Source organism: Scyliorhinus torazame, chromosome 5 (assembly GCF_047496885.1).
Source record: "Scyliorhinus torazame isolate Kashiwa2021f chromosome 5, sScyTor2.1, whole genome shotgun sequence".
Lineage (NCBI taxonomy): Eukaryota > Metazoa > Chordata > Chondrichthyes > Carcharhiniformes > Scyliorhinidae > Scyliorhinus > Scyliorhinus torazame.
The window spans coordinates 123,685,051-123,804,020 of NC_092711.1; the positions used below are offsets into that span (position 1 = coordinate 123,685,051).

Here is a 118,970-nt window from a genome sequence, read left to right on the forward strand (position 1 = left end):
CACAGTGAGGTTGAACATTGCATAAGTCCATTGATTACTGCACCGCCAGCGGTTTCTGTAGTGTAGTGGTTAGCACATTCCCCTAACATGCGAAAGGTCCCCGGGGCCATACCGGGTAGAAACATCAAGTGCTTCTCATGTTGTGTGAGGAATGTTTGCACAAAGTACTTTTGTTCCCCCATCTCGTATGTTCGAGGATTATGAGGTTTAGTCTCTCATGAGCCACTAAAATAAATTCCACATTAAGTCACAAGCACTGAATTATCGACAGGCAAAGAGAAGGAAAGGACCTTCCTATTTTGGATATTCGGAGCTAGTTCATCCACAACAGAATTTCATGCATTTACAAATGCAGATAAACATACTTATTCACCATCTCAAACATGTCTAAATAAACGACAAATGTAACTTACTGCGGATGCTTCATTCTGAAACAAAAACAGAACATACTGGACAATCTCAGCAGGACTGACAGCCTCTGTGGAGCGAGATGGCAGCGGTCGTTCCGGGCCTGGGTGACTCTTTGTCAAAGCTGGAGAACTGGAAATGGGGTCAGATTCAGACTAATGTGGATGGGGCGGGGTTGGCGTGCCCTATTGGGCCTCGATAGAGTGGTCAGCAATAGGTGGAAAATGACGAAAATGTCTCGGACAGAAAGAAAAAGGGAATGTAAATGAGGCTAATCAAGGCTAACAAAGGTGCTGATAGTGGCGCCTCAAGAGATCAGAATGTGTTAATAGCAGAACAAAGTAAGCAGTGTGTCAGCGAACAATTGGCGACAGGGTTGCTCAAGTAGGATGGTATGGGCTGGGGGGAGGGGGGCAATGCTGAGGGTAAAACATACCAATGAAAGGAATGAAAATAACTTGATGGAAATAAACAGATGGTGGAGGTAGAAGAGAGATTACACAGTCTGATGTTGTTGAACTGAATAAAATGAAACATACAGCGAGCTGCCTGAATCAACTGGAATTAGTCAATAGAGGTAAGTGAATGTCATACCCCTAGACCAACGAGCCCCGGGAACGTAACAGAAGCACGCTGTTATTGCCATCGAAAGTCGATCTAACATCTGCGGAAAATACTGGAACAACTCAGCGAGTCAGGCGGGATTTGTCGACAGGACAACAAAGCTCGTCTTTCACCATCACCTTTCATTTAAACCGGGGCGGGTTAGAAATGTCGGACGTTTTAACCAAGTCAAATCCTGGTGGGAGCAAACAGAACAACAGGAAAGCGCTCTGACAGGGTGCAAGTCAGGAGAGATTAAATGAGAAAAGGCCTAGGGTTCCCTGGCCACAGAGTGAGGTGAGCATCGAATGAGAGGATAATTACACCACAGTATGAGGCCATTCTAGCCGCTGTGTCTGTGCCAGCTCTCAACAACTACCGCCCGGATACAAAGAAGAAGTGGAAACAAGATTCAAACCCAAATCTGCGATGGAAGTACACACAGAATGGGGGCAGCATTTACAGTGTGAGACTGTTGCACACACTATGAGTGTGCAAGCTGTATTGAGCCCAGTGGAAAGATGCGCTGCTGTTCCTCGAGTGTTTGTTGAGCTTCTTTGGAACATTTCAGGAGGCCGAGGTCCGGGAGGTCAGCGTTAAGATGCAGCTCTCCAGTCAGTTCAATTCTCCACTTTGGCTCTGTGGATTAGATGGGTCACGTCCCTGTGAAGTTAACGCAGATCATGTTAAGTTCGATCTAATTTCTATATCTTGTGGTTTTATATGTTGAAACATCTGTTTTTGAAAGAAACAGCAGTCGTCTTGTAATAAGTGGCCTGGCCTCTCAGCCTCACCATGCGAATCTGCAGCAACACAGAGAGGTTGCACATTGTACACGTCCGTTGATTGCCAGCTGTTTCTGTAGTGTAGTGGTTATCACATTCGCCTAACACGCGAAAAGTTCGAAACCGAGCAGAAACTTCTCGTACTTCCAGTTTAGTCTGTTGCTGACTATTGCCGCAATCTCGTAACTGGTCTTCATCAACGAGGAATAGAAAAATGCATGCACCCATATGGTGGTGGTTATTTTCGAAAGCCCTGCCTTCTCAATTTAACTTCCACTTCAAGCATAACTTATCTTCAGGTCTGTAAAGTTCGATTCCTGATTGTTTTATAAGTTGAGACATCGGTTTTAAAGAAACGGCTGTCTTCTTGTAATAAGTGACATGGCCTCTCAGACGAACCATGAGAATCTGCAGCAACACAGTGAGGTTGAACATTGCACAAGTCCATTGATTACTGCACCGCCAGCGGTTTCTGTAGTGTAGTGGTTAGCACATTCCCCTAACATGCGAAAGGTCCCCGAGGCCATACCGGGTAGAAACATCAAGTGCTTCTCATGTTGTGTGAGGAATGTTTGCACAAAGTACTTTTGTTCCCCCATCTCGTATGTTCGAGGATTATGAGGTTTAGTCTCTCATGAGCCACTAAAATAAATTCCACATTAAGTCACAAGCACTGAATTTTCGACAGGCAATGAGAAGAAAAGGACCTTCTTATTTTGGATATTCGGAGCTAGTTCATCCACAACAGAATTTCATGCATTTACAAATGCAGATAAACATACTTATTCACCATCTCAAACATGTCTAAATGAACGACAAATGCAACTTACTGCGGATGCTTCATTCTGAAACAAAAACAGAACATACTGGACAATCTCAGCAGGACTGACAGCCTCTGTGGAGCGAGATGGCAGCGGTCGTTCCGGGCCTGGGTGACTCTTTGTCAAAGCTGGAGAACTGGAAATGGGGTCAGATTCAGACTAATGTGGATGGGGCGGGGTTGGCGTGCCCGATTGGGCCTCGATAGAGTGGTCAGCAATAGGTGGAAAATGACGAAAATGTCTCGGACAGAAAGAAAAAGGGAATGTAAATGAGGCTAATCAAGGCTAACAAAGGTGCTGATAGTGGCGCCTCAAGAGATCAGAATGTGTTAATAGCAGAACAAAGTAAGCAGTGTGTCAGCGAACAATTGGCCACAGGGATCAGATTGCTCAAGTAGGATGGTATGGGCTGGGGGGAGGGGGGCAATGCTGAGGGTAAAACATACCAATGGAAGGAATGAAAATAACTTGATGGAAATAAACAGATGGTGGAGGGAGAAGAGAGATTACACAGTCTGATGTTGTTGAACTGAATAAAATGAAACATACAGAGAGCTGCCTGAATCTACTGGAATAAGTCAATAGAGGTAAGTGAATGTCCACACATAGACAAGCTTTTAGACAATGTCGCGATTGTCTCGCGAACCTATTGGTTCCCTGCTGTGTGAGCTCAGCTTCTCAAAGCAAACCCAATGTGAATGAATCCCGCCGAATGAGCCGCATGGAAATGAAGAAAACATATCGCCTGACCAACAGAAAACGTTATCAAAGGGCTCGTCCGGGATTTGAACCCGGGACCTCCCGCAAGTTTCGCAATCGAGACACCCAAAGCGAGAATCATACTCCTAGACCAACGAGCCGCGGAACTGGCGCAGAAGCACGCTGTTATAGCCATCGAAAGTTGATCCAACATCTGCGGAAGATACTGGAACAACTCAGCGAGTCAGGCGGGATTTGTCGACAGGACAACAAAGCTCGTCTTTCACCATCACCTTTCATTAAAACCGGGACGGGTTAGAAATGTCGGACGTTTTAACCAAGTCAAATCCCGGTGGGAGCAAACAGAACAACAGGAAAGCGCTCTGACAGGGTGCAAGTCAGGAGTGATTAAATGAGAAAAGGCAGTCGTCTTGTAATAAGTGGCCTAGCCTCTCAGCCTCACCATGCGAATCTGCAGCAGCACAGTGAGGTTGCACATTGTACACGTCCGTGGATTGCCAGCTGTTTCTGTAGTGTAGTGGTTATCGCATTCGCCTCACACGCGAAAGGTCCCCGGTTCGAAACCGGGCAGAAACATCTCGGGCTACCAGGTTGTTCTGTTGCTGACTTTTGCCGCAATCTCATAACTGGTCTTCACCACCGAAAAATAGCAAAATGCATGCACCCGTATGGTTGTGGTTATTTTCGAAAGCCCTGCCTTCTCAATTTAACTTCCACTTCAAGCAAAACATAACTTATCTTCAGGTCTGTAAATTTCGATTCCTGATTGTTTTCTAAGTTGAGACATCGGTTTTAAAGAAACGGCTGTCTTCTTGTCATAAGTGACATGGCCTCTCAGACGAACCATGAGAAGCTGCAGCAACACAGTGAGGTTGAACATTGCATAAGTCCGTTGATTACTGCACCGCCAGCGGTTTCTGTAGTGTAGTGGTTAGCACATTCCCCTAACATGCGAAAGGTCCCCGGGGCCATGCCGGGTAGAAACATCAAGTGCTTCTCATGTTGTGTGAGGAATGTTTGCACAAAGTACTTTTGTTCCCCCATCTCGTATGTTCGAGGATTATGAGGTTTAGTCTCTCATGAGCCACTAAAATAAATTCCACATTAAGTCACAAGCACTGAATTATCGACAGGCAAAGAGAAGGAAATGACCTTCCTATTTTGGATATTCGGAGCTAGTTCATCCACAACAGAATTTCATGCATTTACAAATGCAGATAAACATACTTATTCACCATCTCAAACATGTCTAAATAAACGACATATGTAACTTACTGCGGATGCTTCATTCTGAAACAAAAACAGAACATACTGGACAATCTCAGCAGGACTGACAGCCTCTGTGGAGCGAGATGGCAGCGGTCGTTCCGGGCCTGGGTGACTCTTTGTCAAAGCTGGAGAACTGGAAATGGGGTCAGATTCAGACTAATGTGGATGGGGCGGGGTTGGCGTGCCCTATTGGGCCTCGATAGAGTGGTCAGCAATAGGTGGAAAATGACGAAAATGTCTCGGACAGAAAGAAAAAGGGAATGTAAATGAGGCTAATCAAGGCTAACAAAGGTGCTGATAGTGGCGCCTCAAGAGATCAGAATGTGTTAATAGCAGAACAAAGTAAGCAGTGTGTCAGCGAACAATTGGCGACAGGGTTGCTCAAGTAGGATGGTATGGGCTGGGGGGAGGGGGGCAATGCTGAGGGTAAAACATACCAATGAAAGGAATGAAAATAACTTGATGGAAATAAACAGATGGTGGAGGTAGAAGAGAGATTACACAGTCTGATGTTGTTGAACTGAATAAAATGAAACATACAGAGAGCTGCCTGAATCAACTGGAATTAGTCAATAGAGGTAAGTGAATGTCATACCCCTAGACCAACGAGCCCCGGGAACGTAACAGAAGCACGCTGTTATTGCCATCGAAAGTCGATCTAACATCTGCGGAAAATACTGGAACAACTCAGCGAGTCAGGCGGGATTTGTCGACAGGACAACAAAGCTCGTCTTTCACCATCACCTTTCATTTAAACCGGGGCGGGTTAGAAATGTCGGACGTTTTAACCAAGTCAAATCCTGGTGGGAGCAAACAGAACAACAGGAAAGCGCTCTGACAGGGTGCAAGTCAGGAGAGATTAAATGAGAAAAGGCCTAGGGTTCCCTGGCCACAGAGTGAGGTGAGCATCGAATGAGAGGATAATTACACCACAGTATGAGGCCATTCTAGCCGCTGTGTCTGTGCCAGCTCTCAACATCTACCGCCCGGATACAAAGAAGAAGTGGAAACAAGATTCAAACCCAAATCTGCGATGGAAGTACACACAGAATGGGGGCAGCATTTATAGTGTGAGACTGTTGCACACACTATGAGTGTGCAAGCGGTATTGAGCCCAGTGGAAAGATGCGCTGCTGTTCCTCGAGTGTTTGTTGAGCTTCTTTGGAACATTTCAGGAGGCCGAGGTCCGGGAGGTCAGCGTTAAGATGCAGCTCTCCAGTCAGTTCAATTCTCCACTTTGGCTCTGTGGATTAGATGGGTCACGTCCCTGTGAAGTTAACGCAGATCATGTTAAGTTCGATCTAATTTCTATATCTTGTGGTTTTATATGTTGAAACATCTGTTTTTGAAAGAAAGAGCAGTCGTCTTGTAATAAGTGGCCTGGCCTCTCAGCCTCACCATGCGAATCTGCAGCAACACAGAGAGGTTGCACATTGTACACGTCCGTTGATTGCCAGCTGTTTCTGTAGTGTAGTGGTTATCACATTCGGCTAACACGCGAAAAGTTCGAAACCGAGCAGAAACTTCTCGTACTTCCAGTTTAGTCTGTTGCTGACTATTGCCGCAATCTCGTAACTGGTCTTCATCAACGAGGAATAGCAAAATGCATGCACCCATATGGTTGTGGTTATTTTCGAAAGCCCTGCCTTCTCAATTTAACTTCCACTTCAAGCATAACTTATCTTCAGGTCTGTAAAGTTCGATTCCTGATTGTTTTATAAGTTGAGACATCGGTTTTAAAGAAACGGCTGTCTTCTTGTAATAAGTGACATGGCCTCTCAGACGAACCATGAGAATCTGCAGCAACACAGTGAGGTTGAACATTGCACAAGTCCATTGATTACTGCACCGCCAGCGGTTTCTGTAGTGTAGTGGTTAGCACATTCCCCTAACATGCGAAAGGTCCCCGAGGCCATACCGGGTAGAAACATCAAGTGCTTCTCATGTTGTGTGAGGAATGTTTGCACAAAGTACTTTTGTTCCCCCATCTCGTATGTTCGAGGATTATGAGGTTTAGTCTCTCATGAGCCACTAAAATAAATTCCACATTAAGTCACAAGCACTGAATTTTCGACAGGCAATGAGAAGAAAAGGACCTTCTTATTTTGGATATTCGGAGCTAGTTCATCCACAACAGAATTTCATGCATTTACAAATGCAGATAAACATACTTATTCACCATCTCAAACATGTCTAAATGAACGACAAATGCAACTTACTGCAGATGCTTCATTCTGAAACAAAAACAGAACATACTGGACAATCTCAGCAGGACTGACAGCCTCTGTGGAGCGAGATGGCAGCGGTCGTTCCGGGCCTGGGTGACTCTTTGTCAAAGCTGGAGAACTGGAAATGGGGTCAGATTCAGACTAATGTGGATGGGGCGGGGTTGGCGTGCCCGATTGGGCCTCGATAGAGTGGTCAGCAATAGGTGGAAAATGACGAAAATGTCTCGGACAGAAAGAAAAAGGGAATGTAAATGAGGCTAATCAAGGCTAACAAAGGTGCTGATAGTGGCGCCTCAAGAGATCAGAATGTGTTAATAGCAGAACAAAGTAAGCAGTGTGTCAGCGAACAATTGGCCACAGGGATCAGATTGCTCAAGTAGGATGGTATGGGCTGGGGGGAGGGGGGCAATGCTGAGGGTAAAACATACCAATGAAAGGAATGAAAATAACTTGATGGAAATAAACAGATGGTGGAGGGAGAAGAGAGATTACACAGTCTGATGTTGTTGAACTGAATAAAATGAAACATACAGAGAGCTGCCTGAATCTACTGGAATAAGTCAATAGAGGTAAGTGAATGTCCACACATAGACAAGCTTTTAGACAATGTCGCGATTGTCTCGCGAACCTATTGGTTCCCTGCTGTGTGAGCTCAGCTTCTCAAAGCAAACCCAATGTGAATGAATCCCGCCGAATGAGCCGCATAGAAATGAAGAAAACATATCGCCTGACCAACAGAAAACGTTATCAAAGGGCTCGTCCGGGATTTGAACCCGGGACCTCCCGCAAGTTTCGCAATCGAGACACCCAAAGCGAGAATCATACTCCTAGACCAACGAGCCGCGGAACTGGCACAGAAGCACGCTGTTATAGCCATCGAAAGTTGATCCAACATCTGCGGAAGATACTGGAACAACTCAGCGAGTCAGGCGGGATTTGTCGACAGGACAACAAAGCTCGTCTTTCACCATCACCTTTCATTTAAACCGGGGCGGGTTAGAAATGTCGGACGTTTTAACCAAGTCAAATCCTGGTGGGAGCAAACAGAACAACAGGAAAGCGCTCTGACAGGGTGCAAGTCAGGAGTGATTAAATGAGAAAAGGCAGTCGTCTTGTAATAAGTGGCCTAGCCTCTCAGCCTCACCATGCGAATCTGCAGCAGCACAGTGAGGTTGCACATTGTACACGTCCGTGGATTGCCAGCTGTTTCTGTAGTGTAGTGGTTATCACATTCGCCTCACACGCGAAAAGTCCCCGGTTCGAAACCGGGCAGAAACATCTCGGGCTACCAGGTTGTTCTGTTGCTGACTTTTGCCGCAATCTCATAACTGGTCTTCATCACCGAAAAATAGCAAAATGCATGCACCCGTATGGTTGTGGTTATTTTCGAAAGCCCTGCCTTCTCAATTTAACTTCCACTTCAAGCAAAACATAACTTATCTTCAGGTCTGTAAATTTCGATTCCTGATTGTTTTCTAAGTTGAGACATCGGTTTTAAAGAAACGGCTGTCTTCTTGTCATAAGTGACATGGCCTCTCAGACGAACCATGAGAAGCTGCAGCAACACAGTGAGGTTGAACATTGCATAAGTCCATTGATTACTGCACCGCCAGCGGTTTCTGTAGTGTAGTGCTTAGCACATTCCCCTAACATGCGAAAGGTCCCCGGGGCCATACCGGGTAGAAACATCAAGTGCTTCTCATGTTGTGTGAGGAATGTTTGCACAAAGTACTTTTGTTCCCCCATCTCGTATGTTCGAGGATTATGAGGTTTAGTCTCTCATGAGCCACTAAAATAAATTCCACATTAAGTCACAAGCACTGAATTATCGACAGGCAAAGAGAAGGAAAGGACCTTCCTATTTTGGATATTCGGAGCTAGTTCATCCACAACAGAATTTCATGCATTTATAAATGCAGATAAACATACTTATTCACCATCTCAAACATGTCTAAATAAACGACAAATGTAACTTACTGCGGATGCTTCATTCTGAAACAAAAACAGAACATACTGGACAATCTCAGCAGGACTGACAGCCTCTGTGGAGCGAGATGGCAGCGGTCGTTCCGGGCCTGGGTGACTCTTTGTCAAAGCTGGAGAACTGGAAATGGGGTCAGATTCAGACTAATGTGGATGGGGCGGGGTTGGCGTGCCCTATTGGGCCTCGATAGAGTGGTCAGCAATAGGTGGAAAATGACGAAAATGTCTCGGACAGAAAGAAAAAGGGAATGTAAATGAGGCTAATCAAGGCTAACAAAGGTGCTGATAGTGGCGCCTCAAGAGATCAGAATGTGTTAATAGCAGAACAAAGTAAGCAGTGTGTCAGCGAACAATTGGCGACAGGGTTGCTCAAGTAGGATGGTATGGGCTGGGGGGAGGGGGGCAATGCTGAGGGTAAAACATACCAATGAAAGGAATGAAAATAACTTGATGGAAATAAACAGATGGTGGAGGTAGAAGAGAGATTACACAGTCTGATGTTGTTGAACTGAATAAAATGAAACATACAGAGAGCTGCCTGAATCAACTGGAATTAGTCAATAGAGGTAAGTGAATGTCATACCCCTAGACCAACGAGCCCCGGGAACGTAACAGAAGCACGCTGTTATTGCCATCGAAAGTCGATCTAACATCTGCGGAAAATACTGGAACAACTCAGCGAGTCAGGCGGGATTTGTCGACAGGACAACAAAGCTCGTCTTTCACCATCACCTTTCATTTAAACCGGGGCGGGTTAGAAATTTCGGACGTTTTAACCAAGTCAAATCCTGGTGGGAGCAAACAGAACAACAGGAAAGCGCTCTGACAGGGTGCAAGTCAGGAGAGATTAAATGAGAAAAGGCCTAGGGTTCCCTGGCCACAGAGTGAGGTGAGCATCGAATGAGAGGATAATTACACCACAGTATGAGGCCATTCTAGCCGCTGTGTCTGTGCCAGCTCTCAACAACTACCGCCCGGATACAAAGAAGAAGTGGAAACAAGATTCAAACCCAAATCTGCGATGGAAGTACACACAGAATGGGGGCAGCATTTACAGTGTGAGACTGTTGCACACACTATGAGTGTGCAAGCTGTATTGAGCCCAGTGGAAAGATGCGCTGCTGTTCCTCGAGTGTTTGTTGAGCTTCTTTGGAACATTTCAGGAGGCCGAGGTCCGGGAGGTCAGCGTTAAGATGCAGCTCTCCAGTCAGTTCAATTCTCCACTTTGGCTCTGTGGATTAGATGGGTCACGTCCCTGTGAAGTTAACGCAGATCATGTTAAGTTCGATCTAATTTCTATATCTTGTGGTTTTATATGTTGAAACATCTGTTTTTGAAAGAAACAGCAGTCGTCTTGTAATAAGTGGCCTGGCCTCTCAGCCTCACCATGCGAATCTGCAGCAACACAGAGAGGTTGCACATTGTACACGTCCGTTGATTGCCAGCTGTTTCTGTAGTGTAGTGGTTATCACATTCGCCTAACACGCGAAAAGTTCGAAACCGAGCAGAAACTTCTCGTACTTCCAGTTTAGTCTGTTGCTGACTATTGCCGCAATCTCGTAACTGGTCTTCATCAACGAGGAATAGAAAAATGCATGCACCCATATGGTTGTGGTTATTTTCGAAAGCCCTGCCTTCTCAATTTAACTTCCACTTCAAGCATAACTTATCTTCAGGTCTGTAAAGTTCGATTCCTGATTGTTTTATAAGTTGAGACATCGGTTTTAAAGAAACGGCTGTCTTCTTGTAATAAGTGACATGGCCTCTCAGACGAACCATGAGAATCTGCAGCAACACAGTGAGGTTGAACATTGCACAAGTCCATTGATTACTGCACCGCCAGCGGTTTCTGTAGTGTAGTGGTTAGCACATTCCCCTAACATGCGAAAGGTCCCCGAGGCCATACCGGGTAGAAACATCAAGTGCTTCTCATGTTGTGTGAGGAATGTTTGCACAAAGTACTTTTGTTCCCCCATCTCGTATGTTCGAGGATTATGAGGTTTAGTCTCTCATGAGCCACTAAAATAAATTCCACATTAAGTCACAAGCACTGAATTTTCGACAGGCAATGAGAAGAAAAGGACCTTCTTATTTTGGATATTCGGAGCTAGTTCATCCACAACAGAATTTCATGCATTTACAAATGCAGATAAACATACTTATTCACCATCTCAAACATGTCTAAATGAACGACAAATGCAACTTACTGCGGATGCTTCATTCTGAAACAAAAACAGAACATACTGGACAATCTCAGCAGGACTGACAGCCTCTGTGGAGCGAGATGGCAGCGGTCGTTCCGGGCCTGGGTGACTCTTTGTCAAAGCTGGAGAACTGGAAATGGGGTCAGATTCAGACTAATGTGGATGGGGCGGGGTTGGCGTGCCCGATTGGGCCTCGATAGAGTGGTCAGCAATAGGTGGAAAATGACGAAAATGTCTCGGACAGAAAGAAAAAGGGAATGTAAATGAGGCTAATCAAGGCTAACAAAGGTGCTGATAGTGGCGCCTCAAGAGATCAGAATGTGTTAATAGCAGAACAAAGTAAGCAGTGTGTCAGCGAACAATTGGCCACAGGGATCAGATTGCTCAAGTAGGATGGTATGGGCTGGGGGGAGGGGGGCAATGCTGAGGGTAAAACATACCAATGGAAGGAATGAAAATAACTTGATGGAAATAAACAGATGGTGGAGGGAGAAGAGAGATTACACAGTCTGATGTTGTTGAACTGAATAAAATGAAACATACAGAGAGCTGCCTGAATCTACTGGAATAAGTCAATAGAGGTAAGTGAATGTCCACACATAGACAAGCTTTTAGACAATGTCGCGATTGTCTCGCGAACCTATTGGTTCCCTGCTGTGTGAGCTCAGCTTCTCAAAGCAAACCCAATGTGAATGAATCCCGCCGAATGAGCCGCATAGAAATGAAGAAAACATATCGCCTGACCAACAGAAAACGTTAGCAAAGGGCTCGCCCGGGATTTGAACCCGGGACCTCCCGCAAGTTTCGCAATCGAGACACCCAAAGCGAGAATCATACTCCTAGACCAACAAGCCGCGGAACTGGCACAGAAGCACGCTGTTATAGCCATCGAAAGTTGATCCAACATCTGCGGAAGATACTGGAACAACTCAGCGAGTCAGGCGGGATTTGTCGACAGGACAACAAAGCTCGTCTTTCACCATCACCTTTCATTAAAACCGGGACGGGTTAGAAATGTCGGACGTTTTAACCAAGTCAAATCCCGGTGGGAGCAAACAGAACAACAGGAAAGCGCTCTGACAGGGTGCAAGTCAGGAGAGATTAAATGAGAAAAGGCAGTCGTCTTGTAATAAGTGGCCTAGCCTCTCAGCCTCACCATGCGAATCTGCAGCAGCACAGTGAGGTTGCACATTGTACACGTCCGTGGATTGCCAGCTGTTTCTGTAGTGTAGTGGTTATCACATTCGCCTCACACGCGAAAGGTCCCCGGTTCGAAACCGGGCAGAAACATCTCGTACTACCAGGTTAGTCTGTTGCTGACTACAGCCGCAATCTCATAACTGGTCTTCATCACCGAGGAATAGCAAAATGCATGCACCCGTATGGTTGTGGTTATTTTCGAAAGCCCTGCCTTCTCAATTTAACTTCCACTTCAAGCAAAACATAACTTATCTTCAGGTCTGTAAATTTCGATTCCTGATTGTTTTCTAAGTTGAGACATCGGTTTTAAAGAAACGGCTGTCTTCTTGTCATAAGTGACATGGCCTCTCAGACGAACCATGAGAAGCTGCAGCAACACAGTGAGGTTGAACATTGCATAAGTCCATTGATTACTGCACCGCCAGCGGTTTCTGTAGTGTAGTGGTTAGCACATTCCCCTAACATGCGAAAGGTCCCCGGGGCCATACCGGGTAGAAACATCAAGTGCTTCTCATGTTGTGTGAGGAATGTTTGCACAAAGTACTTTTGTTCCCCCATCTCGTATGTTCGAGGATTATGAGGTTTAGCCTCTCATGAGCCACTAAAATAAATTCCACATTAAGTCACAAGCACTGAATTTTCGACAGGCAATGAGAAGAAAAGGACCTTCCTATTTTGGATATTCGGAGCTAGTTCATCCACAACAGAATTTCATGCATTTACAAATGCAGATACACCTACTTATTCACCATCTCAAACATGTCTAAATGAACGACAAATGCAACTTACTGCGGATGCTTCATTCTGAAACAAAAACAGAACATACTGGACAATCTCAGCAGGACTGACGGCCTCTGTGGAGCGAGATGGCAGCGGTCGTTCCGGGCCTGGGTGACTCTTTGTCAAAGCTGGAGAACTGGAAATGGGGTCAGATTCAGTCTAATGTGGATGGGGCGGGGTTGGCGTGCCCGATTGGGCCTCGATAGAGTGGTCAGCAATAGGTGGAAAATGACGAAAATGTCTCGGACAGAAAGAAAAAGGGAATGTAAATGAGGCTAATCAAGGCTAACAAAGGTGCTGATAGTGGCGCCTCAAGAGATCAGAATGTGTTAATAGCAGAACAAAGTAAGCAGTGTGTCAGCGAACAATTGGCCACAGGGATCAGATTGCTCAAGTAGGATGGTATGGGCTGGGGGGAGGGGGGCAATGCTGAGGGTAAAACATACCAATGGAAGGAATGAAAATAACTTGATGGAAATAAACAGATGGTGGAGGGAGAAGAGAGATTACACAGTCTGATGTTGTTGAACTGAATAAAATGAAACATACAGAGAGCTGCCTGAATCTACTGGAATAAGTCAATAGAGGTAAGTGAATGTCCACACATAGACAAGCTTTTAGACAATGTCGCGATTGTCTCGCGAACCTATTGGTTCCCTGCTGTGTGAGCTCAGCTTCTCAAAGCAAACCCAATGTGAATGAATCCCGCCGAATGAGCCGCATAGAAATGAAGAAAACATATCGCCTGACCAACAGAAAACGTTATCAAAGGGCTCGTCCGGGATTTGAACCCGGGACCTCCCGCAAGTTTCGCAATCGAGACACCCAAAGCGAGAATCATACTCCTAGACCAACGAGCCGCGGAACTGGCACAGAAGCACGCTGTTATAGCCATCGAAAGTTGATCCAACATCTGCGGAAGATACTGGAACAACTCAGCGAGTCAGGCGGGATTTGTCGACAGGACAACAAAGCTCGTCTTTCACCATCACCTTTCATTAAAACCGGGACGGGTTAGAAATGTCGGACGTTTTAACCAAGTCAAATCCCGGTGGGAGCAAACAGAACAACAGGAAAGCGCTCTGACAGGGTGCAAGTCAGGAGTGATTAAATGAGAAAAGGCAGTCGTCTTGTAATAAGTGGCCTAGCCTCTCAGCCTCACCATGCGAATCTGCAGCAGCACAGTGAGGTTGCACATTGTACACGTCCGTGGATTGCCAGCTGTTTCTGTAGTGTAGTGGTTATCGCATTCGCCTCACACGCGAAAGGTCCCCGGTTCGAAACCGGGCAGAAACATCTCGGGCTACCAGGTTGTTCTGTTGCTGACTTTTGCCGCAATCTCATAACTGGCCTTCACCACCGAAAAATAGCAAAATGCATGCACCCGTATGGTTGTGGTTATTTTCGAAAGCCCTGCCTTCTCAATTTAACTTCCACTTCAAGCAAAACATAACTTATCTTCAGGTCTGTAAATTTCGATTCCTGATTGTGTTCTAAGTTGAGACATCGGTTTTAAAGAAACGGCTGTCTTCTTGTCATAAGTGACATGGCCTCTCAGACGAACCATGAGAAGCTGCAGCAACACAGTGAGGTTGAACATTGCATAAGTCCATTGATTACTGCACCGCCAGCGGTTTCTGTAGTGTAGTGGTTAGCACATTCCCCTAACATGCGAAAGGTCCCCGGGGCCATACCGGGTAGAAACATCAAGTGCTTCTCATGTTGTGTGAGGAATGTTTGCACAAAGTACTTTTGTTCCCCCATCTCGTATGTTCGAGGATTATGAGGTTTAGTCTCTCATGAGCCACTAAAATAAATTCCACATTAAGTCACAAGCACTGAATTATCGACAGGCAAAGAGAAGGAAAGGACCTTCCTATTTTGGATATTCGGAGCTAGTTCATCCACAACAGAATTTCATGCATTTACAAATGCAGATAAACATACTTATTCACCATCTCAAACATGTCTAAATAAACGACATATGTAACTTACTGCGGATGCTTCATTCTGAAACAAAAACAGAACATACTGGACAATCTCAGCAGGACTGACGGCCTCTGTGGAGCGAGATGGCAGCGGTCGTTCCGGGCCTGGGTGACTCTTTGTCAAAGCTGGAGAACTGGAAATGGGGTCAGATTCAGACTAATGTGGATGGGGCGGGGTTGGCGTGCCCTATTGGGCCTTGATAGAGTGGTCAGCAATAGGTGGAAAATGACGAAAATGTCTCGGACAGAAAGAAAAAGGGAATGTAAATGAGGCTAATCAAGGCTAACAAAGGTGCTGATAGTGGCGCCTCAAGAGATCAGAATGTGTTAATAGCAGAACAAAGTAAGCAGTGTGTCAGCGAACAATTGGCGACAGGGTTGCTCAAGTAGGATGGTATGGGCTGGGGGGAGGGGGGCAATGCTGAGGGTAAAACATACCAATGAAAGGAATGAAAATAACTTGATGGAAATAAACAGATGGTGGAGGTAGAAGAGAGATTACACAGTCTGATGTTGTTGAACTGAATAAAATGAAACATACAGAGAGCTGCCTGAATCAACTGGAATTAGTCAATAGAGGTAAGTGAATGTCATACCCCTAGACCAACGAGCCCCGGGAACGTAACAGAAGCACGCTGTTATTGCCATCGAAAGTCGATCTAACATCTGCGGAAAATACTGGAACAACTCAGCGAGTCAGGCGGGATTTGTCGACAGGACAACAAAGCTCGTCTTTCACCATCACCTTTCATTTAAACCGGGGCCGGTTAGAAATGTCGGACGTTTTAACCAAGTCAAATCCTGGTGGGAGCAAACAGAACAACAGGAAAGCGCTCTGACAGGGTGCAAGTCAGGAGAGATTAAATGAGAAAAGGCCTAGGGTTCCCTGGCCACAGAGTGAGGTGAGCATCGAATGAGAGGATAATTACACCACAGTATGAGGCCATTCTAGCCGCTGTGTCTGTGCCAGCTCTCAACAACTACCGCCCGGATACAAAGAAGAAGTGGAAACAAGATTCAAACCCAAATCTGCGATGGAAGTACACACAGAATGGGGGCAGCATTTATAGTGTGAGACTGTTGCACACACTATGAGAGTGCAAGCTGTATTGAGCCCAGTGGAAAGATGCGCTGCTGTTCCTCGAGTGTTTGTTGAGCTTCTTTGGAACATTTCAGGAGGCCGAGGTCCGGGAGGTCAGCGTTAAGATGCAGCTCTCCAGTCAGTTCAATTCTCCACTTTGGCTCTGTGGATTAGATGGGTCACGTCCCTGTGAAGTTAACGCAGATCATGTTAAGTTCGATCTAATTTCTATATCTTGTGGTTTTATATGTTGAAACATCTGTTTTTGAAAGAAAGAGCAGTCGTCTTGTAATAAGTGGCCTGGCCTCTCAGCCTCACCATGCGAATCTGCAGCAACACAGAGAGGTTGCACATTGTACACGTCCGTTGATTGCCAGCTGTTTCTGTAGTGTAGTGGTTATCACATTCGGCTAACACGCGAAAAGTTCGAAACCGAGCAGAAACTTCTCGTACTTCCAGTTTAGTCTGTTGCTGACTATTGCCGCAATCTCGTAACTGGTCTTCATCAACGAGGAATAGCAAAATGCATGCACCCATATGGTTGTGGTTATTTTCGAAAGCCCTGCCTTCTCAATTTAACTTCCACTTCAAGCATAACTTATCTTCAGGTCTGTAAAGTTCGATTCCTGATTGTTTTATAAGTTGAGACATCGGTTTTAAAGAAACGGCTGTCTTCTTGTAATAAGTGACATGGCCTCTCAGACGAACCATGAGAATCTGCAGCAACACAGTGTGGTTGAACATTGCACAAGTTCATTGATTACTGCACCGCCAGCGGTTTCTGTAGTGTAGTGGTTAGCACATTCCCCTAACATGCGAAAGGTCCCCGAGGCCATACCGGGTAGAAACATCAAGTGCTTCTCATGTTGTGTGAGGAATGTTTGCACAAAGTACTTTTGTTCCCCCATCTCGTATGTTCGAGGATTATGAGGTTTAGTCTCTCATGAGCCACTAAAATAAATTCCACATTAAGTCACAAGCACTGAATTTTCGACAGGCAATGAGAAGAAAAGGACCTTCTTATTTTGGATATTCGGAGCTAGTTCATCCACAACAGAATTTCATGCATTTACAAATGCAGATAAACATACTTATTCACCATCTCAAACATGTCTAAATGAACGACAAATGCAACTTACTGCAGATGCTTCATTCTGAAACAAAAACAGAACATACTGGACAATCTCAGCAGGACTGACAGCCTCTGTGGAGCGAGATGGCAGCGGTCGTTCCGGGCCTGGGTGACTCTTTGTCAAAGCTGGAGAACTGGAAATGGGGTCAGATTCAGACTAATGTGGATGGGGCGGGGTTGGCGTGCCCGATTGGGCCTCGATAGAGTGGTCAGCAATAGGTGGAAAATGACGAAAATGTCTCGGACAGAAAGAAAAAGGGAATGTAAATGAGGCTAATCAAGGCTAACAAAGGTGCTGATAGTGGCGCCTCAAGAGATCAGAATGTGTTAATAGCAGAACAAAGTAAGCAGTGTGTCAGCGAACAATTGGCCACAGGGATCAGATTGCTCAAGTAGGATGGTATGGGCTGGGGGGAGGGGGGCAATGCTGAGGGTAAAACGTACCAATGAAAGGAATGAAAATAACTTGATGGAAATAAACAGATGGTGGAGGGAGAAGAGAGATTACACAGTCTGATGTTGTTGAACTGAATAAAATGAAACATACAGAGAGCTGCCTGAATCTACTGGAATAAGTCAATAGAGGTAAGTGAATGTCCACACATAGACAAGCTTTTAGACAATGTCGCGATTGTCTCGCGAACCTATTGGTTCCCTGCTGTGTGAGCTCAGCTTCTCAAAGCAAACCCAATGTGAATGAATCCCGCCGAATGAGCCGCATAGAAATGAAGAAAACATATCGCCTGACCAACAGAAAACGTTATCAAAGGGCTCGTCCGGGATTTGAACCCGGGACCTCCCGCAAGTTTCGCAATCGAGACACCCAAAGCGAGAATCATACTCCTAGACCAACGAGCCGCGGAACTGGCACAGAAGCACGCTGTTATAGCCATCGAAAGTTGATCCAACATCTGCGGAAGATACTGGAACAACTCAGCGAGTCAGGCGGGATTTGTCGACAGGACAACAAAGCTCGTCTTTCACCATCACCTTTCATTAAAACCGGGACGGGTTAGAAATGTCGGACGTTTTAACCAAGTCAAATCCCGGTGGGAGCAAACAGAACAACAGGAAAGCGCTCTGACAGGGTGCAAGTCAGGAGAGATTAAATGAGAAAAGGCAGTCGTCTTGTAATAAGTGGCCTAGCCTCTCAGCCTCACCATGCGAATCTGCAGCAGCACAGTGAGGTTGCACATTGTACAGGTTCGTGGATTGCCAGCTGTTTCTGTAGTGTAGTGGTTATCACATTCGCCTCACACGCGAAAAGTCCCCGGTTCGAAACCGGACAGAAACATCTCGTACTACCAGGTTAGTCTGTTGCTGACTACAGCCGCAATCTCATAACTGGTCTTCATCACCGAGAAATAGCAAAATGCATGCACCCGTATGGTTGTGGTTATTTTCGAAAGCCCTGCCTTCTCAATTTAACTTCCACTTCAAGCAAAACATAACTTATCTTCAGGTCTGTAAATTTCGATTCCTGATTGTTTTCTAAGTTGAGACATCGGTTTTAAAGAAACGGCTGTCTTCTTGTCATAAGTGACATGGCCTCTCAGACGAACCATGAGAAGCTGCAGCAACACAGTGAGGTTGAACATTGCATAAGTCCATTGATTACTGCACCGCCAGCGGTTTCTGTAGTGTAGTGGTTAGCACATTCCCCTAACATGCGAAAGGTCCCCGGGGCCATACCGGGTAGAAACATCAAGTGCTTCTCATGTTGTGTGAGGAATGTTTGCACAAAGTACTTTTGTTCCCCCATCTCGTATGTTCGAGGATTATGAGGTTTAGTCTCTCATGAGCCACTAAAATAAATTCCACATTAAGTCACAAGCACTGAATTATCGACAGGCAAAGAGAAGGAAAGGACCTTCCTATTTTGGATATTCGGAGCTAGTTCATCCACAACAGAATTTCATGCATTTACAAATGCAGATAAACATACTTATTCACCATCTCAAACATGTCTAAATAAACGACAAATGTAACTTACTGCGGATGCTTCATTCTGAAACAAAAACAGAACATACTGGACAATCTCAGCAGGACTGACAGCCTCTGTGGAGCGAGATGGCAGCGGTCGTTCCGGGCCTGGGTGACTCTTTGTCAAAGCTGGAGAACTGGAAATGGGGTCAGATTCAGACTAATGTGGATGGGGCGGGGTTGGCGTGCCCTATTGGGCCTCGATAGAGTGGTCAGCAATAGGTGGAAAATGACGAAAATGTCTCGGACAGAAAGAAAAAGGGAATGTAAATGAGGCTAATCAAGGCTAACAAAGGTGCTGATAGTGGCGCCTCAAGAGATCAGAATGTGTTAATAGCAGAACAAAGTAAGCAGTGTGTCAGCGAACAATTGGCGACAGGGTTGCTCAAGTAGGATGGTATGGGCTGGGGGGAGGGGGGCAATGCTGAGGGTAAAACATACCAATGAAAGGAATGAAAATAACTTGATGGAAATAAACAGATGGTGGAGGTAGAAGAGAGATTACACAGTCTGATGTTGTTGAACTGAATAAAATGAAACATACAGAGAGCTGCCTGAATCAACTGGAATTAGTCAATAGAGGTAAGTGAATGTCATACCCCTAGACCAACGAGCCCCGGGAACGTAACAGAAGCACGCTGTTATTGCCATCGAAAGTCGATCTAACATCTGCGGAAAATACTGGAACAACTCAGCGAGTCAGGCGGGATTTGTCGACAGGACAACAAAGCTCGTCTTTCACCATCACCTTTCATTTAAACCGGGGCGGGTTAGAAATGTCGGACGTTTTAACCAAGTCAAATCCTGGTGGGAGCAAACAGAACAACAGGAAAGCGCTCTGACAGGGTGCAAGTCAGGAGAGATTAAATGAGAAAAGGCCTAGGGTTCCCTGGCCACAGAGTGAGGTGAGCATCGAATGAGAGGATAATTACACCACAGTATGAGGCCATTCTAGCCGCTGTGTCTGTGCCAGCTCTCAACAACTACCGCCCGGATACAAAGAAGAAGTGGAAACAAGATTCAAACCCAAATCTGCGATGGAAGTACACACAGAATGGGGGCAGCATTTACAGTGTGAGACTGTTGCACACACTATGAGTGTGCAAGCTGTATTGAGCCCAGTGGAAAGATGCGCTGCTGTTCCTCGAGTGTTTGTTGAGCTTCTTTGGAACATTTCAGGAGGCCGAGGTCCGGGAGGTCAGCGTTAAGATGCAGCTCTCCAGTCAGTTCAATTCTCCACTTTGGCTCTGTGGATTAGATGGGTCACGTCCCTGTGAAGTTAACGCAGATCATGTTAAGTTCGATCTAATTTCTATATCTTGTGGTTTTATATGTTGAAACATCTGTTTTTGAAAGAAACAGCAGTCGTCTTGTAATAAGTGGCCTGGCCTCTCAGCCTCACCATGCGAATCTGCAGCAACACAGAGAGGTTGCACATTGTACACGTCCGTTGATTGCCAGCTGTTTCTGTAGTGTAGTGGTTATCACATTCGGCTAACACGCGAAAAGTTCGAAACCGAGCAGAAACTTCTCGTACTTCCAGTTTAGTCTGTTGCTGACTATTGCCGCAATCTCGTAACTGGTCTTCATCAACGAGGAATAGAAAAATGCATGCACCCATATGGTGGTGGTTATTTTCGAAAGCCCTGCCTTCTCAATTTAACTTCCACTTCAAGCATAACTTATCTTCAGGTCTGTAAAGTTCGATTCCTGATTGTTTTATAAGTTGAGACATCGGTTTTAAAGAAACGGCTGTCTTCTTGTAATAAGTGACATGGCCTCTCAGACGAACCATGAGAATCTGCAGCAACACAGTGAGGTTGAACATTGCACAAGTCCATTGATTACTGCACCGCCAGCGGTTTCTGTAGTGTAGTGGTTAGCACATTCCCCTAACATGCGAAAGGTCCCCGAGGCCATACCGGGTAGAAACATCAAGTGCTTCTCATGTTGTGTGAGGAATGTTTGCACAAAGTACTTTTGTTCCCCCATCTCGTATGTTCGAGGATTATGAGGTTTAGTCTCTCATGAGCCACTAAAATAAATTCCACATTAAGTCACAAGCACTGAATTTTCGACAGGCAATGAGAAGAAAAGGACCTTCTTATTTTGGATATTCGGAGCTAGTTCATCCACAACAGAATTTCATGCATTTACAAATGCAGATAAACATACTTATTCACCATCTCAAACATGTCTAAATGAACGACAAATGCAACTTACTGCGGATGCTTCATTCTGAAACAAAAACAGAACATACTGGACAATCTCAGCAGGACTGACAGCCTCTGTGGAGCGAGATGGCAGCGGTCGTTCCGGGCCTGGGTGACTCTTTGTCAAAGCTGGAGAACTGGAAATGGGGTCAGATTCAGACTAATGTGGATGGGGCGGGGTTGGCGTGCCCGATTGGGCCTCGATAGAGTGGTCAGCAATAGGTGGAAAATGACGAAAATGTCTCGGACAGAAAGAAAAAGGGAATGTAAATGAGGCTAATCAAGGCTAACAAAGGTGCTGATAGTGGCGCCTCAAGAGATCAGAATGTGTTAATAGCAGAACAAAGTAAGCAGTGTGTCAGCGAACAATTGGCCACAGGGATCAGATTGCTCAAGTAGGATGGTATGGGCTGGGGGGAGGGGGGCAATGCTGAGGGTAAAACATACCAATGGAAGGAATGAAAATAACTTGATGGAAATAAACAGATGGTGGAGGGAGAAGAGAGATTACACAGTCTGATGTTGTTGAACTGAATAAAATGAAACATACAGAGAGCTGCCTGAATCTACTGGAATAAGTCAATAGAGGTAAGTGAATGTCCACACATAGACAAGCTTTTAGACAATGTCGCGATTGTCTCGCGAACCTATTGGTTCCCTGCTGTGTGAGCTCAGCTTCTCAAAGCAAACCCAATGTGAATGAATCCCGCCGAATGAGCCGCATGGAAATGAAGAAAACATATCGCCTGACCAACAGAAAACGTTATCAAAGGGCTCGTCCGGGATTTGAACCCGGGACCTCCCGCAAGTTTCGCAATCGAGACACCCAAAGCGAGAATCATACTCCTAGACCAACGAGCCGCGGAACTGGCGCAGAAGCACGCTGTTATAGCCATCGAAAGTTGATCCAACATCTGCGGAAGATACTGGAACAACTCAGCGAGTCAGGCGGGATTTGTCGACAGGACAACAAAGCTCGTCTTTCACCATCACCTTTCATTAAAACCGGGACGGGTTAGAAATGTCGGACGTTTTAACCAAGTCAAATCCCGGTGGGAGCAAACAGAACAACAGGAAAGCGCTCTGACAGGGTGCAAGTCAGGAGTGATTAAATGAGAAAAGGCAGTCGTCTTGTAATAAGTGGCCTAGCCTCTCAGCCTCACCATGCGAATCTGCAGCAGCACAGTGAGGTTGCACATTGTACACGTCCGTGGATTGCCAGCTGTTTCTGTAGTGTAGTGGTTATCGCATTCGCCTCACACGCGAAAGGTCCCCGGTTCGAAACCGGGCAGAAACATCTCGGGCTACCAGGTTGTTCTGTTGCTGACTTTTGCCGCAATCTCATAACTGGTCTTCACCACCGAAAAATAGCAAAATGCATGCACCCGTATGGTTGTGGTTATTTTCGAAAGCCCTGCCTTCTCAATTTAACTTCCACTTCAAGCAAAACATAACTTATCTTCAGGTCTGTAAATTTCGATTCCTGATTGTTTTCTAAGTTGAGACATCGGTTTTAAAGAAACGGCTGTCTTCTTGTCATAAGTGACATGGCCTCTCAGACGAACCATGAGAAGCTGCAGCAACACAGTGAGGTTGAACATTGCATAAGTCCATTGATTACTGCACCGCCAGCGGTTTCTGTAGTGTAGTGGTTAGCACATTCCCCTAACATGCGAAAGGTCCCCGGGGCCATACCGGGTAGAAACATCAAGTGCTTCTCATGTTGTGTGAGGAATGTTTGCACAAAGTACTTTTGTTCCCCCATCTCGTATGTTCGAGGATTATGAGGTTTAGTCTCTCATGAGCCACTAAAATAAATTCCACATTAAGTCACAAGCACTGAATTATCGACAGGCAAAGAGAAGGAAATGACCTTCCTATTTTGGATATTCGGAGCTAGTTCATCCACAACAGAATTTCATGCATTTACAAATGCAGATAAACATACTTATTCACCATCTCAAACATGTCTAAATAAACGACATATGTAACTTACTGCGGATGCTTCATTCTGAAACAAAAACAGAACATACTGGACAATCTCAGCAGGACTGACAGCCTCTGTGGAGCGAGATGGCAGCGGTCGTTCCGGGCCTGGGTGACTCTTTGTCAAAGCTGGAGAACTGGAAATGGGGTCAGATTCAGACTAATGTGGATGGGGCGGGGTTGGCGTGCCCTATTGGGCCTCGATAGAGTGGTCAGCAATAGGTGGAAAATGACGAAAATGTCTCGGACAGAAAGAAAAAGGGAATGTAAATGAGGCTAATCAAGGCTAACAAAGGTGCTGATAGTGGCGCCTCAAGAGATCAGAATGTGTTAATAGCAGAACAAAGTAAGCAGTGTGTCAGCGAACAATTGGCGACAGGGTTGCTCAAGTAGGATGGTATGGGCTGGGGGGAGGGGGGCAATGCTGAGGGTAAAACATACCAATGAAAGGAATGAAAATAACTTGATGGAAATAAACAGATGGTGGAGGTAGAAGAGAGATTACACAGTCTGATGTTGTTGAACTGAATAAAATGAAACATACAGAGAGCTGCCTGAATCAACTGGAATTAGTCAATAGAGGTAAGTGAATGTCATACCCCTAGACCAACGAGCCCCGGGAACGTAACAGAAGCACGCTGTTATTGCCATCGAAAGTCGATCTAACATCTGCGGAAAATACTGGAACAACTCAGCGAGTCAGGCGGGATTTGTCGACAGGACAACAAAGCTCGTCTTTCACCATCACCTTTCATTTAAACCGGGGCGGGTTAGAAATGTCGGACGTTTTAACCAAGTCAAATCCTGGTGGGAGCAAACAGAACAACAGGAAAGCGCTCTGACAGGGTGCAAGTCAGGAGAGATTAAATGAGAAAAAGCCTAGGGTTCCCTGGCCACAGAGTGAGGTGAGCATCGAATGAGAGGATAATTACACCACAGTATGAGGCCATTCTAGCCGCTGTGTCTGTGCCAGCTCTCAACATCTACCGCCCGGATACAAAGAAGAAGTGGAAACAAGATTCAAACCCAAATCTGCGATGGAAGTACACACAGAATGGGGGCAGCATTTATAGTGTGAGACTGTTGCACACACTATGAGTGTGCAAGCTGTATTGAGCCCAGTGGAAAGATGCGCTGCTGTTCCTCGAGTGTTTGTTGAGCTTCTTTGGAACATTTCAGGAGGCCGAGGTCCGGGAGGTCAGCGTTAAGATGCAGCTCTCCAGTCAGTTCAATTCTCCACTTTGGCTCTGTGGATTAGATGGGTCACGTCCCTGTGAAGTTAACGCAGATCATGTTAAGTTCGATCTAATTTCTATATCTTGTGGTTTTATATGTTGAAACATCTGTTTTTGAAAGAAAGAGCAGTCGTCTTGTAATAAGTGGCCTGGCCTCTCAGCCTCACCATGCGAATCTGCAGCAACACAGAGAGGTTGCACATTGTACACGTCCGTTGATTGCCAGCTGTTTCTGTAGTGTAGTGGTTATCACATTCGGCTAACACGCGAAAAGTTCGAAACCGAGCAGAAACTTCTCGTACTTCCAGTTTAGTCTGTTGCTGACTATTGCCGCAATCTCGTAACTGGTCTTCATCAACGAGGAATAGCAAAATGCATGCACCCATATGGTTGTGGTTATTTTCGAAAGCCCTGCCTTCTCAATTTAACTTCCACTTCAAGCATAACTTATCTTCAGGTCTGTAAAGTTCGATTCCTGATTGTTTTATAAGTTGAGACATCGGTTTTAAAGAAACGGCTGTCTTCTTGTAATAAGTGACATGGCCTCTCAGACGAACCATGAGAATCTGCAGCAACACAGTGAGGTTGAACATTGCACAAGTCCATTGATTACTGCACCGCCAGCGGTTTCTGTAGTGTAGTGGTTAGCACATTCCCCTAACATGCGAAAGGTCCCCGAGGCCATACCGGGTAGAAACATCAAGTGCTTCTCATGTTGTGTGAGGAATGTTTGCACAAAGTACTTTTGTTCCCCCATCTCGTATGTTCGAGGATTATGAGGTTTAGTCTCTCATGAGCCACTAAAATAAATTCCACATTAAGTCACAAGCACTGAATTTTCGACAGGCAATGAGAAGAAAAGGACCTTCTTATTTTGGATATTCGGAGCTAGTTCATCCACAACAGAATTTCATGCATTTACAAATGCAGATAAACATACTTATTCACCATCTCAAACATGTCTAAATGAACGACAAATGCAACTTACTGCAGATGCTTCATTCTGAAACAAAAACAGAACATACTGGACAATCTCAGCAGGACTGACAGCCTCTGTGGAGCGAGATGGCAGCGGTCGTTCCGGGCCTGGGTGACTCTTTGTCAAAGCTGGAGAACTGGAAATGGGGTCAGATTCAGACTAATGTGGATGGGGCGGGGTTGGCGTGCCCGATTGGGCCTCGATAGAGTGGTCAGCAATAGGTGGAAAATGACGAAAATGTCTCGGACAGAAAGAAAAAGGGAATGTAAATGAGGCTAATCAAGGCTAACAAAGGTGCTGATAGTGGCGCCTCAAGAGATCAGAATGTGTTAATAGCAGAACAAAGTAAGCAGTGTGTCAGCGAACAATTGGCCACAGGGATCAGATTGCTCAAGTAGGATGGTATGGGCTGGGGGGAGGGGGGCAATGCTGAGGGTAAAACATACCAATGAAAGGAATGAAAATAACTTGATGGAAATAAACAGATGGTGGAGGGAGAAGAGAGATTACACAGTCTGATGTTGTTGAACTGAATAAAATGAAACATACAGAGAGCTGCCTGAATCTACTGGAATAAGTCAATAGAGGTAAGTGAATGTCCACACATAGACAAGCTTTTAGACAATGTCGCGATTGTCTCGCGAACCTATTGGTTCCCTGCTGTGTGAGCTCAGCTTCTCAAAGCAAACCCAATGTGAATGAATCCCGCCGAATGAGCCGCATAGAAATGAAGAAAACATATCGCCTGACCAACAGAAAACGTTATCAAAGAGCTCGTCCTGGATTTGAACCCGGGACCTCCCGCAAGTTTCGCAATCGAGACACCCAAAGCGAGAATCATACTCCTAGACCAACGAGCCGCGGAACTGGCACAGAAGCACGCTGTTATAGCCATCGAAAGTTGATCCAACATCTGCGGAAGATACTGGAACAACTCAGCGAGTCAGGCGGGATTTGTCGACAGGACAACAAAGCTCGTCTTTCACCATCACCTTTCATTTAAACCGGGGCGGGTTAGAAATGTCGGACGTTTTAACCAAGTCAAATCCTGGTGGGAGCAAACAGAACAACAGGAAAGCGCTCTGACAGGGTGCAAGTCAGGAGTGATTAAATGAGAAAAGGCAGTCGTCTTGTAATAAGTGGCCTAGCCTCTCAGCCTCACCATGCGAATCTGCAGCAGCACAGTGAGGTTGCACATTGTACACGTCCGTGGATTGCCAGCTGTTTCTGTAGTGTAGTGGTTATCACATTCGCCTCACACGCGAAAAGTCCCCGGTTCGAAACCGGGCAGAAACATCTCGGGCTACCAGGTTGTTCTGTTGCTGACTTTTGCCGCAATCTCATAACTGGTCTTCATCACCGAAAAATAGCAAAATGCATGCACCCGTATGGTTGTGGTTATTTTCGAAAGCCCTGCCTTCTCAATTTAACTTCCACTTCAAGCAAAACATAACTTATCTTCAGGTCTGTAAATTTCGATTCCTGATTGTTTTCTAAGTTGAGACATCGGTTTTAAAGAAACGGCTGTCTTCTTGTCATAAGTGACATGGCCTCTCAGACGAACCATGAGAAGCTGCAGCAACACAGTGAGGTTGAACATTGCATAAGTCCATTGATTACTGCACCGCCAGCGGTTTCTGTAGTGTAGTGCTTAGCACATTCCCCTAACATGCGAAAGGTCCCCGGGGCCATACCGGGTAGAAACATCAAGTGCTTCTCATGTTGTGTGAGGAATGTTTGCACAAAGTACTTTTGTTCCCCCATCTCGTATGTTCGAGGATTATGAGGTTTAGTCTCTCATGAGCCACTAAAATAAATTCCACATTAAGTCACAAGCACTGAATTATCGACAGGCAAAGAGAAGGAAAGGACCTTCCTATTTTGGATATTCGGAGCTAGTTCATCCACAACAGAATTTCATGCATTTATAAATGCAGATAAACATACTTATTCACCATCTCAAACATGTCTAAATAAACGACAAATGTAACTTACTGCGGATGCTTCATTCTGAAACAAAAACAGAACATACTGGACAATCTCAGCAGGACTGACAGCCTCTGTGGAGCGAGATGGCAGCGGTCGTTCCGGGCCTGGGTGACTCTTTGTCAAAGCTGGAGAACTGGAAATGGGGTCAGATTCAGACTAATGTGGATGGGGCGGGGTTGGCGTGCCCTATTGGGCCTCGATAGAGTGGTCAGCAATAGGTGGAAAATGACGAAAATGTCTCGGACAGAAAGAAAAAGGGAATGTAAATGAGGCTAATCAAGGCTAACAAAGGTGCTGATAGTGGCGCCTCAAGAGATCAGAATGTGTTAATAGCAGAACAAAGTAAGCAGTGTGTCAGCGAACAATTGGCGACAGGGTTGCTCAAGTAGGATGGTATGGGCTGGGGGGAGGGGGGCAATGCTGAGGGTAAAACATACCAATGAAAGGAATGAAAATAACTTGATGGAAATAAACAGATGGTGGAGGTAGAAGAGAGATTACACAGTCTGATGTTGTTGAACTGAATAAAATGAAACATACAGAGAGCTGCCTGAATCAACTGGAATTAGTCAATAGAGGTAAGTGAATGTCATACCCCTAGACCAACGAGCCCCGGGAACGTAACAGAAGCACGCTGTTATTGCCATCGAAAGTCGATCTAACATCTGCGGAAAATACTGGAACAACTCAGCGAGTCAGGCGGGATTTGTCGACAGGACAACAAAGCTCGTCTTTCACCATCACCTTTCATTTAAACCGGGGCGGGTTAGAAATTTCGGACGTTTTAACCAAGTCAAATCCTGGTGGGAGCAAACAGAACAACAGGAAAGCGCTCTGACAGGGTGCAAGTCAGGAGAGATTAAATGAGAAAAGGCCTAGGGTTCCCTGGCCACAGAGTGAGGTGAGCATCGAATGAGAGGATAATTACACCACAGTATGAGGCCATTCTAGCCGCTGTGTCTGTGCCAGCTCTCAACAACTACCGCCCGGATACAAAGAAGAAGTGGAAACAAGATTCAAACCCAAATCTGCGATGGAAGTACACACAGAATGGGGGCAGCATTTACAGTGTGAGACTGTTGCACACACTATGAGTGTGCAAGCTGTATTGAGCCCAGTGGAAAGATGCGCTGCTGTTCCTCGAGTGTTTGTTGAGCTTCTTTGGAACATTTCAGGAGGCCGAGGTCCGGGAGGTCAGCGTTAAGATGCAGCTCTCCAGTCAGTTCAATTCTCCACTTTGGCTCTGTGGATTAGATGGGTCACGTCCCTGTGAAGTTAACGCAGATCATGTTAAGTTCGATCTAATTTCTATATCTTGTGGTTTTATATGTTGAAACATCTGTTTTTGAAAGAAACAGCAGTCGTCTTGTAATAAGTGGCCTGGCCTCTCAGCCTCACCATGCGAATCTGCAGCAACACAGAGAGGTTGCACATTGTACACGTCCGTTGATTGCCAGCTGTTTCTGTAGTGTAGTGGTTATCACATTCGCCTAACACGCGAAAAGTTCGAAACCGAGCAGAAACTTCTCGTACTTCCAGTTTAGTCTGTTGCTGACTATTGCCGCAATCTCGTAACTGGTCTTCATCAACGAGGAATAGAAAAATGCATGCACCCATATGGTTGTGGTTATTTTCGAAAGCCCTGCCTTCTCAATTTAACTTCCACTTCAAGCATAACTTATCTTCAGGTCTGTAAAGTTCGATTCCTGATTGTTTTATAAGTTGAGACATCGGTTTTAAAGAAACGGCTGTCTTCTTGTAATAAGTGACATGGCCTCTCAGACGAACCATGAGAATCTGCAGCAACACAGTGAGGTTGAACATTGCACAAGTCCATTGATTACTGCACCGCCAGCGGTTTCTGTAGTGTAGTGGTTAGCACATTCCCCTAACATGCGAAAGGTCCCCGAGGCCATACCGGGTAGAAACATCAAGTGCTTCTCATGTTGTGTGAGGAATGTTTGCACAAAGTACTTTTGTTCCCCCATCTCGTATGTTCGAGGATTATGAGGTTTAGTCTCTCATGAGCCACTAAAATAAATTCCACATTAAGTCACAAGCACTGAATTTTCGACAGGCAATGAGAAGAAAAGGACCTTCTTATTTTGGATATTCGGAGCTAGTTCATCCACAACAGAATTTCATGCATTTACAAATGCAGATAAACATACTTATTCACCATCTCAAACATGTCTAAATGAACGACAAATGCAACTTACTGCGGATGCTTCATTCTGAAACAAAAACAGAACATACTGGACAATCTCAGCAGGACTGACAGCCTCTGTGGAGCGAGATGACAGCGGTCGTTCCGGGCCTGGGTGACTCTTTGTCAAAGCTGGAGAACTGGAAATGGGGTCAGATTCAGACTAATGTGGATGGGGCGGGGTTGGCGTGCCCGATTGGGCCTCGATAGAGTGGTCAGCAATAGGTGGAAAATGACGAAAATGTCTCGGACAGAAAGAAAAAGGGAATGTAAATGAGGCTAATCAAGGCTAACAAAGGTGCTGATAGTGGCGCCTCAAGAGATCAGAATGTGTTAATAGCAGAACAAAGTAAGCAGTGTGTCAGCGAACAATTGGCCACAGGGATCAGATTGCTCAAGTAGGATGGTATGGGCTGGGGGGAGGGGGGCAATGCTGAGGGTAAAACATACCAATGGAAGGAATGAAAATAACTTGATGGAAATAAACAGATGGTGGAGGGAGAAGAGAGATTACACAGTCTGATGTTGTTGAACTGAATAAAATGAAACATACAGAGAGCTGCCTGAATCTACTGGAATAAGTCAATAGAGGTAAGTGAATGTCCACACATAGACAAGCTTTTAGACAATGTCGCGATTGTCTCGCGAACCTATTGGTTCCCTGCTGTGTGAGCTCAGCTTCTCAAAGCAAACCCAATGTGAATGAATCCCGCCGAATGAGCCGCATAGAAATGAAGAAAACATATCGCCTGACCAACAGAAAACGTTAGCAAAGGGCTCGCCCGGGATTTGAACCCGGGACCTCCCGCAAGTTTCGCAATCGAGACACCCAAAGCGAGAATCATACTCCTAGACCAACAAGCCGCGGAACTGGCACAGAAGCACGCTGTTATAGCCATCGAAAGTTGATCCAACATCTGCGGAAGATACTGGAACAACTCAGCGAGTCAGGCGGGATTTGTCGACAGGACAACAAAGCTCGTCTTTCACCATCACCTTTCATTAAAACCGGGACGGGTTAGAAATGTCGGACGTTTTAACCAAGTCAAATCCCGGTGGGAGCAAACAGAACAACAGGAAAGCGCTCTGACAGGGTGCAAGTCAGGAGAGATTAAATGAGAAAAGGCAGTCGTCTTGTAATAAGTGGCCTAGCCTCTCAGCCTCACCATGCGAATCTGCAGCAGCACAGTGAGGTTGCACATTGTACACGTCCGTGGATTGCCAGCTGTTTCTGTAGTGTAGTGGTTATCACATTCGCCTCACACGCGAAAGGTCCCCGGTTCGAAACCGGGCAGAAACATCTCGTACTACCAGGTTAGTCTGTTGCTGACTACAGCCGCAATCTCATAACTGGTCTTCATCACCGAGGAATAGCAAAATGCATGCACCCGTATGGTTGTGGTTATTTTCGAAAGCCCTGCCTTCTCAATTTAACTTCCACTTCAAGCAAAACATAACTTATCTTCAGGTCTGTAAATTTCGATTCCTGATTGTTTTATAAGTTGAGACATCGGTTTTAAAGAAACGGCTGTCTTCTTGTCATAAGTGACATGGCCTCTCAGACGAACCATGAGAAGCTGCAGCAACACAGTGAGGTTGAACATTGCATAAGTCCATTGATTACTGCACCGCCAGCGGTTTCTGTAGTGTAGTGGTTAGCACATTCCCCTAACATGCGAAAGGTCCCCGGGGCCATACCGGGTAGAAACATCAAGTGCTTCTCATGTTGTGTGAGGAATGTTTGCACAAAGTACTTTTGTTCCCCCATCTCGTATGTTCGAGGATTATGAGGTTTAGCCTCTCATGAGCCACTAAAATAAATTCCACATTAAGTCACAAGCACTGAATTTTCGACAGGCAATGAGAAGAAAAGGACCTTCCTATTTTGGATATTCGGAGCTAGTTCATCCACAACAGAATTTCATGCATTTACAAATGCAGATACACCTACTTATTCACCATCTCAAACATGTCTAAATGAACGACAAATGCAACTTACTGCGGATGCTTCATTCTGAAACAAAAACAGAACATACTGGACAATCTCAGCAGGACTGACGGCCTCTGTGGAGCGAGATGGCAGCGGTCGTTCCGGGCCTGGGTGACTCTTTGTCAAAGCTGGAGAACTGGAAATGGGGTCAGATTCAGATAAATGTGGATGGGGCGGGGTTGGCGTGCCCTATTGGGCCTCGATAGAGTGGTCAGCAATAGGTGGAAAATGACGAAAATGTCTCGGACAGAAAGAAAAAGGGAATGTAAATGAGGCTAATCAAGGCTAAGAAAGTTGCTGATAGTGGCGCCTCAAGAGATCAGAATGTGTTAATAGCAGAACAAAGAAAACAGTGTGTCAGCGAACAATTGGCGACAGGGTTGCTCAAGTAGGATGGTATGGGCTGGGGGGAGGGGCGCAATGCTGAGGGTAAAACATACCAATGGAAGGAATGAAAATAACTTGATGGAAATAAACAGATGGTGGAGGGAGAAGAGAGATTACACAGTCTGATGTTGTTGAACTGAATAAAATGAAATATACAGAGGGCTGCCTGAATCAACTGGAATTAGTCAATAGGGGTAAGTGAATGTCATACCCCTAGACCAACGAGCCCCGGGAAAGTAACAGAAGCACGCTGTTATTGCCATCGATAGTCGATCTAACATCTGCGGAAAATACTGGAACAACTCAGCGAGTCAGGCGGGATTTGTCGACAGGACAACAAAGCTTGTCTTTCACCATCACCTTTCATTAAAACCGGGACGGGTTAGAAATGTCGGACGTTTTAACCAAGTCAAATCCTGGTGGGAGCAAACAGAACAACAGGAAAGCGCTCTGACAGGGTGCAAGTCAGGAGAGATTAAATGAGAAAAGGCCTAGGGTTCCCTGGCCACAGAGTGAGGTGAGCATCGAATGAGAGAATAATTACACCACAGTATGAGGCCTTTCCAGCCGCTGTGTCTGTGCCAGCTCTCAACAACTACCGCCCGGATACAAAGAAGAAGTGGAAACAAGATTCAAACCCAAATCTGCGATGGAAGTACACACAGAATGGGGGCAGCATTTACAGTGTGAGACTGTTGCACACACTATGAGTGTGCAAGCTGTATTGAGCCCAGTGGAAAGATGCGCTGCTGTTCCTCGAGTGTTTGTTGAGCTTCTTTGGAACATTTCAGGAGGCCGAGGTCCGGGAGGTCAGCGTTAAGATGCAGCTCTCCAGTCAGTTCAATTCTCCACTTTGGCTCTGTGGATTAGATGGGTCACGTCCCTGTGAAGTTAACGCAGATCATGTTAAGTTCGATCTAATTTCTACATCTTGTGGTTTTATATGTTGAAACATCTGCTTTGAAAGAAACAGCAGTCGTCTTGTAATAAGTGGCCTGGCCTCTCAGCCTCACCATGCGAATCTGCAGCAACACAGTGAGGTTGCACATTGTACACGTCCGTTGATTTCCAGCTGTTTCTATAGTGTAGTGGTTATCACATTCGCCTAACACGCGAAAAGTTCGAAACCGAGCAGAAACTTCTCGTACTTCCAGTTTAGTCTGTCGCTGACTATTGCCGCAATCTCGTAACTGGTCTTCATCAACGAGGAATAGCAAAATGCATGCACCCGTATGGTTGTGGTTATTTTCGAAAGCCTTCTCAATTTAACTTCCACTTCAAGCATAACTTATCTTCAGGTCTGTAAAGTTCGATTCCTGATTGTTTTATAAGTTGAGACATCGGTTTTAAAGAAACGGCTGTCTTCTTGTAATAAGTGACATGGCCTCTCAGACGAACCATGAGAATCTGCAGCAACACAGTGAGGTTGAACACTGCACAAGTCCATTGATTACTGCACCGCCAGCGGTTTCTGTAGTGTAGTGGTTAGCACATTCCCCTAACATGCGAAAGGTCCCCGAGGCCATACCGGGTAGAAACATCAAGTGCTTCTCATGTTGTGTGAGGAATGTTTGCACAAAGTACTTTTGTTCCCCCATCTCGTATGTTCGAGGATTATGAGGTTTAGTCTCTCATGAGCCACTAAAATAAATTCCACATTAAGTCACAAGCACTGAATTTTCGACAGGCAATGAGAAGAAAAGGACCTTCTTATTTTGGATATTCGGAGCTAGTTCATCCACAACAGAATTTCATGCATTTACAAATGCAGATAAACATACTTATTCACCATCTCAAACATGTCTAAATGAACGACAAATGCAACTTACTGCGGATGCTTCATTCTGAAACAAAAACAGAACATACTGGACAATCTCAGCAGGACTGACAGCCTCTGTGGAGCGAGATGGCAGCGGTCGTTCCGGGCCTGGGTGACTCTTTGTCAAAGCTGGAGAACTGGAAATGGGGTCAGATTCAGACTAATGTGGATGGGGCGGGGTTGGCGTGCCCTATTGGGCCTCGATAGAGTGGTCAGCAATAGGTGGAAAATGACGAAAATGTCTCGGACAGAAAGAAAAAGGGAATGTAAATGAGGCTAATCAAGGTGCTGATAGTGGCGCCTCAAGAGATCAGAATGTGTTAATCGCAGAAAGTAAGCAGTGTGTCAGCGAACAATTGGCGACAGGGATCAGATTGCTCAAGTAGGATGGTATGGGCTGGGGGAGGGGGGCAATGCTGAGGGTAAAACATATCAATGCAAGGAATTAAAATAAGATGATGGATACAGATGGTGGAGGGGGAAGAAGCAGATGGTGGAGGGGGAAGAGAGGTTACACAGTCTGATGTTGTTGAACTGAATAAAATGAAACATACAGAGAGCTGCCTGAATCTACTGGAATAAGTCAATAGAAGTAAGTGAATATCCACACATAGACAAGCTTTTAGAAAATGTCTTGATTGTCTCGGGAACGTATTGGTTCCCTGCTGTGTGAGCTCAGCTTCTCAAAGGAAACCCAATGTGAATGAATCCCGCCGAATGCGCCACAGAGGCTCAACAAGGAATAGCAAAATGCATTCACCCGGCTGGGCCAGTGGCGCAATGGATAACGCGTCTGACTACGAATCAGGAGATTCCAGGTTCGACTCCTGGCTGGCTCGAAATTCGAACTTTTGGCGTGCGCTTTAACTCACTGGGTGGGACAGCCGATTCTTGATGCAGAGCAAAGTGAGCAGAACGTCTTCAATTCTCGTATCGAAAGTTGATCCGACATCTGCGGAAGATACTGGAACAACTCAGAGAGTCAGGCGGGATTTGTCGACAGGACAACACAGCTCGTCTTTCACCATCACTTTTCATTAAAACCGGGACGGGTTAGAAATGTCGGACGTTTTAACCAAGTCAAATCCCGGTGGGAGCAAACAGAATAACAGGAAAGCGCTCTGACAGGGTGCAAGTCAGGAGAGATTAAATGAGACAAGGATTAGGGTTCCCTGGCCACAGAGTGAGGTGAGCATCGAATGAGAGAATAATTACACCACAGTATGAGGCCATTCCAGCCGCTGTGTCTGTGCCAGCTCTCAGCAACTACAGCCCGGATACAAAGACGAAGTGGAAACAAGATTCAAACCCAAATCTGCGATGGTAGTACACACAGAATGGGGGCAGCATTTACAGTGTGAGACGGTTGCACACACTATGAGTGTGAAAGCTGTATTGAGCCCAGTGGAAAGATGCGCTGCTGTTCCTCGAGTGTTTGTTGAGCTTCTTTGGAACATTTCAGGAGGCCGAGGTCCGGAAGGTCAGCGTTAAGATGCAGCTCTCCAGTCAGTTCAATTCTCCACTTTGGCTCTGTGGATTAGTTGGGTCACGTCCCTGTGAAGTTAACGCAGATCATGTTAAGTTCGATCTAATTTCTACATCTCGTGGTTTTATATGTTGAAACATCTGTTTTTGAAAGAAACAGCAGTCGTCTTGTAATAAGTGGCCTAGCCTCTCAGCCTCACCATGCGAATCTGCAGCAACACAGTGAGGTTGCACATTGTACACGTCCGTTGATTGCCAGCTGTTTCTGTAGTGTAGTGGTTATCACATTCGCCTTACACGCGAAAGGTCCCCGGTTCGAAACCGGGCAGAAACATCTCGAACTTCCAGTTTAGTCTGTTGCTGACTATTGCCGCAATCTCGTAACTGGTCTTCATCAACGAGGAATAGCAAAATGCATGCACCCGTCTGGTTGTGGTTATATACGAAAGCCCTGCATTCTCAATTTAACTTCCACTTCAAGCAAAACATAACTTATCTTCAGGTCTGTAAAGTTCGATTCCTGATTGTTTTATAAGTTGAGACATCGGTTTTAAAGAAACGGCTGTCTTCTTGTAATAAGTGACATGGCCTCTCAGACGAACCATGAGAAGCTGCAGCAACACAGTGAGGTTCAACATTGCACAAGTCCAATGATTACTGCACCGCCAGCGGTTTCTGTAGTGTAGTGGTTAGCACATTCCCCTAACATGCGAAAGGTCCCCGGGGCCATACCAGGTAGAAACATCAAGTGCTTCTCATGTTGTGTGAGGAATGTTTGCACAAAGTACTTTTGTTCCCCCATCTCGTATGTTCGAGGATTATGAGGTTTAGACTCTCATGAGCCACTAAAATAAATTCCACATTAAGTCACAAGCACTGAATTTTCGACAGGCAATGAGAAGAAAAGGACCTTCCTATTTTGGATATTCGGAGCTAGTTCATCCACAACAGAATTTCATGCATTTACAAATGCAGATAAACATACTTATTCACCATCTCAAACATGTCTAAATGAACGACAAATGCAACTTACTGCGGATGCTTCATTCTGAAACAAAAACAGAACATACTGGACAATCTCAGCAGGACTGACAGCCTCTGTGGAGCGAGATGGCAGCGGTCGTTCCGGGCCTGGGTGACTCTTTGTCAAAGCTGGAGAACTGGAAATGGGGTCAGATTCAGACTAATGTGGATGGGGCGGGGTTGGCGTGCCCTATTGGGCCTCGATAGAGTGGTCAGCAATAGGTGGAAAATGACGAAAATGTCTCGGACAGAAAGAAAAAGGGAATGTAAATGAGGCTAATCAAGGCTAAGAAAGTTGCTGATAGTGGCGCCTCAAGAGATCAGAATGTGTTAATAGCAGAACAAAGAAAACAGTGTGTCAGCGAACAATTGGCGACAGGGTTGCTCAAGTAGGATGGTATGGGCTGGGGGGAGGGGCGCAATGCTGAGGGTAAAACATACCAATGGAAGGAATGAAAATAACTTGATGGAAATAAACAGATGGTGGAGGGAGAAGAGAGATTACACAGTCTGATGTTGTTGAACTGAATAAAATGAAATATACAGAGGGCTGCCTGAATCAACTGGAATTAGTCAATAGAGGTAAGTGAATGTCATACCCCTAGACCAACGAGCCCCGGGAAAGTAACAGAAGCACGCTGTTATTGCCATCGAAAGTCGATCTAACATCTGCGGAAAATACTGGAACAACTCAGCGAGTCAGGCGGAATTTGTCGACAGGACAACAAAGCTTGTCTTTCACCATCACCTTTCATTAAAACCGGGACGGGTTAGAAATGTCGGACGTTTTAACCAAGTCAAATCCTGGTGGGAGCAAACAGAACAACAGGAAAGCGCTCTGACAGGGTGCAAGTCAGGAGAGATTAAATGAGAAAAGGCCTAGGGTTCCCTGGCCACAGAGTGAGGTGAGCATCGAATGAGAGAATAATTACACCACAGTATGAGGCCTTTCCAGCCGCTGTGTCTGTGCCAGCTCTCAACAACTACCGCCCGGATACAAAGAAGAAGTGGAAACAAGATTCAAACCCAAATCTGCGATGGAAGGACACACAGAATGGGGGCAGCATTTACAGTGTGAGACTGTTGCACACACTATGAGTGTGAAAGCTGTAAGAAACAGCAGTCGTCTTGTAATAAGTGGCCTAGCCTCTCAGCCTCACCATGCGAATCTGCAGCAACACAGTGAGGTTTCACATTGTACACGTCCGCTGATTGCCAGCTGTTTCTGTAGTGTAGTGGTTATCACATTCGCCTTACACGCGAAAGGTCCCCGGTTCGAAACCGGGCAGAAACATCTCGTATTTCCAGTTTAGTCTGTTGCTGACTATTGCCGCAATCTCGTAACTGGTCTTCATCAACGAGGAATAGCAAAATGCATGCACCCGTCTGGTTGTGGTTATTTACGAAAGCCCTGCATTCTCAATTTAACTTCCACTTCAAGCAAAACATAACTTATCTTCAGGTCTGTAAAGTTCGATTCCTGATTGTTTTATAAGTTGAGACATCGGTTTTAAAGAAACGGCTGTCTTCTTGTAATAAGTGACATGGCCTCTCAGACGAACCATGAGAAGCTGCAGCAACACAGTGAGGTTGAACATTGCACAAGTCCATTGATTACTGCACCGCCAGCGGTTTCTGTAGTGTAGTGGTTAGCACATTCCCCTAACATGCGAAAGGTCCCCGGTGCCATACCGGGTAGAAACATCAAGTGCTTCTCATGTTGTGTGAGGAATGTTTGCTCAAAGTACTTGTGTTCCCCATCTCGTATGTTCGAGGATTATGAGGATTAGTCTCTCATGAGCCACCAAAATAAATTCCACATTAAGTCACAAGCACTGAATTTTCGACAGGCAATGAGAAGAAAAGGACCTTCTTATTTTGGATATTCGGAGCTAGTTCATCCACAACAGAATTTCATGCATTTACAAATGCAGATAAACATACTTATTCACCATCTCAAACATGTCTAAATGAACGACAAATGCAACTTACTGCGGATGCTTCATTCTGAAACAAAAACAGAACATACTGGACAATCTCAGCAGGACTGACAGCCTCTGAGGAGCGAGATGGCAGCGGTCGTTCCGGGCCTGGGTGACTCTTTGTCAAAGCTGGAGAACTGGAAATGGGGTCAGATTCAGACTAATGTGGATGGGGCGGGGTTGGCGTGCCCTATTGGGCCTCGATAGAGTGGTCAGCAATAGGTGGAAAATGACGAAAATGTCTCGGACAGAAAGAAAAAGGGAATGTAAATGAGGCTAATCAAGGTGCTGATAGTGGCGCCTCAAGAGATCAGAATGTGTTAATCGCAGAAAGTAAGCAGTGTGTCAGCGAACAATTGGCGACAGGGATCAGATTGCTCAAGTAGGATGGTATGGGCTGGGGGAGGGGGGCAATGCTGAGGGTAAAACATATCAATGCAAGGAATTAAAATAAGATGATGGATACAGATGGTGGAGGGGGAAGAAGCAGATGGTGGAGGGGGAAGAGAGGTTACACAGTCTGATGTTGTTGAACTGAATAAAATGAAACATACAGAGAGCTGCCTGAATCTACTGGAATAAGTCAATAGAAGTAAGTGAATATCCACACATAGACAAGCTTTTAGAAAATGTCTTGATTGTCTCGGGAACGTATTGGTTCCCTGCTGTGTGAGCTCAGCTTCTCAAAGGAAACCCAATGTGAATGAATCCCGCCGAATGCGCCACAGAGGCTCAACAAGGAATAGCAAAATGCATGCACCCGGCTGGGCCAGTGGCGCAATGGATAACGCGTCTGACTACGAATCAGGAGATTCTAGGTTCGACTCCTGGCTGGCTCGGATTTCGAACTTTTGGCGTGCGCTTTAACTCACTGGGTGGGACAGCTGATTCTTGATGCAGAGCAAAGTGAGCAGAACGTCTTCAATTCTCGTATCGAAAGTTGATCCGACATCTGCGGAAGATACTGGAACAACTCAGCGAGTCAGGCGGCATTTGTCGACAGGACAAGAAAGCACGTCTTTCACCATCACTTTTCATTAAAACCGGGACGGGTTAGAAATGTCGGACGTTTTAACCAAGTCAAATCCCGGTGGGAGCAAACAGAATAACAGGAAAGCGCTCTGACAGGGTGCAAGTCAGGAGAGATTAAATGAGAAAAGGCCTAGGGTTCCCTGGCCACAGAGTGAGGTGAGCATCGAATGAGAGAATAATTACACCACAGTATGAGGCCATTCCAGCCGCTGTGTCTGTGCCAGCTCTCAGCAACTACCGCCCGGATACAAAGACGAAGTGGAAACAAGATTCAAACCCAAATCTGCGATGGTAGTACACACAGAATGGGGGCAGCATTTACAGTGTGAGACGGTTGCACACACTATGAGTGTGAAAGCTGTATTGAGCCCAGTGGAAAGATGCGCTGCTGTTCCTCGAGTGTTTGTTGAGCTTCTTTGGAACATTTCAGGAGGCCGAGGTCCGGGAGGTCAGCGTTAAGATGCAGCTCTCCAGTCAGTTCAATTCTCCACTTTGGCTCTGTGGATTAGTTTGGTCACGTCCCTGTGAAGTTAACGCAGATCATGTTAAGTTCGATCTAATTTCTACATCTCGTGGTTTTATATGTTGAAACATCTGTTTTTGAAAGAAACAGCAGTCGTCTTGTAATAAGTGGCCTAGCCTCTCAGCCTCACCATGCGAATCTGCAGCAACACAGTGAGGTTGCACATTGTACACGTCCGTTGATTGCCAGCTGTTTCTGTAGTGTAGTGGTTATCACATTCGCCTTACACGCGAAATGTCCCCGGTTCGAAACCGGGCAGAAACATCTCGAACTTCCAGTTTAGTCTGTTGCTGACTATTGCCGCAATCTCGTAACTGGTCTTCATCAACGAGGAATAGCAAAATGCATGCACCCGTCTGGTTGTGGTTATTTACGAAAGCCCTGCATTCTCAATTTAACTTCCACTTCAAGCAAAACATAACTTATCTTCAGGTCTGTAAAGTTCGATTCCTGATTGTTTTATAAGTTGAGACATCGGTTTTAAAGAAACGGCTGTCTTCTTGTAATAAGTGACATGGCCTCTCAGACGAACCATGAGAAGCTGCAGCAACACAGTGAGGTTGAACATTGCACAAGTCCAATGATTACTGCACCGCCAGCGGTTTCTGTAGTGTAGTGGTTAGCACATTCCCCTAACATGCGAAAGGTCCCCGGGGCCATACCAGGTAGAAACATCAAGTGCTTCTCATGTTGTGTGAGGAATGTTTGCACAAAGTACTTTTGTTCCCCCATCTCGTATGTTCGAGGATTATGAGGTTTAGACTCTCATGAGCCACTAAAATAAATTCCACATTAAGTCACAAGCACTGAATTTTCGACAGGCAATGAGAAGAAAAGGACCTTCTTATTTTGGATATGCGGAGCTAGTTCATCCACAACAGAATTTCATGCATTTACTAATGCAGATACACCTACTTATTCACCATCTCAAACATGTCTAAATGAACGACAAATGCAACTTACTGCGGATGCTTCATTCTGAAACAAAAACAGAACATACTGGACAATCTCAGCAGGACTGACGGCCTCTGTGGAGCGAGATGGCAGCGGTCGTTCCGGGCCTGGGTGACTCTTTGTCAAAGCTGGAGAACTGGAAATGGGGTCAGATTCAGACAAATGTGGATGGGGCGGGGTTGGCGTGCCCTATTGGGCCTCGATAGAGTGGTCAGCAATAGGTGGAAAATGACGAAAATGTCTCGGACAGAAAGAAAAAGGGAATGTAAATGAGGCTAATCAAGGCTAAGAAAGTTGCTGATAGTGGCGCCTCAAGAGATCAGAATGTGTTAATAGCAGAACAAAGAAAACAGTGTGTCAGCGAACAATTGGCGACAGGGTTGCTCAAGTAGGATGGTATGGGCTGGGGGGAGGGGCGCAATGCTGAGGGTAAAACATACCAATGAAAGGAATGAAAATAACTTGATGGAAATAAACAGATGGTGGAGGGAGAAGAGAGATTCCACAGTCTGATGTTGTTGAACTGAATAAAATGAAATATACAGAGGGCTGCCTGAATCAACTGGAATTAGTCAATAGAGGTAAGTGAATGTCATACCCCTAGACCAACGAGCCCCGGGAAAGTAACAGAAGCACGCTGTTATTGCCATCGAAAGTCGATCTAACATCTGCGGAAAATACTGGAACAACTCAGCGAGTCAGGCGGAATTTGTCGACAGGACAACAAAGCTTGTCTTTCACCATCACCTTTCATTAAAACCGGGACGGGTTAGAAATGTCGGACGTTTTAACCAAGTCAAATCCTGGTGGGAGCAAACAGAACAACAGGAAAGCGCTCTGACAGGGTGCAAGTCAGGAGAGATTAAATGAGAAAAGGCCTAGGGTTCCCTGGCCACAGAGTGAGGTGAGCATCGAATGAGAGAATAATTACACCACAGTATGAGGCCATTCCAGCCGCTGTGTCTGTGCCAGCTCTCAACAACTACCGCCCGGATACAAAGAAGAAGTGGAAACAAGATTCAAACCCAAATCTGCGATGGAAGGACACACAGAATGGGGGCAGCATTTACAGTGTGCGACTGTTGCACACACTATGAGTGTGAAAGCTGTAAGAAACAGCAGTCGTCTTGTAATAAGTGGCCTCGCCTCTCAGCCTCACCATGCGAATCTGCAGCAACACAGTGAGGTTTCACATTGTACACGTCCGCTGGTTGCCAGCTGTTTCTGTAGTGTAGTGGTTATCACATTCGCCTTACACGCGAAAGGTCCCCGGTTCGAAACCGGGCAGAAACATCTCGTATTTCCAGTTTAGTCTGTTGCTGACTATTGCCGCAATCTCGTAACTGGTCTTCATCAACGAGCAATAGCAAAATGCATGCACCCGTCTGGTTGTGGTTATTTACGAAAGCCCTGCATTCTCAATTTAACTTCCACTTCAAGCAAAACATAACTTATCTTCAGGTCTGTAAAGTTCGATTCCTGATTGTTTTATAAGTTGAGACATCGGTTTTAAAGAAACGGCTGTCTTCTTGTAATAAGTGACATGGCCTCTCAGACGAACCATGAGAATCTGCAGCAACACAGTGAGGTTGAACATTGCACAAGTCCATTGATTACTGCACCGCCAGCGGTTTCTGTAGTGTAGTGGTTAGCACATTCCCCTAACATGCGAAAGGTCCCCGGGGCCATACCGGGTAGAAACATCAAGTGCTTCTCATGTTGTGTGAGGAATGTTTGCTCAAAGTACTTGTGTTCCCCATCTCGTATGTTCGAGGATTATGAGGATTAGTCTCTCATGAGCCACTAAAATAAATTCCACATTAAGTCACAAGCACTGAATTTTCGACAGGCAATGAGAAGAAAAGGACCTTCTTATTTTGGATATTCGGAGCTAGTTCATCCACAACAGAATTTCATGCATTTACAAATGCAGATAAACATACTTATTCACCATCTCAAACATGTCTAAATGAACGACAAATGCAACTTACTGCGGATGCTTCATTCTGAAACAAAAACAGAACATACTGGACAATCTCAGCAGGACTGACAGCCTCTGTGGAGCGAGATGGCAGCGGTCGTTCCGGGCCTGGGTGACTCTTTGTCAAAGCTGGCGAACTGGAAATGGGGTCAGATTCAGACTAATGTGGATGGGGCGGGGTTGGCGTGCCCTATTGGGCCTCGATAGAGTGGTCAGCAATAGGTGGAAAATGACGAAAATGTCTCGGACAGAAAGAAAAAGGGAATGTAAATGAGGCTAATCAAGGTGCTGATAGTGGCGCCTCAAGAGATCAGAATGTGTTAATCGCAGAAAGTAAGCAGTGTGTCAGCGAACAATTGGCGACAGGGATCAGATTGCTCAAGTAGGATGGTATGGGCTGGGGGAGGGGGGCAATGCTGAGGGTAAAACATATCAATGCAAGGAATTAAAATAAGATGATGGATACAGATGGTGGAGGGGGAAGAAGCAGATGGTGGAGGGGGAAGAGAGGTTACACAGTCTGATGTTGTTGAACTGAATAAAATGAAACATGCAGAGAGCTGCCTGAATCTACTGGAATAAGTCAATAGAAGTAAGTGAATATCCACACATAGACAAGCTTTTAGAAAATGTCTTGATTGTCTCGGGAACGTATTGGTTCCCTGCTGTGTGAGCTCAGCTTCTCAAAGGAAACCCAATGTGAATGAATCCCGCCGAATGCGCCACAGAGGCTCAACAAGGAATAGCAAAATGCATGCACCCGGCTGGGCCAGTGGCGCAATGGATAACGCGTCTGACTACGAATCAGGAGATTCTAGGTTCGACTCCTGGCTGGCTCGGAATTCGAACTTTTGGCGTGCGCTTTAACTCACTGGGTGGGACAGCTGATTCTTGATGCAGAGCAAAGTGAGCAGAACGTCTTCAATTCTCGGATCGAAAGTTGATCCGACATCTGCGGAAGATACTGGAACAACTCAGCGAGTCAGGCGGCATTTGTCGACAGGACAACAAAGCACGTCTTTCACCATCACCTTTCATTAAAACCGGGGCGGGTTAGAAATGTCGGACGTTTTAACCAAGTCAAATCCTGGTGGGAGCAAACAGAACAACAGGAAAGCGCTCTGACAGGGTGCAAGCCAGGAGAGATTAAATGAGAAAAGGCCAAGGGTTCCCTGGCCACAGAGTGAGGTGAGAATCGAATGAGAGAATAATTACACCACAGTATAAGGCCATTCCAGCCGCTGTGTCTGTGCCAGCTCTCAACAACTACCGCCCGGATACAAAGAACAAGTGGAAACAAGATTCAAACCCAAATCTGCGATGGAAGTACACACAGAGTGGGGGCAGCATTTACAGTGTGAGACTGTTGCACACACTATGAGTGTGAAAGCTGTATTGAGCCCAGTGGAAAGATGCGCTGCTGTTCCTCGAGTGTTTGTTGAGCTTCTTTGGAACATTTCAGGAGGCCGAGGTCCTGGAGGTCAGCGTTAAGATGCAGCTCTCCAGTCAGTTCAATTCTCCACTTTGGCTCTGTGGATTAGATGGGTCACGTCCCTGTGAAGTTAACGCAGATCATGTTAAGTTCGATCTAATTTCTACATCTCGTGGTTTTATATGTTGAAACATCTGTTTTTTAAAGAAACAGCAGTCGTCTTGTAATAAGTGGCCTAGCCTCTCAGCCTCACCATGCGAATCTGCAGCAACACAGTGAGGTTGCACATTGTACACGTCCGTTGATTGCCAGCTGTTTCTGTAGTGTAGTGGTTATCACATTCGCCTAACACGCGAAAAGTTCGAAACCGAGCAGAAACATCTCGTACTTCCAGTTTAGTCTGTTGCTGACTATTGCCGCAATCTCGTAACTGGTCTTCATCAACGAGGAATAGCAAAATGCATGCACCCGTATGGTTGTGGTTATTTTCGAAAGCCCTGCCTTCTCAATTTAACTTCCACTTCAAGCATAACTTATCTTCAGGTCTGTAAAGTTCGATTCCTGATTGTTTTATAAGTTGAGACATCGGTTTTAAAGAAACGGCTGTCTTCTTGTAATAAGTGACATGGCCTCTCAGACGAACCATGAGAATCTGCAGCAACACAGTGAGGTTGAACATTGCACAAGTCCATTGATTACTGCACCGCCAGCGGTTTCTGTAGTGTAGTGGTTAGCACATTCCCCTAACATGCGAAAGGTCCCCGGGGCCATACCGGGTAGAAACATCAAGTGCTTCTCATGTTGTGTGAGGAATGTTTGCTCAAAGTACTTGTGTTCCCCATCTCGTATGTTCGAGGATTATGAGGATTAGTCTCTCATGAGCCACCAAAATAAATTCCACATTAAGTCACAAGCACTGAATTTTCGACAGGCAATGAGAAGAAAAGGACCTTCTTATTTTGGATATTCGGAGCTAGTTCATCCACAACAGAATTTCATGCATTTACAAATGCAGATAAACATACTTATTCACCATCTCAAACATGTCTAAATGAACGACAAATGCAACTTACTGCGGATGCTTCATTCTGAAACAAAAACAGAACATACTGGACAATCTCAGCAGGACTGACAGCCTCTGTGGAGCGAGATGGCAGCGGTCGTTCCGGGCCTGGGTGACTCTTTGTCAAAGCTGGCGAACTGGAAATGGGGTCAGATTCAGACTAATGTGGATGGGGCGGGGTTGGCGTGCCCTATTGGGCCTCGATAGAGTGGTCAGCAATAGGTGGAAAATGACGAAAATGTCTCGGACAGAAAGAAAAAGGGAATGTAAATGAGGCTAATCAAGGTGCTGATAGTGGCGCCTCAAGAGATCAGAATGTGTTAATCGCAGAAAGTAAGCAGTGTGTCAGCGAACAATTGGCGACAGGGATCAGATTGCTCAAGTAGGATGGTATGGGCTGGGGGAGGGGGGCAATGCTGAGGGTAAAACATATCAATGCAAGGAATTAAAATAAGATGATGGATACAGATGGTGGAGGGGGAAGAAGCAGATGGTGGAGGGGGAAGAGAGGTTACACAGTCTGATGTTGTTGAACTGAATAAAATGAAACATGCAGAGAGCTGCCTGAATCTACTGGAATAAGTCAATAGAAGTAAGTGAATATCCACACATAGACAAGCTTTTAGAAAATGTCTTGATTGTCTCGGGAACGTATTGGTTCCCTGCTGTGTGAGCTCAGCTTCTCAAAGGAAACCCAATGTGAATGAATCCCGCCGAATGCGCCACAGAGGCTCAACAAGGAATAGCAAAATGCATGCACCCGGCTGGGCCAGTGGCGCAATGGATAACGCGTCTGACTACGAATCAGGAGTTTCTAGGTTCGACTCCTGGCTGGCTCGGAATTCGAACTTTTGGCGTGCGCTTTAACTCACTGGGTGGGACAGCTGATTCTTGATGCAGAGCAAAGTGAGCAGAACGTCTTCAATTCTCGGATCGAAAGTTGATCCGACATCTGCGGAAGATACTGGAACAACTCAGCGAGTCAGGCGGCATTTGTCGACAGGACAACAAAGCACGTCTTTCACCATCACCTTTCATTAAAACCGGGGCGGGTTAGAAATGTCGGACGTTTTAACCAAGTCAAATCCTGGTGGGAGCAAACAGAACAACAGGAAAGCGCTCTGACAGGGTGCAAGCCAGGAGAGATTAAATGAGAAAAGGCCAAGGGTTCCCTGGCCACAGAGTGAGGTGAGAATCGAATGAGAGAATAATTACACCACAGTATAAGGCCATTCCAGCCGCTGTGTCTGTGCCAGCTCTCAACAACTACCGCCCGGATACAAAGAACAAGTGGAAACAAGATTCAAACCCAAATCTGCGATGGAAGTACACACAGAGTGGGGGCAGCATTTACAGTGTGAGACTGTTGCACACACTATGAGTGTGAAAGCTGTATTGAGCCCAGTGGAAAGATGCGCTGCTGTTCCTCGAGTGTTTGTTGAGCTTCTTTGGAACATTTCAGGAGGCCGAGGTCCTGGAGGTCAGCGTTAAGATGCAGCTCTCCAGTCAGTTCAATTCTCCACTTTGGCTCTGTGGATTAGATGGGTCACGTCCCTGTGAAGTTAACGCAGATCATGTTAAGTTCGATCTAATTTCTACATCTCGTGGTTTTATATGTTGAAACATCTGTTTTTTAAAGAAACAGCAGTCGTCTTGTAATAAGTGGCCTAGCCTCTCAGCCTCACCATGCGAATCTGCAGCAACACAGTGAGGTTGCACATTGTACACGTCCGTTGATTGCCAGCTGTTTCTGTAGTGTAGTGGTTATCACATTCGCCTAACACGCGAAAAGTTCGAAACCGAGCAGAAACATCTCGTACTTCCAGTTTAGTCTGTTGCTGACTATTGCCGCAATCTCGTAACTGGTCTTCATCAACGAGGAATAGCAAAATGCATGCACCCGTATGGTTGTGGTTATTTTCGAAAGCCCTGCCTTCTCAATTTAACTTCCACTTCAAGCATAACTTATCTTCAGGTCTGTAAAGTTCGATTCCTGATTGTTTTATAAGTTGAGACATCGGTTTTAAAGAAACGGCTGTCTTCTTGTAATAAGTGACATGGCCTCTCAGACGAACCATGAGAATCTGCAGCAACACAGTGAGGTTGAACATTGCACAAGTCCATTGATTACTGCACCGCCAGCGGTTTCTGTAGTGTAGTGGTTAGCACATTCCCCTAACATGCGAAAGGTCCCCGGGGCCATACCGGGTAGAAACATCAAGTGCTTCTCATGTTGTGTGAGGAATGTTTGCTCAAAGTACTTGTGTTCCCCATCTCGTATGTTCGAGGATTATGAGGATTAGTCTCTCATGAGCCACTAAAATAAATTCCACATTAAGTCACAAGCACTGAATTTTCGACAGGCAATGAGAAGAAAAGGACCTTCTTATTTTGGATATTCGGAGCTAGTTCATCCACAACAGAATTTCATGCATTTACAAATGCAGATAAACATACTTATTCACCATCTCAAACATGTCTAAATGAACGACAAATGCAACTTACTGTGGATGCTTCATTCTGAAACAAAAACAGAACATACTGGACAATCTCAGCAGGACTGACAGCCTCTGTGGAGCGAGATGGCAGCGGTCGTTCCGGGCCTGGTTGACTCTTTGTCAAAGCTGGCGAACTGGAAATGGGGTCAGATTCAGACTAATGTGGATGGGGCGGGGTTGGCGTGCCCTATTGGGCCTCGATAGAGTGGTCAGCAATAGGTGGAAAATGACGAAAATGTCTCGGACAGAAAGAAAAAGGGAATGTAAATGAGGCTAATCAAGGTGCTGATAGTGGCGCCTCAAGAGATCAGAATGTGTTAATCGCAGAAAGTAAGCAGTGTGTCAGCGAACAATTGGCGACAGGGATCAGATTGCTCAAGTAGGATGGTATGGGCTGGGGGAGGGGGGCAATGCTGAGGGTAAAACATATCAATGCAAGGAATTAAAATAAGATGATGGATACAGATGGTGGAGGGGGAAGAAGCAGATGGTGGAGGGGGAAGAGAGGTTACACAGTCTGATGTTGTTGAACTGAATAAAATGAAACATGCAGAGAGCTGCCTGAATCTACTGGAATAAGTCAATAGAAGTAAGTGAATATCCACACATAGACAAGCTTTTAGAAAATGTCTTGATTGTCTCGGGAACGTATTGGTTCCCTGCTGTGTGAGCTCAGCTTCTCAAAGGAAACCCAATGTGAATGAATCCCGCCGAATGCGCCACAGAGGCTCAACAAGGAATAGCAAAATGCATGCACCCGGCTGGGCCAGTGGCGCAATGGATAACGCGTCTGACTACAAATCAGGAGATTCTAGGTTCGACTCCTGGCTGGCTCGGAATTCGAACTTTTGGCGTGCGCTTTAACTCACTGGGTGGGACAGCTGATTCTTGATGCAGAGCAAAGTGAGCAGAACGTCTTCAATTCTCGGATCGAAAGTTGATCCGACATCTGCGGATGATACTGGAACAACTCAGCGAGTCAGGCGGCATTTGTCGACAGGACAACAAAGCACGTCTTTCACCATCACCTTTCATTAAAACCGGGGCGGGTTAGAAATGTCGGACGTTTTAACCAAGTCAAATCCTGGTGGGAGCAAACAGAACAACAGGAAAGCGCTCTGACAGGGTGCAAGCCAGGAGAGATTAAATGAGAAAAGGCCAAGGGTTCCCTGGCCACAGAGTGAGGTGAGAATCGAATGAGAGAATAATTACACCACAGTATAAGGCCATTCCAGCCGCTGTGTCTGTGCCAGCTCTCAACAACTACCGCCCGGATACAAAGAACAAGTGGAAACAAGATTCAAACCCAAATCTGCGATGGAAGTACACACAGAGTGGGGGCAGCATTTACAGTGTGAGACTGTTGCACACACTATGAGTGTGAAAGCTGTATTGAGCACAGTGGAAAGATGCGCTGCTGTTCCTCGAGTGTTTGTTGAGCTTCTTTGGAACATTTCAGGAGGCCGAGGTCCTGGAGGTCAGCGTTAAGATGCAGCTCTCCAGTCAGTTCAATTCTCCACTTTGGCTCTTTGGATTAGATGGGTCACGTCCCTGTGAAGTTAACGCAGATCATGTTAAGTTCGATCTAATTTCTACATCTCGTGGTTTTATATGTTGAAACATCTGTTTTTTAAAGAAACAGCAGTCGTCTTGTAATAAGTGGCCTAGCCTCTCAGCCTCACCATGCGAATCTGCAGCAACACAGTGAGGTTGCACATTGTACACGTCCGTTGATTGCCAGCTGTTTCTGTAGTGTAGTGGTTATCACATTCGCCTAACACGCGAAAAGTTCGAAACCGAGCAGAAACATCTCGTACTTCCAGTTTAGTCTGTTGCTGACTATTGCCGCAATCTCGTAACTGGTCTTCATCAACGAGGAATAGCAAAATGCATGCACCCGTATGGTTGTGGTTATTTTCGAAAGCCCTGCCTTCTCAATTTAACTTCCACTTCAAGCATAACTTATCTTCAGGTCTGTAAAGTTCGATTCCTGATTGTTTTATAAGTTGAGACATCGGTTTTAAAGAAACGGCTGTCTTCTTGTAATAAGTGACATGGCCTCTCAGACGAACCATGAGAATCTGCAGCAACACAGTGAGGTTGAACATTGCACAAGTCCATTGATTACTGCACCGCCAGCGGTTTCTGTAGTGTAGTGGTTAGCACATTCCCCTAACATGCGAAAGGTCCCCGGGGCCATACCGGGTAGAAACATCAAGTGCTTCTCATGTTGTGTGAGGAATGTTTTCACAAAGTACTTGTGTTCCCCATCTCGTATGTTCGAGGATTATGAGGATTAGTCTCTCATGAACCACTAAAATAAATTCCACATTAAGTCACAAGCACTGAATTTTCGACAGGCAATGAGAAGAAAAGGACCTTCTTATTTTGGATATTCGGAGCTAGTTCATCCACAACAGAATTTCATGCATTTACAAATGCAGATAAACATACTTATTCACCATCTCAAACATGTCTAAATGAACGACAAATGCAACTTACTGCGGATGCTTCATTCTGAAACAAAAACAGAACATACTGGACAATCTCAGCAGGACTGACAGCCTCTGTGGAGCGAGATGGCAGCGGTCGGTCCGGGTCTGGGTGACTCTTTGTCAAAGCTGGAGAACTGGAAATGGGGTCAGATTCAGACTAATGTGGATGGGGCGGGGTTGGCGTGCCCTATTGGGCCTCGATAGAGTGGTCAGCAATAGGTGGAAAATGACGAAAATGTCTCGGACAGAAAGAAAAAGGGAATGTAAATGAGGCTAATCAAGGTGCTGATAGTGGCGCCTCAAGAGATCAGAATGTGTTAATCGCAGAAAGTAAGCAGTGTGTCAGCGAACAATTGGCGACAGGGATCAGATTGCTCAAGTAGGATGGTATGGGCTGGGGGAGGGGGGCAATGCTGAGGGTAAAACATATCAATGCAAGGAATTAAAATAAGATGATGGATACAGATGGTGGAGGGGGAAGAAGCAGATGGTGGAGGGGGAAGAGAGGTTACACAGTCTGATGTTGTTGAACTGAATAAAATGAAACATACAGAGAGCTGCCTGAATATACTGGAATAAGTCAATAGAAGTAAGTGAATATCCACACATAGACAAGCTTTTAGAAAATGTCTTGATTGTCTCGGGAACGTATTGGTTCCCTGCTGTGTGAGCTCAGCTTCTCAAAGGAAACCCAATGTGAATGAATCCCGCCGAATGCGCCACAGAGGCTCAACAAGGAATAGCAAAATGCATGCACCCGGCTGGGCCAGTGGCGCAATGGATAACGCGTCTGACTACGAATTAGGAGTTTCCAGGTTCGACTCCTGGCTGGCTCGGAATTCGAACTTTTGGCGTGCGCTTTAACTCACTGGGTGGGACAGCTGATTCTTGATGCAGAGCAAAGTGAGCAGAACGTCTTCAATTCTCGTATCGAAAGTTGATCCGACATCTGCGGAAGATACTGGAACAACTCAGCGAGTCAGGCGGCATTTGTCGACAGGACAACACAGCTCGTCTTTCACCATCACTTTTCATTAAAACCGGGACGGGTTAGAAATGTCGGACGTTTTAACCAAGTCAAATCCCGGTGGGAGCAAACAGAATAACAGGAAAGCGCTCTGACAGGGTGCAAGTCAGGAGAGATTAAATGAGAAAAGGCCTAGGGTTCCCTGGCCACAGAGTGAGGTGAGCATCGAATGAGAGAATAATTACACCACAGTATGAGGCCATTCCAGCCGCTGTGTCTGTGCCAGCTCTCAGCAACTACCGCCCGGATACAAAGACGAAGTGGAAACAAGATTCAAACCCAAATCTGCGATGGTAGTACACACAGAATGGGGGCAGCATTTACAGTGTGAGACGGTTGCACACACTATGAGTGTGAAAGCTGTATTGAGCCCAGTGGAAAGATGCGCTGCTGTTCCTCGAGTGTTTGTTGAGCTTCTTTGGAACATTTCAGGAGGCCGAGGTCCGGGAGGTCAGCGTTAAGATGCAGCTCTCCAGTCAGTTCAATTCTCCACTTTGGCTCTGTGGATTAGATGGGTCACGTCCCTGTGAAGTTAACGCAGATCATGTTAAGTTCGACCTAATTTCTACATCTCGTGGTTTTATATGTTGAAACATCTGTTTTTGAAAGAAACAGCAGTCGTCTTGTAATAAGTGGCCTAGCCTCTCAGCCTCACCATGCGAATCTGCAGCAACACAGTGAGGTTGCACATTGTACACGTCCGTTGATTGCCAGCTGTTTCTGTAGTGTAGTGGTTATCACATTCGCCGAACTCACGAAAGGTCCCCGCTTCGAAACCGGGCAGAAACATCTCGTACTTCCAGTTTAGTCTGTTGCTGACTATTGCCGCAATCTCGTAACTGGTCTTCATCAACGAGCAATAGCAAAATGCATGCACCCGTCTGGTTGTGGTTATTTACGAAAGCCCTGCATTCTCAATTTAACTTCCACTTGAAGCAAAATATAACTTATCTTCAGGTCTGTAAAGTTCGATTTCTGATTGTTTTATAAGTTGAGACATCGGTTTTAAAGAAACGGCTGTCTTCTTGTAATAAGTGACATGGCCTCTCAGACGAACCATGAGAATCTGCAGGCACACAGTGAGGTTGAACATTGCACAAGTCCATTGATTACTGCACCGCCAGCGGTTTCTGTAGTGTAGTGGTTAGCACATTCCCCTAACACGCGAAAGGTCCCCGGGGCCATACCGGGTAGAAACATCAAGTGCTTCTCATGTTGTGTGAGGAATGTTTGCACAAAGTACTTGTGTTCCCCCATCTCGTATGTTCGAGGATTATGAGGATTAGTCTCTCATGAGCCAACAAAATAAATTCCACATTAAGTCACAAGCACTGAATTTTCGACAGGCAATGAGAAGAAAAGGACCTTCCTATTTTGGATATGCGGAGCTAGTTCATCCACAACAGAATTTCATGCATTTACAAATGCAGATAAACCTACTTATTCACCATCTCAAATATGTCTAAATGAACGACAAATGCAACTTACTGCGGATGCTTCATTCTGAAACAAAAACAGAACATACTGGACAATCTCAGCAGGACTGACGGCCTCTCTGGAGCGAGATGGCAGCGGTCGTTCCGGGCCTGGGTGACTCTTTGTCAAAGCTGGAGAACTGGAAATGGGGTCAGATTCAGACAAATGTGGATGGGGCGGGGTTGGCGTGCCCTATTGGGCCTCGATAGAGTGGTCAGCAATAGGTGGAAAATGACGAAGATGTCTCGGACAGAAAGAAAAAGGGAATGTAAATGAGGCTAATCAAGGCTAACAAAGGTGCTGATAGTGGCGCCTCAAGAGATCAGAATGTGTTAATAGCAGAACAAAGTAAGCAGTGTGTCAGCGAACAATTGGCGACAGGGTTGCTCAAGTAGGATGGTATGGGCTGGGGGGAGGGGGGCAATGCTGAGGGTAAAACATACCAATGGAAGGAATGAAAATAACTTGATGGAAATAAACAGATGGTGGAGGGAGAAGAGAGATTACACAGTCTGATGTTGTTGAACTGAATAAAATGAAACATACAGAGGGCTGCCTGAATCAACTGGAATTAGTCAATAGAGGTAAGTGAATGTCATACCCCTAGACTAACGAGCCCCGGGAAAGTAACAGAAGCACGCTGTTATAGCCATCGAAATTTGATCCAACATCTGCGGAAGATACTGGAACAACTCAGCGAGTCAGGCGGAATTTGTCGACAGGACAACAAAGCTTGTCTTTCACCATCACCTTTCATTAAAACCGGGACGGGTTAGAAATGTCGGACGTTTTAACCAAGTCAAATCCTGGTGGGAGCAAACAGAACAACAGGAAAGCGCTCTGACAGGGTGCAAGTCAGGAGAGATTAAATGAGAAAAGGCCTAGGGTTCCCTGGCCACAGAGTGAGGTGAGCATCGAATGAGAGAATAATTACACCACAGTATGAGGCCATTCCAGCCGCTGTGTCTGTGCCAGCTCTCAACAACTACCGCCCGGATACAAAGAAGAAGTGGAAACAAGATTCAAACCCAAATCTGCGATGGTAGTACACACAGAATGGGGGCAGCATTTACAGTGTGAGACGGTTGCACACACTATGAGTGTGAAAGCTGTATTGAGCCCAGTGGAAAGATGCGCTGCTGTTCCTCGAGTGTTTGTTGAGCTTCTTTGGAACATTTCAGGAGGCCGAGGTCCGGAAGGTCAACGTTAAGATGCAGCTCTCCAGTCAGTTCAATTCTCCACTTTGGCTCTGTGGATTAGATGGGTCACGTCCCTGTGAAGTTAACGCAGATCATGTTAAGTTCGATCTAATTTCTACATCTCGTGGTTTTATATGTTGAAACATCTGTTTTTGAAAGAAACAGCAGTCGTCTTGTAATAAGTGGCCTAGCCTCTCAGCCTCACCATGCGAATCTGCAGCAACACAGTGAGGTTGCACATTGTACACGTCCGTTGATTGCCAGCTGTTTCTGTAGTGTAGTGGTTATCACATTCGCCGAACACGCGAAAGGTCCCCGGTTCGAAACCGGGCAGAAACATCTCGTACTTCCAGTTTAGTCTGTTGCTGACTATTGCCGCAGTCTCGTAACTGGTCTTCATCAACGAGGAATAGCAAAAGGCATGCACCCGTCTGGTTGTGGTTATTTACGAAAGCCCTGCATTCTCAATTTAACTTCCACTTCAAGCAAAACATAACTTATCTTCAGGTCTGTAAACTTCGATTCCTGATTGTTTTATAAGTTGAGACATCGGTTTTAAAGAAACGGCTGTCTTCTTGTAATAAGTGACATGGCCTCTCAGACGAACCATGAGAATCTGCAGGCACACAGTGAGGTTGAACATTGCACAAGTCCATTGATTACTGCACCGCCAGCGGTTTCTGTAGTGTAGTGGTTAGCACATTCCCCTAACATGCGAAAGGTCCCCGGGGCCATACCGGGTAGAAACATCAAGTGCTTCTCATGTTGTGTGAGGAATGTTTGCACAAAGTACTTGTGTTCCCCCATCTCGTATGTTCGAGGATTATGAGGATTAGTCTCTCATGAGCCACCAAAATAAATTCCACATTTAGTCACAAGCACTGAATTTTCGACAGGCAATGAGAAGAAAAGGACCTTCTTATTTTGGATATGCGGAGCTAGTTCATCCACAACAGAATTTCATGCATTTACAAATGCAGATAAACCTACTTATTCACCATCTCAAACATGTCTAAATGAACGACAAATGCAACTTACTGCGGATGCTTCATTCTGAAACAAAAACAGAACATACTGGACAATCTCAGCAGGACTGACGGCCTCTCTGGAGCGAGATGGCAGCGGTCGTTCCGGGCCTGGGTGACTCTTTGTCAAAGCTGGAGAACTGGAAATGGGGTCAGATTCAGACAAATATGGATGGGGCGGGGTTGGCGTGCCCTATTGGGCCTCGATAGAGTGGTCAGCAATAGGTGGAAAATGACGAAAATGTCTCGGACAGAAAGAAAAAGGGAATGTAAATGAGGCTAATCAAGGCTAACAAAGGTGCTGATAGTGGCGCCTCAAGAGATCAGAATGTGTTAATAGCAGAACAAAGTAAGCAGTGTGTCAGCGAACAATTGGCGACAGGGTTGCTCAAGTAGGATGGTATGGGCTGGGGGGAGGGGGGCAATGCTGAGGGTAAAACATACCAATGGAAGGAATGAAAATAACTTGATGGAAATAAACAGATGGTGGAGGGAGAAGAGAGATTACACAGTCTGATGTTGTTGAACTGAATAAAATGAAACATACAGAGGGCTGCCTGAATCAACTGGAATTAGTCAATAGAGGTAAGTGAATGTCATACCCCTAGACTAACGAGCCCCGGGAAAGTAACAGAAGCACGCTGTTATTGCCATCGAAAGTCGATCTAACATCTGCGGAAAATACTGGAACAACTCAGCGAGTCAGGCGGAATTTGTCGACAGGACAACAAAGCTTGTCTTTCACCATCACCTTTCATTAAAACCGGGACGGGTTAGAAATGTCGGACGTTTTAACCAAGTCAAATCCTGGTGGGAGCAAACAGAACAACAGGAAAGCGCTCTGACAGGGTGCAAGTCAGGAGAGATTAAATGAGAAAAGGCCTAGGGTTCCCTGGCCACAGAGTGAGGTGAGCATCGAATGAGAGAATAATTACACCACAGTATGAGGCCATTCCAGCCGCTGTGTCTGTGCCAGCTCTCAACAACTACCGCTCGGATACAAAGAAGAAGTGGAAACAAGATTCAAACCCAAATCTGCGATGGAAGGACACACAGAATGGGGGCAGCATTTACAGTGTGAGACTGTTGCACACACTATGAGTGTGAAAGCTGTATTGAGCCCAGTGGAAAGATGCGCTGCTGTTCCTCGAGTGTTTGTTGAGCTTCTTTGGAACATTTCAGGAGGCCGAGGTCCGGAAGGTCAGCGTTAAGATGCAGCTCTCCAGTCAGTTCAATTCTCCACTTTGGCTCTGTGGATTAGATGGGTCACGTCCCTGTGAAGTTAACGCAGATCATGTTAAGTTCGACCTAATTTCTACATCTCGTGGTTTTATATGTTGAAACATCTGTTTTTGAAAGAAACAGCAGTCGTCTTGTAATAAGTGGCCTAGCCTCTCAGCCTCACCATGCGAATCTGCAGCAACACAGTGAGGTTGCACATTGTACACGTCCGTTGATTGCCAGCTGTTTCTGTAGTGTAGTGGTTATCACATTCGCCGAACTCACGAAAGGTCCCCGCTTCGAAACCGGGCAGAAACATCTCGTACTTCCAGTTTAGTCTGTTGCTGACTATTGCCGCAATCTCGTAACTGGTCTTCATCAACGAGCAATAGCAAAATGCATGCACCCGTCTGGTTGTGGTTATTTACGAAAGCCCTGCATTCTCAATTTAACTTCCACTTGAAGCAAAATATAACTTATCTTCAGGTCTGTAAAGTTCGATTTCTGATTGTTTTATAAGTTGAGACATCGGTTTTAAAGAAACGGCTGTCTTCTTGTAATAAGTGACATGGCCTCTCAGACGAACCATGAGAATCTGCAGGCACACAGTGAGGTTGAACATTGCACAAGTCCATTGATTACTGCACCGCCAGCGGTTTCTGTAGTGTAGTGGTTAGCACATTCCCCTAACGCGCGAAAGGTCCCCGGGGCCATACCGGGTAGAAACATCAAGTGCTTCTCATGTTGTGTGAGGAATGTTTGCACAAAGTACTTGTGTTCCCCCATCTCGTATGTTCGAGGATTATGAGGATTAGTCTCTCATGAGCCACCAAAATAAATTCCACATTAAGTCACAAGCACTGAATTTTCGACAGGCAATGAGAAGAAAAGGACCTTCTTATTTTGGATATGCGGAGCTAGTTCATCCACAACAGAATTTCATGCATTTACAAATGCAGATAAACCTACTTATTCACCATCTCAAATATGTCTAAATGAACGACAAATGCAACTTACTGCGGATGCTTCATTCTGAAACAAAAACAGAACATACTGGACAATCTCAGCAGGACTGACGGCCTCTGTGGAGCGAGATGGCAGCGGTCGTTCCGGGCCTGGGTGACTCTTTGTCAAAGCTGCAGAACTGGAAATGGGGTCAGATTCAGACAAATGTGGATGGGGCGGGGTTGGCGTGCCCTATTGGGCCTCGATAGAGTGGTCAGCAATAGGTGGAAAATGACGAAAATGTCTCGGACAGAAAGAAAAAGGGAATGTAAATGAGGCTAATCAAGGCTAACAAAGGTGCTGATAGTGGCGCCTCAAGAGATCAGAATGTGTTAATATCAGAACAAAGTAAGCAGTGTGTCAGCGAACAATTGGCGACAGGGATCAGATTGCTCAAGTCGGATGGTATGGGCTGAGGGGAGGGGGGCAATGCTGAGGGTAAAACATGCCAATGGAAGGAATGAAAATAACTTGATGGAAATAAACAGATGGTGGAGGGAGAAGAGAGATTACACAGTCTGATGTTGTTGAACTGAATAAAATGAAACATACAGAGAGCTGCCTGAATCTACTGGAATAAGTCAATAAAGGTAAGCGAATGTCCACACATAGACAAGCTTTTAGACAATGTCCCGATTGTCTCGCGAACCTATTGGTTCCCTGCCGTGTGAGCTCAGCTTCTCAAAGCAAACTCAATGTGAATGAATCCCGCCGAATGAGCCGCAAAGAAATGAAGAAAACATATCGCCTGACCAACAGAAAACCTTATCAAAGGGCTCGTCTGGGATTTGAACCCGGGACCTCCCGCAAGTTTCGAAACCACGACACCCAAAGCGAGAATCATACCCCTAGACCAACGAGCCCAAAGATGTCATAGAAGCACGCTGTTATAGCCATCGAAATTTGATCCAACATCTGCGGAAGATACTGGAACAACTCAGCGAGTCAGGCGGAATTTGTCGACAGGACAACAAAGCTTGTCTTTCACCATCACCTTTCATTAAAACCGGGACGGGTTAGAAATGTCGGACGTTTTAACCAAGTCAAATCCTGGTGGGAGCAAACAGAACAACAGGAAAGCGCTCTGACAGGGTGCAAGTCAGGAGAGATTACATGAGAAAAGGCCTAGGGTTCCCTGGCCACAGAGTGAGGTGAGCATCGAATGAGAGAATAATTACACCACAGTATGAGGCCATTCCAGCCGCTGTGTCTGTGCCAGCTCTCAACAACTACCGCCCGGATACAAAGAAGAAGTGGAAACAAGATTCAAACCCAAATCTGCGATGGTAGTCCACACAGAATGGGGGCAGCATTTACAGTGTGAGACTGTTGCACACACTATGAGTGTGAAAGCTGTATTGAGCCCAGTGGAAAGATGCGCTGCTGTTCCTCGAGTGTTTGTTGAGCTTCTTTGGAACATTTCAGGAGGCCGAGGTCCGGAAGGTCAGCGTTAAGATGCAGCTCTCCAGTCAGTTCAATTCTCCACTTTGGCTCTGTGGATTAGATGGGTCACGTCCCTGTGAAGTTAACGCAGATCATGTTAAGTTCGATCTAATTTCTACATCTCGTGGTTTTATATGTTGAAACATCTGTTTTTGAAAGAAACAGCAGTCGTCTTGTAATAAGTGGCCTAGCCTCTCAGCCTCACCATGCGAATCTGCAGCAACACAGTGAGGTTGCACATTGTACACGTCCGTTGATTGCCAGCTGTTTCTGTCGTGTAGTGGTTATCACATTCGCCTAACACGCGAAAGGTCCCCGGTTCGAAACCGGGCAGTAACATCACGTACTTCCAGTTTAGTCTGTTGCTGACTATTGCCGCAGTCTCGTAACTGGTCTTCATCAACGAGGAATAGCAAAATGCATGCACCCGTCTGGTTGTGGTTATTTACGAAAGCCCTGCATTCTCAATTTAACTTCCACTTCAAGCAAAACATAACTTATCTTCAGGTCTGTAAAGTTCGATTCCTGATTGTTTTATAAGTTGAGACATCGGTTTTAAAGAAACGGCTGTCTTCTTGTAATAAGTGACATGGCCTCTCAGACGAACCATGAGAATCTGCAGGCACACAGTGAGGTTGAACATTGCACAAGTCCATTGATTACTGCACCGCCAGCGGTTTCTGTAGTGTAGTGGTTAGCACATTCCCCTAACATGCGAAAGGTCCCCGGGGCCATACCGGGTAGAAACATCAAGTGCTTCTCATGTTGTGTGAGGAATGTTTGCACAAAGTACTTGTGTTCCCCCATCTCGTATGTTCGAGGATTATGAGGATTAGTCTCTCATGAGCCACCAAAATAAATTCCACATTAAGTCACAAGCACTGAATTTTCGACAGGCAATGAGAAGAAAAGGACCTTCTTATTTTGGATATGCGGAGCTAGTTCATCCACAACAGAATTTCATGCATTTACAAATGCAGATAAACCTACTTATTCACCATCTCAAATATGTCTAAATGAACGACAAATGCAACTTACTGCGGATGCTTCATTCTGAAACAAAAACAGAACATACTGGACAATCTCAGCAGGACTGACGGCCTCTGTGGAGCGAGATGGCAGCGGTCGTTCCGGGCCTGGGTGACTCTTTGTCAAAGCTGGAGAACTGGAAATGGGGTCAGATTCAGACAAATGTGGATGGGGCGGGGTTGGCGTGCCCTATTGGGCCTCGATAGAGTGGTCAGCAATAGGTGGAAAATGACGAAAATGTCTCGGACAGAAAGAAAAAGGGAATGTAAATGAGGCTAATCAAGGCTAACAAAGGTGCTGATAGTGGCGCCTCAAGAGATCAGAATGTGTTAATAGCAGAACAAAGTAAGCAGTGTGTCAGCGAACAATTGGCGACAGGGATCAGATTGCTCAAGTAGGATGGTATGGGCTGAGGGGAGGGGGGCAATGCTGAGGGTAAAACATGCCAATGGAAGGAATGAAAATAACTTGATGGAAATAAACAGATGGTGGAGGGAGAAGAGAGATTACACAGTCTGATGTTGTTGAACTGAATAAAATGAAACATACAGAGAGCTGCCTGAATCTACTGGAATAAGTCAATAAAGGTAAGCGAATGTCCACACATAGACAAGCTTTTAGACAATGTCCCGATTGTCTCGCGAACCTATTGGTTCCCTGCCGTGTGAGCTCAGCTTCTCAAAGCAAACCCAATGTGAATGAATCCCGCCGAATGAGCCGCAAAGAAATGAAGAAAACATATCGCCTGACCAACAGAAAACCTTATCAAAGGGCTCGTCCGGGATTTGAACCCGGGACCTCCCGCAAGTTTCGAAACCACGACACCCAAAGCGAGAATCATACCCCTAGACCAACGAGCCCAAAGATGTCATAGAAGCACGCTGTTATAGCCATCGAAATTTGATCCAACATCTGCGGAAGATACTGGAACAACTCAGCGAGTCAGGCGGAATTTGTCGACAGGACAACAAAGCTTGTCTTTCACCATCACCTTTCATTAAAACCGGGACGGGTTAGAAATGTCGGACGTTTTAACCAAGTCAAATCCTGGTGGGAGCAAACAGAACAACAGGAAAGCGCTCTGACAGGGTGCAAGTCAGGAGAGATTACATGAGAAAAGGCCTAGGGTTCCCTGGCCACAGAGTGAGGTGAGCATCGAATGAGAGAATAATTACACCACAGTATGAGGCCATTCCAGCCGCTGTGTCTGTGCCAGCTCTCAACAACTACCGCCCGGATACAAAGAAGAAGTGGAAACAAGATTCAAACCCAAATCTGCGATGGTAGTCCACACAGAATGGGGGCAGCATTTACAGTGTGAGACTGTTGCACACACTATGAGTGTGAAAGCTGTATTGAGCCCAGTGGAAAGATGCGCTGCTGTTCCTCGAGTGTTTGTTGAGCTTCTTTGGAACATTTCAGGAGGCCGAGGTCCGGAAGGTCAACGTTAAGATGCAGCTCTCCAGTCAGTTCAATTCTCCACTTTGGCTCTGTGGATTAGATGGGTCACGTCCCTGTGAAGTTAACGCAGATCATGTTAAGTTCGATCTAATTTCTACATCTCGTGGTTTTATATGTTGAAACATCTGTTTTTGAAAGAAACAGCAGTCGTCTTGTAATAAGTGGCCTAGCCTCTCAGCCTCACCATGCGAATCTGCAGCAACACAGTGAGGTTGCACATTGTACACGTCCGTTGATTGCCAGCTGTTTCTGTCGTGTAGTGGTTATCACATTCGCCTAACACGCGAAAGGTCCCCGGTTCGAAACCGGGCAGTAACATCACGTACTTCCAGTTTAGTCTGTTGCTGACTGTTGCCGCAGTCTCGTAACTGGTCTTCATCAACGAGGAATAGCAAAATGCATGCACCCGTCTGGTTGTGGTTATTTACGAAAGCCCTGCATTCTCAATTTAACTTCCACTTCAAGCAAAACATAACTTATCTTCAGGTCTGTAAAGTTCGATTCCTGATTGTTTTATAAGTTGAGACATCGGTTTTAAAGAAACGGCTGTCTTCTTGTAATAAGTGACATGGCCTCTCAGACGAACCATGAGAATCTGCAGGCACACAGTGAGGTTGAACATTGCACAAGTCCATTGATTACTGCACCGCCAGCGGTTTCTGTAGTGTAGTGGTTAGCACATTCCCCTAACATGCGAAAGGTCCCCGGGGCCATACCGGGTAGAAACATCAAGTGCTTCTCATGTTGTGTGAGGAATGTTTGCACAAAGTACTTGTGTTCCCCCATCTCGTATGTTCGAGGATTATAAGGATTAGTCTCTCATGAGCCACCAAAATAAATTCCACATTAAGTCACAAGCACTGAATTTTCGACAGGCAGTGAGAAGAAAAGGACCTTCTTATTTTGGATATGCGGAGCTAGTTCATCCACAACAGAATTTCATGCATTTACAAATGCAGATAAACCTACTTATTCACCATCTCAAACATGTCTAAATGAACGACAAATGCAACTTACTGCGGATGCTTCATTCTGAAACAAAAACAGAACATACTGGACAATCTCAGCAGGACTGACGGCCTCTCTGGAGCGAGATGGCAGCGGTCGTTCCGGGCCTGGGTGACTCTTTGTCAAAGCTGGAGAACTGGAAATGGGGTCAGATTCAGACAAATGTGGATGGGGCGGGGTTGGCGTGCCCTATTGGGCCTCGATAGAGTGGTCAGCAATAGGTGGAAAATGACGAAAATGTCTCGGACAGAAAGAAAAAGGGAATGTAAATGAGGCTAATCAAGGCTAACAAAGGTGCTGATAGTGGCGCCTCAAGAGATCAGAATGTGTTAATAGCAGAACAAAGTAAGCAGTGTGTCAGCGAACAATTGGCGACAGGGTTGCTCAAGTAGGATGGTATGGGCTGGGGGGAGGGGGGCAATGCTGAGGGTAAAACATACCAATGGAAGGAATGAAAATAACTTGATGGAAATAAACAGATGGTGGAGGGAGAAGAGAGATTACACAGTCTGATGTTGTTGAACTGAATAAAATGAAACATACAGAGGGCTGCCTGAATCAACTGGAATTAGTCAATAGAGGTAAGTGAATGTCATACCCCTAGACTAACGAGCCCCGGGAAAGTAACAGAAGCACGCTGTTATTGCCATCGAAAGTCGATCTAACATCTGCGGAAAATACTGGAACAACTCAGCGAGTCAGGCGGAATTTGACGACAGGACAACAAAGCTTGTCTTTCACCATCACCTTTCATTAAAACCGGGACGGGTTAGAAATGTCGGACGTTTTAACCAAGTCAAATCCTGGTGGGAGCAAACAGAACAACAGGAAAGCGCTCTGACAGGGTGCAGGTCAGGAGAGATTAAATGAGAAAAGGCCTAGGGTTCCCTGGCCACAGAGTGAGGTGAGCATCGAATGAGAGAATAATTACACCACAGTATGAGGCCATTCCAGCCGCTGTGTCTGTGCCAGCTCTCAACAACTACCGCTCGGATACAAAGAAGAAGTGGAAACAAGATTCAAACCCAAATCTGCGATGGAAGGACACACAGAATGGGGGCAGCATTTACAGTGTGAGACTGTTGCACACACTATGAGTGTGAAAGCTGTATTGAGCCCAGTTGAAAGATGCGCTGCTGTTCCTCGAGTGTTTGTTGAGCTTCTTTGGAACATTTCAGGAGGCCGAGGTCCGGAAGGTCAGCGTTAAGATGCAACTCTCCAGTCAGTTCAATTCTCCACTTTGGCTCTGTGGATTAGATGGGTCACGTCCCTGTGAAGTTAACGCAGATCATGTTAAGTTCGATCTAATTTCTACATCTCGTGGTTTTATATGTTGAAACATCTGTTTTTGAAAGAAACAGCAGTCGTCTTGTAATAAGTGGCCTAGCCTCTCAGCCTCACCATGCGAATCTGCAGCAACACAGTGAGGTTGCACATTGTACACGTCCGTTGATTGCCAGCTGTTTCTGTAGTTTAGTGGTTATCACATTCGCCGAACACACGAAAGGTCCCCGCTTCGAAACCGGGCCGAAACATCTCGTACTTCCAGTTTAGTCTGTTGCTGACTATTCCCGCAATCTCGTAACTGGTCTTCATCAACGAGCAATAGCAAAATGCATGCACCCGTCTGGTTGTGGTTATTTACGAAAGCCCTGCATTCTCAATTTAACTTCCACTTGAAGCAAAATATAACTTATCTTCAGGTCTGTAAAGTTCGATTTCTGATTGTTTTATAAGTTGAGACATCGGTTTTAAAGAAACGGCTGTCTTCTTGTAATAAGTGACATGGCCTCTCAGACGAACCATGAGAATCTGCAGGCACACAGTGAGGTTGAACATTGCACAAGTCCATTGATTACTGCACCGCCAGCGGTTTCTGTAGTGCAGTGGTTAGCACATTCCCCTAACATGCGAAAGGTCCCCGGGTCCATACCGGGTAGAAACATCAAGTGCTTCTCATGTTGTGTGAGGAATGTTTGCACAAAGTACTTGTGTTCCCCCATCTCGTATGTTCGAGGATTATGAGGATTGGTCTCTCATGAGCCACCAAAATAAATTCCACATTAAGTCACAAGCACTGAATTTTCGACAGGCAATGAGAAGAAAAGGACCTTCTTATTTTGGATATGCGGAGCTAGTTCATCCACAACAGAATTTCATGCATTTACAAATGCAGATAAACCTACTTATTCACCATCTCAAACATGTCTAAATGAACGACAAATGCAACTTACTGCGGATGCTTCATTCTGAAACAAAAACAGAACATACTGGACAATCTCAGCAGGACTGACGGCCTCTGTGGAGCGAGATGGCAGCGGTCGTTCCGGGCCTGGGTGACTCTTTGTCAAAGCTGCAGAACTGCAAATGGGGTCAGATTCAGACAAATGTGGATGGGGCGGGGTTGGCGTGCCCTATTGGGCCTCGATAGAGTGGTCAGCAATAGGTGGAAAATGACGAAAATGTCTCGGACAGAAAGAAAAAGGGAATGTAAATGAGGCTAATCAAGGCTAACAAAGGTGCTGATAGTGGCGCCTCAAGAGATCAGAATGTGTTAATAGCAGAACAAAGTAAGCAGTGTGTCAGCGAACAATTGGCGACAGGGATCAGATTGCTCAAGTAGGATGGTATGGGCTGAGGGGAGGGGGGCAATGCTGAGGGTAAAACATGCCAATGGAAGGAATGAAAATAACTTGATGGAAATAAACAGATGGTGGAGGGAGAAGAGAGATTACACAGTCTGATGTTGTTGAACTGAATAAAATGAAACATACAGAGAGCTGCCTGAATCTACTGGAATAAGTCAATAAAGGTAAGCGAATGTCCACACATAGACAAGCTTTTAGACAATGTCCCGATTGTCTCGCGAACCTATTGGTTCCCTGCCGTGTGAGCTCAGCTTCTCAAAGCAAACCCAATGTGAATGAATCCCGCCGAATGAGCCGCAAAGAAATCATATCGCCTGACCAACAGAAAATCTTATCAAAGGGCTCTTCCGGGATTTGAACCCGGGACCTCCCGCAAGTTTCGAAACCACGACACCCAAAGCGAGAATCATACCCTTAGACCAACGAGCCACAGAGAGGTCATAGAAGCACGCTGTTATAGCCATCGAAATTTGATCCAACATCTGCGGAAGACACTGGAACAACTCAGCGAGTCAGGCGGAATTTGTCGAAAGGACAACAAAGCTTGTCTTTCACCATCACCTTTCATTAAAACCGGGACGGGTTAGAAATGTCGGACGTTTTAACCAAGTCAAATCCTGGTGGGAGCAAACAGAACAACAGGAAAGCGCTCTGACAGGGTGCAAGTCAGGAGAGATTAAATGAGAAAAGGCCTAGGGTTCCCTGGCCACAGAGTGAGGTGAGCATCGAATGAGAGAATAATTACACCACAGTATGAGGCCATTCCAGCCGCTGTGTCTGTGCCAGCTCTCAACAACTACCGCCCGGATACAAAGAAGAAGTGGAAACAAGATTCAAACCCAAATCTGCGATGGTAGTACACACAGAATGGGGGCAGCATTTACAGTGTGAGACGGTTGCACACACTATGAGTGTGAAAGCTGTATTGAGCCCAGTGGAAAGATGCGCTGCTGTTCCTCGAGTGTTTGTTGAGCTTCTTTGGAACATTTCAGGAGGCCGAGGTCCGGAAGGTCAGCGTTAAGATGCAGCTCTCCAGTCAGTTGAATTCTCCACTTTGGCTCTGTGGATTAGATGTGTCACGTCCCTGTGAAGTTAACGCAGATCATGTTAAGTTCGATCTAATTTCTACATCTCGTGGTTTTATATGTTGAAACATCTGTTTTTGAAAGAAACAGCAGTCGTCTTGTAATAAGTGGCCGAGCCTCTCAGCCTCACCATGCGAATCTGCAGCAACACAGCGAGGTTGCACATTGTACACGTCCGTTGATTGCCAGCTGTTTCTGTAGTGTAGTGGTTATCACATTCGCCTAACACGCGAAAGGTCCCCGGTTCGAAACCGGGCAGAAACATCTCGTACTTCCAGTTTAGTCTGTTGCTGACTATTGCCGCAGTCTCGTAACTGGTCTTCATCAACGAGGAATAGCAAAAGGCATGCACCCGTCTGGTTGTGGTTATTTACGAAAGCCCTGCATTCTCAATTTAACTTGCACTTCAAGCAAAACATAACTTATCTTCAGGTCTGTAAAGTTCGATTCCTGATTGTTTTATAAGTTGAGACATCGGTTTTAAAGAAACGGCTGTCTTCTTGTAATAAGTGACATGGCCTCTCAGACGAACCATGAGAATCTGCAGGCACACAGTGAGGTTGAACATTGCACAAGTCCATTGATTACTGCACCGCCAGCGGTTTCTGTAGTGTAGTGGTTAGCACATTCCCCTAACATGCGAAAGGTCCCCGGGGCCATACCGGGTAGAAACATCAAGTGCTTCTCATGTTGTGTGAGGAATGTTTGCACAAAGTACTTGTGTTCCCCCATCTCGTATGTTCGAGGATTATGAGGATTAGTCTCTCATGAGCCACCAAAATAAATTCCACATTAAGTCACAAGCACTGAATTTTCGACAGGCAATGAGAAGAAAAGGACCTTCTTATTTTGGATATGCGGAGCTAGTTCATCCACAACAGAATTTCATGCATTTACAAATGCAGATAAACCTACTTATTCACCATCTCAAACATGTCTAAATGAACGACAAATGCAACTTACTGCGGATGCTTCATTCTGAAACAAAAACAGAACATACTGGACAATCTCAGCAGGACTGACGGCCTCTCTGGAGCGAGATGGCAGCGGTCGTTCCGGGCCTGGGTGACTCTTTGTCAAAGCTGGAGAACTGGAAATGGAGTCAGATTCAGACAAATGTGGATGGGGCGGGGTTGGCGTGCCCTATTGGGCCTCGATAGAGTGGTCAGCAATAGGTGGAAAATGACGAAAATGTCTCGGACAGAAAGAAAAAGGGAATGTAAATGAGGCTAATCAAGGCTAACAAAGGTGCTGATAGTGGCGCCTCAAGAGATCAGAATGTGTTAATAGCAGAACAAAGTAAGCAGTGTGTCAGCGAACAATTGGCGACAGGGTTGCTCAAGTAGGATGGTATGGGCTGGGGGGAGGGGGGCAATGCTGAGGGTAAAACATACCAATGGAAGGAATGAAAATAACTTGATGGAAATAAACAGATGGTGGAGGGAGAAGAGAGATTACACAGTCTGATGTTGTTGAACTGAATAAAATGAAACATACAGAGGGCTGCCTGAATCAACTGGAATTAGTCAATAGAGGTAAGTGAATGTCATACCCCTAGACTAACGAGCCCCGGGAAAGTAACAGAAGCACGCTGTTATTGCCATCGAAAGTCGATCTAACATCTGCGGAAAATACTGGAACAACTCAGCGAGTCAGGCGGAATTTGTCGACAGGACAACAAAGCTTGTCTTTCACCGTCACCTTTCATTAAAACCGGGACGGGTTAGAAATGTCGGACGTTTTAACCAAGTGAAATCCTGGTGGGAGCAAACAGAACAACAGGAAAGCGCTCTGACAGGGTGCAAGTCAGGAGAGATTAAATGAAAAAAGGCCTAGGGTTCCCTGGCCACAGAGTGAGGTGAGCATCGAATGAGAGAATAATTACACCACAGTATGAGGCCATTCCAGCCGCTGTGTCTGTGCCAGCTCTCAACAACTACCGCTCGGATACAAAGAAGAAGTGGAAACAAGATTCAAACCCAAATCTGCGATGGAAGGACACACAGAATGGGGGCAGCATTTACAGTGTGAGACTGTTGCACACACTATGAGTGTGAAAGCTGTATTGAGCCCAGTGGAAAGATGCGCTGCTGTTCCTCGAGTGTTTGTTGAGCTTCTTTGGAACATTTCAGGAGGCCGAGGTCCGGAAGGTCAGCGTTAAGATGCAACTCTCCAGTCAGTTCAATTCTCCACTTTGGCTCTGTGGATTAGATGGGTCACGTCCCTGTGAAGTTAACGCAGATCATGTTAAGTTCGATCTAATTTCTACATCTCGTGGTTTTATATGTTGAAACATCTGTTTTTGAAAGAAACAGCAGTCGTCTTGTAATAAGTGGCCTAGCCTCTCAGCCTCACCATGCGAATCTGCAGCAACACAGTGAGGTTGCACATTGTACACGTCCGTTGTTTGCCAGCTGTTTCTGTAGTGTAGTGGCTATCACATTCGCCTAACACACGAATGGTCCCCGGTTCGAAACCGGGCAGAAACATCTCGTACTTTCAGTTTAGTCTGTTGCTGACTATTGCCGCCATCTCGTAACTGGTCTTCATCAACGAGGAATAGCAAAATGCATGCACCCGTCTGGTTGTGGTTATTTACGAAAGCCCTGCATTCTCAATTTAACTTCCACTTGAAGCAAAATATAACTTATCTTCAGGTCTGTAAAGTTCGATTCCTGATTGTTTTATAAGTTGAGACATCGGTTTTAAAGAAACGGCTGTCTTCTTGTAATAAGTGACATGGCCTCTCAGACGAACCATGAGAATCTGCAGGCACACAGTGAGGTTGAACATTGCACAAGTCCATTGATTACTGCACCGCCAGCGGTTTCTGTAGTGTAGTGGTTAGCACATTCCCCTAACATGCGAAAGGTCCCCGGGGCCATACCGGGTAGAAACATCAAGTGCTTCTCATGTTGTGTGAGGAATGTTTGCACAAAGTACTTGTGTTCCCCCATCTCGTATGTTCGAGGATTATGAGGATTAGTCTCTCATGAGCCACCAAAATAAATTCCACATTAAGTCACAAGCACTGAATTTTGGACAGGCAATGAGAAGAAAAGGACCTTCTTATTTTGGATATGCGGAGCTAGTTCATCCACAACAGAATTTCATGCATTTACAAATGCAGATAAACCTACTTATTCACCATCTCAAACATGTCTAAATGAACGACAAATGCAACTTACTGCGGATGCTTCATTCTGAAACAAAAACAGAACATACTGGACAATCTCAGCAGGACTGACGGCCTCTCTGGAGCGAGATGGCAGCGGTCGTTCCGGGCCTGGGTGACTCTTTGTCAAAGCTGGAGAACTGGAAATGGAGTCAGATTCAGACAAATGTGGATGGGGCGGGGTTGGCGTGCCCTATTGGGCCTCGATAGAGTGGTCAGCAATAGGTGGAAAATGACGAAAATGTCTCGGACAGAAAGAAAAAGGGAATGTAAATGAGGCTAATCAAGGCTAACAAAGGTGCTGATAGTGGCGCCTCAAGAGATCAGAATGTGTTAATAGCAGAACAAAGTAAGCAGTGTGTCAGCGAACAATTGGCGACAGGGTTGCTCAAGTAGGATGGTATGGGCTGGGGGGAGGGGGGCAATGCTGAGGGTAAAACATACCAATGGAAGGAATGAAAATAACTTGATGGAAATAAACAGATGGTGGAGGGAGAAGAGAGATTACACAGTCTGATGTTGTTGAACTGAATAAAATGAAACATACAGAGGGCTGCCTGAATCAACTGGAATTAGTCAATAGAGGTAAGTGAATGTCATACCCCTAGACTAACGAGCCCCGGGAAAGTAACAGAAGCACGCTGTTATTGCCATCGAAAGTCGATCTAACATCTGCGGAAAATACTGGAACAACTCAGCGAGTCAGGCGGAATTTGTCGACAGGACAACAAAGCTTGTCTTTCACCGTCACCTTTCATTAAAACCGGGACGGGTTAGAAATGTCGGACGTTTTAACCAAGTGAAATCCTGGTGGGAGCAAACAGAACAACAGGAAAGCGCTCTGACAGGGTGCAAGTCAGGAGAGATTAAATGAGAAAAGGCCTAGGGTTCCCTGGCCACAGAGTGAGGTGAGCATCGAATGAGAGAATAATTACACCACAGTATGAGGCCATTCCAGCCGCTGTGTCTGTGCCAGCTCTCAACAACTACCGCTCGGATACAAAGAAGAAGTGGAAACAAGATTCAAACCCAAATCTGCGATGGAAGGACACACAGAATGGGGGCAGCATTTACAGTGTGAGACTGTTGCACACACTATGAGTGTGAAAGCTGTATTGAGCCCAGTGGAAAGATGCGCTGCTGTTCCTCGAGTGTTTGTTGAGCTTCTTTGGAACATTTCAGGAGGCCGAGGTCCGGAAGGTCAGCGTTAAGATGCAACTCTCCAGTCAGTTCAATTCTCCACTTTGGCTCTGTGGATTAGATGGGTCACGTCCCTGTGAAGTTAACGCAGATCATGTTAAGTTCGATCTAATTTCTACATCTCGTGGTTTTATATGTGGAAACATCTGTTTTTGAAAGAAACAGCAGTCGTCTTGTAATAAGTGGCCTAGCCTCTCAGCCTCACCATGCGAATCTGCAGCAACACAGTGAGGTTGCACATTGTACACGTCCGTTGATTGCCAGCTGTTTCTGTAGTGTAGTGGCTATCACATTCGCCTAACACACGAATGGTCCCCGGTTCGAAACCGGGCAGAAACATCTCGTACTTTCAGTTTAGTCTGTTGCTGACTATTGCCGCCATCTCGTAACTGGTCTTCATCAACGAGGAATAGCAAAATGCATGCACCCGTCTGGTTGTGGTTATTTACGAAAGCCCTGCATTCTCAATTTAACTTCCACTTGAAGCAAAATATAACTTATCTTCAGGTCTGTAAAGTTCGATTCCTGATTGTTTTATAAGTTGAGACATCGGTTTTAAAGAAACGGCTGTCTTCTTGTAATAAGTGACATGGCCTCTCAGACGAACCATGAGAATCTGCAGGCACACAGTGAGGTTGAACATTGCACAAGTCCATTGATTACTGCACCGCCAGCGGTTTCTGTAGTGTAGTGGTTAGCACATTCCCCTAACATGCGAAAGGTCCCCGGGGCCATACCGGGTAGAAACATCAAGTGCTTCTCATGTTGTGTGAGGAATGTTTGCACAAAGTACTTGTGTTCCCCCATCTCGTATGTTCGAGGATTATGAGGATTAGTCTCTCATGAGCCACCAAAATAAATTCCACATTAAGTCACAAGCACTGAATTTTCGACAGGCAATGAGAAGAAAAGGACCTTCTTATTTTGGATATGCGGAGCTAGTTCATCCACAACAGAATTTCATGCATTTACAAATGCAGATAAACCTACTTATTCACCATCTCAAACATGTCTAAATGAACGACAAATGCAACTTACTGCGGATGCTTCATTCTGAAACAAAAACAGAACATACTGGACAATCTCAGCAGGACTGACGGCCTCTCTGGAGCGAGATGGCAGCGGTCGTTCCGGGCCTGGGTGACTCTTTGTCAAAGCTGGAGAACTGGAAATGGGGTCAGATTCAGACAAATGTGGATGGGGCGGGGTTGGCGTGCCCTATTGGGCCTCGATAGAGTGGTCAGCAATAGGTGGAAAATGACGAAAATGTCTCGGACAGAAAGAAAAAGGGAATGTATATGAGGCTAATCAAAGCTAACAAAGGTGCTGATAGTGGCGCCTCAAGAGATCAGAATGTGTTAATAGCAGAACAAAGTAAGCAGTGTGTCAGCGAACAATTGGCGACAGGGTTGCTCAAGTAGGATGGTATGGGCTGGGGGGAGGGGGGCAATGCTGAGGGTAAAACATACCAATGGAAGGAATGAAAATAACTTGATGGAAATAAACAGATGGTGGAGGGAGAAGAGAGATTACACAGTCTGATGTTGTTGAACTGAATAAAATGAAACATACAGAGGGCTGCCTGAATCAACTGGAATTAGTTAATAGAGGTAAGTGAATGTCATACCCCTAGACCAACGAGCCCCGGGAAAGTAACAGAAGCACGCTGTTATTGCCATCGAAAGCCGATCTAACATCTGCGGAAAATACTGGAACAACTCAGCGAGTCAGGCGGAATTTGTCGACAGGACAACAAAGCTTGTCTTTCACCATCACCTTTCATTAAAACCGGGACGGGTTAGAAATGTCGGACGTTTTAACCAAGTCAAATCCTGGTGGGAGTAAACAGAACAACAGGAAAGCGCTCTGACAGGGTGCAAGTCAGGAGAGATTAAATGAGAAAAGGCCTAGGGTTCCCTGGCCACAGAGTGAGGTGAGCATCGAATGAGAGAATAATTACACCACAGTATGAGGCCATTCCAGCCGCTGTGTCTGTGCCAGCTCTCAACAACTACCGCTCGGATACAAAGAAGAAGTGGAAACAAGATTCAAACCCAAATCTGCGATGGAAGGACACACAGAATGGGGGCAGCATTTACAGTGTGAGACTGTTGCACACACTATGAGTGTGAAAGCTGTATTGAGCCCAGTGGAAAGATGCGCTGCTGTTCCTCGAGTGTTTGTTGAGCTTCTTTGGAACATTTCAGGAGGCCGAGGTCCGGAAGGTCAGCGTTAAGATGCAACTCACCAGTCAGTTCAATTCTCCACTTTGGCTCTGTGGATTAGATGGGTCACGTCCCTGTGAAGTTAACGCAGATCATGTTAAGTTCGATCTAATTTCTACATCTCGTGGTTTTATATGTTGAAACATCTGTTTTTGAAAGAAACAGCAGTCGTCTTGTAATAAGTGGCCTAGCCTCTCAGCCTCACCATGCGAATCTGCAGCAACACAGTGAGGTTGCACATTGTACACGTCCGTTGATTGCCAGCTGTTTCTGTAGTGTAGTGGTTATCACATTCGCCTAACGCACGAAAGGTCCCCGGTTCGAAACCGGGCAGAAACATCTCGTACTTCCATTTTAGTCTGTTGCTGACTATTGCCGCAATCTCGTAACTGGTCTTCATCAACGAGAAATAGCAAAATGCATGCACCCGTCTGGTTGTGGTTATTTACGAAAGCCCTGCATTCTCAATTTAACTTCCACTTGAAGCAAAATATAACTTATCTTCAGGTCTGTAAAGTTCGATTCCTGATTGTTTTATAAGTTGAGACATCGGTTTTAAAGAAACGGCTGTCTTCTTGTAATAAGTGACATGGCCTCTCAGACGAACCATGAGAATCTGCAGGCACACAGTGAGGTTGAACATTGCACAAGTCCATTGATTACTGCACCGCCAGCGGTTTCTGTAGTGTAGTGGTTAGCACATTCCCCTAACATGCGAAAGGTCCCCGGGGCCATACCGGGTAGAAACATCAAGTGCTTCTCATGTTGTGTGAGGAATGTTTGCACAAAGTACTTGTGTTCCCCCATCTCGTATGTTCGAGGATTATGAGGTTTAGTCTCTCATGAGCCACTGAAATAAATTCCACATTAAGTAACAAGCACTGAATTTTCGACAGGCAATGAGAAGAAAAGGACCTTCCTATTTTGGATATTCGGAGCTAGTTCATCCACAACAGAATTTCATGCATTTACAAATGCAGATAAACATACTTATTCACCATCTCAAACATGTCTAAATGAACGACAAATGCAACTTACTGCGGATGCTTCATTCTGAAACAAAAACGGAACATACTGGACAATCTCAGCAGGACTGACAGCCTCTGTGGAGCGAGATGGCAGCGGTCGTTCCGGGCCTGGGTGACTCTTTGTCAAAGCTGGAGAACTGGAAATGGGGTCAGATTCAGACTAATGTGGATGGGGCGGGGTTGGCGTGCCCTATTGGGCCTCGATAGAGTGGTCAGCAATAGGTGGAAAATGACGAAAATGTCTCGGACAGAAAGAAAAAGGGAATGTAAATGAGGCTAATCAAGGTGCTGATAGTGGCGCCTCAAGAGATCAGAATGTGTTAATCGCAGAAAGTAAGCAGTGTGTCAGCGAACAATTGGCGACAGGGATCAGATTGCTCAAGTAGGATGGTATGGGCTGGGGGAGGGGGGCAATGCTGAGGGTAAAACAAATCAATGCAAGGATTTAAAATAAGATGATGGATACAGATGGTGGAGGGGGAAGAAGCAGATGGTGGAGGGGGAAGAGAGGTTACACAGTCTGATGTTGTTGAACTGAATAAAATGAAACATACAGAGAGCTGCCTGAATCTACTGGAATAAGTCAATAGAAGTAAGTGAATATCCACACATAGACAAGCTTTTAGAAAATGTCTTGATTGTCTCGGGAACGTATTGGTTCCCTGCTGTGTGAGCTCAGCTTCTCAAAGGAAACCCAATGTGAATGAATCCCGCCGAATGCGCCACAGAGGCTCAACAAGGAATAGCAAAATGCATTCACCCGGCTGGGCCAGTGGCGCAATGGATAACGCGTCTGACTACGGATCAGGAGATTCCAGGTTCGACTCCTGGCTGGCTCGAAATTCGAACTTTTGGCGTGCGCTTTAACTCACTGGGTGGGACAGCTGATTCTTGATGCAGAGCAAAGTGAGCAGAACGTCTTCAATTCTCGTATCGAAAGTTGATCCAACATCTGCGGAAGACACTGGAACAACTCAGCGAGTCAGGCGGAATTTGTCGAAAGGACAACAAAGCTTGTCTTTCACCATCACCTTTCATTAAAACCGGGACGGGTTAGAAATGTCGGACGTTTTAACCAAGTCAAATCCTGGTGGGAGCAAACAGAACAACAGGAAAGCGCTCTGACAGGGTGCAAGTCAGGAGAGATTAAATGAGAAAAGGCCTAGGGTTCCCTGGCCACAGAGTGAGGTGAGCATCGAATGAGAGAATAATTACACCACAGTATGAGGCCATTCCAGCCGCTGTGTCTGTGCCAGCTCTCAACAACTACCGCCCGGATACAAAGAAGAAGTGGAAACAAGATTCAAACCCAAATCTGCGATGGTAGAACACACAGAATGGGGGCAGCATTTACAGTGTGAGACGGTTGCACACACTATGAGTGTGAAAGCTGTATTGAGCCCAGTGGAAAGATGCGCTGCTGTTCCTCGAGTGTTTGTTGAGCTTCTTTGGAACATTTCAGGAGGCCGAGGTCCGGAAGGTCAGCGTTAAGATGCAGCTCTCCAGTCAGTTGAATTCTCCACTTTGGCTCTGTGGATTAGATGTGTCACGTCCCTGTGAAGTTAACGCAGATCATGTTAAGTTCGATCTAATTTCTACATCTCGTGGTTTTATATGTTGAAACATCTGTTTTTGAAAGAAACAGCAGTCGTCTTGTAATAAGTGGCCGAGCCTCTCAGCCTCACCATGCGAATCTGCAGCAACACAGCGAGGTTGCACATTGTACACGTCCGTTGATTGCCAGCTGTTTCTGTAGTGTAGTGGTTATCACATTCGCCTAACACGCGAAAGGTCCCCGGTTCGAAACCGGGCAGAAACATCTCGTACTTCCAGTTTAGTCTGTTGCTGACTATTGCCGCAGTCTCGTAACTGGTCTTCATCAACGAGGAATAGCAAAAGGCATGCACCCGTCTGGTTGTGGTTATTTACGAAAGCCCTGCATTCTCAATTTAACTTGCACTTCAAGCAAAACATAACTTATCTTCAGGTCTGTAAAGTTCGATTCCTGATTGTTTTATAAGTTGAGACATCGGTTTTAAAGAAACGGCTGTCTTCTTGTAATAAGTGACATGGCCTCTCAGACGAACCATGAGAATCTGCAGGCACACAGTGAGGTTGAACATTGCACAAGTCCATTGATTACTGCACCGCCAGCGGTTTCTGTAGTGTAGTGGTTAGCACATTCCCCTAACATGCGAAAGGTCCCCGGGGCCATACCGGGTAGAAACATCAAGTGCTTCTCATGTTGTGTGAGGAATGTTTGCACAAAGTACTTGTGTTCCCCCATCTCGTATGTTCGAGGATTATGAGGATTAGTCTCTCATGAGCCACCAAAAAAAATTCCACATTAAGTCACAAGCACTGAATTTTCGACAGGCAATGAGAAGAAAAGGACCTTCTTATTTTGGATATGCGGAGCTAGTTCATCCACAACAGAATTTCATGCATTTACAAATGCAGATAAACCTACTTATTCACCATCTCAAACATGTCTAAATGAACGACAAATGCAACTTACTGCGGATGCTTCATTCTGAAACAAAAACAGAACATACTGGACAATCTCAGCAGGACTGACGGCCTCTCTGGAGCGAGATGGCAGCGGTCGTTCCGGGCCTGGGTGACTCTTTGTCAAAGCTGGAGAACTGGAAATGGAGTCAGATTCAGACAAATGTGGATGGGGCGGGGTTGGCGTGCCCTATTGGGCCTCGATAGAGTGGTCAGCAATAGGTGGAAAATGACGAAAATGTCTCGGACAGAAAGAAAAAGGGAATGTAAATGAGGCTAATCAAGGCTAACAAAGGTGCTGATAGTGGCGCCTCAAGAGATCAGAATGTGTTAATAGCAGAACAAAGTAAGCAGTGTGTCAGCGAACAATTGGCGACAGGGTTGCTCAAGTAGGATGGTATGGGCTGGGGGGAGGGGGGCAATGCTGAGGGTAAAACATACCAATGGAAGGAATGAAAATAACTTGATGGAAATAAACAGATGGTGGAGGGAGAAGAGAGATTACACAGTCTGATGTTGTTGAACTGAATAAAATGAAACATACAGAGGGCTGCCTGAATCAACTGGAATTAGTCAATAGAGGTAAGTGAATGTCATACCCCTAGACTAACGAGCCCCGGGAAAGTAACAGAAGCACGCTGTTATTGCCATCGAAAGTCGATCTAACATCTGCGGAAAATACTGGAACAACTCAGCGAGTCAGGCGGAATTTGTCGACAGGACAACAAAGCTTGTCTTTCACCGTCACCTTTCATTAAAACCGGGACGGGTTAGAAATGTCGGACGTTTTAACCAAGTGAAATCCTGGTGGGAGCAAACAGAACAACAGGAAAGCGCTCTGACAGGGTGCAAGTCAGGAGAGATTAAATGAGAAAAGGCCTAGGGTTCCCTGGCCACAGAGTGAGGTGAGCATCGAATGAGAGAATAATTACACCACAGTATGAGGCCATTCCAGCCGCTGTGTCTGTGCCAGCTCTCAACAACTACCGCTCGGATACAAAGAAGAAGTGGAAACAAGATTCAAACCCAAATCTGCGATGGAAGGACACACAGAATGGGGGCAGCATTTACAGTGTGAGACTGTTGCACACACTATGAGTGTGAAAGCTGTATTGAGCCCAGTGGAAAGATGCGCTGCTGTTCCTCGAGTGTTTGTTGAGCTTCTTTGGAACATTTCAGGAGGCCGAGGTCCGGAAGGTCAGCGTTAAGATGCAACTCTCCAGTCAGTTCAATTCTCCACTTTGGCTCTGTGGATTAGATGGGTCACGTCCCTGTGAAGTTAACGCAGATCATGTTAAGTTCGATCTAATTTCTACATCTCGTGGTTTTATATGTTGAAACATCTGTTTTTGAAAGAAACAGCAGTCGTCTTGTAATAAGTGGCCTAGCCTCTCAGCCTCACCATGCGAATCTGCAGCAACACAGTGAGGTTGCACATTGTACACGTCCGTTGATTGCCAGCTGTTTCTGTAGTGTAGTGGCTATCACATTCGCCTAACACACGAATGGTCCCCGGTTCGAAACCGGGCAGAAACATCTCGTACTTTCAGTTTAGTCTGTTGCTGACTATTGCCGCCATCTCGTAACTGGTCTTCATCAACGAGGAATAGCAAAATGCATGCACCCGTCTGGTTGTGGTTATTTACGAAAGCCCTGCATTCTCAATTTAACTTCCACTTGAAGCAAAATATAACTTATCTTCAGGTCTGTAAAGTTCGATTCCTGATTGTTTTATAAGTTGAGACATCGGTTTTAAAGAAACGGCTGTCTTCTTGTAATAAGTGACATGGCCTCTCAGACGAACCATGAGAATCTGCAGGCACACAGTGAGGTTGAACATTGCACAAGTCCATTGATTACTGCACCGCCAGCGGTTTCTGTAGTGTAGTGGTTAGCACATTCCCCTAACATGCGAAAGGTCCCCGGGGCCATACCGGGTAGAAACATCAAGTGCTTCTCATGTTGTGTGAGGAATGTTTGCACAAAGTACTTGTGTTCCCCCATCTCGTATGTTCGAGGATTATGAGGATTAGTCTCTCATGAGCCACCAAAATAAATTCCACATTAAGTCACAAGCACTGAATTTTCGACAGGCAATGAGAAGAAAAGGACCTTCTTATTTTGGATATGCGGAGCTAGTTCATCCACAACAGAATTTCATGCATTTACAAATGCAGATAAACCTACTTATTCACCATCTCAAACATGTCTAAATGAACGACAAATGCAACTTACTGCGGATGCTTCATTCTGAAACAAAAACAGAACATACTGGACAATCTCAGCAGGACTGACGGCCTCTCTGGAGCGAGATGGCAGCGGTCGTTCCGGGCCTGGGTGACTCTTTGTCAAAGCTGCAGAACTGGAAATGGGGTCAGATTCAGACAAATGTGGATGGGGCGGGGTTGGCGTGCCCTATTGGGCCTCGATAGAGTAGTCAGCAATAGGTGGAAAATGACGAAAATGTCTCGGACAGAAAGAAAAAGGGAATGTAAATGAGGCTAATCAAGGCTAACAAAGGAGCTGATAGTGGCGCCTCAAGAGATCAGAATGTGTTAATAGCAGAACAAAGTAAGCAGTGTGTCAGCGAACAATTGGCGACAGGGTTGCTCAAGTAGGATGGTATGGGCTGGGGGGAGGGGGGCAATGCTGAGGGTAAAACATACCAATGGAAGGAATGAAAATAACTTGATGGAAATAAACAGATGGTGGAGGGAGAAGAGAGATTACACAGTCTGATGTTGTTGAACTGAATAAAATGAAACATACAGAGGGCTGCCTGAATCAACTGGAATTAGTCAATAGAGGTAAGTGAATGTCATACCCCTAGACTAACGAGCCCCGGGAAAGTAACAGAAGCACGCTGTTATTGCCATCGAAAGTCGATCTAACATCTGCGGAAAATACTGGAACAACTCAGCGAGTCAGGCGGAATTTGTCGACAGGACAACAAAGCTTGTCTTTCACCATCACCTTTCATTAAAACCGGGACGGGTTAGAAATGTCGGACGTTTTAACCAAGTCAAATCCTGGTGGGAGCAAACAGAACAACAGGAAAGCGCTCTGACAGGGTGCAAGTCAGGAGAGATTAAATGAGAAAAGGCCTAGGGTTCCCTGGCCACAGAGTGAGGTGAGCATCGAATGAGAGAATAATTACACCACAGTATGAGGCCATTGCAGCCGCTGTGTCTGTGCCAGCTCTCAACAACTACCGCTCGGATACAAAGAAGAAGTGGAAACAAGATTCAAACCCAAATCTGCGATGGAAGGACACACAGAATGGGGGCAGCATTTACAGTGTGAGACTGTTGCACACACTATGAGTGTGAAAGCTGTATTGAGCCCAGTGGAAAGATGCGCTGCTGTTCCTCGAGTGTTTGTTGAGCTTCTTTGGAACATTTCAGGAGGCCGAGGTCCGGAAGGTCAGCGTTAAGATGCAACTCTCCAGTCAGTTCAATTCTCCACTTTGGCTCTGTGGATTAGATGGGTCACGTCCCTGTGAAGTTAACGCAGATCATGTTAAGTTCGATCTAATTTCTACATCTCGTGGTTTTATATGTTGAAACATCTGTTTTTTAAAGAAACAGCAGTCGTCTTGTAATAAGTGGCCTAGCCTCTCAGCCTCACCATGCGAATCTGCAGCAACACAGTGAGGTTGCACATTGTACACGTCCGTTGATTGCCAGCTGTTTCTGTAGTGTAGTGGTTATCACATTCGCCTAACACACGAATGGTCCCCGGTTCGAAACCGGGCAGAAACATCTCGTACTTCCAGTTTAGTCTGTTGCTGACTATTGCCGCAATCTCGTAACTGGTCTTCATCAACGAGCAATAGCAAAATGCATGCACCCGTCTGGTTGTGGTTATTTACAAAAGCCCTGCATTCTCAATTTAACTTCCACTTCAAGCAAAACATAACTTATCTTCAGGTCTGTAAAGTTCGATTCCTGATTGTTTTATAAGTTGAGACATCGGTTTTAAAGAAACGGCTGTCTTCTTGTAATAAGTGACATGGCCTCTCAGACGAACCATGAGAATCTGCAGGCACACAGTGAGGTTGAACATTGCACAAGTCCATTGATTACTGCACCGCCAGCGGTTTCTGCAGTGTAGTGGTTAGCACATTCCCCTAACATGCGAAAGGTCCCCGGGTCCATACCGGGTAGAAACATCAAGTGCTTCTCATGTTGTGTGAGGAATGTTTGCACAAAGTACTTGTGTTCCCCCATCTCGTATGTTCGAGGATTATGAGGATTAGTCTCTCATGAGCCACCAAAATAAATTCCACATTAAGTCACAAGCACTGAATTTTTCACAGGCAATGAGAAGAAAAGGACCTTCTTATTTTGGATATGCGGAGCTAGTTCATCCACAACAGAATTTCATGCATTTACAAATGCAGATAAACCTACTTATTCACCATCTCAAACATGTCTAAATGAACGACAAATGCAACTTACTGCGGATGCTTCATTCTGAAACAAAAACAGAACATACTGGACAATCTCAGCAGGACTGACGGCCTCTCTGGAGCGAGATGGCAGCGGTCGTTCCGGGCCTGGGTGACTCTTTGTCAAAGCTGGAGAACTGGAAATGGGGTCAGATTCAGACAAATGTGGATGGGGCGGGGTTGGCGTGCCCTATTGGGCCTCGATAGAGTGGTCAGCAATAGGTGGAAAATGACGAAAATGTCTCGGACAGAAAGAAAAAGGGAATGTAAATGAGGCTAATCAAGGCTAACAAAGGTGCTGATAGTGGCGCCTCAAGAGATCAGAATGTGTTAATAGCAGAACAAAGTAAGCAGTGTGTCAGCGAACAATTGGCAACAGGGTTGCTCAAGTAGGATGGTATGGGCTGGGGGGAGGGGGGCAATGCTGAGGGTAAAACATACCAATGGAAGGAATGAAAATAACTTGATGGAAATAAACAGATGGTGGAGGGAGAAGAGAGATTACACAGTCTGATGTTGTTGAACTGAATAAAATGAAACATACAGAGGGCTGCCTGAATCAACTGGAATTAGTCAATAGAGGTAAGTGAATGTCATACCCCGAGACTAACGAGCCCCGGGAAAGTAACAGAAGCACGCTGTTATTGCCATCGAAAGTCGATCTAACATCTGCGGAAAATACTGGAACAACTCAGCGAGTCAGCCGGAATTTGTCGACAGGACAACAAAGCTTGTCTTTCACCATCACCTTTCATTAAAACCGGGACGGGTTAGAAATGTCGGACGTTTTAACCAAGTCAAATCCTGGTGGGAGCAAACAGAACAACAGGAAAGCGCTCTGACAGGGTGCAAGTCAGGAGAGATTAAATGAGAAAAGGCCTAGGGTTCCCTGGCCACAGAGTGAGGTGAGCATCGAATGAGAGAATAATTACACCACAGTATGAGGCCATTCCAGCCGCTGTGTCTGTGCCAGCTCTCAACAACTGCCCCTCGGATACAAAGAAGAAGTGGAAACAAGATTCAAACCCAAATCTGCGATGGAAGGACACACAGAATGGGGGCAGCATTTACAGTGTGAGACTGTTGCACACACTATGAGTGTGAAAGCTGTATTGAGCCCAGTGGAAAGATGCGCTGCTGTTCCTCGAGTGTTTGTTGAGCTTCTTTGGAACATTTCAGGAGGCCGAGGTCCGGAAGGTCAGCGTTAAGATGCAACTCTCCAGTCAGTTCAATTCTCCACTTTGGCTCTGTGGATTAGATGGGTCACGTCCCTGTGAAGTTAACGCAGATCATGTTAAGTTCGATCTAATTTCTACATCTCGTGGTTTTATATGTTGAAACATCTGTTTTTGAAAGAAACAGCAGTCGTCTTGTAATAAGTGGCCTAGCCCCTCAGCCTCACCATGCGAATCTGCAGCAACACAGTGAGGTTGCACATTGTACAAGTCCGTTGATTACCAGCTGTTTCTGTAGTGTAGTGGTTATCACATTCGCCTAACACACGAATGGTCCCCGGTTCGAAACCGGGCAGAAACATCTCGTACTTCCAGTTTAGTCTGTTGCTGACTATTGCCGCAATCTCGTAACTGGTCTTCATCAACGAGCAATAGCAAAATGCATGCACCCGTCTGGTTGTGGTTATTTACGAAAGCCCTGCATTCTCAATTTGACTTCCACTTGAAGCAAAATATAACTTATCTTCAGGTCTGTAAAGTTCGATTCCTGATTGTTTTATAAGTTGAGACATCGGTTTTAAAGAAACGGCTGTCTTCTTGTAATAAGTGACATGGCCTCTCAGACGAACCATGAGAATCTGCAGGCACACAGTGAGGTTGGACATTGCACAAGTCCATTGATTACTGCACCGCCAGCGGTTTCTGTAGTGTAGTGGTTAGCACATTCCCCTAACATGCGAAAGGTCCCCGGGTCCATACCGGGTAGAAACATCAAGTGCTTCTCATGTTGTGTGAGGAATGTTTGCACAAAGTACTTGTGTTCCCCCATCTCGTATCTTCCAGGATTATGAGGATTGGTCTCTCATGAGCCACCAAAATAAATTCCACATTAAGTCACAAGCACTGAATTTTCGACAGGCAATGAGAAGAAAAGGACCTTCTTATTTTGGATATGCGGAGCTAGTTCATCCACAACAGAATTTCATGCATTTACAAATGCAGATAAACCTACTTATTCACCATCTCAAACATGTCTAAATGAACGACAAATGCAACTTACTGCGGATGCTTCATTCTGAAACAAAAACAGAACATACTGGACAATCTCAGCAGGACTGACGGCCTCTGTGGAGCGAGATGGCAGCGGTCGTTCCGGGCCTGGGTGACTCTTTGTCAAAGCTGCAGAACTGGAAATGGGGTCAGATTCAGACAAATGTGGATGGGGCGGGGTTGGCGTGCCCTATTGGGCCTCGATAGAGTGGTCAGCAATAGGTGGAAAATGACGAAAATGTCTCGGACAGAAAGAAAAAGGGAATGTAAATGAGGCTAATCAAGGCTAACAAAGGTGCTGATAGTGGCGCCTCAAGAGATCAGAATGTGTTAATAGCAGAACAAAGTAAGCAGTGTGTCAGCGAACAATTGGCGACAGGGTTGCTCAAGTAGGATGGTATGGGCTGGGGGGAGGGGGGCAATGCTGAGGGTAAAACATACCAATGGAAGGAATGAAAATAACTTGATGGAAATAAACAGATGGTGGAGGGAGAAGAGAGATTACACAGTCTGATGTTGTTGAACTGAATAAAATGAAACATACAGAGGGCTGCCTGAATCAACTGGAATTAGTCAATAGAGGTAAGTGAATGTCATACCCCTAGACTAACGAGCCCCGGGAAAGTAACAGAAGCACGCTGTTATTGCCATCGAAAGTCGATCTAACATCTGCGGAAAATACTGGAACAACTCAGCGAGTCAGGCGGAATTTGTCGACAGGACAACAAAGCTTGTCTTTCACCATCACCTTTCATTAAAACCGGGACGGGTGAGAAATGTCGGACGTTTTAACCAAGTCAAATCCTGGTGGGAGCAAACAGAACAACAGGAAAGCGCTCTGACAGGGTGCAAGTCAGGAGAGATTAAATGAGAAAAGGCCTAGGGTTCCCTGGCCACAGAGTGAGGTGAGCATCGAATGAGAGAATAATTACACCACAGTATGAGGCCATTCCAGCCGCTGTGTCTGTGCCAGCTCTCAACAACTACCGCTCGGATACAAAGAAGAAGTGGAAACAAGATTCAAACCCAAATCTGCGATGGAAGGACACACAGAATGGGGGCAGCATTTACAGTGTGAGACTGTTGCACACACTATGAGTGTGAAAGCTGTATTGAGCCCAGTGGAAAGATGCGCTGCTGTTCCTCGAGTGTTTGTTGAGCTTCTTTGGAACATTTCAGGAGGCCGAGGTCCGGAAGGTCAGCGTTAAGATGCAACTCTCCAGTCAGTTCAATTCTCCACTTTGGCTCTGTGGATTAGATGGGTCACGTCCCTGTGAAGTTAACGCAGATCATGTTAAGTTCGATCTAATTTCTACATCTCGTGGTTTTATATGTTGAAACATCTGTTTTTGAAAGAAACAGCAGTCGTCTTGTAATAAGTGGCCGAGCCTCTCAGCCTCACCATGCGAATCTGCAGCAACACAGTGAGGTTGCACATTGTACACGTCCGTTGATTGCCAGCTGTTTCTGTAGTGTAGTGGTTATCACATTCGCCTAACACACGAAAGGTCCCCCGTTCGAAACCGGGCAGAAACATCTCGTACTTCCAGTTTAGTCTGTTGCTGACTATTGCCGCAATCTCGTAACTGGTCTTCATCAACGAGGAATAGCAAAATGCATGCACCCGTCTGGTTGTGGTTATTTACGAAAGCCCTGCATTCTCAATTTAACTTCCACTTGAAGCAAAATATAACTTATCTTCAGGTCTGTAAAGTTCGATTCCTGATTGTTTTATGAGTTGAGACATCGGTTTTAAAGAAACGGCTGTCTTCTTGTAATAAGTGACATGGCCTCTCAGACGAACCATGAGAATCTGCAGGCACACAGTGAGGTTGAACATTGCACAAGTCCATTGATTACTGCACCGCCAGCAGTTTCTGTAGTGTAGTGGTTAGCACATTCCCCTAACACGCGAAAGGTCCCCGGGGCCATACCGGGTAGAAACATCAAGTGCTTCTCATGTTGTGTGAGGAATGTTTGCACAAAGTACTTGTGTTCCCCCATCTCGTATGTTCGAGGATTATGAGGATTAGTCTCTCATGAGCCACCAAAATAAATTCCACATTAAATCACAAGCACTGAATTTTCGACAGGCAATGAGAAGAAAAGGACCTTCTTATTTTGGATATGCGGAGCTAGTTCATCCACAACAGAATTTCATGCATTTACAAATGCAGATAAACCTACTTATTCACCATCTCAAACATGTCTAAATGAACGACAAATGCAACTTACTGCGGATGCTTCATTCTGAAACAAAAACAGAACATACTGGACAATCTCAGCAGGACTGACGGCCTCTGTGGAGCGAGATGGCAGCGGTCGTTCCGGGCCTGGGTGACTCTTTGTCAAAGCTGGAGAACTGGAAATGGGGTCAGATTCAGACAAATGTGGATGGGGCGGGGTTGGCGTGCCCTATTGGGCCTCGATAGAGTGGTCAGCAATAGGTGGAAAATGACGAAAATGTCTCGGACAGAAAGAAAAAGGGAATGTAAATGAGGCTAATCAAGGCTAACAAAGGTGCTGAAAGTGGCGCCTCAAGAGATCAGAATGTGTTAATAGCAGAACAAAGTAAGCAGTGTGTCAGCGAACAATTGGCGACAGGGATCAGATTGCTCAAGTAGGATGGTATGGGCTGAGGGGAGGGGGGCAATGCTGAGGGTAAAACATGCCAATGGAAGGAATGAAAATAACTTGATGGAAATAAACAGATGGTGGAGGGAGAAGAGAGATTACACAGTCTGATGTTGTTGAACTGAATAAAATGAAACATACAGAGAGCTGCCTGAATCCACTGGAATAAGTCAATAAAGGTAAGCGAATGTCCACACATAGACAAGCTTTTAGACAATGTCCCGATTGTCTCGCGAACCTATTGGTTCCCTGCCGTGTGAGCTCAGCTTCTCAAAGCAAACCCAATGTGAATGAATCCCGCCGAATGAGCCGCAAAGAAATGAAGAAAACATATCGCCTGACCAACAGAAAACCTTATCAAAGGGCTCGTCCGGGATTTGAACCCGGGACATCCCGCAAGTTTCGCAATCGAGACACCCAAAGCGAGAATCATACTCCTAGACCAACGAGCCGCGGAACTGGCACAGAAGCACGCTGTTATAGCCATCGAAAGTTGATCCAACATCTGCGGAAGATACTGGAACAACTCAGCGAGTCAGGCGGGATTTGTCGACAGGACAACAAAGCTCGTCTTTCACCATCACCTTTCATTAAAACCGGGACGGGTTAGAAATGTCGGACGTTTTAACCAAGTCAAATCCCGGTGGGAGCAAACAGAACAACAGGAAAGCGCTCTGACAGGGTGCAAGTCAGGAGCGATTAAATGAGAAAAGGCAGTCGTCTTGTAATAAGTGGCCTAGCCTCTCAGCCTCACCATGCGAATCTGCAGCAGCACAGTGAGGTTGCACATTGTACACGTCCGTGGATTGCCAGCTGTTTCTGTAGTGTAGTGGTTATCACATTCGCCTCACACGCGAAAGGTCCCCGGTTCGAAACCGGGCAGAAACATCTCGTACTACCAGGTTAGTCTGTTGCTGACTATTGCCGCAATCTCATAACTGGTCTTCATCACCGAGGAATAGCAAAATACATGCACCCGTATGGTTGTGGTTATTTTCGAAAGCCCTGCCTTCTCAATTTAACTTCCACTTCAAGCAAAACATAACTTATCTTCAGGTCTGTAAATTTCGATTCCTGATTGTTTTCTAAGTTGAGACATCGGTTTTAAAGAAACGGCTGTCTTCTTGTCATAAGTGACATGGCCTCTCAGACGAACCATGAGAAGCTGCAGCAACACAGTGAGGTTGAACATTGCATAAGTCCATTGATTACTGCACCGCCAGCGGTTTCTGTAGTGTAGTGGTTAGCACATTCCCCTAACATGCGAAAGGTCCCCGGGGCCATACCGGGTAGAAACATCAAGTGCTTCTCATGTTGTGTGAGGAATGTTTGCACAAAGTACTTTTGTTCCCCCATCTCGTATGTTCGAGGATTATGAGGTTTAGTCTCTCATGAGCCACTAAAATAAATTCCACATTAAGTCACAAGCACTGAATTATCGACAGGCAAAGAGAAGAAAAGGACCTTCCTATTTTGGATATTCGGAGCTAGTTCATCCACAACAGAATTTCATGCATTTACAAATGCAGATAAACATACTTATTCACCATCTCAAACATGTCTAAATAAACGACAAATGCAACTTACTGCGGATGCTTCATTCTGAAACAAAAACAGAACATACTGGACACTCTCAGCAGGACTGACAGCCTCTGTGGAGCGAGATGGCAGCGGTCGTTCCGGGCCTGGGTGACTCTTTGTCAAAGCTGGAGAACTGGAAATGGGGTCAGATTCAGACTAATGTGGATGGGGCGGGGTTGGCGTGCCCTATTGGGCCTCGATAGAGTGGTCAGCAATAGGTGGAAAATGACGAAAATGTCTCGGACAGAAAGAAAAAGGGAATGTAAATGAGGCTAATCAAGGCTAACAAAGGTGCTGATAGTGGCGCCTCAAGAGATCAGAATGTGTTAATAGCAGAACAAAGTAAGCAGTGTGTCAGCGAACAATTGGCGACAGGGTTGCTCAAGTAGGATAGTATGGGCTGGGGGGAGGGGGGCAATGCTGAGGGTAAAACGTACCAATGGAAGGAATGAAAATAACTTGATGGAAATAAACAGATGGTGGAGGTAGAAGAGAGATTACACAGTCTGATGTTGTTGAACTGAATAAAATGAAACATACAGAGAGCTGCCTGAATCAACTGGAATTAGTCAATAGAGGTAAGTGAATGTCATACCCCTAGACCAACGAGCCCCGGGAACGTAACAGAAGCACGCTGTTATTGCCATCGAAAGTCGATCTAACATCTGCGGAAAATACTGGAACAACTCAGCGAGTCAGGCGGGATTTGTCGACAGGACAACAAAGCTCGTCTTTCACCATCACCTTTCATTTAAACCGGGGCGGGTTAGAAATGTCGGACGTTTTAACCAAGTCAAATCCTGGTGGGAGCAAACAGAACAACAGGAAAGCGCTCTGACAGGGTGCAAGTCAGGAGAGATTAAATGAGAAAAGGCCTAGGGTTCCCTGGCCACAGAGTGAGGTGAGCATCGAATGAGAGGATAATTACACCACAGTATGAGGCCATTCTAGCCGCTGTGTCTGTGCCAGCTCTCAACAACTACCGCCCGGATACAAAGAAGAAGTGGAAACAAGATTCAAACCCAAATCTGCGATGGAAGTACACACAGAATGGGGGCAGCATTTGCAGTGTGAGACTGTTGCACACACTATGAGTGTGCAAGCTGTATTGAGCCCAGTGGAAAGATGCGCTGCTGTTCCTCGAGTGTTTGTTGAGCTTCTTTGGAACATTTCAGGAGGCCGAGGTCCGGGAGGTCAGCGTTAAGATGCAGCTCTCCAGTCAGTTCAATTCTCCACTTTGGCTCTGTGGATTAGATGGGTCACGTCCCTGTGAAGTTAACGCAGATCATGTTAAGTTCGATCTAATTTCTACATCTTGTGGTTTTATATGTTGAAACATCTGTTTTTGAAAGAAACAGCAGTCGTCTTGTAATAAGTGGCCTGGCCTCTCAGCCTCACCATGCGAATCTGCAGCAACACAGTGAGGTTGCACATTGTACACGTCCGTTGATTGCCAGCTGTTTCTGTAGTGTAGTGGTTATGACATTCGCCTAACACGCGAAAAGTTCGAAACCGAGCAGAAACTTCTCGTACTTCCAGTTTAGTCTGTTGCTGACTATTGCCGCAATCTCGTAACTGGTCTTCATCAACGAGGAATAGCAAAATGCATGCACCCGTATGGTTGTGGTTATTTTCGAAAGCCCTGCCTTCTCAATTTAACTTCCACTTCAAGCATAACTTATCTTCAGGTCTGTAAATTTCGATTCCTGATTGTTTTCTAAGTTGAGACATCGGTTTTAAAGAAACGGCTGTCTTCTTGTCATAAGTGACATGGCCTCTCAGACGAACCATGAGAAGCTGCAGCAACACAGTGAGGTTGAACATTGCATAAGTCCATTGATTACTGCACCGCCAGCGGTTTCTGTAGTGTAGTGGTTAGCACATTCCCCTAACATGCGAAAGGTCCCCGAGGCCATACCGGGTAGAAACATCAAGTGCTTCTCATGTTGTGTGAGGAATGTTTGCACAAAGTACTTTTGTTCCCCCATCTCGTATGTTCGAGGATTATGAGGTTTAGTCTCTCATGAGCCACTAAAATAAATTCCACATTAAGTCACAAGCACTGAATTTTCGACAGGCAATGAGAAGAAAAGGACCTTCTTATTTTGGATATTCGGAGCTAGTTCATCCACAACAGAATTTCATGCATTTACAAATGCAGATAAACATACTTATTCACCATCTCAAACATGTCTAAATGAACGACAAATGCAACTTACTGCGGATGCTTCATTCTGAAACAAAAACAGAACATACTGGACAATCTCAGCAGGACTGACAGCCTCTGTGGAGCGAGATGGCAGCGGTCGTTCCGGGCCTGGGTGACTCTTTGTCAAAGCTGGAGAACTGGAAATGGGGTCAGATTCAGACTAATGTGGATGGGGCGGGGTTGGCGTGCCCGATTGGGCCTCGATAGAGTGGTCAGCAATAGGTGGAAAATGACGAAAATGTCTCGGACAGAAAGAAAAAGGGAATGTAAATGAGGCTAATCAAGGCTAACAAAGGTGCTGATAGTGGCGCCTCAAGAGATCAGAATGTGTTAATAGCAGAACAAAGTAAGCAGTGTGTCAGCGAACAATTGGCGACAGGGTTGCTCAAGTAGGATGGTATGGGCTGGGGGGAGGGGGGCAATGCTGAGGGTAAAACATACCAATGGAAGGAATGAAAATAACTTGATGGAAATAAACAGATGGTGGAGGTAGAAGAGAGATTACACAGTCTGATGTTGTTGAACTGAATAAAATGAAACATACAGAGAGCTGCCTGAATCAACTGGAATTAGTCAATAGAGGTAAGTGAATGTCATACCCCTAGACCAACGAGCCCCGGGAACGTAACAGAAGCACGCTGTTATTGCCATCGAAAGTCGATCTAACATCTGCGGAAAATACTGGAACAACTCAGCGAGTCAGGCGGGATTTGTCGACAGGACAACAAAGCTCGTCTTTCACCATCACCTTTCATTTAAACCGGGGCGGGTTAGAAATGTCGGACGTTTTAACCAAGTCAAATCCCGGTGGGAGCAAACAGAACAACAGGAAAGCGCTCTGACAGGGTGCAAGTCAGGAGAGATTAAATGAGAAAAGGAAGTCGTCTTGTAATAAGTGGCCTAGCCTCTCAGCCTCACCATGCGAATCTGCAGCAGCACAGTGAGGTTGCACATTGTACACGTCCGTGGATTGCCAGCTGTTTCTGTAGTGTAGTGGTTATCACATTCGCCTAACACGCGAAAGGTCCCCGGTTCGAAACCGGGCAGAAACATCTCGTACTACCAGGTTAGTCTGTTGCTGACTATTGCCGCAATCTCATAACTGGTCTTCATCACCGAGGAATAGCAAAATGCATGCACCCGTATGGTTGTGGTTATTTTCGAAAGCCCTGCCTTCTCAATTTAACTTCCACTTAAAGCAAAACATAACTCATCTTCAGGTCTGTAAATTTCGATTCCTGATTGTTTTCTAAGTTGAGACATCGGTTTTAAAGAAACGGCTGTCTTCTTGTCATAAGTGACATGGCCTCTCAGACGAACCATGAGAAGCTGCAGCAACACAGTGAGGTTGAACATTGCATAAGTCCATTGATTACTGCACCGCCAGCGGTTTCTGTAGTGTAGTGGTTAGCACATTCCCCTAACATGCGAAAGGTCCCCGGGGCCATACCGGGTAGAAACATCAAGTGCTTCTCATGTTGTGTGAGGAATGTTTGCACAAAGTACTTTTGTTCCCCCATCTCGTATGTTCGAGGATTATGAGGTTTAGTCTCTCATGAGCCACTAAAATAAATTCCACATTAAGTCACAAGCACTGAATTATCGACAGGCAAAGAGAAGAAAAGGACCTTCCTATTTTGGATATTCGGAGCTAGTTCATCCACAACAGAATTTCATGCATTTACAAATGCAGATAAACATACTTATTCACCATCTCAAACATGTCTAAATAAACGACAAATGCAACTTACTGCGGATGCTTCATTCTGAAACAAAAGCAGAACATACTGGACACTCTCAGCAGGACTGACAGCCTCTGTGGAGCGAGATGGCAGCGGTCGTTCCGGGCATGGGTGACTCTTTGTCAAAGCTGGAGAACTGGAAATGGGGTCAGATTCAGACTAATGTGGATGGGGCGGGGTTGGCGTGCCCTATTGGGCCTCGATAGAGTGGTCAGCAATAGGTGGAAAATGACGAAAATGTCTCGGACAGAAAGAAAAAGGGAATGTAAATGAGGCTAATCAAGGCTAACAAAGGTGCTGATAGTGGCGCCTCAAGAGATCAGAATGTGTTAATAGCAGAACAAAGTAAGCAGTGTGTCAGCGAACAATAGGCGACAGGGTTGCTCAAGTAGGATGGTATGGGCTGGGGGGAGGGGGGCAATGCTGAGGGTAAAACATACCAATGGAAGGAATGAAAATAACTTGATGGAAATAAACAGATGGTGGAGGGAGAAGAGAGATTACACAGTCTGATGTTGTTGAACTGAATAAAATGAAACATACAGAGAGCTGCCTGAATCTACTGGAATAAGTCAATAGAGGTAAGTGAATGTCCACACATAGACAAGCTTTTAGACAATGTCGCGATTGTCTCGCGAACCTATTGGTTCCCTGCTGTGTGAGCTCAGCTTCTCAAAGCAAACCCAATGTGAATGAATCCCGCCGAATGAGCCGCATAGAAATGAAGAAAACATATCGCCTGACCAACAGAAAACGTTATCAAAGGGCTCGTCCGGGATTTGAACCCGGGACCTCCCGCAAGTTTAGCAATCGAGACACCCAAAGCGAGAATCATACTCCTAGACCAACGAGCCGCGGAACTGGCACAGAAGCACGCTGTTATAGCCATCGAAAGTTGATCCAACATCTGCGGAAGATACTGGAACAACTCAGCGAGTCAGGCGGGATTTGTCGACAGGACAACAAAGCTCGTCTTTCACCATCACCTTTCATTAAAACCGGGACGGGTTAGAAATGTCGGACGTTTTAACCAAGTCAAATCCCGGTGGGAGCAAACAGAACAACAGGAAAGCGCTCTGACAGGGTGCAAGTCAGGAGAGATTAAATGAGAAAAGGCAGTCGTCTTGTAATAAGTGGCCTAGCCTCTCAGCCTCACCATGCGAATCTGCAGCAGCACAGTGAGGTTGCACATTGTACACGTCCGTGGATTGCCAGCTGTTTCTGTAGTGTAGTGGTTATCACATTCGCCTCACACGCGAAAGGTCCCCGGTTCGAAACCGGGCAGAAACATCTCGTACTACCAGGTTAGTCTGTTGCTGACTATTGCCGCAATCTCATAACTGGTCTTCATCACCGAGGAATAGCAAAATGCATGCACCCGTATGGTTGTGGTTATTTTCGAAAGCCCTGCCTTCTCAATTTAACTTCCACTTCAAGCAAAACATAACTTATCTTCAGGTCTGTAAATTTCGATTCCTGATTGTTTTCTAAGTTGAGACATCGGTTTTAAAGAAACGGATGTCTTCTTGTCATAAGTGACATGGCCTCTCAGACGAACCATGAGACGCTGCAGCAACACAGTGAGGTTGAACATTGCATAAGTCCATTGATTACTGCACCGCCAGCGGTTTCTGTAGTGTAGTGGTTAGCACATTCCCCTAACATGCGAAAGGTCCCCGGGGCCATACCGGGTAGAAACATCAAGTGCTTCTCATGTTGTGTGAGGAATGTTTGCACAAAGTACTTTTGTTCCCCCATCTCGTATGTTCGAGGATTATGAGGTTTAGTCTCTCATGAGCCACTAAAATAAATTCCACATTAAGTCACAAGCACTGAATTATCGACAGGCAAAGAGAAGGAAAGGACCTTCCTATTTTGGATATTCGGAGCTAGTTCATCCACAACAGAATTTCATGCATTTACAAATGCAGATAAACATACTTATTCACCATCTCAAACATGTCTAAATAAACGACAAATGAAACTTACTGCGGATGCTTCATTCTGAAACAAAAACAGAACATACTGGACAATCTCAGCAGGACTGACAGCCTCTGTGGAGCGAGATGGCAGCGGTCGTTCCGGGCCTGGGTGACTCTTTGTCAAAGCTGGAGAACTGGAAATGGGGTCAGATTCAGACTAATGTGGATGGGGCGGGGTTGGCGTGCCCGATTGGGCCTCGATAGAGTGGTCAGCAATAGGTGGAAAATGACGAAAATGTCTCGGACAGAAAGAAAAAGGGAATGTAAATGAGGCTAATCAAGGCTAACAAAGGTGCTGATAGTGGCGCCTCAAGAGATCAGAATGTGTTAATAGCAGAACAAAGTAAGCAGTGTGTCAGCGAACAATTGGCGACAGGGTTGCTCAAGTAGGATGGTATGGGCTGGGGGGAGGGGGGCAATGCTGAGGGTAAAACATACCAATGAAAGGAATGAAAATAACTTGATGGAAATAAACAGATGGTGGAGGGAGAAGAGAGATTACACAGTCTGATGTTGTTGAACTGAATAAAATGAAACATACAGAGAGCTGCCTGAATCAACTGGAATTAGTCAATAGAGGTAAGTGAATGTCATACCCCTAGACCAACGAGCCCCGGGAACGTAACAGAAGCACGCTGTTATTGCCATCGAAAGTCGATCTAACATCTGCGGAAAATACTGGAACAACTCAGCGAGTCAGGCGGGATTTGTCGACAGGACAACAAAGCTCGTCTTTCACCATCACCTTTCATTTAAACCGGGGCGGGTTAGAAATGTCGGACGTTTTAACCAAGTCAAATCCTGGTGGGAGCAAACAGAACAACAGGAAAGCGGTCTGACAGGGTGCAAGTCAGGAGAGATTAAATGAGAAAAGGCCTAGGGTTCCCTGGCCACAGAGTGAGGTGAGCATCGAATGAGAGGATAATTACACCACAGTATGAGGCCATTCTAGCCGCTGTGTCTGTGCCAGCTCTCAACAACTACCGCCCGGATACAAAGAAGAAGTGGAAACAAGATTCAAACCCAAATCTGCGATGGAAGTACACACAGAATGGGGGCAGCATTTGCAGTGTGAGACTGTTGCACACACTATGAGTGTGCAAGCTGTATTGAGCCCAGTGGAAAGATGCGCTGCTGGTCCTCGAGTGTTTGTTGAGCTTCTTTGGAACATTTCAGGAGGCCGAGGTCCGGGAGGTCAGCGTTAAGATGCAGCTCTCCAGTCAGTTCAATTCTCCACTTTGGCTCTGTGGATTAGATGGGTCACGTCCCTGTGAAGTTAACGCAGATCATGTTAAGTTCGATCTAATTTCTACATCTTGTGGTTTTATATGTTGAAACATCTGTTTTTGAAAGAAACAGCAGTCGTCTTGTAATAAGTGGCCTGGCCTCTCAGCCTCACCATGCGAATCTGCAGCAACACAGAGAGGTTGCACATTGTACACGTCCGTTGATTGCCAGCTGTTTCTGTAGTGTAGTGGTTATCACATTCGCCTAACACGCGAAAAGTTCGAAACCGAGCAGAAACTTCTCGTACTTCCAGTTTAGTCTGTTGCTGACTATTGCCGCAATCTCGTAACTGGTCTTCATCAACGAGGAATAGCAAAATGCATGCACCCGTATGGTTGTCGTTATTTTCGAAAGCCCTGCCTTCTCAATTTAACTTCCACTTCAAGCATAACTTATCTTCAGGTCTGTAAAGTTCGATTCCTGATTGTTTTATAAGTTGAGACATCGGTTTTAAAGAAACGGCTGTCTTCTTGTAATAAGTGACATGGCCTCTCAGACGAACCATGAGAATCTGCAGCAACACAGTGAGGTTGAACACTGCACAAGTCCATTGATTACTGCACCGCCAGCGGTTTCTGTAGTGTAGTGCTTAGCACATTCCCCTAACATGGGAAAGGTCCCCGAGGCCATACCGGGTAGAAACATCAAGTGCTTCTCATGTTGTGTGAGGAATGTTTGCACAAAGTACTTTTGTTCCCCCATCTCGTATGTTCGAGGATTATGAGGTTTAGTCTCTCATGAGCCACTAAAATAAATTCCACATTAAGTCACAAGCACTGAATTTTCGACAGGCAATGAGAAGAAAAGGACCTTCTTATTTTGGATATTCGGAGCTAGTTCATCCACAACAGAATTTCATGCATTTACAAATGCAGATAAACATACTTATTCACCATCTCAAACATGTCTAAATGAACGACAAATGCAACTTACTGCGGATGCTTCATTCTGAAACAAAAACAGAACATACTGGACAATCTCAGCAGGACTGACAGCCTCTGTGGAGCGAGATGGCAGCGGTCGTTCCGGGCCTGGGTGACTCTTTGTCAAAGCTGGAGAACTGGAAATGGGGTCAGATTCAGACTAATGTGGATGGGGCGGGGTTGGCGTGCCCGATTGGGCCTCGATAGAGTGGTCAGCAATAGGTGGAAAATGACGAAAATGTCTCGGACAGAAAGAAAAAGGGAATGTAAATGAGGCTAATCAAGGCTAACAAAGGTGCTGATAGTGGCGCCTCAAGAGATCAGAATGTGTTAATAGCAGAACAAAGTAAGCAGTGTGTCAGCGAACAATTGGCCACAGGGATCAGATTGCTCAAGTAGGATGGTATGGGCTGGGGGGAGGGGGGCAATGCTGAGGGTAAAACATACCAATGGAAGGAATGAAAATAACTTGATGGAAATAAACAGATGGTGGATGGAGAAGAGAGATTACACAGTCTGATGTTGTTGAACTGAATAAAATGAAACATACAGAGAGCTGCCTGAATCTACTGGAATAAGTCAATAGAGGTAAGTGAATGTCCACACATAGACAAGCTTTTAGACAATGTCGCGATTGTCTCGCGAACCTATTGGTTCCCTGCTGTGTGAGCTCAGCTTCTCAAAGCAAACTCAATGTGAATGAATCCCGCCGAATGAGCCGCATAGAAATGAAGAAAACATATCGCCTGACCAACAGAAAACGTTATCAAAGGGCTCGTCCGGGATTTGAACCCGGGACCTCCCGCAAGTTTCGCAATCGAGACACCCAAAGCGAGAATCATACTCCTAGACCAACGAGCCGCGGAACTGGCACAGAAGCACGCTGTTATAGCCATCGAAAGTTGATCCAACATCTGCGGAAGATACTGGAACAACTCAGCGAGTCAGGCGGGATTTGTCGACAGGACAACAAAGCTCGTCTTTCACCATCACCTTTCATTAAAACCGGGACGGGTTAGAAATGTCGGACGTTTTAACCAAGTCAAATCCCGGTGGGAGCAAACAGAACAACAGGAAAGCGCTCTGACAGGGTGCAAGTCAGGAGAGATTAAATGAGAAAAGGCAGTCGTCTTGTAATAAGTGGCCTAGCCTCTCAGCCTCACCATGCGAATCTGCAGCAGCACAGTGAGGTTGCACATTGTACACGTCTGTGGATTGCCAGCTGTTTCTGTAGTGTAGTGATTATCACATTCGCCTCACACGCGAAAGGTCCCCGGTTCGAAACCGGGCAGAAACATCTCGTACTACCAGGTTAGTCTGTTGCTGACTATTGCCGCAATCTCATAACTGGTCTTCATCACCGAGAAATAGCAAAATGCATGCACCTGTATGGTTGTGGTTATTTTCGAAAGCCCTGCCTTCTCAATTTAACTTCCACTTCAAGCAAAACATAACTTATCTTCAGGTCTGTAAATTTCGATTCCTGATTGTTTTCTAAGTTGAGACATCGGTTTTAAAGAAACGGCTGTCTTCTTGTAATAAGTGACATGGCCTCTCAGACGAACCATGAGAATCTGCAGCAACACAGTGAGGTTGAACACTGCACAAGTCCATTGATTACTGCACCGCCAGCGGTTTCTGTAGTGTAGTGCTTAGCACATTCCCCTAACATGCGAAAGGTCCCCGAGGCCATACCGGGTAGAAACATCAAGTGCTTCTCATGTTGTGTGAGGAATGTTTGCACAAAGTACTTTTGTTCCCCCATCTCGTATGTTCGAGGATTATGAGGTTTAGTCTCTCATGAGCCACTAAAATAAATTCCACATTAAGTCACAAGCACTGAATTTTCGACAGGCAATGAGAAGAAAAGGACCTTCTTATTTTGGATATTCGGAGCTAGTTCATCCACAACAGAATTTCATGCATTTACAAATGCAGATAAACATACTTATTCACCATCTCAAACATGTCTAAATGAACGACAAATGCAACTTACTGCGGATGCTTCATTCTGAAACAAAAACAGAACATACTGGACAATCTCAGCAGGACTGACAGCCTCTGTGGAGCGAGATGGCAGCGGTCGTTCCGGGCCTGGGTGACTCTTTGTCAAAGCTGGAGAACTGGAAATGGGGTCAGATTCAGACTAATGTGGATGGGGCGGGGTTGGCGTGCCCGATTGGGCCTCGATAGAGTGGTCAGCAATAGGTGGAAAATGACGAAAATGTCTCGGACAGAAAGAAAAAGGGAATGTAAATGAGGCTAATCAAGGCTAACAAAGGTGCTGATAGTGGCGCCTCAAGAGATCAGAATGTGTTAATAGCAGAACAAAGTAAGCAGTGTGTCAGCGAACAATTGGCCACAGGGATCAGATTGCTCAAGTAGGATGGTATGGGCTGGGGGGAGGGGGGCAATGCTGAGGGTAAAACATACCAATGGAAGGAATGAAAATAACTTGATGGAAATAAACAGATGGTGGATGGAGAAGAGAGATTACACAGTCTGATGTTGTTGAACTGAATAAAATGAAACATACAGAGAGCTGCCTGAATCTACTGGAATAAGTCAATAGAGGTAAGTGAATGTCCACACATAGACAAGCTTTTAGACAATGTCGCGATTGTCTCGCGAACCTATTGGTTCCCTGCTGTGTGAGCTCAGCTTCTCAAAGCAAACTCAATGTGAATGAATCCCGCCGAATGAGCCGCATAGAAATGAAGAAAACATATCGCCTGACCAACAGAAAACGTTATCAAAGGGCTCGTCCGGGATTTGAACCCGGGACCTCCCGCAAGTTTCGCAATCGAGACACCCAAAGCGAGAATCATACTCCTAGACCAACGAGCCGCGGAACTGGCACAGAAGCACGCTGTTATAGCCATCGAAAGTTGATCCAACATCTGCGGAAGATACTGGAACAACTCAGCGAGTCAGGCGGGATTTGTCGACAGGACAACAAAGCTCGTCTTTCACCATCACCTTTCATTAAAACCGGGACGGGTTAGAAATGTCGGACGTTTTAACCAAGTCAAATCCCGGTGGGAGCAAACAGAACAACAGGAAAGCGCTCTGACAGGGTGCAAGTCAGGAGAGATTAAATGAGAAAAGGCAGTCGTCTTGTAATAAGTGGCCTAGCCTCTCAGCCTCACCATGCGAATCTGCAGCAGCACAGTGAGGTTGCACATTGTACACGTCTGTGGATTGCCAGCTGTTTCTGTAGTGTAGCGATTATCACATTCGCCTCACACGCGAAAGGTCCCCGGTTCGAAACCGGGCAGAAACATCTCGTACTACCAGGTTAGTCTGTTGCTGACTATTGCCGCAATCTCATAACTGGTCTTCATCACCGAGAAATAGCAAAATGCATGCACCTGTATGGTTGTGGTTATTTTCGAAAGCCCTGCCTTCTCAATTTAACTTCCACTTCAAGCAAAACATAACTTATCTTCAGGTCTGTAAATTTCGATTCCTGATTGTTTTCTAAGTTGAGACATCGGTTTTAAAGAAACGGCTGTCTTCTTGTAATAAGTGACATGGCCTCTCAGACGAACCATGAGAATCTGCAGCAACACAGTGAGGTTGAACACTGCACAAGTCCATTGATTACTGCACCGCCAGCGGTTTCTGTAGTGTAGTGCTTAGCACATTCCCCTAACATGCGAAAGGTCCCCGAGGCCATACCGGGTAGAAACATCAAGTGCTTCTCATGTTGTGTGAGGAATGTTTGCACAAAGTACTTTTGTTCCCCCATCTCGTATGTTCGAGGATTATGAGGTTTAGTCTCTCATGAGCCACTAAAATAAATTCCACATTAAGTCACAAGCACTGAATTTTCGACAGGCAATGAGAAGAAAAGGACCTTCTTATTTTGGATATTCGGAGCTAGTTCATCCACAACAGAATTTCATGCATTTACAAATGCAGATAAACATACTTATTCACCATCTCAAACATGTCTAAATGAACGACAAATGCAACTTACTGCGGATGCTTCATTCTGAAACAAAAACAGAACATACTGGACAATCTCAGCAGGACTGACAGCCTCTGTGGAGCGAGATGGCAGCGGTCGTTCCGGGCCTGGGTGACTCTTTGTCAAAGCTGGAGAACTGGAAATGGGGTCAGATTCAGACTAATGTGGATGGGGCGGGGTTGGCGTGCCCGATTGGGCCTCGATAGAGTGGTCAGCAATAGGTGGAAAATGACGAAAATGTCTCGGACAGAAAGAAAAAGGGAATGTAAATGAGGCTAATCAAGGCTAACAAAGGTGCTGATAGTGGCGCCTCAAGAGATCAGAATGTGTTAATAGCAGAACAAAGTAAGCAGTGTGTCAGCGAACAATTGGCCACAGGGATCAGATTGCTCAAGTAGGATGGTATGGGCTGGGGGGAGGGGGGCAATGCTGAGGGTAAAACATACCAATGGAAGGAATGAAAATAACTTGATGGAAATAAACAGATGGTGGATGGAGAAGAGAGATTACACAGTCTGATGTTGTTGAACTGAATAAAATGAAACATACAGAGAGCTGCCTGAATCTACTGGAATAAGTCAATAGAGGTAAGTGAATGTCCACACATAGACAAGCTTTTAGACAATGTCGCGATTGTCTCGCGAACCTATTGGTTCCCTGCTGTGTGAGCTCAGCTTCTCAAAGCAAACTCAATGTGAATGAATCCCGCCGAATGAGCCGCATAGAAATGAAGAAAACATATCGCCTGACCAACAGAAAACGTTATCAAAGGGCTCGTCCGGGATTTGAACCCGGGACCTCCCGCAAGTTTCGCAATCGAGACACCCAAAGCGAGAATCATACTCCTAGACCAACGAGCCGCGGAACTGGCACAGAAGCACGCTGTTATAGCCATCGAAAGTTGATCCAACATCTGCGGAAGATACTGGAACAACTCAGCGAGTCAGGCGGGATTTGTCGACAGGACAACAAAGCTCGTCTTTCACCATCACCTTTCATTAAAACCGGGACGGGTTAGAAATGTCGGACGTTTTAACCAAGTCAAATCCCGGTGGGAGCAAACAGAACAACAGGAAAGCGCTCTGACAGGGTGCAAGTCAGGAGAGATTAAATGAGAAAAGGCAGTCGTCTTGTAATAAGTGGCCTAGCCTCTCAGCCTCACCATGCGAATCTGCAGCAGCACAGTGAGGTTGCACATTGTACACGTCTGTGGATTGCCAGCTGTTTCTGTAGTGTAGCGATTATCACATTCGCCTCACACGCGAAAGGTCCCCGGTTCGAAACCGGGCAGAAACATCTCGTACTACCAGGTTAGTCTGTTGCTGACTATTGCCGCAATCTCATAACTGGTCTTCATCACCGAGAAATAGCAAAATGCATGCACCTGTATGGTTGTGGTTATTTTCGAAAGCCCTGCCTTCTCAATTTAACTTCCACTTCAAGCAAAACATAACTTATCTTCAGGTCTGTAAATTTCGATTCCTGATTGTTTTCTAAGTTGAGACATCGGTTTTAAAGAAACGGCTGTCTTCTTGTAATAAGTGACATGGCCTCTCAGACGAACCATGAGAATCTGCAGCAACACAGTGAGGTTGAACACTGCACAAGTCCATTGATTACTGCACCGCCAGCGGTTTCTGTAGTGTAGTGCTTAGCACATTCCCCTAACATGCGAAAGGTCCCCGAGGCCATACCGGGTAGAAACATCAAGTGCTTCTCATGTTGTGTGAGGAATGTTTGCACAAAGTACTTTTGTTCCCCCATCTCGTATGTTCGAGGATTATGAGGTTTAGTCTCTCATGAGCCACTAAAATAAATTCCACATTAAGTCACAAGCACTGAATTTTCGACAGGCAATGAGAAGAAAAGGACCTTCTTATTTTGGATATTCGGAGCTAGTTCATCCACAACAGAATTTCATGCATTTACAAATGCAGATAAACATACTTATTCACCATCTCAAACATGTCTAAATGAACGACAAATGCAACTTACTGCGGATGCTTCATTCTGAAACAAAAACAGAACATACTGGACAATCTCAGCAGGACTGACAGCCTCTGTGGAGCGAGATGGCAGCGGTCGTTCCGGGCCTGGGTGACTCTTTGTCAAAGCTGGAGAACTGGAAATGGGGTCAGATTCAGACTAATGTGGATGGGGCGGGGTTGGCGTGCCCGATTGGGCCTCGATAGAGTGGTCAGCAATAGGTGGAAAATGACGAAAATGTCTCGGACAGAAAGAAAAAGGGAATGTAAATGAGGCTAATCAAGGCTAACAAAGGTGCTGATAGTGGCGCCTCAAGAGATCAGAATGTGTTAATAGCAGAACAAAGTAAGCAGTGTGTCAGCGAACAATTGGCCACAGGGATCAGATTGCTCAAGTAGGATGGTATGGGCTGGGGGGAGGGGGGCAATGCTGAGGGTAAAACATACCAATGGAAGGAATGAAAATAACTTGATGGAAATAAACAGATGGTGGATGGAGAAGAGAGATTACACAGTCTGATGTTGTTGAACTGAATAAAATGAAACATACAGAGAGCTGCCTGAATCTACTGGAATAAGTCAATAGAGGTAAGTGAATGTCCACACATAGACAAGCTTTTAGACAATGTCGCGATTGTCTCGCGAACCTATTGGTTCCCTGCTGTGTGAGCTCAGCTTCTCAAAGCAAACTCAATGTGAATGAATCCCGCCGAATGAGCCGCATAGAAATGAAGAAAACATATCGCCTGACCAACAGAAAACGTTATCAAAGGGCTCGTCCGGGATTTAAACCCGGGACCTCCCGCAAGTTTCGCAATCGAGACACCCAAAGCGAGAATCATACTCCTAGACCAACGAGCCGCGGAACTGGCACAGAAGCACGCTGTTATAGCCATCGAAAGTTGATCCAACATCTGCGGAAGATACTGGAACAACTCAGCGAGTCAGGCGGGATTTGTCGACAGGACAACAAAGCTCGTCTTTCACCATCAGCTTTCATTAAAACCGGGACGGGTTAGAAATGTCGGACGTTTTAACCAAGTCAAATCCCGGTGGGAGCAAACAGAACAACAGGAAAGCGCTCTGACAGGGTGCAAGTCAGGAGAGATTAAATGAGAAAAGGCAGTCGTCTTGTAATAAGTGGCCTAGCCTCTCAGCCTCACCATGCGAATCTGCAGCAGCACAGTGAGGTTGCACATTGTACACGTCTGTGGATTGCCAGCTGTTTCTGTAGTGTAGTGATTATCACATTCGCCTCACACGCGAAAGGTCCCCGGTTCGAAACCGGGCAGAAACATCTCGTACTACCAGGTTAGTCTGTTGCTGACTATTGCCGCAATCTCATAACTGGTCTTCATCACCGAGAAATAGCAAAATGCATGCACCTGTATGGTTGTGGTTATTTTCGAAAGCCCTGCCTTCTCAATTTAACTTCCACTTCAAGCAAAACATAACTTATCTTCAGGTCTGTAAATTTCGATTCCTGATTGTTTTCTAAGTTGAGACATCGGTTTTAAAGAAACGGCTGTCTTCTTGTCATAAGTGACATGGCCTCTCAGACGAACCATGAGAAGCTGCAGCAACACAGTGAGGTTGAACATTGCATAAGTCCATTGATTACTGCACCGCCAGCGGTTTCTGTAGTGTAGTGGTTAGCACATTCCCCTAACATGCGAAAGGTCCCCGGGGCCATACCGGGTAGAAACATCAAGTGCTTCTCATGTTGTGTGAGGAATGTTTGCGCGAAGTACTTTTGTTCCCCCATCTCGTATGTTCGAGGATTATGAGGTTTAGTCTCTCATGAGCCACTAAAATAAATTCCACATTAAGTCACAAGCACTGAATTTTCGACAGGCAATGAGAAGAAAAGGACCTTCCTATTTTGGATATTCGGAGCTAGTTCATCCACAACAGAATTTCATGCATTTACAAATGCAGATAAACATACTTATTCACCATCTCAAACATGTCTAAATAAACGACAAATGCAACTTACTGCGGATGCTTCATTCTGAAACAAAAACAGAACATACTGGACAATCTCAGCAGGACTGACAGCCTCTGTGGAGCGAGATGGCAGCGGTCGTTCCGGGCCTGGGTGACTCTTTGTCAAAGCTGGAGAACTGGAAATGGGGTCAGATTCAGACTAATGTGGATGGGGCGGGGTTGGCGTGCCCGATTGGGCCTCGATAGAGTGGTCAGCAATAGGTGGAAAATGACGAAAATGTCTCGGACAGAAAGAAAAAGGGAATGTAAATGAGGCTAATCAAGGCTAACAAAGGTGCTGATAGTGGCGCCTCAAGAGATCAGAATGTGTTAATAGCAGAACAAAGTAAGCAGTGTGTCAGCGAACAATTGGCGACAGGGTTGCTCAAGTAGGATGGTATGGGCTGGGGGGAGGGGGGCAATGCTGAGGGTAAAACATACCAATGGAAGGAATGAAAATAACTTGATGGAAATAAACAGATGGTGGAGGTAGAAGAGAGATTACACAGTCTGATGTTGTTGAACTGAATAAAATGAAACATACAGAGAGCTGCCTGAATCAACTGGAATTAGTCAATAGAGGTAAGTGAATGTCATACCCCTAGACCAACGAGCCCCGGGAACGTAACAGAAGCACGCTGTTATTGCCATCGAAAGTCGATCTAACATCTGCGGAAAATACTGGAACAACTCAGCGAGTCAGGCGGGATTTGTCGACAGGACAACAAAGCTCGTCTTTCACCATCACCTTTCAATAAAACCGGGGAAGGTTAGAAATGTCGGACGTTTTAACCAAGCCAAATCCTGGTGGGAGCAAACAGAACAACAGGAAAGCGCTCTGACAGGGTGCAAGTCAGGAGAGATTAAATGAGAAAAGGCCTAGGGTTCCCTGGCCACAGAGTGAGGTGAGCATCGAATGAGAGAATAATTACACCACAGTATGAGGCCATTCTAGCCGCTGTGTCTGTGCCAGCTCTCAACAACTACCGCCCGGATACAAAGAAGAAGTGGAAACAAGATTCAAACCCAAATCTGCGATGGAAGTACACACAGAATGGGGGCAGCATTTACAGTGTGAGACTGTTGCACACACTATGAGTGTGAAAGCTGTATTGAGCCCAGTGGAAAGATGCGCTGCTGTTCCTCGAGTGTTTGTTGAGCTTCTTTGGAACATTTCAGGAGGCCGAGGTCCGGGAGGTCAGCGTTAAGATGCAGCTCTCCAGTCAGTTCAATTCTCCACTTTGGCTCTGTGGATTAGATGGGTCACGTCCCTGTGAAGTTAACGCAGATCATGTTAAGTTCGATCTAATTTCTACATCTTGTGGTTTTATATGTTGAAACATCTGCTTTGAAAGAAACAGCAGTCGTCTTGTAATAAGTGGCCTGGCCTCTCAGCCTCACCATGCGAATCTGCAGCAACACAGTGAGGTTGCACATTGTACACGTCCGTTGATTTCCAGCTGTTTCTATAGTGTAGTGGTTATCACATTCGCCTAACACGCGAAAAGTTCGAAACCGAGCAGAAACTTCTCGTACTTCCAGTTTAGTCTGTTGCTGACTATTGCCGCAATCTCGTAACTGGTCTTCATCAACGAGGAATAGCAAAATGCATGCACCCGTATGGTTGTGGTTATTTTCGAAAGCCCTGCCTTCTCAATTTAACTTCCACTTCAAGCATAACTTATCTTCAGGTCTGTAAAGTTCGATTCCTGATTGTTTTATAAGTTGAGACATCGGTTTTAAAGAAACGGCTGTCTTCTTGTCATAAGTGACATGGCCTCTCAGACGAACCATGAGAATCTGCAGCAACACAGTGAGGTTGAACATTGCACAAGTCCATTGATTACTGCACCGCCAGCGGTTTCTGTAGTGTAGTGGTTAGCACATTCCCCTAACATGGGAAAGGTCCCCGAGGCCATACCGGGTAGAAACATCAAGTGCTTCTCATGTTGTGTGAGGAATGTTTGCACAAAGTACTTTTGTTCCCCCATCTCGTATGTTCGAGGATTATGAGGTTTAGTCTCTCATGAGCCACTAAAATAAATTCCACATTAAGTCACAAGCACTGAATTATCGACAGGCAATGAGAAGAAAAGGACCTTCTTATTTTGGACATTCGGAGCTAGTTCATCCACAACAGAATTTCATGCATTTACAAATGCAGATTAACATACTTATTCACCATCTCAAACATGTCTAAATAAACGACAAATGCAACTTACTGCGGATGCTTCATTCTGAAACAAAAACAGAACATACTGGACAATCTCAGCAGGACTGACAGCCTCTGTGGAGCGAGATGGCAGCGGTCGTTCCGGGCCTGGGTGACTCTTTGTCAAAGCTGGAGAAATGGAAATGGGGTCAGATTCAGACTAATGTGGATGGGGCGGGGTTGGCGTGCCCTATTGGGCCTCGATAGAGTGGTCAGCAATAGGTGGAAAATGACGAAAATGTCTCGGACAGAAAGAAAAAGGGAATGTAAATGAGGCTAATCAAGGCTAACAAAGGTGCTGATAGTGGCGCCTCAAGAGATCAGAATGTGTTAATAGCAGAACAAAGTAAGCAGTGTGTCAGCGAACAATTGGCCACAGGGATCAGATTGCTCAAGTAGGATGGTATGGGCTGGGGGGAGGGGGGCAATGCTGAGGGTAAAACATACCAATGCAAGGAATGAAAATAACTTGATGGAAATAAACAGATGGTGGAGGGAGAAGAGAGATTACATAGTCTGATGTTGTTGAACTGAATAAAATGAAACATACAGAGAGCTGCCTGAATCTACTGGAATAAGTCAATAGAGGTAAGTGAATGTCCACACATAGACAAGCTTTTAGACAATGTCGCGATTGTCTGGCGAACCTATTGGTTCCCTGCTGTGTGAGCTCAGCTTCTCAAAGCAAACCCAATGTGAATAAATCCCGCCGAATGAGCCGCATAGAAATGAAGAAAACATATCGCCTGACCAACAGAAAACGTTATCAAAGGGCTCGTCCGGGATTTGAACCCGGGACCTCCCGCAAGTTTCGCAATCGAGACACCCAAAGCGAGAATCATACTCCTAGACCAACGAGCCGCGGAACTGGCACAGAAGCACGCTGTTATAGCCATCGAAAGTTGATCCAACATCTGCGGAAGATACTGGAACAACTCAGCGAGTCAGGCGGGATTTGTCGACAGGACAACAAAGCTCGTCTTTCACCATCACCTTTCATTAAAACCGGGACGGGTTAGAAATGTCGGACGTTTTAACCAAGTCAAATCCCGGTGGGAGCAAACAGAACAACAGGAAAGCGCTCTGACAGGGTGCAAGTCAGGAGAGATTAAATGAGAAAAGGCAGTCGTCTTGTAATAAGTGGCCTAGCCTCTCAGCCTCACCATGCGAATCTGCAGCAGCACAGTGAGGTTGCACATTGTACACGTCCGTGGATTGCCAGCTGTTTCTGTAGTGTAGTGGTTATCACATTCGCCTCACACGCGAAAGATCCCCGGTTCGAAACCGGGCAGAAACATCTCGGGCTACCAGGTTGTTCGGTTGCTGACTTTTGCCGCAATCTCATAACTGGTCTTCATCACCGAAAAATAGCAAACTGCATGCACCCGTATGGTTGTGGTTATTTTCGAAAGCCCTGCCTTCTCAATTTAACTTCCACTTCAAGCAAAACATAACTTATCTTCAGGTCTGTAAATTTCGATTCCTGATTGTTTTCTAAGTTGAGACATCGGTTTTAAAGAAACGGCTGTCTTCTTGTCATAAGTGACATGGCCTCTCAGACGAACCATGAGACGCTGCAGCAACACAGTGAGGTTGAACATTGCATAAGTCCATTGATTACTGCACCGCCAGCGGTTTCTGTAGTGTAGTGGTTAGCACATTCCCCTAACATGCGAAAGGTCCCCGGGGCCATACCGGGTAGAAACATCAAGTGCTTCTCATGTTGTGTGAGGAATGTTTGCACAAAGTACTTTTGTTCCCCCATCTCGTATGTTCGAGGATTATGAGGTTTAGTCTCTCATGAGCCACTAAAATAAATTCCACATTAAGTCACAAGCACTGAATTATCGACAGGCAAAGAGAAGGAAAGGACCTTCCTATTTTGGATATTCGGAGCTAGTTCATCCACAACAGAATTTCATGCATTTACAAATGCAGATAAACATACTTATTCACCATCTCAAACATGTCTAAATAAACGACAAAAGTAACTTACTGCGGATGCTTCATTCTGAAACAAAAACAGAACATACTGGACAATCTCAGCAGGACTGACAGCCTCTGTGGAGCGAGATGGCAGCGGTCGTTCCGGGCCTGGGTGACTCTTTGTCAAAGCTGGAGAACTGGAAATGGGGTCAGATTCAGACTAATGTGGATGGGGCGGGGTTGGCGTGCCCTATTGGGCCTCGATAGAGTGGTCAGCAATAGGTGGAAAATGACGAAAATGTCTCGGACAGAAAGAAAAAGGGAATGTAAATGAGGCTAATCAAGGCTAACAAAGGTGCTGATAGTGGCGCCTCAAGAGATCAGAATGTGTTAATAGCAGAACAAAGTAAGCAGTGTGTCAGCGAACAATTGGCGACAGGGTTGCTCAAGTAGGATGGTATGGGCTGGGGGGAGGGGGGCAATGCTGAGGGTAAAACATACCAATGAAAGGAATGAAAATAACTTGATGGAAATAAACAGATGGTGGAGGTAGAAGAGAGATTACACAGTCTGATGTTGTTGAACTGAATAAAATGAAACATACAGAGAGCTGCCTGAATCAACTGGAATTAGTCAATAGAGGTAAGTGAATGTCATACCCCTAGACTAACGAGCCCCGGGAACGTAACAGAAGCACGCTGTTATTGCCATCGAAAGTCGATCTAACATCTGCGGAAAATACTGGAACAACTCAGCGAGTCAGGCGGAATTTGTCGACAGGACAACAAAGCTCGTCTTTCACCATCACCTTTCATTTAAACCGGGGCGGGTTAGAAATGTCGGACGTTTTAACCAAGTCAAATCCTGGTGGGAGCAAACAGAACAACAGGAAAGCGGTCTGACAGGGTGCAAGTCAGGAGAGATTAAATGAGAAAAGGCCTAGGGTTCCCTGGCCACAGAGTGAGGTGAGCATCGAATGAGAGGATAATTACACCACAGTATGAGGCCATTCTAGCCGCTGTGTCTGTGCCAGCTCTCAACAACTACCGCCCGGATACAAAGAAGAAGTGGAAACAAGATTCAAACCCAAATCTGCGATGGAAGTACACACAGAATGGGAGCAGCATTTGCAGTGTGAGACTGTTGCACACACTATGAGTGTGCAAGCTGTATTGAGCCCAGTGTGAAGATGCGCTGCTGTTCCTCGAGTGTTTGTTGAGCTTCTTTGGAACATTTCAGGAGGCCGATGTCCGGGAGGTCAGCGTTAAGATGCAGCTCTCCAGTCAGTTCAATTCTCCACTTTGGCTCTGTGGATTAGATGGGTCACGTCCCTGTGAAGTTAACGCAGATCATGTTAAGTTCGATCTAATTTCTATATCTTGTGGTTTTATATGTTGAAACATCTGTTTTTGAAAGAAACAGCAGTCGTCTTGTAATAAGTGGCCTGGCCTCTCAGCCTCACCATGCGAATCTGCAGCAACACAGAGAGGTTGCACATTGTACACGTCCGTTGATTGCCAGCTGTTTCTGTAGTGTAGTGTAGTGAACTTTTCGCCTAATACGCGAAAAGTTCGAAACCGAGCAGAAACTTCTCGTACTTCCAGTTTAGTCTGTTGCTGACTATTGCCGCAATCTCGTAACTGGTCTTCATCAACGAGGAATAGCAAAATGCATGCACCCGTATGGTTGTGGTTATTTTCGAAAGCCCTGCCTTCTCAATTTAACTTCCACTTCAAGCATAACTTATCTTCAGGTCTGTAAAGTTCGATTCCTGATTGTTTTATAAGTTGAGACATCGGTTTTAAAGAAACGGCTGTCTTCTTGTAATAAGTGACATGGCCTCTCAGACGAACCATGAGAATCTGCAGCAACACAGTGAGGTTGAACACTGCACAAGTCCATTGATTACTGCACCGCCAGCGGTTTCTGTAGTGTAGTGGTTAGCACATTCCCCTAACATGGGAAAGGTCCCCGAGGCCATACCGGGTAGAAACATCAAGTGCTTCTCATGTTGTGTGAGGAATGTTTGCACAAAGTACTTTTGTTCCCCCATCTCGTATGTTCGAGGATTATGAGGTTTAGTCTCTCATGAGCCACTAAAATAAATTCCACATTAAGTCACAAGCACTGAATTTTCGACAGGCAATGAGAAGAAAAGGACCTTCTTATTTTGGATATTCGGAGCTAGTTCATCCACAACAGAATTTCATGCATTTACAAATGCAGATCAACATACTTATTCACCATCTCAAACATGTCTAAATAAACGACAAATGCAACTTACTGCGGATGCTTCATTCTGAAACAAAAACAGAACATACTGGACAATCTCAGCAGGACTGACAGCCTCTGTGGAGCGAGATGGCAGCGGTCGTTCCGGGCCTGGGTGACTCTTTGTCAAAGCTGGAGAACTGGAAATGGGGTCAGATTCAGACTAATGTGGATGGGGCGGGGTTGGCGTGCCCTATTGGACCTCGATAGAGTGGTCAGCAATAGGTGGAAAATGACGAAAATGTCTCGGACAGAAAGAAAAAGGGAATGTAAATGAGGCTAATCAAGGCTAACAAAGGTGCTGATAGTGGCGCCTCAAGAGATCAGAATGTGTTAATAGCAGAACAAAGTAAGCAGTGTGTCAGCGAACAATTGGCGACAGGGTTGCTCAAGTAGGATGGTATGGGCTGGGGGGAGGGGGGCAATGCTGAGGGTAAAACATACCAATGGAAGGAATGAAAATAACTTGATGGAAATAAACAGATGGTGGAGGTAGAAGAGAGATTACACAGTCTGATGTTGTTGAACTGAATAAAATGAAACATACAGAGAGCTGCCTGAATCAACTGGAATTCGTCAATAGAGGTAAGTGAATGTCATACCCCTAGACCAACGAGTCCCGGGAACGTAACAGAAGCACGCTGTTATTGCCATCGAAAGTCGATCTAACATCTGCGGAAAATACTGGAACAACTCAGCGAGTCAGGCGGGATTTGTCGACAGGACAATAAAGCTCGTCTTTCACCATCACCTTTCATTAAAACCGTGGAAGGTTAGAAATGTCGGACGTTTTAACCAAGCCAAATCCTGGTGGGAGCAAACAGAACAACAGGAAAGCGGTCTGACAGGGTGCAAGTCAGGAGAGATTAAATGAGAAAAGGCCTAGGGTTCCCTGGCCACAGAGTGAGGTGAGCATCGAATGAGAGAATAATTACACCACAGTATGAGGCCATTCTAGCCGCTGTGTCTGTGCCAGCTCTCAACAACTACCGCCCGGATACAAAGAAGAAGTGGAAACAAGATTCAAACCCAAATCTGCGATGGAAGTACACACAGAATGGGGGCAGCATTTACAGTGTGAGACTGTTGCACACACTATGTGTGTGCAAGCTGTATTGAGCCCAGTGGAAAGATGCGCTGCTGTTCCTCGAGTGTTTGTTGAGCTTCTTTGGAACATTTCAGGAGGCCGAGGTCCGGGAGGTCAGCGTTAAGATGCAGCTCTCCAGTCAGTTCAATTCTCCACTTTGGCTCTGTGGATTAGATGGGTCACGTCCCTGTGAAGTTAACGCAGATCATGTTAAGTTCGATCTAATTTCTACATCTTGTGGTTTTATATGTTGAAACATCTGCTTTTGAAAGAAACAGCAGTCGTCTTGTAATAAGTGGCCTGGCCTCTCAGCCTCACCATGCGAATCTGCAGCAACACAGTGAGGTTGCACATTGTACACGTCCGTTGATTTCCAGCTGTTTCTATAGTGTAATGGTTATCACATTCGCCTAACACGCGAAAAGTTCGAAACCGAGCAGAAACTTCTCGTACTTCCAGTTTAGTCTGTTGCTGACTATTGCCGCAATCTCGTAACTGGTCTTCATCAACGAGGAATAGCAAAATGCATGCACCCGTATGGTTGTGGTTATTTTCGAAAGCCCTGCCTTCTCAATTTAACTTCCACTTCAAGCATAACTTATCTTCAGGTCTGTAAAGTTCGATTCCTGATTGTTTTATAAGTTGAGACATCGGTTTTAAAGAAACGGCTGTCTTCTTGTAATAAGTGACATGGCCTCTCAGACGAACCATGAGAATCTGCAGCAACACAGTGAGGTTGAACATTGCACAAGTCCATTGATTACTGCACCGCCAGCGGTTTCTGTAGTGTAGTGGTTAGCACATTCCCCTAACATGGGAAAGGTCCCCGAGGCCATACCGGGTAGAAACATCAAGTGCTTCTCATGTTGTGTGAGGAATGTTTGCACAAAGTACTTTTGTTCCCCCATCTCGTATGTTCGAGGATTATGAGGTTTAGTCTCTCATGAGCCACTAAAATAAATTCCACATTAAGTCACAAGCACTGAATTTTCGACAGGCAATGAGAAGAAAAGGACCTTCTTATTTTGGACATTCGGAGCTAGTTCATCCACAACAGAATTTCATGCATTTACAAATGCAGATAAACATACTTATTCACCATCTCAAACATGTCTAAATGAACGACAAATGCAACTTATGCGGATGCTTCATTCTGAAACAAAAACAGAACATACTGGACAATCTCAGCAGGACTGACAGCCTCTGTGGAGCGAGATGGCAGCGGTCGTTCCGGGCCTGGGTGACTCTTTGTCAAAGCTGGAGAACTGGAAATGGGGTCAGATTCAGACTAATGTGGATGGGGCGGGGTTGGCGTGCCCGATTGGGCCTCGATAGAGTGGTCAGCAATAGGTGGAAAATGACGAAAATGTCTCGGACAGAAAGAAAAAGGGAATGTAAATGAGGCTAATCAAGGCTAACAAAGGTGCTGATAGTGGCGCCTCAAGAGATCAGAATGTGTTAATAGCAGAACAAAGTAAGCAGTGTGTCAGCGAACAATTGGCGACAGGGTTGCTCAAGTAGGATGGTATGGGCTGGGGGGAGGGGGGCAATGCTGAGGGTAAAACATACCAATGAAAGGAATGAAAATAACTTGATGGAAATAAACAGATGGTGGAGGTAGAAGAGAGATTACACAGTCTGATGTTGTTGAACTGAATAAAATGAAACATACAGAGAGCTGCCTGAATCAACTGGAATTAGTCAATAGAGGTAAGTGAATGTCATACCCCTAGACTAACGAGCCCCGGGAACGTAACAGAAGCACGCTGTTATTGCCATCGAAAGTCGATCTAACATCTGCGGAAAATACTGGAACAACTCAGCGAGTCAGGCGGAATTTGCCGACAGGACAACAAAGCTCGTCTTTCACCATCACCTTTCATTTAAACCGGGGCGGGTTAGAAATGTCGGACGTTTTAACCAAGTCAAATCCTGGTGGGAGCAAACAGAACAACAGGAAAGCGGTCTGACAGGGTGCAAGTCAGGAGAGATTAAATGAGAAAAGGCCTAGGGTTCCCTGGCCACAGAGTGAGGTGAGCATCGAATGAGAGGATAATTACACCACAGTATGAGGCCATTCTAGCCGCTGTGTCTGTGCCAGCTCTCAACAACTACCGCCCGGATACAAAGAAGAAGTGGAAACAAGATTCAAACCCAAATCTGCGATGGAAGTACACACAGAATGGGAGCAGCATTTGCAGTGTGAGACTGTTGCACACACTATGAGTGTGCAAGCTGTATTGAGCCCAGTGGAAAGATGCGCTGCTGTTCCTCGAGTGTTTGTTGAGCTTCTTTGGAACATTTCAGGAGGCCGATGTCCGGGAGGTCAGCGTTAAGATGCAGCTCTCCAGTCAGTTCAATTCTCCACTTTGGCTCTGTGGATTAGATGGGTCACGTCCCTGTGAAGTTAACGCAGATCATGTTAAGTTCGATCTAATTTCTATATCTTGTGGTTTTATATGTTGAAACATCTGTTTTTGAAAGAAACAGCAGTCGTCTTGCAATAAGTGGCCTGGCCTCTCAGCCTCACCATGCGAATCTGCAGCAACACAGAGAGGTTGCACATTGTACACGTCCGTTGATTGCCAGCTGTTTCTGTAGTGTAGTGTAGTGAACTTTTCGCCTAATACGCGAAAAGTTCGAAACCGAGCAGAAACTTCTCGTACTTCCAGTTTAGTCTGTTGCTGACTATTGCCGCAATCTCGTAACTGGTCTTCATCAACGAGGAATAGCAAAATGCATGCACCCGTATGGTTGTGGTTATTTTCGAAAGCCCTGCCTTCTCAATTTAACTTCCACTTCAAGCATAACTTATCTTCAGGTCTGTAAAGTTCGATTCCTGATTGTTTTATAAGTTGAGACATCGGTTTTAAAGAAACGGCTGTCTTCTTGTAATAAGTGACATGGCCTCTCAGACGAACCATGAGAATCTGCAGCAACACAGTGAGGTTGAACACTGCACAAGTCCATTGATTACTGCACCGCCAGCGGTTTCTGTAGTGTAGTGGTTAGCACATTCCCCTAACATGGGAAAGGTCCCCGAGGCCATACCGGGTAGAAACATCAAGTGCTTCTCATGTTGTGTGAGGAATGTTTGCACAAAGTACTTTTGTTCCCCCATCTCGTATGTTCGAGGATTATGAGGTTTAGTCTCTCATGAGCCACTAAAATAAATTCCACATTAAGTCACAAGCACTGAATTTTCGACAGGCAATGAGAAGAAAAGGACCTTCTTATTTTGGATATTCGGAGCTAGTTCATCCACAACAGAATTTCATGCATTTACAAATGCAGATAAACATACTTATTCACCATCTCAAACATGTCTAAATGAACGACAAATGCAACTTACTGCGGATGCTTCATTCTGAAACAAAAACAGAACATACTGGACAATCTCAGCAGGACTGACAGCCTCTGTGGAGCGAGATGGCAGCGGTCGTTCCGGGCCTGGGTGACTCTTTGTCAAAGCTGGAGAACTGGAAATGGGGTCAGATTCAGACTAATGTGGATGGGGCGGGGTTGGCGTGCCCGATTGGGCCTCGATAGAGTGGTCAGCAATAGGTGGAAAATGACGAAAATGTCTCGGACAGAAAGAAAAAGGGAATGTAAATGAGGCTAATCAAGGCTAACAAAGGTGCTGATAGTGGCGCCTCAAGAGATCAGAATGTGTTAATAGCAGAACAAAGTAAGCAGTGTGTCAGCGAACAATTGGCCACAGGGATCAGATTGCTCAAGTAGGATGGTATGGGCTGGGGGGAGGGGGGCAATGCTGAGGGTAAAACATACCAATGGAAGGAATGAAAATAACTTGATGGAAATAAACAGATGGTGGAGGGAGAAGAGAGATTACACAGTCTGATGTTGTTGAACTGAATAAAATGAAACATACAGAGAGCTGCCTGAATCTACTGGAATAAGTCAATAGAGGTAAGTGAATGTCCACACATAGACAAGCTTTTAGACAATGTCGCGATTGTCTCGCGAACCTATTGGTTCCCTGCTGTATGAGCTCAGCTTCTCAAAGCAAACCCAATGTGAATGAATCCCGCCGAATGAGCCGCATAGAAATGAAGTAAACATATCGCCTGACCAACAGAAAACGTTATCAAAGGGCTCGCCCGGGATTTGAACCCGGGACCTCCCGCAAGTTTCGCAATCGAGACACCCAAAGCGAGAATCATACTCCTAGACAAACGAGCCGCGGAATTGGCACAGAAGCACGCTGTTATAGCCATCGAAAGTTGATCCAACATCTGCGGAAGATACTGGAACAACTCAGCGAGTCAGGCGGGATTTGTCGACAGGACAACAAAGCTCGTCTTTCACCATCACCTTTCATTAAAACCGGGACGGGTTAGAAATGTCGGACGTTTTAACCAAGTCAAATCCCGGTGGGAGCAAACAGAACAACAGGAAAGCGCTCTGACAGGGTGCAAGTCAGGAGAGATTAAATGAGAAAAGGCAGTCGTCTTGTAATAAGTGGCCTAGCCTCTCAGCCTCACCATGCGAATCTGCAGCAGCACAGTGAGGTTGCACATTGTACACGTCCGTGGATTGCCAGCTGTTTCTGTAGTGTAGTGGTTATCACATTCGCCTCACACGCGAAAAGTCCCCGGTTCGAAACCGGGCAGAAACATCTCGTACTACCAGGTTAGTCTGTTGCTGACTACAGCCGCAATCTCATAACTGGTCTTCATCACCGAGGAATAGCAAAATGCATGCACCCGTATGGTTGTGGTTATTTTCGAAAGCCCTGCCTTCTCAATTTAACTTCCACTTCAAGCAAAACATAACTTATCTTCAGGTCTGTAAATTTCGATTCCTGATTGTTTTCTAAGTTGAGACATCGGTTTTAAAGAAACGGCTGTCTTCTTGTCATAAGTGACATGGCCTCTCAGACGAACCATGAGACGCTGCAGCAACACAGTGAGGTTGAACATTGCATAAGTCCATTGATTACTGCACCGCCAGCGGTTTCTGTAGTGTAGTGGTTAGCACATTCCCCTAACATGCGAAAGGTCCCCTGGGCCATACCGGGTAGAAACATCAAGTGCTTCTCATGTTGTGTGAGGAATGTTTGCACAAAGTACTTTTGTTCCCCCATCTCGTATGTTCGAGGATTATGAGGTTTAGTCTCTCATGAGCCACTAAAATAAATTCCACATTAAGTCACAAGCACTGAATTATCGACAGGCAAAGAGAAGGAAAGGACCTTCCTATTTTGGATATTCGGAGCTAGTTCATCCACAACAGAATTTCATGCATTTACAAATGCAGATAAACATACTTATTCACCATCTCAAACATGTCTAAATAAACGACAAAAGTAACTTACTGCGGATGCTTCATTCTGAAACAAAAACAGAACATACTGGACAATCTCAGCAGGACTGACAGCCTCTGTGGAGCGAGATGGCAGCGGTCGTTCCGGGCCTGGGTGACTCTTTGTCAAAGCTGGAGAACTGGAAATGGGGTCAGATTCAGACTAATGTGGATGGGGCGGGGTTGGCGTGCCCTATTGGGCCTCGATAGAGTGGTCAGCAATAGGTGGAAAATGACGAAAATGTCTCGGACAGAAAGAAAAAGGGAATGTAAATGAGGCTAATCAAGGCTAACAAAGGTGCTGATAGTGGCGCCTCAAGAGATCAGAATGTGTTAATAGCAGAACAAAGTAAGCAGTGTGTCAGCGAACAATTGGCGACAGGGTTGCTCAAGTAGGATGGTATGGGCTGGGGGGAGGGGGGCAATGCTGAGGGTAAAACATACCAATGAAAGGAATGAAAATAACTTGATGGAAATAAACAGATGGTGGAGGTAGAAGAGAGATTACACAGTCTGATGTTGTTGAACTGAATAAAATGAAACATACAGAGAGCTGCCTGAATCAACTGGAATTAGTCAATAGAGGTAAGTGAATGTCATACCCCTAGACTAACGAGCCCCGGGAACGTAACAGAAGCACGCTGTTATTGCCATCGAAAGTCGATCTAACATCTGCGGAAAATACTGGAACAACTCAGCGAGTCAGGCGGAATTTGTCGACAGGACAACAAAGCTCGTCTTTCACCATCACCTTTCATTTAAACCGGGGCGGGTTAGAAATGTCGGACGTTTTAACCAAGTCAAATCCTGGTGGGAGCAAACAGAACAACAGGAAAGCGGTCTGACAGGGTGCAAGTCAGGAGAGATTAAATGAGAAAAGGCCTAGGGTTCCCTGGCCACAGAGTGAGGTGAGCATCGAATGAGAGGATAATTACACCACAGTATGAGGCCATTCTAGCCGCTGTGTCTGTGCCAGCTCTCAACAACTACCGCCCGGATACAAAGAAGAAGTGGAAACAAGATTCAAACCCAAATCTGCGATGGAAGTACACACAGAATGGGAGCAGCATTTGCAGTGTGAGACTGTTGCACACACTATGAGTGTGCAAGCTGTATTGAGCCCAGTGGAAAGATGCGCTGCTGTTCCTCGAGTGTTTGTTGAGCTTCTTTGGAACATTTCAGGAGGCCGATGTCCGGGAGGTCAGCGTTAAGATGCAGCTCTCCAGTCAGTTCAATTCTCCACTTTGGCTCTGTGGATTAGATGGGTCACGTCCCTGTGAAGTTAACGCAGATCATGTTAAGTTCGATCTAATTTCTATATCTTGTGGTTTTATATGTTGAAACATCTGTTTTTGAAAGAAACAGCAGTCGTCTTGTAATAAGTGGCCTGGCCTCTCAGCCTCACCATGCGAATCTGCAGCAACACAGAGAGGTTGCACATTGTACACGTCCGTTGATTGCCAGCTGTTTCTGTAGTGTAGTGTAGTGAACTTTTCGCCTAATACGCGAAAAGTTCGAAACCGAGCAGAAACTTCTCGTACTTCCAGTTTAGTCTGTTGCTGACTATTGCCGCAATCTCGTAACTGGTCTTCATCACCGAGGAATAGCAAAATGCATGCACCCGTATGGTTGTGGTTATTTTCGAAAGCCCTGCCTTCTCAATTTAACTTCCACTTCAAGCAAAACATAACTTATCTTCAGGTCTGTAAATTTCGATTCCTGATTGTTTTCTAAGTTGAGACATCGGTTTTAAAGAAACGGCTGTCTTCTTGTCATAAGTGACATGGCCTCTCAGACGAACCATGAGACGCTGCAGCAACACAGTGAGGTTGAACATTGCATAAGTCCATTGATTACTGCACCGCCAGCGGTTTCTGTAGTGTAGTGGTTAGCACATTCCCCTAACATGCGAAAGGTCCCCTGGGCCATACCGGGTAGAAACATCAAGTGCTTCTCATGTTGTGTGAGGAATGTTTGCACAAAGTACTTTTGTTCCCCCATCTCGTATGTTCGAGGATTATGAGGTTTAGTCTCTCATGAGCCACTAAAATAAATTCCACATTAAGTCACAAGCACTGAATTATCGACAGGCAAAGAGAAGGAAAGGACCTTCCTATTTTGGATATTCGGAGCTAGTTCATCCACAACAGAATTTCATGCATTTACAAATGCAGATAAACATACTTATTCACCATCTCAAACATGTCTAAATAAACGACAAAAGTAACTTACTGCGGATGCTTCATTCTGAAACAAAAACAGAACATACTGGACAATCTCAGCAGGACTGACAGCCTCTGTGGAGCGAGATGGCAGCGGTCGTTCCGGGCCTGGGTGACTCTTTGTCAAAGCTGGAGAACTGGAAATGGGGTCAGATTCAGACTAATGTGGATGGGGCGGGGTTGGCGTGCCCTATTGGGCCTCGATAGAGTGGTCAGCAATAGGTGGAAAATGACGAAAATGTCTCGGACAGAAAGAAAAAGGGAATGTAAATGAGGCTAATCAAGGCTAACAAAGGTGCTGATAGTGGCGCCTCAAGAGATCAGAATGTGTTAATAGCAGAACAAAGTAAGCAGTGTGTCAGCGAACAATTGGCGACAGGGTTGCTCAAGTAGGATGGTATGGGCTGGGGGGAGGGGGGCAATGCTGAGGGTAAAACATACCAATGAAAGGAATGAAAACAACTTGATGGAAATAAACAGATGGTGGAGGTAGAAGAGAGATTACACAGTCTGATGTTGTTGAACTGAATAAAATGAAACATACAGAGAGCTGCCTGAATCAACTGGAATTAGTCAATAGAGGTAAGTGAATGTCATACCCCTAGACTAACGAGCCCCGGGAACGTAACAGAAGCACGCTGTTATTGCCATCGAAAGTCGATCTAACATCTGCGGAAAATACTGGAACAACTCAGCGAGTCAGGCGGAATTTGTCGACAGGACAACAAAG

The 118,970-nt window shown here is 45.6% G+C and overlaps 41 non-coding genes across 41 annotated transcripts; 40 read left to right on the plus strand and 1 right to left on the minus strand.

Moving 5' to 3' along the window:
• Nucleotides 1–3,840: 3,840 nt before the first annotated feature.
• trnav-cac (transfer RNA valine (anticodon CAC)) lies at nucleotides 3,841–3,913 on the plus strand. Its single transcript has one exon. It is a non-coding gene; the product is annotated as a tRNA-Val (tRNA).
• Nucleotides 3,914–8,039: 4,126 nt separating this feature from the next.
• Nucleotides 8,040–8,112, plus strand: trnav-cac (transfer RNA valine (anticodon CAC)). Its single transcript has one exon. It is a non-coding gene; the product is annotated as a tRNA-Val (tRNA).
• A 4,126-nt stretch (nucleotides 8,113–12,238) lies between these two features.
• Nucleotides 12,239–12,311, plus strand: trnav-cac (transfer RNA valine (anticodon CAC)). The gene has a single exon. It is a non-coding gene; the product is annotated as a tRNA-Val (tRNA).
• A 1,913-nt stretch (nucleotides 12,312–14,224) lies between these two features.
• trnav-cac (transfer RNA valine (anticodon CAC)) lies at nucleotides 14,225–14,297 on the plus strand. Its single transcript has one exon. It is a non-coding gene; the product is annotated as a tRNA-Val (tRNA).
• Nucleotides 14,298–18,423: 4,126 nt separating this feature from the next.
• On the plus strand, nucleotides 18,424–18,496 carry trnav-cac (transfer RNA valine (anticodon CAC)). Its single transcript has one exon. It is a non-coding gene; the product is annotated as a tRNA-Val (tRNA).
• Nucleotides 18,497–22,622: 4,126 nt separating this feature from the next.
• trnav-cac (transfer RNA valine (anticodon CAC)) lies at nucleotides 22,623–22,695 on the plus strand. The gene has a single exon. It is a non-coding gene; the product is annotated as a tRNA-Val (tRNA).
• Nucleotides 22,696–26,821: 4,126 nt separating this feature from the next.
• trnav-cac (transfer RNA valine (anticodon CAC)) lies at nucleotides 26,822–26,894 on the plus strand. Its single transcript has one exon. It is a non-coding gene; the product is annotated as a tRNA-Val (tRNA).
• A 4,126-nt stretch (nucleotides 26,895–31,020) lies between these two features.
• Nucleotides 31,021–31,093, plus strand: trnav-cac (transfer RNA valine (anticodon CAC)). Its single transcript has one exon. It is a non-coding gene; the product is annotated as a tRNA-Val (tRNA).
• A 3,662-nt stretch (nucleotides 31,094–34,755) lies between these two features.
• trnar-acg (transfer RNA arginine (anticodon ACG)) lies at nucleotides 34,756–34,828 on the plus strand. Its single transcript has one exon. It is a non-coding gene; the product is annotated as a tRNA-Arg (tRNA).
• Nucleotides 34,829–35,735: 907 nt separating this feature from the next.
• trnav-uac (transfer RNA valine (anticodon UAC)) lies at nucleotides 35,736–35,808 on the plus strand. Its single transcript has one exon. It is a non-coding gene; the product is annotated as a tRNA-Val (tRNA).
• Nucleotides 35,809–37,718: 1,910 nt separating this feature from the next.
• Nucleotides 37,719–37,791, plus strand: trnav-uac (transfer RNA valine (anticodon UAC)). The gene has a single exon. It is a non-coding gene; the product is annotated as a tRNA-Val (tRNA).
• A 1,454-nt stretch (nucleotides 37,792–39,245) lies between these two features.
• On the plus strand, nucleotides 39,246–39,318 carry trnar-acg (transfer RNA arginine (anticodon ACG)). The gene has a single exon. It is a non-coding gene; the product is annotated as a tRNA-Arg (tRNA).
• Nucleotides 39,319–40,225: 907 nt separating this feature from the next.
• trnav-uac (transfer RNA valine (anticodon UAC)) lies at nucleotides 40,226–40,298 on the plus strand. Its single transcript has one exon. It is a non-coding gene; the product is annotated as a tRNA-Val (tRNA).
• A 1,910-nt stretch (nucleotides 40,299–42,208) lies between these two features.
• trnav-uac (transfer RNA valine (anticodon UAC)) lies at nucleotides 42,209–42,281 on the plus strand. The gene has a single exon. It is a non-coding gene; the product is annotated as a tRNA-Val (tRNA).
• A 1,454-nt stretch (nucleotides 42,282–43,735) lies between these two features.
• Nucleotides 43,736–43,808, plus strand: trnar-acg (transfer RNA arginine (anticodon ACG)). Its single transcript has one exon. It is a non-coding gene; the product is annotated as a tRNA-Arg (tRNA).
• A 2,422-nt stretch (nucleotides 43,809–46,230) lies between these two features.
• Nucleotides 46,231–46,303, plus strand: trnar-acg (transfer RNA arginine (anticodon ACG)). The gene has a single exon. It is a non-coding gene; the product is annotated as a tRNA-Arg (tRNA).
• A 2,422-nt stretch (nucleotides 46,304–48,725) lies between these two features.
• Nucleotides 48,726–48,798, plus strand: trnac-aca (transfer RNA cysteine (anticodon ACA)). The gene has a single exon. It is a non-coding gene; the product is annotated as a tRNA-Cys (tRNA).
• Nucleotides 48,799–51,220: 2,422 nt separating this feature from the next.
• Nucleotides 51,221–51,293, plus strand: trnar-acg (transfer RNA arginine (anticodon ACG)). Its single transcript has one exon. It is a non-coding gene; the product is annotated as a tRNA-Arg (tRNA).
• Nucleotides 51,294–54,425: 3,132 nt separating this feature from the next.
• On the plus strand, nucleotides 54,426–54,498 carry trnav-aac (transfer RNA valine (anticodon AAC)). The gene has a single exon. It is a non-coding gene; the product is annotated as a tRNA-Val (tRNA).
• A 4,621-nt stretch (nucleotides 54,499–59,119) lies between these two features.
• On the plus strand, nucleotides 59,120–59,192 carry trnav-aac (transfer RNA valine (anticodon AAC)). The gene has a single exon. It is a non-coding gene; the product is annotated as a tRNA-Val (tRNA).
• Nucleotides 59,193–60,652: 1,460 nt separating this feature from the next.
• Nucleotides 60,653–60,742, minus strand: trnap-ugg (transfer RNA proline (anticodon UGG)). Its single transcript is given in 2 exon segments — nucleotides 60,653–60,688; nucleotides 60,707–60,742. It is a non-coding gene; the product is annotated as a tRNA-Pro (tRNA).
• An 846-nt stretch (nucleotides 60,743–61,588) lies between these two features.
• trnav-aac (transfer RNA valine (anticodon AAC)) lies at nucleotides 61,589–61,661 on the plus strand. Its single transcript has one exon. It is a non-coding gene; the product is annotated as a tRNA-Val (tRNA).
• Nucleotides 61,662–66,275: 4,614 nt separating this feature from the next.
• trnav-aac (transfer RNA valine (anticodon AAC)) lies at nucleotides 66,276–66,348 on the plus strand. The gene has a single exon. It is a non-coding gene; the product is annotated as a tRNA-Val (tRNA).
• A 2,152-nt stretch (nucleotides 66,349–68,500) lies between these two features.
• Nucleotides 68,501–68,573, plus strand: trnav-aac (transfer RNA valine (anticodon AAC)). The gene has a single exon. It is a non-coding gene; the product is annotated as a tRNA-Val (tRNA).
• A 2,152-nt stretch (nucleotides 68,574–70,725) lies between these two features.
• trnav-aac (transfer RNA valine (anticodon AAC)) lies at nucleotides 70,726–70,798 on the plus strand. Its single transcript has one exon. It is a non-coding gene; the product is annotated as a tRNA-Val (tRNA).
• A 2,152-nt stretch (nucleotides 70,799–72,950) lies between these two features.
• Nucleotides 72,951–73,023, plus strand: trnav-aac (transfer RNA valine (anticodon AAC)). The gene has a single exon. It is a non-coding gene; the product is annotated as a tRNA-Val (tRNA).
• Nucleotides 73,024–74,478: 1,455 nt separating this feature from the next.
• Nucleotides 74,479–74,551, plus strand: trnar-acg (transfer RNA arginine (anticodon ACG)). The gene has a single exon. It is a non-coding gene; the product is annotated as a tRNA-Arg (tRNA).
• Nucleotides 74,552–75,458: 907 nt separating this feature from the next.
• Nucleotides 75,459–75,531, plus strand: trnav-aac (transfer RNA valine (anticodon AAC)). Its single transcript has one exon. It is a non-coding gene; the product is annotated as a tRNA-Val (tRNA).
• Nucleotides 75,532–77,683: 2,152 nt separating this feature from the next.
• trnav-aac (transfer RNA valine (anticodon AAC)) lies at nucleotides 77,684–77,756 on the plus strand. Its single transcript has one exon. It is a non-coding gene; the product is annotated as a tRNA-Val (tRNA).
• A 2,152-nt stretch (nucleotides 77,757–79,908) lies between these two features.
• On the plus strand, nucleotides 79,909–79,981 carry trnav-aac (transfer RNA valine (anticodon AAC)). Its single transcript has one exon. It is a non-coding gene; the product is annotated as a tRNA-Val (tRNA).
• Nucleotides 79,982–82,133: 2,152 nt separating this feature from the next.
• On the plus strand, nucleotides 82,134–82,206 carry trnav-aac (transfer RNA valine (anticodon AAC)). The gene has a single exon. It is a non-coding gene; the product is annotated as a tRNA-Val (tRNA).
• Nucleotides 82,207–84,358: 2,152 nt separating this feature from the next.
• On the plus strand, nucleotides 84,359–84,431 carry trnav-aac (transfer RNA valine (anticodon AAC)). The gene has a single exon. It is a non-coding gene; the product is annotated as a tRNA-Val (tRNA).
• Nucleotides 84,432–86,344: 1,913 nt separating this feature from the next.
• On the plus strand, nucleotides 86,345–86,417 carry trnav-cac (transfer RNA valine (anticodon CAC)). The gene has a single exon. It is a non-coding gene; the product is annotated as a tRNA-Val (tRNA).
• A 3,881-nt stretch (nucleotides 86,418–90,298) lies between these two features.
• trnav-aac (transfer RNA valine (anticodon AAC)) lies at nucleotides 90,299–90,371 on the plus strand. Its single transcript has one exon. It is a non-coding gene; the product is annotated as a tRNA-Val (tRNA).
• Nucleotides 90,372–92,278: 1,907 nt separating this feature from the next.
• trnav-cac (transfer RNA valine (anticodon CAC)) lies at nucleotides 92,279–92,351 on the plus strand. The gene has a single exon. It is a non-coding gene; the product is annotated as a tRNA-Val (tRNA).
• A 4,126-nt stretch (nucleotides 92,352–96,477) lies between these two features.
• On the plus strand, nucleotides 96,478–96,550 carry trnav-cac (transfer RNA valine (anticodon CAC)). Its single transcript has one exon. It is a non-coding gene; the product is annotated as a tRNA-Val (tRNA).
• A 1,913-nt stretch (nucleotides 96,551–98,463) lies between these two features.
• Nucleotides 98,464–98,536, plus strand: trnav-cac (transfer RNA valine (anticodon CAC)). The gene has a single exon. It is a non-coding gene; the product is annotated as a tRNA-Val (tRNA).
• Nucleotides 98,537–100,449: 1,913 nt separating this feature from the next.
• trnav-cac (transfer RNA valine (anticodon CAC)) lies at nucleotides 100,450–100,522 on the plus strand. The gene has a single exon. It is a non-coding gene; the product is annotated as a tRNA-Val (tRNA).
• A 1,913-nt stretch (nucleotides 100,523–102,435) lies between these two features.
• On the plus strand, nucleotides 102,436–102,508 carry trnav-cac (transfer RNA valine (anticodon CAC)). Its single transcript has one exon. It is a non-coding gene; the product is annotated as a tRNA-Val (tRNA).
• A 4,125-nt stretch (nucleotides 102,509–106,633) lies between these two features.
• Nucleotides 106,634–106,706, plus strand: trnav-cac (transfer RNA valine (anticodon CAC)). The gene has a single exon. It is a non-coding gene; the product is annotated as a tRNA-Val (tRNA).
• An 8,553-nt stretch (nucleotides 106,707–115,259) lies between these two features.
• On the plus strand, nucleotides 115,260–115,332 carry trnav-cac (transfer RNA valine (anticodon CAC)). The gene has a single exon. It is a non-coding gene; the product is annotated as a tRNA-Val (tRNA).
• Nucleotides 115,333–118,970: the final 3,638 nt, after the last annotated feature.